The sequence below is a fragment of the Bos indicus genome, chromosome 20, assembly GCF_029378745.1.
Source record: "Bos indicus isolate NIAB-ARS_2022 breed Sahiwal x Tharparkar chromosome 20, NIAB-ARS_B.indTharparkar_mat_pri_1.0, whole genome shotgun sequence".
In the NCBI taxonomy this organism is placed as follows: domain Eukaryota; kingdom Metazoa; phylum Chordata; class Mammalia; order Artiodactyla; family Bovidae; genus Bos; species Bos indicus.
The window spans coordinates 33,829,855-33,951,750 of NC_091779.1; the positions used below are offsets into that span (position 1 = coordinate 33,829,855).

General features: G+C 39.7%; 1 long non-coding RNA gene and 1 other non-coding gene across 2 annotated transcripts; one reads left to right on the forward strand and one right to left on the reverse strand.

Annotated features, from left to right (window-relative positions):
* Nucleotides 1-25,942: 25,942 nt before the first annotated feature.
* Nucleotides 25,943-26,015, reverse strand: TRNAE-CUC (transfer RNA glutamic acid (anticodon CUC)). The gene has a single exon. It is a non-coding gene; the product is annotated as a tRNA-Glu (tRNA).
* Nucleotides 26,016-48,874: 22,859 nt separating this feature from the next.
* On the forward strand, nucleotides 48,875-109,508 carry LOC139178011 (uncharacterized). The gene is made up of 3 exons (XR_011562438.1): nucleotides 48,875-49,528; nucleotides 74,253-74,399; nucleotides 94,109-109,508. It is a non-coding gene; the product is annotated as an uncharacterized lncRNA (long non-coding RNA).
* The last annotated feature ends 12,388 nt before the right edge of the window (nucleotides 109,509-121,896 follow it).

Genomic DNA, 121,896 nt, shown 5'->3' on the forward strand with positions numbered 1-121,896 from the left:
GCAGAGACATTACTTTGCCAACAAAGGTTTGTCTAGTCAAGGCTATGGTTTTTCCTGTGGTCATGTATGGATGTGAGAGTTGGACTGTGAAGAACGCTGAGCACTGAAGAATTGATGCTTTTGAACTGTGGTGTTGGAGAAGACTCTTGAGAGTCCCTTGGACTGCCAGGAGATCCAACCAGTCCATTCTGAAGGAGATGAGCCCTGGGATTTCTTTGGAAGGAATGATGCTGAAGCTGAAACTCCAGTACTTTGGCCACCTCATGCGAAGAGTTGACTCATTGGAAAAGACTCTGATGCTGGGAGGGATTGGGGGCAGGAGGAGAAGGGGACGACAGAGGATGAGATGGCTGGATGGTATCACTGACTCGATGGGCATGAGTCTGAGTGACCTCTGGGAGTTGGTGATGGACAGGGAGGCCTGGTGTGCTGTGATTCATGGGGTTGCAAAGAGTCGGACACGACTGAGCAACTGATCTGATCTGATCTGATCTGATGTTTGCTTACCCTTGGAACATTTTTGTATGACTCAGGGGTACTTGCACCCTCATTCAAAGACCCCCTAGTTTGCCAGGTTTTATGAACATTATGAATTCCATCATGATCGAAAAGAACAAAAGCAGTGAGAATAATAGAGCATGCGCATAAGCAGGGATATGCATTTACACTGGAAATAAAAGGATAAATCAAGGTATGCTAATTTTTTAAAAGTGAGAAAATAAAGTTCATGTCTGAATGCAGAGTAAGTATGATTCTGAGAATAAAGGGCAAAGCAAACGTGAGAACTATCGATTGGATAGAACTATCTACCAGCGATATCAGAAAAAGGGATGATGAAAATATATTTACTGAATGAAGAAAAAAAAAAGAACAGTGACCTTTTAGGCATGTAGCTAGAGGATTAATGCTTTAGGTCAATGATCAGATCGTGACTCAGGAGAAGATGTGCAGGTTTTGAACAATTTAGAGTCTGAGCCTGGTGGCAGTGTTTGGATATCTTAATAGATATCAGGGATCTGTAAAAATATCAGAACATGGGACAAGAAGCCTGTACAGGTCCCTACAGACTCTTAGGCATCACCAGAAAAGTGCTCAGCAGACTCCCAAAGTGGTCGCCTCTACCAACAGTGTAGGTTTCTCTGCATCATACTCATGCTGTCTCCAAATTCACTATAGATTAGTTATACTTTACAGCCTGGTTTTCTATGTTGTAGGGGAATCAAGAATGGGACTGTATTCCCACTTTCAGCAAAATGGTATAAGGAAGCTTAGCAGACCAGAGGAGACAGTTGGTGAGCAGTAGGGCCTGACGGGTAGGGCTCTGGAGCTGCAGTGTTACCTTTTAATTAACAAACCAAGTAGACATTTTAAGTAGAATTTTAATGTATGGGTTTCCCTGGTAGCTCAGCTGGTAAAGAATCTGCCTGCAGTGCAGGAGACCCTGGTTCGATTCTTGGGTTGGGAAGATTCCTGGGGAAGGAATAGGCTACAGTATTCTTGGGCTTCCTTGGTGGCTCAGATGGTAAAGAATCTGCCTGCAATGTGGGAGACTTGGGTTCGATTCCTGGGTTGGGAAGACCCCCTGGAGGAGTGCATGGCAACCCACTCCAGTATTCTTGCCTGGAGAATCCCTATGGACAGAGGAGCCTGGCAGGCTACTGTCCCTAGGGTTGCAAAGAGTTGGGCACAGCTGAGTGACACAGCACAGCATGGTGCTGGTGGTGGTTTAGTTGCTGAGTTGGGTCTGACTCCTGGGACCCCATGGACTGTAGCCTGTCCAGGCTCCTCTGTCCATGGGATTTCCCAGGCAAGAATATTGGAGTGGGTTGCCAGTTTCTTCTCCCAGGGATCTTCCAGACCCAGGGATCCAACTGGTGTGTTGAACCAGCGTCTCCTACATTGCAGGTGGATTTTTTACCACTGAGCCACCAGGGAAGCCCTAAGCTCCTATATGGGAGTGTATTTGGTTTTGTCTTAATCTTTATAGATGATGTTAAAGATAGTAATGACCTTTTCCCCACATAGAGCCCTTCAAGCTGTGTACCTTCTTTGTGCATATTTACACTAAGCACAATTCAGATAAAACTCATTTTAAAATTTTTCCAGTAGTCATGTATCGATATGAGAATTGGACTATAAAGAAAGCTGAGCACTGAAGAATTGATGCTTTTGAACTGTGGTGTTGGAAAAGACTCTTGAGAGTCCCTTGGACTGCAAGCAGATCCAGCCAGTCTATCCTAAAGGAGATCAGTCCTGAGTGTTCATTGGAAGGACTGATGTTGAAGCTGAAACTCCAATACTTTGGCCACCTGATGCGAAGAACTGACTCATTGGAAAAGACCCTGATGCTGGGAAAGATTGAGGGCAGGAGGAGAAGGGGACAACAGAGGATGAGATAGTTGGATGGCATCACTGACTCAATGGACATGAGTTTGGGTGAACTCCAGGAGTTGGTGATGGACAGGGAGGCCTAGCATGCTATGGTTCATGGGGTTGCAAAGAGTCAGACATAACTGAGCGACTGAACTGAACATGGCCATCAGATATCCATCTGTTCAAGATATATTTGTTGTGCAAATACTATGCACTAGGCATTGGAAATAAGCATTGGCATTGGATCAGGTGGTAGTTGTCCTTGAAATGATGGAGCTTAGAGCATCATAGTGTAATAGACGGGCTTCCCTGATAGCTCAGTTGGTGAAGACTCCATCTGCAATGTAGGAGACCCTGGTTTGATTCCTGGGTTGGGAAGATCTGCTGGAGAAGGGATAGGCTACCCACTCCAGTATTCTGGGGCTTTCCTTGTGACTCAGATGGTAAAGAATCCACCTGCAGAGTGGGAGACCTGGGTTTGATCCCTGGATTGGGGAGATTCCCTAGAGATGAGAAAGGCTACCCACTCCAGTATTCTGGCCTAGAGTTGGACATGACTGAGCAACTTTCACTTTTCAGAGTAATAGTTATTTCAAAAATTGGTCTAATAACTATAATTTTATTAGGAGTTTTGTAGAATGACTTGAAGGCATTATGGAAGTGTATGACTTCTTAACTAAATTATAATTGCCTTCAAGTCAGGGATCACATCCTATACTTCTTTGGGGTTTCTCTTTAGCTCCTAACATAGATCATAATACAGAGTATTAGATGCTCAGTAAATAGTTCATTGATCACCATCTGTATTTGAGACTGAAATGATTAATGTCAAATCAAACATTTCTTCTTCCTCACTGAACAAATGTGAAGGCTGCACTGGAATTTTAATCTGTAATTTGTATCTGAAGCCATCGTTTGTAAAGTTCACCAAAATTGTGACCTTTCTTCTAGACTTGTGCTCAGGCCAGAGCCTGTTTTAAAGAAAGTCAGCTGATTCTTGATCTCTGAACCCTGTTTATTGGGCTTCCATAGCATGAGAACAGTTCTTTGACTTGCCCTCTGTGTCTTTGCCTCTTCTCTACCTGCCAGGTGGCCACTGCTCCAGTGTCCTGCCACAAATCTAACTTGGAGGAATAGGGTGCTCAGGGCAGTCTCAACAGCTCAGCTGTGTTTCATTATTTACAGTTAAGGTTAAACGGACTGGTAGGTAGCGCTGTTGGAAGTCAAGGAGCTTCATGTTAGTATTACGCCACGGCAGTATGCTTTGGCAGGAGTTTCAATCCACTTGGCTGTTAACAACAAAATAGCACATCAAATCAAGGCCAAAATGGCTTCTAAAGGAAAGTGAAGTCGCTCAGTCGTGTCTGACTCTTTGTGACCGCATGGACTGTAGCCTACTGGGCTCTTCCATCCATGGAATTTTCCAAGCAAGAGTACTGGAGTGGGTTGCCATTTCCTTCTCCAGAGGATCTTCCTGACCCAGGGATTGAACTCAGGTCTCCCGCATTGCAGGCAGATGCTTTACTGTCTGAGCCACCAGGGAAGCTCCTAAAAATGGCTTCTAAGGGATTGTCTAACAGATAGGCAGTTCTTGTTTGTTTGTTTTTTTAGCAAGTAGCTGCTGCTGCTGCTAAGTCGCTTCAGTTGTGTCCAACTCTGTACGACCCCATAGAGTACAACTCCGTAGATGGCAGCCCACCAGGCTCCCCCGTCCCTGGGATTCTCCAGGCAAGAACACTGGAGTGGGTTGCCATTTCCTTCTCCAATGCATGAAAGTGAAAAGGGAAAGTGAAGTCACTCAGTCGTGTCCGACTCTTGCGACCCCATGGACTGCATCCTACCAGGCTTCTCTGCCCATGGGATTTTCCAGGTAAGAGTACTGGAGTGGGTTGCCATTGCCTTCTCTGGGAAGGATATGAGAAAGTGAGAAAACGGGAGTGAGGTGATCTCTGGTGTGAGGTGATCGCTTTGTAATTTTGATTTGCATTTCTTTGATAATTAGCTATGTTGAGCATCTTTGCATGTACCTCTTGGCCATCTGTATGTCTTCTTTGGAGAAGTGTCTCTTTAGGTCCTCTGCCCATTTTTTGATTGAGATGTTTGTCTTTTTGATATTGAGCTGCATGAGCTGTTTATAAATTTTGGAGACTAATCCCTGTCTGTAGCATCATTTTCAAATATTTTCTCCCATTCTGTGAGTTGTCTTTTCATTTTTTTATGGTTTCCTTTGCAGTGCAAAAGCTTTTGAATTTAATTATGTCCTGTTTGTTGTTTTGTTGGTCTCATTTGTTTATTTTTGTTTTTATTTCCGTTACTCTAGGCTGTGAATCAAAAAAAAAATCTTGCTGTGATTTATTTGAGAGTGCTGTAAGTTTCCTTTAAGAATTTTATAGTATCTGACCTTATATTTAGGGGTTTAATTCATTTTGAGTTTATTTTTGTGTATGATGTTAAAGAATGTTCTAATTTCATTTTTTTTTTAAAACATGTACCTGTCCGGTTTGCCTGGCATTTTTTATTGAAGAGACTCTCTTCCCTGCATTTTAGAGTCATGCCTCCTTTGTCATCGATTAATTGGCCATGGGTACATGGCTTTATTTCTGGACTTCCTACCCTGTTCCATTGATCCATACTTTACTGGTTTTGCGTCAGTACTGTGCTGTTTTGGTGACTGTGGCCTTATAGTGCAGTCTGAAGTCAGGGAGCCTGGTTCCTCCAGCTCTATTTTTCTTTCTCAAGATTGCTTTGACATGTACATACTGCTATATTTAAAATAAAATGCCTTTCAAAAAAATATAGGCAACAAGGATATATTGTACAACACAGGGATATATAACCATTAAATTATAACAACTTTAAATGAAGTACAACCTATATAAAATATTGAATCACTATGTTGTACACCAGAAACTAATATATTATAAATCAAATATATTTTAATAAAAAATTAATAAAAAGTCCTATACCAGGAAAAAAGTTTGGAAAAAAATTAAACAGAAAAAATAAGAAAAAAAAGATTAGAACCACAGCCTCACCAAGTGCAAATTTATTACATGAATAGAGAAAAATAGATCACATGTTCTGTTTACTGTTATCTGTATAGAAAACCTTAACCTTAAGAAGTACAGTGTACAATCTTAGAGAATTCTTCTGTAACTAAAAATATGTTTTAACCTATGAATTTTTAGATAATTTGCTCATTGATAATTTTTAAATTGATTCTGTTGAGTTTTACAGGTGAAGAATTACACTACATGCAAATAATAATCATGATTCTATCTCTGCTTCTTTTAAATGTATAATTTATTTTATCTTATTAGCTTTGGTGAGACTTTTAAAAGAGTGATAAATAATTGTGCCTTCAGGCACACTTGTCAATGGCAGTTCTTTTTTGTTTTGACAGTAGGTATGATATTGACCATTGGTTGTTGAATCAAGAACATTTTTTCTACTTTATTAATATATTTAAAAATGATCAAGAGTAAATATTTAATTATTTCCACATGCTAGTTCAGCATCTATTTAAATGGTTGCTTTAACTCCCTTGGTTTATTGATGTGATCAATTATTATTATTAAAGAACCATTCGGTTGGTTCTTGGAATATTTCCTAACTGGCCATTACCATGGTGTGTAGGTTTTCTTTTAATGTTTACATTACATTGAAAGTTTGAAATTGCTTCTATTTTATTTATAAATCTTATAGCAATCTTTATAAGTTAGATGTGTTTGTAGTTTCTTTTATTTGCTTTGTCAGATTTCTCTATAAAGATTGTTAATATTTTAGACTGTAAAATTAATTATGATGTACTTAATTTTTTTCTATACTTTTTAACAGTTTAACAGCAAAGGGACTATCTGTCACTTGAAAGAGTAGAAACATTTTCCTATCAACTGTGTAAGCCATTCATTATTTTTTGAAGTAATTTCTTTGACAGCTTTCCCAATTTATTCCGTGCTTCTCAATCTTTTATTTTTTTCCAAATACAAACAATTTCTTTCATTTTTTTGTAGCTTGACCTTTTTTCTAATTTCATAAAATGTATCTGTGTTTTTTTTTTCTCTTACTCTGTTTTTAAACTGTATTTGTCCTAATTGGTTTATTTTATTGTTCTTTTAAAATAGCTAGCTTTTGAATTTATTTATGAGTTCTATTTTGCCTCTCTTTTACTATTTATTAGTTTATTGATTTGTAGTTTATTAATTATTTCTTCTGGTTTTCATGAAGTTCTGTTTTACTCTTTCTACCTTGAGTTAAGTACTTTGCCCATTTATTTTATATTGTAGAAATTAATAATTAAAGCTTTAAAGTAAGTTTCTTTGACTATACAGCAGTGTTTTTCAAGTTTTTATAGGTAGTGCTCTTATTTTTGTTGTTTTCCAAATGGCCTGTAGTTGTAATTTTGTTTTTTTGTTCTATGCAAGGGTTATTTAAAAGTAATTTTCCTCTTCTAATTTCCAAATTGTACTTTAATAAAAAATTTATCATAATATGCTTTGTGGTGAGATAATGTAAATCATATAATTTCTGTTTTTTGAATGGAATAGTTTATTGTTTTTGTTTTTCTTTTTTTTGCAGCTGAGTAGAATACCTTGTAATGAGGAGGGTGAAAGGGCATAGTTACTCCTTTTTTCGCAGAGTAGAATAGAGAAAGTAGAAAGAAATCTCTGCTTTGTTTGTCAGTTGTGACTCTGGATCTTTGTCTGGGAACAAATCAGAGAGAAGTAACAAAGGCCTTCCTACCTTCTTGATTTTGGTGATTTTTGTTTCATGATGTCAAGTTGGAATGTGCTGTGAGTAGAGTCCTGTGTAGGTTTATCTAAATTTAATTTCCTCTGTTTTGTGATCATCTATTACTCTAAGTTATTGGGTTGACTATTTCCTTTTTAAAATCATTTTTATTATTTTTTTTGAATTTTGGAGTGATGTTTGTCCTGCATATTTGAAATTACTGAAATAGACTTCTGTTTTTAAAAACTTTGGGCATCTCAGAATTATTGTTAATCTTCTATTTTATTAAACTGGAAACATACAGAAAAGCAAAAATAAATAGATTAATATCATCCATAATCCAAATATCCTTAGAAGTCCAAGGTGTTAATATTTTGGTGAATAGTTTTCTGTTTTTTTCTTTATTTTTTAATACAGTTGAACACACAGGAAGCTTTCTACCTCTTTAAATCTTTGAAGGAAATTCACTTGTAGGGAAAATACAGTCTAGGAAGGGTGGATCTAAATATTCACCCACTTTCCACAAGAAGACAAAACTTTCTTCTTGCCTGATATCCATAGCAAATCCTGAATCACCAAGGAGAGCAGTGAATGCAAAGGTCGGAAGGCTCAGGAACAGTGAACATGCAGGCGAACCAGCCAAATGAAAACTGAGTAATAAGACTAAGGATAGCTGGTATCTGTACAAATACTATTGTATAGGAAGTAAAGCCAGGGATTATGCATGTTATGTCTTTACTGTTGACTACACAGTAAAGATTAATAAAATGCCTAATATTCAAGAAATTCTAGTCTACCTCGACAGTTCATGTGGAATTTCCCAGGCAAGAATCCTGGAGTGGGTTGCCATGTCCTTCTCCAGGGGATCTTTCTGACCCAGAGATCGCCGTGGGATCAAACCCTCAACTACATCTCCTGCAGGGGGTTTCTTTACCTGCTGAGACATTGGGGAAGCCCCTTGAAATAAATGAATTTTGAGCAATTCGAAGAAAGAATAAAGTAACTTGCTGAAAGAATAATTTGAATATATTTTGCATGGTCGAAAATCTTGGAGAAATGTAGTGGTAAGAGGAGAAATGGACAGTCAAGCGTAGTTATCTGTTCTTACAGATGCAAAAGGAATATCAGTGTGGAGATGGTAAGCAGAAAACAAACTTTTTCTGAACTAATTCTAAGACAAGTATTATATTTATGAAACGGGACTCCTGTTTTTGTAGGGGAGAAACAATGCAATGCAATTTAGAAAAGATCAAAGTGTTGTAACTCTTAAAAATTTTTTCATATGAAAATGGATAGAAAGATAAAGATTAATGCTGGAGAGAAAGAGTGCTTGTTAGGGACGATTAGCTACATTATTACCCACAGTTTACAATATTACACAACGCTAATTTTGCATCAGTGCCCTGGCTAAATGCCAGGAGAACAGCCAAGAGAAAATATACTCAATTTACCATGGAGCCAGTAAGCAGTTGGTTTCTGAAGAAACACATTTTGAAGATATTTTATATTCATAGACATTAGAGTTTCCTCTGTGGGCGGCAGAACACTTTAAACAGTAATGTGAAACCACTTGCATCTACTAATTGCTAACTTACTCAGTTGTCTTTTTTTTTTTTTCGACCTGTACAGTAGCCGGAAGTAAAGAGAAGCCAGTACTGTGTGTATAATTGCAGACCTTTGAAGCTCAAACTCAAGTCTTTGCTGTGCCCCTAATTTACTTGTTGACCTTGGTCAAATTACTCCTCTCTCTCAGTATCAATTTCCATAAAAAGAAACCAAGAAGTAAGAATTCTTAGCTCTTTATATTCCATTTTGAATGGAAGTTCTAGAATTCTGAGCGTCGAATTCCTATCAGTGCTAAGTGTTAATAATAACTTCAACCAAATCCAATCACACACACACACCACACACACACACACACACATGCACATGCTTCCCAGGTGGCTCTAGGGGTAAAGAATGCAACTGCCAATGTAGGACACAAGTGATGTGGGTTCAACCCCTGGGCTGGGAAGATCCCCTGGAGTATGAAATGGCAACCCAATCCAGTATTTTGCTTGGGAAATCCCATGTACAGAGGAGCCTGTTGGGCTATCCTTGGGGTCACAAAAGACTTTAACATGACTTAGTGACTGAACTTCAACAACAACAAACGCCATGGTGGGCATTGCTAACAAGCTCGGGAGAAATATCAATAACCTCAGATATACAGATGACACCACCCTTATGGTAGAAACAAAGAACTAAAGAGCCTCCCCATGAATGTGAGAGAAGACAGTGAAAAAGCTGGCTTAAAACTCAATATTCAAAAAACTAAGACCATGGTACCTGGTTCCATCACTTCATGGCAAATAGATGGGGAAACAATGGAAACAGTGACAGACTTTATTTTCTTGGGCTCCAAAATCACTGCAGATGGTGACTGCAGCCATGAAATTAAAAGATGCTTGCTCCTTGGAAGAAAAGCTATGACAAACATAGACACATATTAAAAAGCAGAGACATTACTTTGCTGACAAAGGTCTGTCTAGTTAAAGCTATGTTTTTTCCAGTAGTCATGTATAGGTGTGAGAGCTGGACCATAGAGAAGGATGAGCACTGAAGAATTGATGCTTTTGAACTGTGGTGTTGGAGAAGACTCTTGAGAGTCCCTTGGACTGCAAGGAGATCAAACCAGTCAGTCCTAAAGGAAATCAGTCCTGAATATTCATTGGAAGGACTGATGCTGAAGCTGAAGCTCTAATACTTTGGCCATCTGATGCAAAGAGCCGACTCATTAGAAAAGACCCTGATGCTGGGAGAAATTGAAGGCAGAAGGAGAAGGGGATGACAGGGGATGAGATGGTTTGATGGCATCACCGACTCAATAAACGTGAGTTTGCACAAGCTCTGGGAGATGGTGAAAGACAGGGAAGCCTGGTGTGCTGCAGTCCATGGGGTTGCAAAGAGTCGGACATGACTGAGCAACTGAACAACAAGCTCCCAAACGATGCTGATGCTCTGGTCCTTGAAGCACATTTCTGTGCCTCAGTTTCCTCTTGGACAAAATAAGGATAATGATAGTAGTTATCTACCTCATATAGTTGCTGTAGGGATTAAGTGAATTTGTATTACCAATGTACTTTAATAGTGCCTGGTATATAGTAACACTTACTCACTGTTGGCTATTAACATTATCAACCTTTAAATCAGCCCCACAAGACAGATGCTATTGTTGTTCATTTTCCTAAGGAGAAAACTGAAGGTAGAGAAGTTAAGTGACTTATTCAAGGCTACGTTAGTAGTCATAGAGCACAGGGCTTTGACTTTAAGTGGCAGTTTTTCCAGATTTATGAAGGAAGCAGCTGCATAGACTTTTTTATTAATTTTTTTCATAAATAACTGTAAGAACCCAAGTTTTAAGCCATTAAGTCCCACTTTACTTTACTTAATAGCTTAGTTCAACATCTATTTAGTCTCAGCAATTTCTTCCTGAAGGTTGAAAAACATGCCTCATGTGACACTTTCAGTCATTACCTTCAGTGGACACAGATGGTCTACAGTTTCCTTCTTCTCTTATTGAAAGTTTCTGCTCCTCTCTAAATACTTGCTTCTGCACTTTTTTCAGCGTAATTTCTTGATCTTTTCATGTACATTAGCTTTGTTATACTGGGGATGGAAAAACAGAAATGACTAAGTTCATTACCTAGGAGAGAGGGTTTTTAAAATAATACCACAGACTTCCTGTTAAGAGTTCATGTGTTATGAAGTGATTTTCCAGGGGTAGTACCCCTGTGATTCTGGGATACCTCTGTGAGAGGCCAAGTCTAGAGGAATTGTCTCGTGACTAACTTGTCAGCTTGAGAAATAGGTTTACAACCTGGGCTTTAGACAAATTGTTTTGAAACATATGTGATTTATACACCTACTATCTGGTAAGTCCTTTCTGAATTTAAAAGAGCTTAAAAAGAATGTGGATGATGGTCAGCAAACTAAGATACTAAGGGTTACATGAATCAACCCTGGCTCAATATTTCTGTCCTTTATGTAAAAAGCAATGACCCAGGGCATTTTTCAACCCACTCTGGTATTCTTGCCTGGCAAATCCCATGGACAGAGGAGCCTGGTATCTACAATCCTGGGGTCCCAGAGTTGGACACAACTTAGTGTCTGAACAGCAGCAACAAAGCCATTTTTAGAGGCATTCATGTTTTTTTTGTATATGTGAAGAAAAGTGAATGAATGTTTTTCATTCCTAAAAATATTGTTTACATGTTTAATTGAATTTGGGTTGAGAAGCAGATTGAAAATATTTCATTAAAACATGAAGTTGAGGAAAATACCTCATTATTCCACCCTCAGAGGTTGCTCCCAGAGATAATTTGATAGGACTAATTTTCTTTCTGCTCTGGTACATCAAAGCTATTGCTCCTTTCATCTAGAAAGTTAGTTTAATTAGTTTTGTTCTCCAAGTTTTCACCTGAGCAGTCTCTGGCAATCAATAGATTATAGAAGTTTTGGGATTTATTATGTTTTGGAGGCAAAGATGTGAAATGCAGCATGCCAGAACTTATTTAAACTAGTTAATATAAGGAAAATTAGATTTCCCCAAATAGTTACTGGGCAGACCTTACCAGTAATTTAAGTGGAAGTGATCAAATTTGAGAAGTGAGGACTTGCTGTAAATCTTAACATCTTTATTACAGGTTTCATTTCCTCATATGTTCCTCATGAGTTCTTAAAATTTTATGTTAAAAATGCATGCTGTCAGTTGTATCTTTGGACTGTAAAAGTAGTTTTTTACTTCTGGTACAGTACAGTTGCTCACACTTTCTCATTTATACATCCGTCCATTCATTCTGCATGGATGTATTGAGACTGTAATGTGAACCAGCCTTTCTGATGGATTGAATGTGGAGAGTCTGAGAAAGGGAAGAATCAAAGAATACTCTTACTGGATAAATAGTGTAGTAATGAAATAGTCTTTCATTTATTAGGAGATTGGAGGAGGAGATATTTTTAGAAACTGTAGAGTAGGAATCATGAGTTGGGTTTCCAGGATACTAAGACATATGCTGTGAATGATTGGATATGCACAAGAGTTTGATCATGTGTTGTGATTTAGGAGTCATCATATGGACCCAATATGAAGCTATTGGACTAGATTAGGCACTTGGGGAGTCTGAGATGAGAAGATCTAGACCTGAGGGTTGGTCACCCCACAACATTGTGGTTAAACAAGAGAAAAGTTCATGGAATTTTCCAGGCCAGAATACTGGAGTGGGTAGCCTTTCTCTTCTCCAGGGGAGCTTCCCAACCCAGGGATTTAACCTAGGTCTCCTGCATTGCAGGCAGATTCTTTACCAGCTGAGCCACTGGGAAGCCCAAGAATACTGGCTGCTGCTGCTACTGCTAAGTCGCTTCAGTTGTGTCCAACTCTGTGTGACCCCATAGATGGCAGCCCACCAGGCTCCTGCATCCCTGGGATTCTCCAGGCAAGAATACTGGAGTGGGTTGCCATTTCCTTCTCCAATGCATGAAAGTGAAAAGTGAAAATTGAAAGTGAAGTCACTCAGTTGTATCCAACTCCTAGCGACCCCGTGGACTGCAACTTACCAGGATCCTCCGTCCATGGGATTTTCCAGGCAAGAGTACTGGAGTGGGTAGCCTATCCCTTCTCCAGCAGATCTTCCCAACTCAGGAATCAAACTGGGTCTCCTGCATTGCAGGTGGATTCTTTACCGACTGAACTATCATGGAAGCCCTAAACAAGAGAAGGACGATTCTATGAAGTAGATGGAAGGAACCAGCCTGTGAAGCATAAATTGTGTTATCCTGGAAGCCAAGGAAAAGAATGTGTTTCAAGAAGGACATGATTAGCTGTGCTGGTTGCTGCTGAGAGTTAAAAGATGGGGGCCAAGCACTGACAATTGATTTGGTGATTTGAGTGAGTTTAGTGGAATGCTAGGAGAAGGAAATGGCAACCCACTGCAGTATTCTTGCCTGGAGAATCCCAGGGACAGAGGAGCCTGGTGGGCTGCCATCTGTGGGGTTGCACAGAGTCAGACATGACTGAAGCAACTTAGCAGCAGCAGCAGCAGTGGAATGCTGAGTTAACATCAGATTAGAAATATTGAGAACCTGAACACAGCTATCACAGGCATTTAAGGAGTTTTTTTTTTTTTTTAAATAAATGAGAATAGAAAAATGGACCAGGTCCTAGAGGGAGTTGTGGGGTCAAGATGGGTATTTTTAAGATGGCACAAGTTACAACATAGTTATATAGTGAAGAGAAAACTGATGTTGTGATCAGGAGGAAGAGTATTTGTAGAAGCAGTCTTTCAGTAGGGAAAAGGAGTTGGAATCAAGATAATTAAAGAAGGGGTTAGCTTTAGATTAGTAGGAGGAGTTCATCCATGTGACAGCAGGGAAGGCAGAGGGTATGGGTACAGATGGAGAAAGGCTGTACCTTTCAGGCTGTACACCAAGAAAGGTAAACTTGGTGTAGGAAGGGCGTGGAAATTAGTTCCTTAATGGTTCTATTTTACTAGGAAAATAAGAGGCAAGAATTCCAGCTAATAATGGAGCTGGTATAGAAGTTTGGGGAGAAAAGAAAGATATGAAAAGAGATGTTTGTGGACGGGAAAGTCAGAAATGTAGAAGGTTGCTGGGCAGTATTTTTGAGATATGAGGATGTACTTGAAAGACCAGTCAGCATGCTTCTGTGTTTTCTCTAGCCACAGTCCACTGCTCGATTGCAGAAGTACAGTAGGTACAGAGTTAGATTGTAGCAGTTTTAAACTTTGTCAGATAAGTATTAAGGAAGCAAGCTAGATGAGGATGTATGCCAGAGTGATTAAAATGATAGATCTTGGATCTAAATTTGGTAAGATGTGAAGGAGAGGTTTGAGAAGGGTAGGTGGTAGGATCAATGGATTTGATGACCCAGTAGGACCAAGGGAGTTTTGGAGTGAATATAAAAGATAAAGTGAACTGGAAAGATAGAAGTTAAATGATAGAGAATAAAATGTAAGAAACTGAGATTGTATGATGTTAGTAATGACAAACATCTAGAGTATAAACCCTGAAGTGTGTGCTTGAGGTAAGGCTGCGTGCAAGATCAATTGTAATGAATAGGTCAACTAACTGACATATCATATTGTTTCAGAGTTTTAAATGGGCCTGTTATTTGAATGTTATGATCACCAATAAATCACAGGAAATGTAATGAAAATCCAGGGGTTCAACTTTTCAAGGAATGAAAGGTTCTAACTGGGAGGATGGTAGGTAATTGATGGGGTTGGACAGTAGCTGCTAAATGTATTTCCACAGTCATAACTTTAAAGGGAGATCAAACAACATACTTGTATATTTTACTCTAGCAAGTTCAGCTTCTCAGACCAAGATCTGCAGTAGGCAAATTGATGGGTTTTGTCAAAGTTGGAGCTTTTGCCATATAATTGTACTAAAATGAAAAGAGAGAAAGAGTGAAAGGTGTTTCCAAGGAAGTCATTCTAATTAAGGACTATTGGGATTCGAACTGGACAGTAAGAGAGGGAAAGACTTCTAAGAAGAGTGATTGAGAGGGAGAGTAGGATGATCGTGGGTTGGAGGCCTTGGTAAAAGGAAGCAAAGAACTGCTGGAAAAGGTGGACAGAGTGAATGAACTGAATGTATATTACATGGTGTTCAGAGTGGGAAGCTTGAGGCTATTTTGAAGGTGACACAGTTAATGGTGATGACAAGATTGAATGCTGTCTGGGCCTGGAGGAAACAACCTTTGGACTTGAGGAGGTGAAGGAACTGAGACATGAGAGTGTTGATGCCAGGAATTATTATTATTAGTGTTACTATTTTTGATAGGAGTAGGGGAAGAAAGGAACTTGTATAGCAGATGATAAAATATAATCAATAAACGATGAAGAGTGACCAGGATTTGAAGGTGACAGTAATAAGTAGGAGAGTGTTAGGCTTGAACTTTACAAGATCTGAACTTTTGAGCAAAGAGAGAGAAGGAACGGTTTAGAGGGAGCAATGGGAGCAAGATGGATACCTACTCCACTTCCAGACTTTGAGGAATGGAGGAATGTGAGAAGAATAAGTCCTTCAAGAGGGCTGTGGAGGAGACTTGTATCACCACAGAACAGCTAGGGGAAGGAGGTGTTCAGAGAAGAATGGAATGAGCTGGATGGAGCTGAATAGCAAAGTACCACAAACTGGGTGACTTAGAACAACAGAACTTTATTGTCTCATAGTTTTGAAGGCCAGAAGTCTGAAATCAAGATGTTGAAAGGGCCATGTTCCTGTTGTAGCCATCAGGGAGAAATCTGTTCCAGGCCTCTCACTTAGCTTCTGGTAGTTCTTTGCTTGGGCAGCATAAATCCAACATGACATTCTCCCTGAGTGTGTGCCTGTTTCCAAATTTCTCCTTTTTATGAGGACACTAGTCATGTTGAATTATTAATAGAAGGCCTTCCTACTTCCATATGACTTAATTCTAACTTAACTAATCATATTTGCAATGTTCCTATTTTTTGTGTTTTATTTTTTAATTTTAATTTTGTTTCTTCTAGTTTTACTGAGATATAATTGAAATATAGCACTGTATAAGTTTAAGGTGTACAGCGTAATATTTTTACTTACATTCATCATGAATTGATTATCATAATAAGTCTAGTGAACATCTGTCATCTCATATAGATATAAGATTAAATAAATAAAAATTTATTTTTTCCTTATGATGAGTACTCAGGATTTACTCTTAACAATATCCACACATATGGAAGGGTTAATTATATTTATGTTGTACATTATATTTCTGGTACTTATTAATGTTATAACTGGAAGTTTGTACCTTTTGACTAATAGTAGTAATGTTACTTGCTCAGCTGTGTCTGATTCTTTGTGACCCCATGGACTGTAGCCTGCCAGGGTCTTCTGTCCATGGGATTCTCCATACAAGAATACTGGAGTGGGTTGCCATTCCTTTCTCTAGAGGATCTTCCTGACCCAGGGATCGAACCTGGGTCTCCTGCATTGCAAGCAAATTCTTTACCATCTGAGCTACAGGGATCTCCAATTACCCTTCACCCAACTGCTGACCCTGGTAGCCACAAATCAGATCTCTTTTTCTGAGTTTGTGTGATTTTGAAGAATTGACCTGCAGCACTGCATTAGCTCCTGGTGCACAAAATAGTGATTGGATATTTCTATACATTTCAAGATGATTACTACAATAAGTCTAGTTACCATCTGTCAGCATACAAAGGTATGTACTTATTGACTGTATTCTCTACATTGTACATTTCATACCCATGACTCATTTATTTTGTAACTGCAAGTTTGTACCTCTTAATCTCCCTCATCTGTTTCTCTCATCTTCCATCCCACCCCCAGCAACTCCTGTTTGTTCTTTGTATCTATGACTGTCTCTGTTTTATTGTATTTGTTCATTTGTTTTGTTTTTCTAGATTCCACATATAAATGAAGTTCCATGGTATTTGTCTTTCTCTGTCTGACATTTTACTTAGCATGATACTCTTTAGGTTCATCCACATTGTTGTAAATGGCAAGATTTCATTCTCTTTTATGGCTGAGCAATAAAGATTCTATTGTGTAAACTATATATATATTGCTGGATTGTATGGTAGTTCTGTTTTTAATTTTTTGAAGGACCTCCATACTGTTTTCCTAGTGGCTGTACCAGTTCACATTCCCACCAACAGTGCTCAAGGCTTCCTTTTTCCCCGCATCCTTGCCAATACTTTATCTGACAAATGTAAGGTGATACCTCATTTGGTTTTGGTTTACATTTCCTGGGTGATTAGTGACGTTGAACATCTTTTCATATTCCTATTTGTTTTATTTTTAATTATTTATGTAATTTTATTTTTGGCTGTGTTGGGTCTTTGTTGCTGCAGATGGGCTTTCCTCTAGTTGCACGGAGCAGGGGCTGTTCTTCATTGGGGTGCACACATTTGTCATTGCAGTGGCTTCTCTTGCTTCAGAGTGCAGACTCTAGGGCATGTGGGCTTCAGTTGTTGTAGGATGTCAGTTCTATGGCTGTGCCCAGGCTTAGTTGTCCCACAGCATGTGGAATCTTCCAGGACCAGGGATCAAACCCATGTCCCCTGCATTGGCAGTTGGATTCTTAACTGTTAGATTGCCAGAGAAGTCCTTATGTGCCTATTTGCCATCTGCACATCCTCTTTGGAAAAATGTCTATTCAAGTTCTCTGCCACTTTTAAATTGGACTTTTTTAAAAGTTAAGTATGAGTTCTTTGTATACTTTGCATATCAATGCCTTGTCAGACATATCATTTGCAAATATCTTCTACCATTCAGTAGTCAGTTTTTTATTTGTTGATAATTTCCTTTCCTGTGCAAAAGATTTTGAGTTTAATTAGGCCCCATCTGTTTGTTTTCACAAAAATATTGCTAGGACCAATATCAAAGAGCCCACTGCCTGTTTTCTTCCAGGAATTTTACGATTCAGCTCTTATACCTAAGTGCTTAATCCATTTTGAATTTATTTTTGTTTATGGTGTGAGAAAGTAGTCTAGTTTGATTCTTTTGCATGTAGCTGTCTAGTTTTCACAATACCATTAATTGAAAGTCTGTCCTTTTGTATAGCCTTGCCTCTTGTTTTCATAGATTAACTGTCCATGTAAGTGTGGCTTTATTTCTGGGCTCTCTATTCTGTTCCATTGATTTATGGGTCTGTTTTTGGGCTACTACCAAACTTTTGGTGTCTGTAGTTTTGTGTTATAGTTTAAAAATCAGGGCACATATGCTTTCAGCTCAGTTCTTTCTTCAGATTGGTTTGACTGTTCAGGTTTTTTGTGTGTGTTTCCATCCAAATTTTAGAGCTATTTATTATAGTTCTATGAAAAATGCCACTGGAATTTTGATAGGGATTGAACTGAATCTGTAGGTTGCCCTAAGTAGTATGGTCATTTTAACACCATTAACTCTTCCAGTCTCTGAGCACAATGTATCTTTCAGTTTGTTTGTGTCATCTTCACTGTCTTTCATCAGTGTGCAATGACCCTATTTTTTAAAAAACTTTTAATTTTATAACGGAGTATAGCTGGTTAACAATGTTGTGATCGTTTCAGGAGGACTGCAAAGGGACTCAACCATACATACACATGTAGCCATTCTCCCTAAACCCCCCTCCCATCCAGGCTGCCACATAACATTAGGCAGAGCTCCCCGTGGTATACAATAGGACCTTGTACGTTATCCATTTCAAATATAGTAAGCAGTGTATATATCAATCCCAAACTCCTTAACTCCCTCCTCCCTCCATCCTTCCCCCCGGTGGCCATGTTTGTTCTCTTAAGTCTGTGAGTATGTTTCTGTTTTGTAAATACGCTTATTTGTATAATTTCTTTTTAGAGTCTGCATATAAGGGATGTTATATTTATCCCTCTCTGTCTGACTTAATTCACCAGTATGACCCTCTTTAGGTCCGCCCATGTTGCTGCAAATACATTATTTCATTCTTTTTAATGGCTGAGTAATATTCCATTGTGTATATGTACCACATCTCCTTTACCCATTTCTCTGTTGATGGACATTCAGGTTGCTTCCATGTCTTGGGTATTGTAAACAGTGCTGCAATTAACACTGGGGTGCATGTATCCTTTTGGACCCTGTTTTTCTCCAGATATATGCCCAGGAGTGGGATTGCTGGATCATATGATAGCTCTGTTTTTAGTTTTTTAAGGAACCTCCATACTGTTCTCCATAGTGGCTGTCCCAATTTACATTCCCACCAACAGTGTGGGAGTGCTTCCTTCTCTCCACACCCTCTCCAGCATTTATTGTTTGTGGATTTTAGTCACTTTGACTAGGGTAAGGTGATAATCTCATTATAGTTTTGATTTTCATTGTTCCAATAACGCACTGATGAGTATCTGTTCATGAGCCTCTTGGCTATCTGTATGTCTTCTTTGGAGAAATGTCTCTTAGATCTTCTCCCCTTTTTATTATTATTATTATTTTTTATATTGAGCTGCATGAGCTGTTTTTAAATTTTGGAGACTAAACCCTTTTCGATCACATCATTTGAAAACGTTTTCTTCCAATCTGTGAGTTGCAATGACCCTATTTTTGTATTAGGTCACACTCTGAGGTACTGAGGATTAGGATTTATGCATAGCAATTTGGGTGGGCAGGGGCATAGTTCAACCCATAACATAAGTGTTTGCTGATGACCGATAGGGGGAAGAATTTTAGAGGTAGAGGATAGTTGGGAAAGTGGATGGAGAAGTAGGTGTAAATAATGCTTGAGATGATGGATGATGTTGGGAGTTCAGGTTTCTGGTTAACAGGTAATAGGAGATGTGATGTATTAGAACTGATGGCCAAGCAGGACAAGGTGGTGTCTTTGGACAAGTGTTCTCTCCTGCAACTCTCAGTAGGATGGTGGCCAAGGGAGGGGAGAAATAGCCCTCAGTGTGCTCATCTCAGGAAAAAGAGAAACTCTGAGAGCTTCTCTCTCTAGTTCTGAGGTGCTGTGGTGGCCTTAGGAGGGCCTGTCTCGCTTAGAACAAGAAGCTAGGAATACTTCTTTGCAAGGGTTGTGCTGTGGTGGCCAAGACAGGAGATGTTGAGATGTGTGTTTATCATCTGATGGTGTGGTGATGTGGTGCTTACTACTCAGGTAACTTCATGAAGCTGCAACTATTTTGTCAGCCATAGAATCCAGTATGATGTGTGGTATTATGAAGAAAATTCTTAATGTGTTTCAGCAATAATAAAACTCAAATTTTGAAGGGGGCATGTGTATTCTTAAAGGGAGAAACTTTTATTGGGTGTGAGAACGTAGAATTCTTTAACTTGTTCTTTTTGATATGATGCTGCTAAGTGAGGTTTCTGTGTTCATGAAGACATTATGGAACTTCTGTTAGAATGATCTTCACAAATTTGTCAAATGGAAGAAGTTTGGTTTGGGTGTCTGTCTGTTGTTGCCTTCTATACAGGTATTCGTATTCCCTCTGCTTATATTTCCTTTTCCTTTCACTCTCCAGGAACTCTTTTCTTCTTTGATTTACTCTTTCTGATTCCTCATTCATTTCATAAACTGCCTCAGTGATATTTTAGAAGAATACTTTGATATTTAAGAAACAAAGAAGGAAAGAACAAGAGCTAATTTTAAACTGGTACTTGTGATGTTAGAAGGTTTCACATTGTTACTTTCTGATTTCGATTACCCCTCATCAGGATGGAATAAATGGTACCTTGTTTTATGAGAGATGTTTATCTTTTATAAACTGAGCCACAGAGAGAGTGAGTGGCTTTGCTCAAGGATATACATCTTGTTAGAGAAATGCTTTCTTGATTCAAACTGAGTCAGATGGACTTTCAAGTCCCCTTTTCTCCAGGGCATTATTTATTCCCTAGGCTAACAAACATGCAGCCCCCTTCAAGTAGATTTGGAGTGAAAGAAGATGCTAGTATAATAAAGGCAGCTCCCTGCTTTTCCTTTTGTGATGGGCTGAGACCAGGTGTCGTCTCTGTTTTTATCATTTAGTAGCTATGCAATTCCTTAGCCTCAGATGTAAAATAGGGCTAATAACATTTACCCCCAGGGTTATGATGATGAAAATAAATACTATGCGAAAGAACTGAGGAAATCAGTGCTTGGCATAGTGTATGTTTATTATTTATTTATTTTATTTTTGACTGCACTGAGTCTTCCTTGCTGCGCACAGGCTTTTTCTATTTGTTGTGAGAAAGGACTACTCTCTAGTCATGGTGTGTGGGCTTCTCACTGCAGTTCTCTTGTTGCAGAGCACAGGCTCTATAGCTCATGGGTTTCAGTAGCTGGGGCACAGGGGCTCAGTGGTTGCAGCTTACGGGCTTTGTGGCCCAAGGCATGTGGGATCTTCCCAGACCAGGAATGGAACCCGTGTCTCCTGCGTTGGCAGGCGAACTCCCAACCACTGAACCACAAGGGAAGTCCTCTTGTATGTTTTAATAATGATTATTTCTTTATCTTTGCTATTTGGATTCAGAACCAGAATGCTAGGAAAAAAATTCGCAGCAGTTGGTAATTATGGACCAGGGGATAGATGAAGTGGTTAGGAACATTTTAAGTGTATCTCAACCCACATAAAGGTCAAAAGTCCAGACCTAAAATTTGGCTTTAGTTTTTGAGTTAGAATATATTATTATTCCACAGAGAGGGGAAAAAAATCTTTAGTAAAAAGGACTACTGATTCTGACTTCTCCCAAATTAGTGCAATCTCTGTTTTAACAGGTCCAAATTAATCAAGCATTACTGTCTTCAGTTCTTCAAGTGTGGCTGAGCTATTATTAAGGGTAATTCAGGAACATCAGCAATTTCCTCTCAACCTTAAGAGCCAAAGGAATTCCGTTGGAATGTGAGCTTGAGTATAAGACGGAAATGGGAGGATGAGACTCTTAGTAAATTTTAGCCCCATATAATTGAGTCATTCCCTCATTGAGGCCTGTACTGGAGCCTCCTGAATAATACGGACTTGAGATGGTTCCTGTGGTGGCATTCTCCAACTTTAGGGTGTTTCACCATCACTAGGGGACCTGGAAAAAAAGCCCTTCACTCAGAGATTCTGTGCGACTGACATTAGCTGAGCCCCAGGTCTCTGCATTTCTGTAAGGCTGTCATGGTGGTTCTGATGCAGAACACCAACAGGTGACGCTTTGAGAATCACCATTTGCCAAATGTAGGCATTTAAAGTCTGACCAGTTGCTTTCTGTTGTCCTTTTTCTTGTTGTGCTTGGCACCTTGTGATGTCCATGAATGGGAGCTTAATATACATTAGGGTGTGAAGTAATCTTGGGAAATTTTAACTTTAAAATATTAGCACTTCACAGAAAGGGTCAGCATAAATCATGTCTCATATTGTCCTCTAGTAGAAGATGTTGAGGGCTTCCCTAGTGCTGCAGTGGTAAAGAATCCACCTGCCAAAGCAGGAAACACAGGAGACTTGGGTTCAGTCCCTGGGTTGGAAAGATTTCCTGGAGTAGGAAATGGCAACCCATTTCAGTATTCTTGCCTGGAAAATTCCATGGACAGAGGAGTCTTGTGGGCTACAGTCCATGGAGTTGTAAAGAGTTGGACATGACTGAGCGCATGTGTACACATATAAGATGTTGGCTGTATTTTTCCTCCTAGTTCCTCCAGCTTCTTGAAGCATGGTTATCCATTTTCTTTGTAATAGAATGCCCAGTAAAGGAAGTTAAGTGCATCAGTCCTATGGCTGTATTTTCTACAAGATTCAATAATGCTGATCTCTTTAATTCAGATCTCTTAGGGGCATAGAATCAAGAATCAAATTTATAAGGCTAGAAGAATCCATCAAATGCCACCTAGTATGCTCCTTGCCTTTGGCAGGATCACATGTAGGTCAGTCTATTGTAACTGAATTTCCAAGGGTACTAGAGCTATGTGTGTCTACACTGTGGGGGACCCCACTTGAACCCATGTTCCCTCCTCTCTGCCTCCTAGATTACAAAAGTCATTTCTCTGCACATTAGCTATTTATTATAGGACTGTCTGAAGCAAGAAGAGGCACCAGGTCTTCCAACTAATGTCTGGAGACTTTGATGTGGTTGGCAGACATATTCCTCATGAAGAATGAAAGGATCATTGAAAGGAAGAAACTTCAGCATCCTGCTTTAAGTAGAAAAACTGAGACCCAAAAAGTGTGGCTTAGAAGCTGCAATAGGAATGTCCTCTAGTTGGGAAGTGCTGCTGTATTGTCACAGGGATGACCTATGACCATGCTCCCTGCCCCCGTCCCCCAAAACCAAATCAATAGGCATAACAAGGGATTCTGGTAGCAAGACTTATTGATATTCAGGTATCATCTTTGAGTTTTATATTAGCAAAGAAATGTTTTGAATTGTCTTAACCTAAAATTTTCCATAGTACTTTCTTAGAGAGGCGTTTGTTAGAACAGTATGCAAAACAGGCAAGGAGTGGGAACAAGAAAAAGGCCAATTGTAACATGAATTAACAATTTCTCAAAACTGGAATGAAAACAGTTTTATGTTAGAATGTACTTGTCTTTTACTCTCCTCGATGGAGGAGCCTGGTAGGCTGCAGCCCATGGGGTCGTGAAGAGTCAGACATGACTGAGCAACTTCCCTTTCACTTTTCACTTTCATGCATTGGAGAAGGAAATGACAACTCACCCCATTGTTCTTGCCTGGAGAATCCCAGGGATGGGGGAGCCTGGTGGGCTGCCGTGTATGGGGTCGCACAGAGTTGGGCATGACTGAAGTGACTTAGCAGCAGCAGCAGCAGCAGCAGCAGGCATGCCTGGGCAACCACTGATCTAGTGCCCTGTACACAGTAGATACTCAATAAGTGCTCATAACCTGTTTATTTCAATTCAGTGTATCAGTGAAATAAGAGTCTTTGACTTGGATTCTTTCAGCTCTGAGGTCAGAATCATGGGAGTTTTCAGTGTATTTTCACATGTATCCCTACATCTCCAAAGATAACATCTCCAAAGTATTGGGACTTTTGGTCAATGTGGGCATTGCATTTGCCTCTTGGTGGGTGGGTTTAGAATGGGCTTCCCAGGTGGCTCAGTGGTAAAGAATCTGCCTGCCAGTGCAGGAGCCACAGGAGATGCAGTTGCAATCCCTTGGTTGGGAAGATCCCCTGGAGGAGGAAATGGCAATCCACTCCAGTAGTCTTGCCTGGAAAATCCCATTGACAGAGGAGCCTGGCAGAATACAGTACATATGGTCTCAAAAAGTTAGACATGACTGAGAAGGGTTTGGTTTGGGACCAGCAAGCTAGTGCTTGGCATTTGCCTAAGTGGACCTGATACCACAATGCCATGTCTTAGTCAGGCAGTTGGACTCAGAATGTGGCCAAATGTATTCAGGATCAGTTAGCCAGCTTCACTCTCTGTGTGTCTACCCTGGGCTGACACCCCCAAGGACTTGGAGAAAATGTTGGACTGACAGAAAGTAAAATTACCGCTAGGCTTTCTTTAGTGTCCTGTTTGTGTCTTATGATAAATATTTATTATTTTGGTGAAAAGAATTTTCCTTGTTTGTAATATTCCATCTTCTGGGAAGAAAATATTGAGATAAGAGGGCATTTATCATTCTAGAGTTTATTGGCTTGTACTGTTTATTTATTCTTGAAAGGAAAACAATCCCTACACCAGGAAGTGGTAACATGACAGAGCCAAGTGTACAGATGTGTGGTGGAAAAAACGAATGACAAAGACTCAGACTGTTTTAGTGGTGTCTTTTTTCCGAAAATGATCCGCCTTCATGTTCATGGCACTCGTCCTCTGCTCCCTCCCTGATCCGGTTCATGCTATCTCCTTGCCAGCCTATAAGACCCTGGGAAAGTCATCTCAGTCTTGGTTTTTCCATTTGCAAAATGAGAGATTGGAGCTGTGACCCTAGAGATTTCATCTTTAATGGCTGTACTTGTTATTTTTTGAAAAATTGAGGCTCTTTTTTGTATATTATGTTAGCAAAGTGAATATCCCACAAAACCCCAGAAATCTGAAAAGTATAAACTAGAATTTTTCAGCATTATTAGTATGTGGGTCGACAGATGAGAAGAGGGTTGAGTGTTGGGATGGACACTTCTTTCTTACAAGTATGGAAAGTGCAGTGATCTCAGTTGAAAGGAATGGTTCTCACTACCATGGACCTCTGGGAAGTCGTGCCCAGGATGTTGGGTTCTGCTCTTGGATGGGTGTGTAGAGAAACGAGATCACATCCCATTTGTGCTTTTCCACTGGATTCTCCACCTCCTTCCAGTGTACCACCATCCTTTGTCTCAACCCTCTCCTTCTCTCCCTCTCTTACTTCTGTGTAAGAGTTTTTGTATCTATGATTGTCTTTTCTTCTTGCTCCATTTCATCCCTTTCCCCTATGTTTTCTTCCTTTTGTTTGTCCTTTATTCTTTAGACATAAAGCCCTTATTTTACTTTTTTTAGCTTATTATTTTTTATTAAAGTATAGTTGATTTACAGTATTGTTAGTTTTAGGTGTACAACATAGTGATTCAGTATTTTTAGAGATTATAATCTATTTAAAGTTATTATTAAACAATGGCTGGATTTCTCTGCACCGTACAATATGTCTTTATATCTTATTTACTTTATAGATAGTAGTTTGTATGTTTTAATCCCACATCCCTATTTGCCCCCTCCCCATTCCCTTTCCTCACCAGTAACCATTAGTTTGTTCTCTACGTCTGTGAGTCTATTTCTGTTTTGTTATATAAATTTGTTTCATTTTTTATTCCATGTGTAAGGCATAACAGAACATATTTCTCTATCTGACTTATTTCACTAAATTTAATACTCTCTAGGACCATCCACATTGTTACAAATGGCAGAACTTCGTCTTTTCATGACTAATATTCCATTGCATATATAGTACACACACATACACACACTATACACACACACCACACATTGCACTTTTAAAAAATCCATCCATCTATTGGTGGACACTTAGGTTGCCTTAATGTCTTGACTATTGTAAATAATACTGCTGTGAACATTAGGGTGTGTATATCTTTCAAATCAATGTATTTGTTTTCTTGGGATATGAACCCAGGAATGGAATTGCTGGATTATATGGTAGTTCTATTTTTAGTTTTTTGAGAAACCTCCATTCTGTTTTCCATAGTGGCTGCACCAGTTTACATTCCCATCAACAACCTAGGAGGGGTCCCTTTTCTCTGTATCCTCACCAGCGTTTGTAACTTGTGGTCTTTTTGATGATAGCCATTCTAACAGGTGTGAGGTAGTATCTCATTGCAATTCTTTTTTCTTTTTTTTTTTTGCCAAGCCATGCTCTGAGACTTGTGAGATTTTAGTTCTCTGACCAGGGATCGAACCCAGGCCCTCAGCAGTGAGAGTGCTGAGTCCTAACCACTGGACCATCAGGGAATTCCTCTCATTGTGATTTTGATTTGCATTTCTCTTATGATTAGTGATGGTGAGCATTTTTTCATGAACCTGTTAGCCATTTGTATGTCTTTTTTTGGAAAAATGTCTATTGAGATTTTTTGCCCATTTTTAAATTCTGCTGTTTGGTTTTTTTTTGATATTAGGTTGGATGAGGTGTTTATATGTTTTATAACTGCTTGTAGGTCATAGCATTTGCACATGTTTTCTCCCATTTGTAAGTTTTCTTTTTGTTTTGTTGATAGCGTCCTATGCTGTGCCAGCGCTTTTCAGTTTAATAAGGCCCTATTTAATTTTGCTCTTATTTCTTTTACTTTAGGAGCTAGACCAAAAAAATATTGCTATAGTTTATGTAGCTGTCCAGTTTTCCCAGCACCACTTATTGAAGAGGTTATCTTTTCTTCATTGTATATTCCTTCCTCCTTTGTCATAAATTAATTGACCTTAAGTGTGTGGATTTATTTTGGGGCTATTTTACTTATTAAAATTTCTTTGCTTTTTTATCCTTCTTAATTTTTAATGAGAAATCTTGCTTTTGTAAAAACTAAATAGAATTAGATTGATTTTTGTGTATATGGCCCTTGCATGAAGATGATTTTCCAAGCCCAAACTGCACAAAGCAATCAAAATGCAAATACTAGGAACAGTAAAAGCTTCTTGAATTTGCTGTTAAAAAAATATGAGTGAAGAGTAAGGTGTTGGTGTAATACCCCAGGACTGGGCGATGTAAATTGTCTTACCACTTGAAGGTTTTTGGAGGCAAGTAACATTGTGAGTTAGAAAGTTTTTCTTCATTTTACAGAGCACCATGAGGGAGGTTGGGTTTTCAGAACAAATATCTAAGGCTTCCTAGAACATTTGAGAAGCCTAAAAGTGGGAACTGTGATGCGGGAGTGCTCAGGTAAGCAGACATCCAGCTTCCGTCATCCTATCCATAACTTTACTTTTTAGAAAAACTTAAATTTAAAGGGCTTCCTTTTTTTTTTTTTTTTTTTGGCTCAGCTGGTAAAGAATCTGCCTGCAATGAGTGCAACCTGGGTTCGATCCCTGGGTTGGGAAGATCCCCTGGAGAAGGGAAAGGCTACTCACTCTAGTATAATAGTTTAAAAATTGTTGATGATATATAACATTGGGCTTCCCTACTGGCTCAGTGGTAAAGAATCTGCCTGCCAGTGTTGGAGACACAGGTTCAATCCCTGGGTCGGGAAGAGCCCCTGGTGAGGGAAATGGCAACTCATCCCAGCATTCTTGCCTGGAGAATCCCATGGACAGAGCAGCCTGGCAAGCTACAGTTCATGGGGTGGCAAAGAATTAGACACAACTTAGTGACTAAACAACAACAACAACATTATATTAGTTTCAGGTGTACAATACGTAATGATTTAATGTTTATATATATTGCAAGACTATGGGCTTCCCTCAAAGCTCAGTTGGTAAAGAATCCACTTGCAATGCAGGAGACCCTGGTTTGATTCCTGGATTGGGAAGCCCCACTGGAGAAGGGATAGGCTACCTTCTCCAGTGTTCATGGGCTTCACTTGTGGCTCAGCTGGTAAAGAATCCACCTGCTATGAGGGAGACCTGGGTTTGATCCCTAGGTTGGGAAGATCCCCTGGAGTAGGGAAAGGCTACCCACTACAGTATTTTGGCCTGGAGAATTCCATGGAAGGGGTCACCGTAATGTCTGGTTAGCATCCATCACAACATATAGTTAATATTCTTTTTCTGGTGATGAGAACTTTCAAGATATACTTTCTTAACAACCTTTAAATATACAGCATAGTATTTTTAGCTGCAGTCATTATGCTGTACATTCCATGACTGATTTATTTTTTACCTGGAAGTTTTTACCTATTGACCCTCTTCAGCCACTTTGCCTGTCCCCACCCCTTGCTTCTGGTAACAACCAATCTGTTTCTGTATCCAAGGGTTCACTTTTGTTTTGTTTCTTTTTTTTTTCTTAGATTTCATGTATAGTGAGATTCTGAAACTGATCACATGGACCACAGCCTTGTCAAATCAGTCAATCCTAAAGGAAATGAGTCCTGAATGTTCATTGGAAGGACTGATGATGAAGCTGAAACTCCAATACTTTGGCTACCTGATGCAAAGAACTGGCTCACTGGGAAAGACCCTGATTTTGGCAAAGATTGAAGGCAGGAGGAGAAGGGGACAACACAGGATGTTGAGTTTTCAGAACAAATGAAAACCCATTTGTTCTTCATGGCAAATGAAAAACATTGGACCACGGACTTGATGGACATGAGTTTGAGCAAGTTCCGGGAGTCTGCGATGGACAGGGAAGGTGGTGTGCTGATTAAAGGCAAAAGGAGAAGAGGGCAGCAGAGGATGAGATGTTTAGATAGCATCACTGACTCAATGGACATAAATTTGAGTAAACACTGGGAGATAGTGAAAGATAGGTAAGCCTGGCATGCTACGTCCATGGAGTCACAAAGAGTCAGACATGACTGAGTGACTGAACTGAACTGAGATCCTATGGTATTTGTCTTTCTCTGAATTATTTCACGTAACATAATGCCCTCAGGTTCATCCATATTGTCACAAACATATTTGTTGTTGTTCAGTTGTTAAGTTGTGTCCAACACCATGGATTGCAGCACACCAGGCTTCCCTGTCTTTCACTGTCTCCCAGAGTTTACTCAAATTCACTTCCATTGAGTCAGTGATGCTATCTAACCATTTCATCCCCTGCCACCCTCCTCTCCTTCTGCCTTTAACCTTTCCCAGCATCAGGGTCTTTTCTAATGAGTTGACCCTTTGATTAGGTGGTCAGAGTATTGGAGCTTCAGCTTCAGCCTCAGTCCTTCCAGTGAATATTCAGGGTCGATTTCTTTTAGGATTGACTGGTTTAATCTTGTTGTCCAAGGATCTCTCAAGAGCCTTCTCTAGCACCACAATTAGAAGGCATCAATTCTTTGGCGCTCAGCCTTCTTTATGGTCCAACTCTCACATCTGTACATGACTACTGGAAAAACCACATCTTTGACTCTACAGGCCCTTGTTGGCAAAGTGTTCTCTCAGCTTTTTAATACACTGTCTAGGCTTGTCATAGCTTTCCTTCCCAGAAGCAGGTATGTTTTAATTTCATGGCTGCAGTCACCATCTGCAGTGATTTTGTAGCTGAAGAAAATAAAATCTGTCTCTGCTTCCACTTTTTCCCCTTCTATTTGCTATGAAGTGTTGGGACCAGATGCCATGATCTTCGTTTCACAATATATATCTTCACTTAGTTTGCTCCCATATACTGGTTATTGTAAAGGATGCTGCAGTCATCATGTGGATGCATATATCTTTTCAAGTTAAGTTTTTCTGTTTTCTTGCATCAGTACTCAGAAATACAATTGCTGGCATATGGCAATTCGACTTTTAATTTTTTGAGGGACCTCCATACTATTTTCCATAGTGGCTGCACATTACTATCAGCAGTGGACAAGAGTTCTCATTTCTCAGCATCCTTGTAAACACTTGTTATTTTTATTATTTATGGTCTTTTGATGATAGCCATTCTGAAAGATGTGAGGTGATATTTTATTATGGTTTTAATTTGCACATCCCTGATGATTAGTTACATTGAGCATCTTTTCATGTATCTGTTGGACATCTGTATGTCTTATTTGGAAAGATGTTGATTTAGATCCTTTGCTCATATTTTATTTGAGTTGTTTGGTTTTTTTGGCTACTGAGATGTATGAGTTTTATATATATATATATATATATATATATATATATATATATATTGGATATTAACACTTTGCTGGGTATATGATTTGCAAATATTTCTCCCATTCAGTAGTTTGCCCTTTCATTTTTTCAATGGTTTCCTTTGCTGTGCAGAAGCTTTTTAGTTTGACGTAGTTCCATTTGTTTATTTTTGCTTTTGTTTCCATTGTCTGAGAAGACATATCCAAAACAAATACTGATGAAACCAGTGTCAAAGAGCATACTGCCTATGTTTTCTTCTAATTTTATGGTTTTGGATCTTACATTAAAATCTTTAATCCATTTTGAGTTTATTTTTATATATGATATGAGAAAGTAATCCAGCTTAATTATTCTGCATATAGCTGTCTAGTTTTCTCAGTGCCATATATTGAAGAGATGGTTATTTCCCCGTTGTATGTTCTTATCTCCTTTGTCTTAGAGCAGTTAGCCACATGCGTGTGTGCTAGGTTGCTTCAGTCATGTCTGACTCTTTGTGACCCTATGGACTGTAGCCTGTGAAGGCTCCTCCAGGCAAGAAAATGAGTGGGTTGCCATTTCCTTCTCCAGGATATCTTCCCAACCCAGGGATTGAACCCATATCTCATGTCTCCTGCACTGGCAGACAGATTCTTTACCACCTGGGAAGCCCAGTTGTCCATATAAATGTGGGTTAATTTCCGGGTTTTCTGTTCTGTTCTGTTGATCTGTGTGTCTGTTTTTATACCAAAACCATACTGCTTTGATTACTATAGCTCTGTAATATAATTTAAAGTCAGGAAGTGTGATGCTTCTTGCTTTTATCTTTCCAAAGATGATTTTGGTAATTGAGATCTTCTGTGATTCTATACCAGTTTTAGGATTGTTCATTCTATTTTGGTGAAAATGCCATTGTAATTTTAATAGGAATTGCATTGCATTTGGAGATTGCTTTCCATACTCTTTCTTTTAACCAGGAAATTCCCGGCCTGTTTTTTTAGCATATTGGTCTTTGCCTGAGGTTTCAATTGATAAAATAGCTCCCCTATTGTTATTTTTCATTTCTTTGTAGGGAGTGTGAATCATTTGATTGTATTGGGATCATTGTATTCAGCTCTAGGTATACCTCATTAAAAAAGTGACTGGGAACCTAGTGGAGGAGTTAGAAGAGGATGAAAGGAGGCTTAGAGTCAAGTCATATGAGTTGAAGGGAAAGGTGACGTTTAATGTGAAAAACAGAAATCCAAGGCAGGAACAGAAGTGCGATTTTTAGTCCCAGGGCAGATGTATGAAAGGAAATAACATCTTGGTATCTGTGAGGGCAGAAGCAGGGCTTGGATGTTGGAAGCCCTTGGGAACACATCAGGGCTTAGTCATTAGGTTGGAGTTGTTTTACCATAGTATAGTTTGTCTAGCGTGGTTCCAGCAAACAACTGAGCAGCTTGTTTGTTGGAACAAGTTACAGCAAGGGAAATACAGAGAAATTTCAGCATCACCTTAGAGGTTGAAATTAATGATCACTAGGGTCTTTGGGCTCTAATATTCTAACAGGTAGTGGCTTGGGGTATCATATTTTGCTTAGTTCAAAACTGACTGCACATTTCAGATTACAACTTTAAACCTAAGCTGCTTTACGAGGCATTGGCTTCAAAGATTCATTTGTGTCATATAATTCAAATTGCCTGTCCTGAGATAAAAGGATTGCAAGGACATTGAATGCACCCAAAAACCCACCTCAGTTTTTAAACACATGAAGAAGCTCTTATGAACTATAATCTGGTGATGTAAGTGAAAATAAATAAAGAGCTTGTGAGTTGAGGTATTTTTTTTTTCATATTTAGCTTTTAAATGGTAATTTTTAAGAATCAGGACACCATATATAAAATTTAATATTGTATTTATTCAAGATTACAATTTGGAGCAAATTTGTGATATTTAGTGTTTTAAAAAGGGAAACAAAATTTAAGAGAGACTGCATTTTTCCACACTTCCCTTTAATCATCTTTGAAATCCCTGCTAGGTACCAGCAAAATACTAATTTATTAGGGCCTTTTCCCTTAATATCATTTAGGGATTCTTAAGTAGTGCATAAAGTGACATTTTTTTCTTTTCCTTTTGTCCCACAGAAATTTCTCAATTAGAAATGGAGATAACATTTTTAAGGGACATTCCAATATAGCTGAAACAGCTTGACTGCTTTCAGATTGAATACACACTCACTTGAGTAACCTCAAGACTTTTTATGTAGCATTAAAAAACAAATTCCTTCTTCCTCTTCATCCTTGTCTCTAACAGAGCAGCAAAACCAAAATGCCAAATTTCACCGTCCCATAGGGAGAGTGGTGATTGTCTCTTTCCCTTTAATTTGTATGTCTTGTTTTGAGCAAGGAGGAAAGAGAGTGATTTAAAAATGTACATGAAGGGTCCTTTGTGTGATTAAATGCCCAAAAAAACACATTGAATTTGAAGTTCACGTTTTTGTTTTTTTTTTCGGCTAGAAGAGGCTTCTGCCCTTACTTCTTCTTTCGAGTGCATTTTAAATTAGGAAGTACTCTCATTTGATGTCTGCTCATTCCAACTGTCACCCTTAGCTAATTTTAGTCTTTGTGAGAGTTTAAGACAAACAACTTGGGGAATTCCATATGATGCAAGATCCTCGACTCTTAGAGTTTTAGAGCTGTGTCAGATACGGTTTAAAGATTTCAGTTCAGTTACTCAGTCGTGTCCTATTCTTTGTGACCCCATGGACTGCAGCACTCCAGGCTTCCCTGTCCATCGCCAACTCACGGAGCCTACTCAAACTCATGTCCATGGCGTCGGTAGGGCCATCCAACCATCTCATCCTCTTTTGTCCCCTTCTCCTCCCACCTTCAATCTTTCCCAGCATCAGGGTCTTTTCCAGTGAGTCAGCTCTTTGCATCAGGTGGCCAAAGTACTGGAGTTTCAGCTTCAACATCAGTCCTTCCAATGAATATTGAGGACTGATTTCCTTTAGGATGGACTGGTTGGATCTCCTTGCAGTCCAAGGGACTCTCAAGAGTCTTCTCCAACACCACAGTTCAAAAGCATCAATTCTTTGGCGCTCAGCTTTCTTTATAGTCCAACTCTCACATCCATACACGACTACTGGAAAAACCATAGCTTTGACTAGACGGACCTTTGTTGTTAAAGTAATGTCTCTTTTCTTCCAAGGAGCAAGTGTCTTTTAATTTCATGGCTTCAGTCACCATCTGCAGTAATTTTGGAGTCCCCCAAAATAAAGTCTCTCACTGTTTCCGTTGTTTCCCCATCTGTTTGCCATGAAGTGATGGGACCAGATGCCATGACCTTAGTTTTCTGAATGTTGAGTTGTAAGCCAACTTTTTCAGTCTCCACTTTCACTTTCATCTAGAGGCTCTTTAGTTCTTCACTTTCTGCCTTAAGGGTGGTGTCATCTGCATATCTGAGGTTATTGATATTTCTCCTGGCAATCTTGATTCCAGCTTGTACTTTATCCAGCCTGGCATTTCTCATGATGTACTCTGCATATAAGTTAAATAAGCAGGGTGACAATATACAGCCTTGGCGTTCTCCTTTCCCTATTTGGAAATAGTATGTTATTCCATGTCCAGTTCTAACTGTTGCTTCTTGAAATGTTGCTTCTGCATACAGATTTCTCAGGATGCAGGTCAGGTAGTCTGATAATCCCATCTGTTTAAGAATTTGCCACAGTTTATTGTGATCCACACAGTCAAAGGCTTTGGCATAGTCAATAAAGCAGAAGTGGATGTTTTTCTGGAACTCTCTTGCTTTTCCGATGATCCAGTGGATGTTGGCAATTTGATCTCTGGTTCCTCTGCCTATTCTAAATCCAGCTTGAACATCTGGAAGTTCATGGTTCACATATTGTTGAAGTCCAGCTTGGAGAATTTTGAGCATTACTTTGCTAGTGTGTGAGATGAGTGCAGTTGTGTGGTAGTTTGAGCATTCTTTGGCATTGCCTTTCTTAGGGATTGGAATGGAAACTGACCTTTTCCAGTCCTGTGGCCACTGCTGAGTTTTCCAACTTTGCTGGCATATTGAGTGCAGCACTTTCACAGCATCATCTTTTAGGATTTGAAATAGCTCAACTGGAATTCCATCACCTCCACTAGCTTTGTTTGTAGTGATGCTTCCCAGGGCCCACTTTACTTCATATTCCAGGATGTCTAGGTAAGTGATCACACCATCATGGTTATCTGGGTTGTGAAGCTCTTTTTTGTACAGTTCTTCTGTGTATTCTTGCCACCTCTTCTTAATATCTTCTGCTTCTGTTAGGTCCTTTTCTATCCTTTATTATGCTCATCTTTGCATGAAATGTTCCCTTGGTGTCTCTCATTTTCTTGAAGAGATTTCTAGTCTTTCCCATTCTGTTGTTTTCCTCTAATTCTTTGCTTTGATCACTGAGGGAGGCTTTCTTAACTCTCCTTGCTATTCTTTGGAACTCTGCATTAAAATGTTATATCTTTCCTTTTCTCCTTTACCTTTAGCTTCTCTTCTTTTCTCAGCTATTTGTAAGTCCTCCTCAGACAGCCATTTTGCCTTTTTGCATTTCTTTTTCTTGGGAATGGTCTTGATCACTGCCTCCTATACCATGTCAAGAACCTCCATCCATAGTTCTTCAGGCACTCTGTCTGTCAGATCTAATCCCTTGAATCTATATGTCACTTCCTTAATCTATTATGTCATTCTTGAATGGTCTAGTGGTTTTCCCTACTTTCTTCAATTTAAGTCTGAATTTGGCAATAAGGAGTTCATGATCTGAGCCGCAGTCAGCTCCTGGTCTTGTTTTTGCTGACTGTATAGAGCTTCTCCATCTTTGGCTGCAAAGAATATAATCAATCTGATTTTGATATTGACGGTGTGGTGATGTCCATGTGTAGAGTCTTCTCTTGTGTTGTTACAAGAGGGTGTTTCCTATGACCAGTGTGTTTTCTTGGCAAAACTCTGTTAGGCAATATAACCTGCTTCATTTTGTACTCTAAGGCCAAATTTGTCTGTTACTCCAGGTATCTCTTGATTTCCTACTTTTGCATTCCAGTCCCCTATAATGAAGAGGACATCTTTTTGGGTTGTTGGTTATACAAGGTCTTGTAGGTCTTCATAGAACCATCATCTTCAACTTATTCAACATTACTGGTCAGAGCATAGACTTAGGTTACTGTGATATTGAATGGTTTGCCTTGGAAACTAACTGAGATCATTCTGTCATTTTTGAGATTGCATCCAGGTATTGCATTTTGAGCTCTTTTGTTCACTGTGATGGCTACTCCATTTCTTCTAAGGGATTCTTGCCCACAGTAGTAGATATAATGGTTTAAAGATTTGGTTCATGACTATTATTGATTAGAACACAGAAGCCTGGAGTTCAGTGATTTACCAATGTTACCATTCGCTCAGTCGTGTCCGACTCTTTGTGACCCCATGGATGTACATCCAGGCCAGAATACTGGAGTAGGTAGCCATTCCCTTCTCCAAGGGATCTTCCCAACTCAGGAATTAAACCCATGTCTCCCACATTGTGGGTGGATTATTTACCAGCTAAGCCACCATGGAAGCACAAGATTACTGGAGTGGGTAGTCTGTCCCTTCTCCAGTGAATCTTCTGGACCCAGGAATCGAACCAGGGTCTTCTGCATTGCAGTTGGATTCTTTACCAGCTGAACTACAAGGGATGGTATGTATCAAGTTCAAAGGAATTGCTCGAAGAGTTCGTATTTCCTGACTCCTTATGTAGTTAGTATTCTCTGTTCTGGGCTATAGATGGATGTGTGGATAAGTTTTTTCCTCCAAGAACATTTTTCATGGATAAACTTATTTGATTTTAAAAATTATCACATAGTAATAACAGCATGGTAAGGCTGATGACTTTAATTAAATTCCTTAATGAATACATATGATTAATGTTACTGGTAAGGAAGTGTACAAGTAAATTATGATATGTGATGTTTGTCCATTGCACTTAAAATATTGCTCTAATTATAAGTCCTTGAAATGCATGCATCAAGAACATTCAATTCAATTAGTTTTGGGTACTTTTCATAAAAAGAAACAAATAGTATCTATATTTAATTTAATTAAAGTAAATTGAAATCTGATGTTTCAAAAAAAAGCCCCACAAAAGCAATTCAGAACGATCCTAATGGTAAATACTTTTTATTTTTCAGAAGCAAGAGAGAAAATGAGTAGTATATGACAAAATACATGAAATAGGAGTGAAATCAGCATGGTCAAGGCAGGCTGGACTGGAAGTTCCATTAGGTCATTGGATGCAGTTGGTACCAAGAGACTAGGTTGAGATTGCTTCAACTTTAGATGGAAGAGATTCCACTGGGTTTCATGAAATTCCCCATACTAGTTAGGTATGATTTTAGCAGCAAGAAAAATGAGAACAATTGAGTTATGGAGGCTACGCAAATACTTTGCCTTCAAAGTAGGTGGTCAGGAGGGAGTTGACTGCTGGTGTAGATTCAGGGACTCAGTGATGTCAGAGTGTCAGCTCTGTGATTCTCTTTCCCACTTATTTGTCTCCTCATAATTGCATGATGGATGCTGTAGCTCCAAATACCTAGTCCTTATTCAAAGAGGGAGGGATGGTTATAGCTTTATTGCCCCATTTGCCTGGAAAGGAAAAATTTCCCAGAAGCTTCCCCTGCAGTTTTCCCTTTGAATCCTCTCAGTTAGAACTGGATTGTGTGACCACCTTCTGCAGAAAAGGAGGTTTGGGTGGGGAGAGTGTGCCCTGGCTAAGGCCCCTCATTGTCCATGCCTTAATGCTGGAGAAAGGGACTGGGTAGTGGGATAATGAGGACCTGAGTTTACCCCACACATTATGGCCCTCTTCTCCCTTTTTGATGGCATTAATTAGGCCAGGTGAGTTTTTGTTTCTTATAGTCATGAAGGCACTAATAGAATATGAATTTTCAAAAAATGGTTTTGAGATTGTGCTGAATGACTTTTTAAGGCAAAGACAAATATTGTTACAGATAATCTGTGAAATTATTATTAGTCTGTTGCTTAATGATTGATTATATCAGAGTGGTGGTGTCCATTTTTCCTTACAGTTGGTAATTTTATAGTCCTCAAAGTCATGTCTGATATTCTTTACATGCTGTGATATTGTCAATTGCTTGGACTCTGGGACTTCCTGGCCCATGGATTGAGCTCAGACAAGGGCTCCTCTACCCTTATCTCCCAGGAGGAAATGGAACTGAGCGACCTTGGGGCAGTGCTGAATCCCCCCCTGTGCCACCTGTGCATCTGGGAACTTACCCAGAACAGGCTGAGCAAAAGCTCAAAGCCCAAGGTAGCTCATACTAAGGCCCTAGAAAAACTGCAAGTAAAGCCCAGGTTTCCCCCCCCACCCTTCTTTTTTCTTTTTGCTGTGGTGGGCCTTCAGTGGGGCAGGCAGGCTTCTCTTTTTGCAGGCTCGGTAGTTACAGTGCACTGGTTTCTCTAGTTGTGGTGTTCAGGCTTTTGAGTTGTGGCACTCGGGCTTATTTGCCTTGTGGCATGCGGGATCTTAGTTCCTCAACCAGGGATTGAACTTGTGTCCCCTGCATTGCAGGGCAGATTCTAAATCACTGGACCCCCAGGGAAGTCCCTAAAACTAGGGTTTATGTAGCATTTTCCAAACTGTTTCTACTTCTGTTTCCTTCGTCTTAGATAAGTGTCTTACTACTGAGGTAGCACTTTTGTGGGCCAGTGCCTATGCTTCTTCCTACAAGTACCTGTTCCCCATTTATGTTCTCTGATATAAAAAATGTACCTAGTTTTCATAATTGGATTCATCATCAAATGATCCACTAAATGTTGAGAAGGAATATCTTAAGTGCTTAAACTGATTCCTATTAAGTGTAAAGGGTTGACAGATTTAACCTCCTTATGAATATTTATGTGTAAAGCATCCCTTGAGCTTGTGTATTCTGATGAGTGAAATGATGGAAGAGATAAGGATAGGTCTGAAGGGACCAGAGCTTGAAGCCTCTTGGCTCATAATGAAGGTGAAGACTGTAAATCTGAAAGAAGGAGGAAGACTGTCTCCTCTGTTTTTCTGATCTCAGATTCTTTTCTCAGTTCCTTAAACTCTCCCTGCATCATCTCTCATACTAAGTGTTTAGAAACATGCAATAGCATTTATTTCTAGAGGAGAAATTAGAAATCAGGCAGTCCAAATGCTTCACTTTTTTCTTTTTTAAATAGAGACATAATCAATATATAACCTTATATTCATTTTAGTTGTATAGCATACTGATTTCTTTTGTTTATATTTCAGAATAACAGCTATAGTCCAGTTAACACCCATCACCACACATAGTTACAAATACTTCTTTCTTGCCATGAGAATTTTGGGGATCTACTCTCTTAGCAGCTTTAAAATATACTGTGTTGTTGTTAAGTTGCTAAGTCGTGTTTGACTCTTTTGTTACCCTATGGACTATAGCCTGCCAGGCTTCTCTGTCCATGGGATTTCCCAGGAAGAATACTGGAGTGGATTGCCATTTCCTTCTCCAGGGGATCTTTGTGACCCAGGGATCGAACCTGTGTCTCCTGCATTGGCAGGCGAGTTCTTTACCCGGAGTCACTTGGGAAGCCCAAAATATACAATACAGTATTTATTAATAGTCAATATGCTGTACATTACATCTTCAGCATTTATTTTATAACTAGAAACTGTACCTTTTGACCACCTTCACCCATTTCAAATACTTTATTTTACAATCAAGAAAATTGAGGCCTAGATTGATTTGTTTATACTCCCAGGATATGTAACTCAGTAGAAGAAAAAACAGCTCTTTTGAATTTAGTTGCTTTAATGTGATCTGAATTTCCTGGGAGTTTTGAATCACTGTGCGTGTGACTACATGTTCAATTACACTTATACCAATCTTTTCATAATTATAAGCAGGTTAAAAATAATATTGTGGTTTGATCACTTCTCCATTTCTCTATTGGTCAGGTCACTATTATTATCCTCCCTTTGACAGTAGTGCTGTGGTTTTATATGAAAAATTTCATTTGACTGCAGTTTTTAATGAACTTAAGACTTGGGGCTACTTAAGATTATAATGAAGACATATATCATTGGAAGGACTCATGCTGAAGCTGAAGCTCCAATACTTCGGCCACCTGATGTGAAGAGCGGATTCATTGGAAAAGACCCTACTGCTGGGAAAGATTGAGGCAGGAGGAGAAAGCAGCGACAGAAAATAAAATGTTTGGTTGTCATCACCGACTCAATGGACATGAGTTTGAGCAAACTCTCCTCTCCTCATGAGGAGATAGTGAAGGATAGGGAAACCTGGTGTGCTGTAGTCCATGGGGATAGCAAAGAGTTAGACATGAGTTAGCGACTGAACAACAACATATAAAATGAAGTCAGGGTGAGTCTGGGAAAAGGTGAGTAGAGAAGAGGGAGATTCAGGGAATCCCCTGGAACTTGGCGGAGATGTCAGAGCAGAAGTGAGAGTTGTCAGGGATGATGTAGACTTAGTGACGCCACATCAGAGCCCTGAATTAGAAGTCAGGAGATCTGGGTTTACATCTGGTGAGTAATGTCATCCTTCTGAACCTTGGTGCACCTTTCTGCATCATGAGCGGGTTGGACTAGGTGATTTCAGCTGTCACCTGTTCTATGACTAGAAGGGGTTTATCTAGGAAAAGAGGCCACCTTTGAAGTGACCTTTGCCACCTAGAGCCATGGAAGAGATGATGTAATGTATCTCAGTTCCAGATATACCAGTCTTTCATCCCTCAGCTGAGAGGCTGTGCTATGAAATTTTGAACCTGCCTTGCATCTCAGCTGAATGCAGCCATCTTAAGCTCCTTGAAGCAGTTTGAAAATAATGATATGCTAAGTTTGGATTTGTTCACAGTGAGTATGGTTTTCCATCAGATGGCCACTGGAATGACTTCATGGACCACTCATTGATATTTGGTGATGGCACATAAAAGACAGTCAGTTTAGAGAATATTTTAAAAATGGGGCTTCTCCATGCCTAATGCAAAGGGAAAAAGGTCAGCCACCAAATATGACCTATTTTTCAAAAATATGTCTAAATTATGGGGAGAGGGCATTAAAAAAGGTGCAATGACAGATGGTTGGTAGGTAAAATTTTGTGGCCTGAATTCTTAAGAACAGTATGTCTGCATTTTAGATATTTCATCTCATTTTCAGTACACGTTTCCAGATTTATTTTTGTTCAGAAAATTTAGTTGCTGAAAAGATAGAATTATTCGTCCATGAAATTGAATACACACTGAATAAGTAGTCCTAAAAGATAACAAAATGTGCCTGTAATAGTTGGCTTCTTTCAATTCTTTTGCTTCGCACTGTGGTGAACTATATACAGGGAGGCCAAACACATTTTTCCTCAAAGTTGGTTTTCCCTCGGCCAGACCCCATGCTGGGGTGTACTCAGGGAAAGCCTTTCCATTTTAATGAAAGAAAATTATCTTCTTACTGGGAAGATGAAAGAAAATACATGAGATCTGATTTAGAAGAAATCGTGTCAGACTGGTTCCCAGAGGGTGAGGTTCCGGTTTGAGTTCCCTAGACTGGCTCTGTGACTTTGGACAGATCCCTGAGTCTTTGGGGTCTCCAATCCTCATGTGGAAAATGAGAGCTGGAGTGAGTGAACTTTAAGTGTCCCTGAGCACCAACATTTTGTGTCTGTGCATTCCGAAGTCCATTGTTAGTGACATTTAAATTAATGCCTGGTACAGATTAGTCACACGGATGCTGTCTCCATTTACGTTGTTAATACTTACAGCTAACACTGAGTAATTACTTCCTTGCTGCCAGCTCCTTTCTGAATGCATGGGCCTATCTCAGTTACTTTCATGATAGCTGTAAGCAATAGGTGTTATCTCCATTTCATAGATGAGGAATTTGAGGCTGAGGATCAGGTAACAAGTAAAGAAGCTGATGTTCAAATCCAGCCTGTCCAACCCCAGATCTCATGCCTTAACCTACTCTATACAATACAAAGTTGGCACCTTTATGAATTTTGAGGATATCTCAATGGCACCCCACTCCAGTACTCTTGCCTGGAAAATCCCATGGACGGAGGAGCTTGGTAGGCTGCAGTCCATGGGGTCGCTGGGAGTTGGAGACGACTGAGAGACTTCCCTTTCACTTTTCACTTTCATGCATTGGAGAAGGAGGTGGCAACCCACTCCAGTGTTCTTGCCTGGAGAATCCCAGGGACAGGGGAGCCTGGTGGGCTGCCGACTATGGGGTTGCACAGAGTCAGACACGACTGGAGGGACTTAGCAGCAGTAGCAGCCTAGGGACATAATTTTAATGTGCAGAATATAGTTCTAAACTGATTTCAACTAGATATTTTTGTTAACTTAGTTTATTTCTGGTTAAGAGAATAAGTGATTTATATAATCGTTATTATTTTTAAAGGGATCTGTGTGGGTAAAACCATTTTTACAACACTTGATAGTTTGTAAGAGCCAGAATGTCTCAGTTTGGGTGTCAGAGCTCGCTTTTTCTAGGAAATTGCCACCTTCCTCTCCCCAATTTGAGAAACCCGAGATCCCAGGAGGTTTCTAGTACTCAGTCAGATAGATTCACATAGCTTTAATGAGAGTTTGGGAGATGAAAAACATGTAAGCAACCGTCATCATCCACATGCATACGTCTGATTATGACAGGGTAGGTGTGATCCAAATGACATGAAGGTTTATGATGTCAGTTCTCTGGGCTAAGGTAGAGATAACAACTTACCTTTAGAGGAGTTGGGTAAATTATTCTTTTTTTCCTAGCTTTATTAGGTGGGGAGTAATTGACAAATATAAATTGTGTATTTTTAAGATGTACAACTTGATGTTTTTATATATGTGTCCATCCAGGTATGACCTAAATCAAATCCCTTATGATTATACAGTAGAAGTGAGAAATAGATTTAAGGGACTAGATCTGATAGAGAGAGTGCCTGATGAACTATGGACTGAGGTTCTTGACATTGTACAGGAGACAGGGATCAAGACCATCCCCATGGAAAAGAAATGCAAAAAGCAAAATGGCTGTCTGGGGAGGCCTTACAAATAGCTGTGAAAAGAAGAGAAGAGAAAAGCAAAGGAGAAAAGGAAAGATATAAACATCTGAATGCAGAGTTCCAAAGAATAGCAAGAGGAGATAAGAAAGCCTTCCTCAGCAATCAATGCAAAGAAATAGAGGAAAACAACAGAATGGGAAAGACTAGAGATCTGTTCAAGAAAATTAAAGATACCAAGGGAACATTTCATGCAAAGATCGGCTTGATAAAGGACAGAAATGGTATGGACCTAACAGAAGCAGAAGATATTAAGAGGTGGCAAGAATACACAGAAGAACTGTACAAAAAACATCTTCATGACCAAGATAATCACGATGGTGTGATCACTCACCTGGAGCCAGATATCCTGGAATGCGAAGTCAAGTGGGCCTCAGAAAGCATCACTACAAACAAAGCTAGTGGAGGTAATGAAATTCCAGTTGAGCTATTTCAAATCCTGAAAGATGATGCTGTGAAAGTGCTGCACTCAATATGCCAGCAAATTTGGAAAACTCACCAGTGGCCACAGGACTGGAAAAGGTCAGTTTTCATTGCAGTCCCACAGAAATGCAATGCCAAAGAATGCTCAAACTACCACACAATTGCACTCATCTCACATGCTAGTAAAGTAATGCTCAAAATTTTCCAAGCCAGACTTCAGCAATATGTGAACCGTGAACTTCCAGATGTTCAAGCTGGTTTTAGAAAAGGCAGAGGAACCAGAGATCAAATTGCCAACATCTGCTGGATCATTGAAAAAGCAAGGGAGTTCCAGAAAAACATCTATTTCTGCTTTATTGACTATGCCAAAGCCTTTGACTGTGTGGATCACAATAAACTGTGGAAAATTTTGAAAGAGATGGGAATACCAAGACCACCTGACCTGCCTCTTGAGAAACCTATAGGCAGGTCAGGAAGCAACAGTTAGAAGTGGACATGGAACAACAGACTAGTTCCAAATAGGAAAAGGAGTACGTCAAGGCTGTATATTGCCACCCTGCTTATTTAACTTATGTGCAGAGGACATCATGAGAAATGCTGGGCTGGAAGAAGCACAAGCTGGAATCAAGGTTGCCGGGAGAAATATCAATAACCTCAGATATGCAGATGACACCACCCTTATGGCAGAAAGTGAAGAGGAACTAAAAAGCATCTTGATGAAAGTGAAAGTGGAGAGTGAACAAGTTGGCTTAAAGCTCAACATTCAGAAAACGAAGATCATGGCATCCGGTCCCATCACTTCATGGGAAATAGATGGGGAAACAGTGGAAACAGCGTCAGACTTTATTTTTCTGGGCTCCAAAATCACTGCAGATTGTGTCTTCAGCCATGAAATTAAAAGATGCTTACTCCTTGGAAGGAAAGTTATGACCAACCTAGATAGCATATTCAAAAATTAGAGACATTACTTTGCCAACAAAGGTCCGTCTAGTCAAGGCTATGGTTTTTCCAGTAGTCATGTATGAATGTGAGAGTTGGACTGTGAAGAAAGCTGAGCGCCAAAGAATTGATGCTTTTGAACCATGGTGTTGGAGAAGACTCTTGAGATTCTCTTGGACTGCAAGGAGATCCAACCAGTCCATTCTGAAGGAGATCAGCCCTGGGATTTCTTTGGAAGGAATGATGCTGAAGCTGAAACTCCAGTACTTTGGCCACCTCATGCGAAGAGTTGACTCTGGAAAAGACTCTGATGCTGTGAGGGATTGGGGGCAGGAGGAGAAGGGGACAACAGAGGATGAGATGGCTGGATGGTGTCACTGACTTGATGGACATGAGTTTGGGTGATCTCTGGGAGTTGGTGATGGACAGGGAGGCCTGGCGTGCTGTGATTCATGGGGTTGCAGAGTCAGACACGACTGAGTGACTGAACTGAACTGAACTGAAGCAGCAACTGTTAGAGGGCAATACTCAGTTTTATATTTGCTTGAAATGTTTTTATGTCACACTCATTCTACCATGTGAGGATACACTGAGAAATCAGCAGTCTATAGCCCCAAATGAGGGCCCTCACCAGATCCTGATCATACCGGCACCCTCACCTTGGACTCCCAACTTCTAGAGCTGTGAGAAATAAATGTCTCTTGTTTTCAAGCTATCCAGTCTATGGTAATTAGTTATAGCAGCCTGTAGACTAAGTCAACAATTGATCCTTTTATCAACAGAATGAATGATGAAAATTCAAGATGGAAGAAGATGGATCGGTTGTTCCTTCTGAGAACTCTCAGTCTGGCACAGAGAGGAGACACATGTTGGCCTGATTTGCAGTGAAGCTGCTTTCTGTTGATGGCACTACTTTGGTTTTCTATAGAAGTACCTTTCCTCTGCAATCTCATCTTAGACTGATTACAACTTCCTCAATGCCTGCTATCCAGTGGCAGAAGAGAGCAAGTGTGTGATATCAGCAAGACTGATTTTCATGCCAAGGTGTCCATTAATTTTAAACCTCTGGTGACCTTGGGTGGTGTCTGGATGGTAAAACTGAGTTATTTACAGAATTGCAGTGATAATGATCACAGCATCTGCTTGGGAGCTCATCAGTACCTACACAGACTTTATTGTTTTTTTATGATTATCATCATGACCACAGAAGTTCAAGGAAAGGGGGAGTCCAGGGAAATTTCCTGAGGGCTCTGGTCTCTAGTCCTCCTTTAAGTGGTCAGCCATGCTCTCAACATCATGGTATAATAATTGTATCAGATTCCTTTTGTTTCATAAGTTCCAGCAAGTAAAACCAAGCTGTGAGTTGGAAGACTCTTTTTATTGCACATCTGTGTAGTGGTAGAGTTATTGACATGAGGGGTCTTGTGAAAGCCTCATTTTAGTGGCTTGTCTGATTGCTCATGTTATTACCCAAGTAGGAAGTGGCATTGCTTGAGTTTGTATGCAGGTCCTCTAACTGCAGTTCTCGTCATTTTTCCACTTCAACACAGGTTGGTTGGACTTTTTTCCTAATTTTTGACGATGCTTTAGCTACTAGAGGGGACCATCACAGATCTTGACCTCACACTTCTTGTAGGGTGGACGCAGCCATTGATCTGGGTCACCTTCCTTTGCATTGGTGTCACTGAGAATGCCACCTTTCAAATGCTGCTGCCCTGATATCTTCAGTTCTCTGATGGCTCTTTGTTAATGTATATTACTTTTAATGGTTCACGTCTGTCAGGTTAACAGGTTGATTTTAACTCTGAGAAAAAAGTCAGGAAACCTGGGCCTTTCCAGGTAACTGACAGGGCCCTCTTGTGTGATTCTGGAAAGGTTGCTTAAATCCTTTAAGGTCACTTTTCTCATTTATCTGAAGGAGGAGACCTCGATGAATAATTTTTAATTATAAGAACTCTTTTCTCCCTCAAGATGAAATCTGGCATAGAATTTGGTGAATCAAACTGATACAACTCAGTTTGCTCAGGTTGAAGTTGGGGCCCAGAGCATTGCCTTCTTAGCCTCCCTGTTTCTCCCATAAGTGGCTCCTGAAACACTGATGCAGATGAAGTAGATGATTGTCAAATTGCTTTATTAGTTGCTACACGGCTTTTCTTACTGCTTTCTGCCTAAGACTGGAGATTTTGAACTGTGTATCATTTGCAGGGAGCCTGACCCTGGAGCTGGATGCCTGATTTTGATTCCTAGCCCTACTTCCTGATTGGCCAGGTCACCTTTAGCCAATCACTTCATCTCCATGCATCTGTTTCTGCATCTTTAAATAAAGATAATAATAGTACCTGCTTTACAGGGTTGTTGCAAAACATTTAGAATACTGGCTGGCACTGTATAAATGGCAGCTATTATTCTTATCATCTCCAGGATCTAGCTGGGTTTTGTAGGGAGTGGAGGCTTAATAGTGACCATTAATTAACTGGTTTCTGCAGACCTGGGAGAGCTTTCAGTTATCGTGTGGTCCAATGTCTCATACATTTGCCTTTCTGGAGGCGTTCCTGGGTTATCTGTTAAGATGCAGATTCCTAGACCTCACTGTAAGACTTACTGAACCAGTCTCCAGGGAAGCAGGATGGAAATCTGTAATTTTAACAAGTGTCCTGTGAGATATTTATAGACAATTTGAGCAGTACTGTGGTGTTCAACTCATTTCATGGATTAGAAACCTGCATGCATGGGAGGAGAAACCACTGGCTCAAGTTCAGTTAGTGGTGGAACTGGGATTAGAACCCAGGTCCCTATCCCTGATCCAGGGTTATTCTCGCTCACCCTTTTGCTCTGTGATGGCTCTGCCATTTCTGACCAGGTGCCTGAGCTTGGCAGATTCAGCAGTTTCAGGACAGTGTTACCAAAGCAGCGTTTGATGGCAGGCACAAGTTACCTGCCAGAAGGGTACATGAGTTCTCTTCTTTAGGTGGATTTTGAGCTCTCTTGTTTACTCTTGACTTTGTGCTTCTGGGATAATGATTCTCTTGGAACCTGCGTGCCCTGAATGATCTCAAAGTCTGGTAATAGTTCTTGCTGTCCAGTTTTCACAGGAACAACAATACCAAGTACAAGTCAATGCCAAGATGGGGGAGTGGGCAGTTAGATTAAATGAAAATGCCAAAATACTGAGTACACTTAGCCAATTTGCATCATGTGAAACACTTTGAAGCCTGAGGACAGAAACCAAAAATATGTTTCTGTTCAGGGGCAGCTGACAGCACCAATTACCAGTGTTATTACTGTTATTATCATCATCATTACCATCATTCCTCTCATAAATTTGAAGGTAGGTAGCTGGACTCTGTCTTTTGGAGCAGTCCTGCAGGAAGGAAGGGCTGTGATGCATTTTAAACAAATAAGTGTGGGAGCATGTGTGGCCCCGTAACTCAGCCTCTCAGCTCAAACCACAGATCTTCGCTCTCCCACCCACAAATGTTCAGTTTTTATATCACAGTGATGCCAATTTTCCACACCCAGGCCTTGTTCTGGCAATAAAGAACCTTAAAAAAATGTGTGCAGTAAACAGATCCCCTTGGGGAAGTGTCCCCCTCTACAGGAGGAGGGAGGCTAGAAGGACAAAGCAGAGGGAACAAGAGGCAGATGCGGTGACAGGGGAAGTGCAATCCTTTATTCCTGAAGAGCAGGTTGAGCCCTTGAACTTGAAGAGATTTAGAGATGAAAAGATAAGATGTAACTGGAGTCCAGGTTCTTAGGGGAAATGCCAGTTTTAAACTCTGCGGGTGGGATTGGACCTTGCTTCCTTAGAGGGAGGAGAAGAAATTCAATTGACTGTTTTAAAAAGAGAACAAAACAATTTATTTAGGTGTCCACTCTTATTCACTCAGACTAGTTTTGCTGCTTTGGATAACAAATCCAACTCCTCTTTTTATAGTAGAAGATGTTGGAGCCCAGGTGGAAATTCATAATTTTATTTTGGAGAAAGTCCTTGTCTCTCAGTGCTTGTCTTTTTTCCTAGGGCAGAGTTAAGTAGTGTGGGACATTCCCAGAGTGTCAAATAGGGGAGATTTCATTTGTCCTCCTAGCTAGCCCTCTGTTCTCCAGCCATACTTTATTTTAAGCTTTAACAATTTATATTTCAATTGAGTAAACATTTGGCATGGTGTGTAAGTTATGAGAGGAATAAACTACAATACATACAGTTACCTGGTTTTTCTTAAATGATCCTGGACTGAGCAACCTTTTCCACATTGACAATGCAGGAATTACTAATGTTCTTGTTGATGACATTTAGACTCTAAAAGATTCCAAAATGCTTTCTTACTCTTTGAGCAATATCAAATTATATTCTTTCTAATTTTATTGTGGATTAGTAAGTATTTTGGGAGAAGGAAATGGCACCCCACTCCATGGGAGAATCCCATGGACAGAGGAGCCTCGTGGGCTGCAGACCATGGGGTTGCTAAGAGTCGGACACGACTGAGCAACTTCACTTTCACTTTTCACTTCCATGCATTGGAGAAGGAAATGGCAACCCACTCCAGTGTTCTTGCCTGGAGAATCCCAGGGACGGGGGAGCCTGGTGGGCTGCCGTCTATGGGGTCGAACAGAGTCAGACACGACTGAAGTGACTTAGCAGCAGCAGCAGCAGTAAGTATTTTGAAATGGATTGAAAATTGGAGAATCCATGTTAATCCCCTAATTCTTCAGATGCGTGTGTGTTTAGTTGCTAAGTCGTGTGTGATTCTTTGTGACTCTATGCACTGCAGCACGGTATGTTTCCCTGTCCTTCACTATCTCCCAGAGTTTGCTGAGATTCATGTACATTGAATCAGTGATGCTATCTAAACATCTCATTCTCTGCTGCCCTCTTCTTCTTTTACCTTGAGTCTTTCCCAGCATCAAACCAGTCAGTCCTAAAGGAAATCAACCCTGAATATTCACTGGAAAGATTGATGCTGAAGCTGAAGCTCCACTATTTTTGTCACCTGATGCAAATAGCTGACTCATTGGAAAAGAGCCTGATGCTGGGAAAGGTTTTTCAGGTAAAGAAATGTAAATGCAGGGACTTCTCTGATGATCCAGTGGCTGACTCCATGCTCCCAATGCAGAGGGCCTGGGTTCAATCCCTGGTCAGGAAACTAGATCCCATATACCACAACTAAGAATTTGCATGGTACAACTGAAAAAAAAAAAAAAAAAAGATCCCATGTGCTGCAACTAAGATCTGACACAGCCAAATACATAAATATTTAAAAAAGAAATGGAAATGCAAAATGATTAAGTGACTTGCTTTAAGTCACCCTGGTGAATAGCAGAGGTGATTACAGTTGGAATCTTTTGATTCATCTACATGTTCTAATCTTTTAAAACTCAAGTCAGTTCACAATGGTGTTTCTTTTTCAGCAGGTTTAACTTATGTTCTTCTACTGTGTGTTCAGCACTAGACTGTTTAATATGCTTAAGTGTGTGGTGTGTAAGTGTGTGTGTTTAAGAGCAGAAGAGATATAAGAAATGCTAATAGTCTCCCAAGTATAATACTTACAATGTAGTCAGGGATATGAGACCTACACAGGTAAAGCGATGGATGGCACAGCCCAGTGATGTTTCCCAAACTTTTATGTGCATGAAAATCACTGGGGATCTTGTTAAAATGCAGCTTCTGATTCTCTAGAGATGGAGTGAGTCCCAAGATTCTGCACATCTTACAGACTCTCAGGTGAAGCATATGCTATCAGAAGAAGTATACTTTGAATAATAAGGCCAGGCAGCAGATAATTAAGGGGCAGATTGTGTAGTATAATTATAAAACATGAAGGAGTGGAGAGTAATAAAGGGTAATCAGGGAAAGTTTCCTGGAATACATGGAATTTGAGCTCCCTCTTGAATTATTGTCTGGCTTTGAATTGGTAAAGGAATTAGACAAAGGGGTAAAGTAAGTTAAGGGTAAAGGCACAGGGGCAGGAATGAGTGAAATGTGCTTGTGAGTTGGTGAGGAAATAGTGTTGCCTGGATTGAAGGGGGTAAGGTGCTGTGATAGGCAGCCACTGAGACGGCCCCGTTGACTCCCGTTTCTGGTATTTATGCCCGTGTGTAACACCCTCCATTACGTGTGGCCTTGAGTCTAGTGACTCACTTCTAAGGAAGAGAGCACAGCAGAAGTGATGGGGCTCCATCGCCAAGAGCCTGACTTCCGACCTGCTCTGTTGCACCATCACTTTCTCTGAAGGAAGCCAGCTGACAGGTGAGGACCTGCCCCGTGGCCCCGTGGCCCCCGTGGCAGGGAGCTGATGTGATGTCTCCGGTCAACAGCCAGCGAGCAACTGAGGTGTTGCAACAACCATGTGGGTGAGTCGGAAGCACATTCTTTCTGAGTCAAACCTAGATGGCTACAGTGTTGGCAAATGCCAAGAGGCTGAGCCAGAGGATGCCGCTAAGCCACTGCCAGAGTCCTGGCCCACACAAACTGTGAAATAATTATGTTTGCTGTTTTAAGATGCTAAATTTGGAGGTAGTTTGTTACACAGCCAGGGATAACTCATACAGTTGGATATAATTTTGAAGGGAGAAAGAGCTAGTGTGAAATCTAATTGTGGAGCAGAAAGGGATTTGAAAGACTGGTACAGCAGTTAGGATATGATGTGAAAAATGAGTTCTCTCTCACACACAGAGCTTTATGGAGATATAATTTGTACATCATATCATTCACTCATTTAAAGTGTGCAGCTCTGGTTTTTAGTATGTTCATAGAATTATGAAACTGTCACCACAATCCATTTTGGGATACTTTCATCATCCCTCAAAAAAGGTCATGTACTCGTCAGCAAACACACCCCGTTTCCTCCCTGACCTCCCAGTCTAAGGCAACCCCTAATCTCCTTTCTGTTTCTGTGAATTTTCCTATTCTGGACATTTCAGATGAATAGAATGATATAATAGTTGGCCTTTTTTTGTCTGGCTTCTTAGCATATTTTTAAGATTTCTCTGTGTTATATAGCATGTCAGTGTATTGTGACTTTTTCATTTTGAATAATATTACATTCTATGGATATTTACATTTTATTTATTCCTTGAGAAGTTCATGCTTGTTTGAGTCATTTCTACCTTTTTGGCTATTACAAATAATGTTGCTGTGAACTTTCTTCTAAAAGATTTTATGTGGACTGTGGGTTTTTTTTTTTTTTTTGGACCATGTTTTCATTTTTCTAGAGTATATGCCTACAAGTAGAATTCCTGGGTCATATCATAACTCCAACATTTTGAGGAACTGTCAAACAGTTTTCCAGAGTGGCTGCACTGTTTTACAAATACTCTAGAATTAATAATATGTAATGATTCCAATTTCTTCACATTCTTGCCAACACTTGTTACTATCTGCCTTTTTAATTATACCTATCCTAAGGAAATGGCTACCCATTCCAGCATTCTTGCCTGGAGAATCCCATGGACAGAGGAAGCTGGCAAGCTACAGTCCATGGAGTTGCAAAGAGTTGGACACAACCGAGTGGCTTTTGATGATCCAACAGATTTTGGCAATTTGATCTCTGGTTTGACTATGCCAAAACCTTTGACTGTGTGGATCACAATAAACTGTGGAAAATTCTGAAAGAGATGGGAATACCAGACCACCTGACCTGCCTCTTGAGAAATCTGTATGCAGTTTAGGAAGCAACAGTTTGAACTGGATATGGAACAGCAGACTGGTTCCAAATGGGGAAAGGAGTACGTCAAGGCTGTATATTGTCACCCTGCTTATTTAACTTATATGTAGAGTATCATGAGGAATGCTGGGCTGGATGAGGCACAAGCTGGAATCAAGATTGCCGGGAGAAACATCAATAACCTCAGATATGCAGATGACACCACCCTTATGGCAGAAAGTGAGAACTAAAGGGCCTCTTGATGAAAGTGAAAGAGGAGAGTGAAAAAGTTGGCTTAAAGCTCAACATTCAGAAAACTAAGATCATGGCATCTGGTCTCATCACTTCATGGGAAATAGACGGGAAAACAGTGGAAACAGTGGCTGACTTTACTTTTTGGGGCTCCAAAATCAATGCAGATGGTGACTGTGGCCATGAAATTAAAAGACGCTTACTCCTTGAAAGAAAAGCTATGACCAACCTAGACAGCATATTAAAAAGCAGAGACATTATTTTGCCAACAAAGGTCTATCTAGTCAAGGCTATGGTTTTTTCAGTAGTCATGTATGGATGTGAGAGTTGGACTATGAAGAAAGCTGAGCGCTAAAGAATTGATGCTTTTGAACTGTGGTGTTGGAGAAGACTCTTGAGAGTCCCTTGGACTGCAAAGAGATCCAAACAGTCCATCCTAAAAGAGATCAGTCCTCAGTATTCATTGGAAAGACTGATGCTGAAGCTGAAGCTCAGCTTTTTAAAGTACTTTGCCCACCTGATGGGAAGAGCTGACTCACTGGAAAAGACCCTGATGCTGGAAAAGATTGAAGGCAGGAGGAGAAGGGGACGACAGAGGATGAGATGGTTGGATGGCATCACTGACTCAGTGGACGTGAGTTTGGGTAAACTCTGGGAGTTTGTGATGGACAGGGAGGCCTGGCATGCTGTAGGCCATGGAGTCGCAAAGAGTAGGACGTGACTGAGCCACTGAACTGACTGACTGAACTGAGTGGCTTTCACAGTGTGTGTGAAGTAGAATGTCATTGTGATTTTGATTTGCATTTTTCTAATGATTGATGCCCAAGCATCTTTTCATGTGCATATTTACCATTTGTATGGATTCCTCAGAGAAATATCTATTTAACTCCTTTGTTCATTTTTAAATTGTGTTGTTTTTATTATTGAGTAGTAAGGGTCCTTTATATATTCTAGATACAAATCTCATCATATTTACGATTTGTAAAAATATTCTCCCACTCTGTGGATTGTCTTTTGAAGGTATCCTTCAAAGCACATAGGTGCTAATAAGTCTTGTCCAACTTTGTGCGACCTTAAGGACTGCAGCCCGTCAGGCTCCTCTGTCCTTGGGATTCTCCAGGCAGGAATACTGGAATGAATTACTGTGCCTTCCTCCAGGGAATCTTCCCCACCCAGGGATTGAACCTGTGTGTCTTAAGTCTCTTGTATTGGTGGGCGGGTGGGTTCTTTACCACTAGTACCACCTGAGAAGCCCCTTTCAAAGCCCAATTAAAACACCTGGTTTTAATTTTGATGAAGCCTAATTTATCTCTTTTTTTCCTAGTCACTTATATTTGGGCACTGTATCTGAGAAAGCTTTGCCTTGCCCAAGGTCACTAAGATTTAACCCAATCTCTTCTAGGATCTTTGTAGCTTTAGCTCTTATATTTACATATAATATACATTTGGAGTTAAGTTTTGTATATGGTATAACGAAGAGGTTCAACTTTGTTCTTTTACATGTGGTCTTCACTTTCACTTTTCACTTTCATGCTTTGGAGAAGGAAATGGCTACCCACTCCAGTGTTCTTGCCTGGAGAATCCCAGGGATGGGGGAGCCTGGTGGGCTACCGTCTCTGAGGTCGCACAGAGTTGTACATGACTGAAGAGACTTAGCAGCAGCAGCAGCACACAGCTATCCCAGCACTATTTCTTGAAAAGACTTTTCCCCATTGAATTGTCTTATGTTCTTTTTGACAATCAATTGACTGTAAATGTGAGGATTTATTTTTAATAATTTTATTAAACTGTTAATTTTAATGATTCATTTTATTCTTAATTTAATTTTATTAATTTTATTCCATTGATCTATATGTCTAAGCTTATGCCAGTGCTGCACTGTCTCATTTACATTCAGTTCAGTTCAGTTCAGTCGCTCAGTCATGTCCGACTCTTTGCGACCTCATGGCCTACAGCACGCCAGGCCTGCCTGTCCATCACCAACTCCCGGAGTTCACTCAGACTCACGTCCCTCGAGTCAGTGATGCCATCCAGCCATCTCATCCTCTGTCGTCCCCTTCTCCTCCTGCCCCCAATCCCTCCCAGCATCAGAGTCTTTTCCAATGAGTCAGCTCTTCTCATGAGGTGGCCAAAGTATTGGAGTTTCAGCTTTAGCATCATTCCTTCCAAAGAACACCCAGGACTGATCTCCTTCAGAATGGACTGGTTGGATCTCCTTGCAGTCCAAGGGACTCTCAAAGAGTCTTCTCCAACACCACGGTTCAAAAGCATCAATTCTTCGGTGCTCAGCTTCCTTCACAATCCAACTCTCACATCCATACATGACGACTGGAAAACCGTAGCCTTGACTAGACGGAACTTTGTTGGCAAAGTAATGTCTCTGCTTTTGAATATGCTATCTAGGTTGGTCATAACTTCCCCTCCTAGGAGTAAGCATCTTTTAATTTCATGGCTGCAATCACCATCTGCAGTGATTTTGGAGCCCTCCAAAATAAAGTCTGACAGTTTTCCCATCTATTTCTCATGAAGTGATGGGACCAGATGCCATGATCTTAGTTTTCTGAATGTTGAACTTTAAGCCAACTTTTTCACTCTCCTCTTTTACTTTCATCAAGAGTCTTTTTAGTTCCTCTTCACTTTCTGCCATAAGGGTGGTGTCATCTGCATATCTGAGGTGATATTTCTCCTGGCAATCTTGATTCCAGCTTGTGCTTCTTCCAGCCCAGGGTTTCTCATGATGTCCTCTGCATATAAGTTAAATAAGCAGGGTGACAATATACAGCCTTGACGTACTCCTTTTCCTATTTGGAACCAGTCTGTTGTTCCATGTCCAGTTCTAACTGTTGCTTCCTAACCTGCATATAGGTTTCTCAAGAGGCCGGTCAGGTGGTTTGGTATTCCCATCTCTTGAAGAATTTTCCACAGTTTATTGTGATCCACACAATCAAAGGCTTTGGCATAGTCAATAAAGCAGAAATAGCTTTGTGGAAATCTTTGAAATCAAGATGTGTGAATTCTCCTATTTTTTTCTTCTTTTTCTCAAGCTTGTCTTGACTGTCCTGTCCTTTGCATTTTTATATGAATTTACAGATTCACTCATCAAATTTTGCAAAAATTCAGCTGGGGTTTTGGGAGAGAATGTGTTGATTCTGTACATCAGTTGGGGAATATTGCCATCTTAAAGATAGTTAGTCTTTTACCCATGAATATAGCCATCTTTGCATTTATTTAGATATTTTAAATTTCTTCATCTATGTTTAATAATTTTCAGAGTACAAGTTTTACACTTATGTATAAGTAAGTACATATACTTACTTATGGCTAAGTATTTCAGTACAAGTTTTACACTTATGTATAAGTAAGTACATATACTTACTTATGGCTAAGTATTTTATTCTACTTATTACTGTTATTTTCTTAATTTCATTTTTGATTGCTCATTGCTGTTATATAGAAACACATTGATTTTTGTATATTATTCTTGTACCCAATAACATTATATACTCATTTATTAGCTTTAACAGTTGTTTAATGGATTTCTTAGGATATTGCATGTATACAATCATCTCATCCACACATGGAGACTGATTCCCTTTTTCCTGTCTGATCTATGTGCCTTTTATTCCTCTTGTTTACGTAGTTGCTCTGGCTAGAACTTCCAGTACCACACTGAGTAGAAGCAGCAAGGGTTGATATTATTTTCTTAGTTCTGATCTTAGGAGGAAGGTATTCAGTCTTTCATCTTTAAATATAATGTTAGTTGTGGGTTTTTTTTATTTGTTTGTTTAGTAAGTGCCTTTTATCAGATTGAGGAAATTCCTTCTATGCCTAGTTTGTTGAGTGTTTTTATCATGGCAAGTGTGTTAGTTTTTTCTGGTTCTGTCGATCATTTGGGTTTTGTCCTTTTTTTTTTTTTTTTTTCAATTGATATGAAGTATTACATTGAGTTTTGAATGTTAAACCAACCTTGCATTCCTGAAACAAATTCCTCTTGGTCACATATCATCCTTTTTATACATTGCTGGGTTTGGTTGATATTATTCTATTGAGACTTTTCGAGACTATATAAGTAGAATATATTGGTCTATAGTTTTCTTGCAGTGTCTTTGTCTGGTTTGTTACCAAGATGACAACTCATATAATTAGTTGGGAACTGTTTCTTCCTCTTTTTTTGGAGGAGTAGAATTTGTGAAAAATTGTTATTAATTAAAAAAATCTTGAGTAGAATTCACCACCGAAGCCATCTGTGTCTAAGTTTTTCTTTGTGGGAAGTTTTAAAGTAATTAATGCAACTTCTTTAATTATAGAGGTCTGTTTAGAATTTCTATTTCTTTTTTTTGAGTCAGTTTTAGTAGTTTGTGTCTTTCTAAGAATTTGCCCATTTTTAAAATATTTGTCCATTTTTAAAAATTATATAATGAATTCATAGTATTCCCTTATAATCTTTTTGAATATTTTGACATCAGTGGTGATATTTCCTCTTTCATTCCTGATTTTAGTAATTTGAGACTTCTCTCTTTTTTTTTTTTCTGGTCGGTTAGCCCAAAGTTTTGCTAACATTGTCCTTTCAAAAGACCACATTTTGGTCTTGTGATTTTTCTCTTTTGCTTTTCTCTTCCTTATTTCATTAATTTCTAGTGTAATGCTTATCATTTCCTACCTTCTGCATGCTTTGCCTTGATGTGATCTACTTTTTTCAGTATCTTAAGATGAAAGGCAAGTTACTGATTTGAGATTAAAAAAATATATATAGACATTGCTGCTGCTGCCGCTGCTAAGTAGCTTCAGTTGTGTCCGACTCTGTGCGACCCTATAGACGGTAGCCTACCAGGCTCCCCTATCCCTGGGATTCTCCAGGCAAGAACACTGGAGTGGGTTGCCATTTCTTTCTCCAGTGCATGAAAGTGAAAAGTGAAAGTGAAGTTGCTCAGTCGTGTCCGACTCTTAGCGACCCCATGGACTATAGCCTACCAGGCTCCTCTGCCCATGGGGTTTTCCAGGCAAGAGTACTGGAGTGGGTTGCCATTGCCTTCTCTGATATAGACATTACTAACTATAAATATTCTTCTAAGCCTTGCTTTATTTGCATGCCATGTTTTAGTATGTTATGCTTTTATTTTCATTCATCTGAAAGATTTTAATTTCTCTTTTTTCTTCTTTGATCCACTGATTATTTAAAAAGGTATTATTTAATGTGCACATATATGCAAGTGTTCTAAATTCCTTTGTTATTGATTTATATTGATTATTTCATTCCTTTATTCTAGTTGGCAGACACACTTTGTATGATTTCATTTAGAAAATTTATTGAGGCTTGTTTTATCATCTAGCATATAGTGGATCCTAAAGAAATCTTTGTGTGTGCTTGGGCAGAATACACACCCTACAGGTGCTGGTTAGAGCATTCTATACGTGTTTGTCAGGGCTTAGTTGTTTCATAGTGTTGTCCAATATTATTTCTTTTTTGATCTTCTCTCTAATATTTCTGTCCTTCTGGAAAGAAATAACAAATGCTGTTGAGTCATTTATTCCCCCCTTCAGTTCTGTCAGTTTTTGCATATTTTGGGGGTTCTATTGTTAAATGCATATGTTTATAATTGCTGTGTTTCTGATAGATTGACCATTTTATTATTATAAAATATCTTTATTCTCTAGTAATTTTTTTGTTTGTCTTAGCATATAGTTTGGCTGGTAGTAATGTAGCTACTCCAGCTTTCTTGTGGTTGTTTTTTGCATCATGTATCTTTCTCTCTCCTTTTACTTTCAGAATTTTTTATCTTTGAATCTATAGTGTGTTTTCTGCAGAGCAAATAGTTGGGCCTTGTTTTTAATCCAGTCTGACAATCTCTGACTTTGATTAAGCTGCTTAATTCATTTACATTTAATGCTATTATTGACATAGTTGGAGTTGCATTTGCTATTTTGCTATTATTCATTTTCTATATAGCTCCTGTTTCTCTGTTCCTCCTTTACTGCCTTCTTTTGCATTAAATAGTTTCTAGTGTAACATTTTGGAGAAGGCAATGGCACCCCACTCCAGTACTCTTGCCTGGAAAACCCCATGGATGGAGGAGCCTGGTGGGCTGCAGTCCATGGGGTCTCGAAGAGTCAGACACGACTCAGCGACTTCACTTTCACTTTTCACTTTCATGCATTGGAGAAGGAAATGGCAACCCACTCCAGTGTTCTTGCCTGGAGAATCCCAGGGACGGGGGAGCCTGGAGGGCTGCCGTCTATGGGGTCGCACAGAGTTGGACACGACTGAAGTGACTTAGCAGCAGCAGCAGCAGTGTAACATTTTGATTCCATTAAAGAGTTTTTCCCACTATTTTGGTTAGTAATTAAGGTTAATAATTAAAAAGAAGGAGCCCTTATGTGTGCTTTGAACTTTCAAACTTTCCTCTTCACCTTGAATAAGATTGATTTTGTTAAAGTCATTCCTAGTGGCAGAAGTGTTTCCATGATTGAATCTGATTCTTGATCTACTGATAACTGGTTAATTTACACAATTAGGGCTTTTTCCCCACGTGGAGACTATCCAGTCATGATTGCTTCTCACATTTTTCCTCGGGGAGAAAAATCTATATTTATATTAATGGCTTCAAAGTGGTCACAAGACAATTGACTGCTATTTGCCCTTTTTAATTTATAGCTATTTACCCTTCAGTTTGTTTCTCAAAAACAGTTCTTGGCATAATATCACCAACGAAAGCCCAGTTTTTCAGATCTAGGCAGCTGCTAAGCTTTGGATCTGTGAATTTTGCGTGCGTGCATGCTAAGTTACTTCAGTTGTGTCTGACTCTTTGCAACTCTGTAGGCTGTAGCCTGCCAGGCACCTCTGTCCATGGGATTCTCCAGGCAAGAATACTGGAAAGATGCCCTTCTCTAGGGGATCTTCCTGACCCAAGGATTGAACCCATGTCTCTTACGGCTCCTGCTTTGGCACGTGGATTCTTTACCACTAGTGCCACCTGGTAAGCCCCTGTGAATTTTACCGTCCCGTACATTCAGGATTGACTATGGAGACTGGTTAAGAAGCTTTGTATTTAAAAGGAAGCTTTTTCATGAAGTAGCTCATCAGTTCAGTTCAGTCACTCAGTTGTGTCTGACTCTTTGCAACCCCATGAATCACAGCACACCAGGCCTCCCTGTCCATCACCAACTCTCGGAGTTCACTCAAACTCATGTCCATCGAGTTGGTGATGCCATCCAGCCATCTCATCCTCTGTCATCCCCTTCTCCTCCTGCCCCCAATCCCTCCCAGCATCAGAGTCTTTTCAGTGAGTCAGCTCTTCGCATGAGGTGGCCAAAGTATTGGAGTTTCAGCTTTAGCAGCTATCAGTCCTTCCAATGAACACCCAAGACTGATTTCCTTTAGAATGGACTGGTTGGATCTCCTTGCAGTCCAAGGGACTCTCAAGTAGCTCATAGTTGGTGGTATATCATTCATATGAACTTTCAGATTTGGTTTCTGTGGCTATTTCCTTTTCCACAGGCTCTATTCTGCTCCCTCAACCCTCTCACCATTGCAGATTCTGCTTTGGTCTCTGATGAATTCTCTATTAAACCCAAGAGCATTGTGCTTTTATAGAAGCAAGTAACTTAAAGAAAATTAAGCCATTTTGAAATTCCAAACTTTAATAATAGCAATGAAAAGCCTTTGGAAATATTACTCATTTCTACTTAAAACATCCCTGGGAAGTGAGTCAGTGTTTTATTTTTCTCTGTTGGGTGTTCTTAGCTAGGGACCATCAAAAGAAGTCATAGCAAGGTTAAGTCATTTGTATAAAACCCCGGGTGAAGAAGCTAGAGTGAAAATCCAGGTCCTTGTATCCTGACGCTTTGTCTCTGGGTCATTTTTCTCCCTAAAACAGCATTCTGTTCCCAAAATACCAGCAGTTGACTTGATATTTGTTTGCATGATACAAACAAGAGAGAAAAAGTTTACATTGTCCTAAATGGGTTGATAAGTGACCACATGAATGAGAGGTGGGGGTGGGAGAGGTAATTCTTCCTTCTGGGATGAAGTCAGAACTCTGCATCATGCTTCTGGCTTTTCAGTGTTGGGCATTGCTCACGTCCCTTCATATCTCTGGTGGATAATCTCCACATGTGAGGCGGAGCTCATCATAAATGGTTGTAAGGAGGCTTTGTCAGGAATGCTTTATTGTTGTCATATCAACTGGGCTTGTAGTTGAAGGCTGGAGGTGGGAAAAAGCCACAGAATTCACTCATCAACCTGACCATGGACTGTCCAGTCTTGACTCTGTGCCCTCACACACCCACATGCAAATTCTCTGCTTTATACTCTCATTTATAAAAAAAGAGTTTCCTTGATTCTAAGATGGTATACACTTTAAGATGTCATCAATTGCATCATTAAGGAGAAGCTTCTATGTCAAATATATTTACGTATGGAAAGAGGGATCCCAATTTTAGAAATATTCATATGGAAAGCATGTATCCTAGAAGCAAGGACATGAGGTATTTGCTTAAAACTTCTCCACCATTTTCTCTTTTCTATTCAAATCTACCTTCTCAACTGTCCTAAGAATGGAATATGAACAGTCTTGTTTATTTGGTCCCTAATAACTAGCAGGGCCATGGGTAATCTGTGCTGGCAGTCCTCAATTCAAGAGGTGGTATTTTCTGGGTATCCATAGCATGTGCCACTTTACAGTTATGTATTTCCCTGCATTTCAACCCAGAAAATTCTAAGTTCTGTAAAGATAAACAAAAGACAAAGACAAAAGCCCTAAATGCTCCACTAAACCTTAGAGTAAATGAAATATTCATTTACTAGATAAATAGTAAGATGAGCTCATTTGTTTTGTATGTTTCTATTTGATACCCTTTCAATGAGAGAATTTTCCTCCCATTTACTAGATCTTCAAAGAGATATAGTAATGCCAAGAGATGATGCAAGAAACTATGTCATGGAAGGTTAACATAGGCTACAAAGCTGTGGTGTCTCTGACCTCTGACTGTTTTTGGGGTAGTTTTTTTTTTTTTTTTTTTTTTTGCTTTTTAAATGACAGCTGATATTATTATGTTCCCGTGGTGTCACATTGCTCAATTTCAGTTGCTTGCTTCTGGTTAAGATGTTTGGTTTTGTTACAGCGAATGAAAACAAAACCCATACCATGTATTTGGTGAGAACAGTAGGATGTGGGGAGAGCTACTCTGTACATCTAAATGTCATGCACATTGGGGTAAGAAAATATATTGGTTCTGCAGTGTGTTGTTGATTAAAGATGTCATTATGTGGTCTTTCAAATCCCTTCTGCTATGGTTCTCATCTGAAGTAGAGTGTACGTAGAGCTTTTTTCAGTTAGACATACTACATTCCCCTCCAGAGATTCGGACACAGGGGTTTAAAGGGCTGTTTTAGACAGCAAACACAGGTACAAGTTATATGAAAGAGTTCTGAGTGTAATTTTGACACTCTTTCTGTCTTGTCTTATTCTTGATTGAAAAACTAATAATCTACACTATAAAGTAGAATTTCCACAATGAAATATTCTTGGTATGAAACAAAGGGTTGTTCTCTGACACTTTCTGTGCTGTTATTAGGCTTTATCTTACACTCCGAACACTCGTTCCCCTTGTAGTCCTGCATTACCTATGGACCCTATTGCTCCATACTCTCTTTGGCTGGAATGAAGCCTATCTCTTCCAGGCAATTTCTTTATCATCTTCCTCCATGAACTAAGTCCATGCCTAAATCTACTGATTCTATTTCCTTGTCTGGGTAGTATTTTAATATTTCAAAATCATTTTTTAATATTTAAAGGTCAGCACTGGGTTAACCTCTTTCGTGAAACTTTCCTCAACTTTTCTTCAAGGAAATGTTTTTCTGCTGTGATTTCTCTAGCATTTATTGTTTTCATCTCACATTTGGCTTTTACTGATTTATTTTTTCCCAGTTGTTTCTTCTGGATTTTCAACGGTCTTTCACATTCCTAGATAGCATATAAAATATAGTATATTGCTTTGTAAACTTGATAATGCTTAAGATACTATTTAGCACATAAAAATTAATAGTAATATCCTAGTAATGATAGGGTATTACCTAGTAATTCAAGATTAATTTGAATTGTGCTTTTTCCTCAGATTTTGATTTTATAGTAGTTTTCTCATTGAAAGTTTTCATCCACTAGCATGGAAAAGTATGAGCCTGAGATATGTTTGACTATCAACAAGCTAGCATCATGATAGTATTTTGTCTCATGAATAATGTTAAGTACCTGAGTATGCATGAAATTAAACTCTGTGTAAATTACTCAGAAGACAAAATTTCTACCCCCTAGAAAATTATATTTATGTTAACATTGCCTCTAATAAGCATAACCTTTTTTTAGAAGTGCCAAAGTTTATAATAAATATTGATATTTTCTTATATAAGAGTTGTGGAAAGCCACAAAATAATTTTACTCTGCAAGTATAGTAAACATATTCAGGCACTCACTAGTGATATACAGTCTATGAATATATTTTAGAAAATGTCTGCTGAAAACCTTTAATTAAAACTACTGATTTATGACAGGAAGCATAAGATGAAGAAATAGAGCAGAAAGAAGGCCTTGGAATAAAAATTGGTTTGTAAAATATTCAGAAAAATATCGTAACTACATTTCCTTATTGATGGGACAGCAATGTTTTTCTTTCTTTTATTACAAGAATGACACATTTTACTGTTAAATTTATAACATTTCCTTCATTTTGATATCACTTGCTTACCTATGATTAGTATTCATCATTATTATTCAGCACATTTACTGTTGTAACTCATATTCAGTCTCTGCTTAGAGTTTGAGAACACAAGAGAAACTTGATGAAAATATGGTTGACTCTTTTTAATACCAGTCACTAAGAAAATTAAAGCGTAAAGGGCAAGTTGGTTATCTTCCAGCTCTACCCTTGCCTCTGGGCGCAATCATGCAAAGACTGGTTTTGGAAGAAAAGTTTATTGCCTGCTTCCAGTTGCTTATGAGATTTAAAACTTTTTAACTTGCCTTCTCAGGATTGTCAGGAAAAGGAAGCTGCTTTTTCTCAACATAAAAATGTGTATTTCAAGAGTGAGAGGTAAATGTTCAAGTGATGAAGAGAAACCACTTACCTTGGTTTGTTAGAGAAAACCTGTCAGGTTTTCTCATTGTGCTTTGGGACTTTTTTGTTGTTCAGTTGCTGAGTCATGTTTGACTCTGCAGCCTCACAGACTGCAGCAGCCAGGCTTTGCTGTCCTCCACTATCTCCTGGAATTTTCTCAGATTTATCTCCATTGAATCAGGGATGCTATCTAACCATCTCATCCTCTGCTACCCCCTTCTCCTTTTGCCTTCAGTCTTTCCCAACATCAGGGTCTATTTAATGTGTCAGTTGTTCACATCAGGTGGGCAAAGTATTGGAGCCTCAACTTCATCATCAATCCTTCCTATGAATGTTCAGGGTGAATTTCATTTAGGATTGGCTAGTTTGATCTCCATGTGGTTCAAGGGACTCTCAAGAGTCTTCTCCAACACCACAGTTCAAAAGCATCTATTCTTCAGTGCTCAGCCTTTTTATGGTCCAACTCTCCCATCCATACATCACTAGTGGAAAACTATAGCTTTGACTATATGGACCTTTGTCAGCAAAGTGATGTCTTTCCTTCCAGCTGTCTGAGTGGGGAAGGTACCCTGGAGAAGGAAATGGCAACCCACTACAGTATTCTTGCCTGGAAAACTCCATGGACAGAGAAGCGTGGTGGGCTGCAGTCCATGGGGTCTCAAAGAGTTGGGCATGACTTAGTGACTAAACAACAACAGCAGCAACAGGTTCTATTCCCTAACAGCAGACCTGTTAGAGAATAGAACCTGTTGTATTATCATCACTTTAGACTCTACACATGGACATCACCAGATGGTCAGCACTGAAATCCAGATTGATTATATTCTTTGCAGCCAAAGACGGAGAAGCTCTGTATAGTTAGCAAAACAAGACTAGGAGTTGACTGTGGCTCAGATCATGAACTCCTTATTGCCAAATTCAGACTTAAATTGAAGAAAGTAGGGAAGCTCACTAGACTATTGACCATTCAGGTATGACCTAAAATCACATCCCTAACAATTATACAGTGGAAGTGAGAAATAGATTTAAGAGACTAAATCTGATAGACAGAGTGCCTGATGAACTATGAACGGAGGTTCATGACATTGTAGATGAGACAGGGAGCAAGACCATCCCCAAGAAAAAGAAATGCAAAAAAGCAAAATGGCTGTCTGAGGAGGCTTTACAAATAGCCATGAAAAGAAGAGAAGCAGAAAACAAAGGAGAAAAGGAAAGATATACCCATTTGAATGCAGAATTCCAAAGAATAGCAAGGAGAGATAGAAAGCCTTCCTCAGTGATCAATGCAAAGAAATAGAGGAAAACAATAGAATGAGAAACACTAGAGATCTCTTCCAAAAAAAAAAAAAAAAAAAATGAGAGATAAAAAGGTAACATTTCATGCAAAGATGGGCTCAATAAAGGACAGAAATGGTATGGACCTAACAGAAGCAGAAGATATTAAGAAGAGGTGGCAAGAATACACAGAAGAACTGTACAAAAAAGATCTTTGTGACCCAGATAATCACAATGATGTGATCAATCACCTACAGCCAGACATCCTGGAATGTGAAGTCAAGTGGGCCTGAGGAAACATCACTGCAAACAAAGCTAGTGGAGGTGATGGAATTCCAGTTGAGCTATTTCAAATCCTAAAAGATGATGCTGTGAAAATGCTGCACTCAATATGCCAGCAAATTTGGAAAACTCAGCAATGGCCACAGGACTGGAAAAGATCAGTTTTCATTCCAATCCCTAAGAAAGGCAATGCCAAAGAATGCTCAAACTACCGCACAATTGCACTCATCTCACACGCTAGTAATGTTCAAAATTCTCCAAGCCAGATTTCAACAATATGTGAACCATGAACTTCCTGATGTTCAAGTTTGCTTTTAGAAAAGGCAGAGGAACCAGAGATCAAATTGCCAACATCCGTTGGATCATCGGAAAAGCAAGAGAGTTCCAGAAAAACATCTACTTTTGCTTTATTGACTACGCCAAAGTCTCTGAGTGTGTGGATCACAACAAATTGTGGAAAATTCTGAAAGAAATGGGAATACCAGACCACCTGACCTGCCTCCTGAGAAATCTGTATGCAGGTCAAGAAGCAACAGTTAGAACTGGACATGGAACAACGGACTGGTTCCAAATAGGCAAAGGAGTATGTCAAGTGTGTATATTGTCATCATGCTTATTTAACTTATATGCAGATTACATCATGAGAAATGTTGGGCTGGGTGAAGCACAAGCTGGAATCAAGATTGCCGGGAGAAATATTAATAACCTCAGATATGCAGATGACACCACCCTTATGGCAGAAAGTGAAGAAGAGCTAAAGAACGTCTTGATGAAAGTGAAAGAGGAGAGTGAACAAGTTGACTTAAAGCTCAACATTCAGAAAACAAAGATCATGGCATCCGGTCCCATCACTTCATGGGAAATAGACGGGGAAACAGTGGAAACAGTATCAGACTCTATTTTTTGGGGCTCCAAAATCACTGCAGATGGTGACTGCAGGCATGAAATTAAAAGACGCTTACTCCTTGGAAGGAAAGTTATGACTAACCTAGACAGCATATTGAAAAGCAGAGACATTACTTTGCCAACAAAGGTCCGTCTAGTCAAGGCTATAGTTTTTCCAGTAGTCATGTATGGATGTGAGAGTTGGACTATAAAGAAAGCTGAACACTGAAGAATTGATTATTTTTGAACTGTGGTGTTGGAGAAGACTTTTGAGAGTCCTTTGGAATGCAAGGAGATCCAACAAGTCCATCCTAAAGGAGATCAGTCCTGGGTGTTCATTGGAAGGACTGATGCTGAAGCTGAAACTCCAATGCTTTGGCCACCTGTGAAGAGCTGACTCATTTGAAAAGACCTTGATGTGGAAAAGGTTGTAAGGCAGGAGGAGAAGGGGTCCACAGAGGATGAGATGGTTGGATGGCATCATTGACTCAATGGACATGAGTTTGAGTAAACTCTGGGAGTTGGTGATGGACAGGGAGGTCTGGCTTCCTGTAGTCCATGGGGTTGCAAAAAGTCAGACACGACTGAGTGACTGAACTGAACTTAGACCTTAATGTCATGGGACATGGGACATTTACACTTTACCTAATTAAACTTCGTGATGGCATCTGCTGTTTCAGTTGCTTCAGATAGACAGACTCCTCAACAGTAGCTTGATCTTTTCCCCTTCACTCTATTATTTTCCCATATGAATTAGAAATGATTTTATGCTTCTGCTTTGCTTCTGTTCTTCCTCTCAGTACCTTTATTCCCAGTCCTTTTTTTTTTTTTTTTAACTGTGAGAATGTCATCATTTCTCTGTGTTCTCTGAAGTGCTAATCAAGGATTAATCAATCTTCCCTATTGAGTTAGGTTTAGCCATTTTATTCTGCTTTTGTGTCCTGTGCAGGGAGTATGAAATAACATTGTTCTGGGAAAGATTTATGGCTAAGTTTCTTCTTCTTTGGGTTCAGTGACCCCTTTGAGAATATAACAAATGTTGTTGCTCCTCTATCCATCACAGAACACAAATGAAAATTTTGACATGCTATTTCATTCGCTGCATTGACTCCATATACTTCTCAGCTCTGTTCCTAGACATCAGATTATGAAACCTGTAGCCTTTGGCTATAAAGGGTTTTATTTTTCTTCTGTCACATTTGTTTCTAAGATGGACATGTGGGCAGCAGTTGGTTAAGGTAGGCAAAAAGAGAGAAGTCTATACAAGTATCTTTATGCCTGTGATGAAATAATAGTGGCCTCTAGGAAAGGGGGTGGATTAATCACTCAAAATAGATTTTGTTTACATATTTGTGTTTTGGTGTGATTCACTTCAATGATAATGAAGACTCTGAAGACCATATATGTGTTTCACAGAAGCATGTTATATCAAACATCAGTTCTGGATATTCAAAAATTTAAATCTCATAATTAATGTGATACATGAAAAGTGATATGATGTTCAGCTTATAGTACCTTATATATTATATTATATATATAACATATATTAAGTATCTTGGTAAATGATCAATTTATGGGCAAAATAATACTAGATCTTGAAATATAAATATATATTCATACAATAAAGTTAACTTATGGTCTAATTTGAGTTTTGAAAAACTCTCATCCAGAGGGCAGTCACTGGAAAATAGGCTCAGAAGTTCCTTCAAAGCAGAGAGCTCTGTCTCTGAGAGAACATGATCCTGAAGGGAGAACCATGGGTTAGGAGTCAGTAGCTGCTGTAGACTCTAACTGATTGCCACTATCAACATAGGGTGACCAACTTCTTGTGGTTTTACAGGACTTTCCCAGTTTTTACACTGGGAACTCCTTTCCTTTCCCCCTGTCTGTCCCATACCTGGGCAGACTGAGATGATTGGTCATCATTAGATACATGATCTTGAATCAGACTCCGAATTCTCCTGGGCTTCAGTTTTTTCTTGTATAAAATGAAGAGGACGGATTAGAAGGCTAAGGATCCTTGCAAGCCCCACAAATGATTTTATCCTCCAGTCATTTTCTCTCCTTTCTCTCTTCTTTAGATAGCCATGGAAAATCTTGGTGATTCATTCCTTATTTATCTTTGACCTCCACTTTTAATTTATAGCAGTGGTTGCTAACCTTTCTGCTACCAGAAGCTGGCTTTGTGGAAGACAGTTTTTCTGTGGACAGAATGGGGGATGGGTTTCAGAATAATTGAAGCACAGTAGGGTTTGCAAAGCAAAAACAATACCCAGCTGTGGATGTGATTGGTAATAGAAGCAAGGTCCGATGCTGTAAAGAGCAGTATTGCATAGGAACCTGGAATGTCAGGTCCATGAATCAAGGCAAATTGGAAGTGGTCAAACAGGAGATGGCAAGAGTGAACGTCGACATTCTAGGAATCAGCGAACAAAAATGGACTGGAATGGGTGAATTTAACTCAGATGACCATTATATCTACTACTGCGGGCAGGAATCCCTCAGAAGAAATGGAGTAGCCATCATGGTCAACAAAAGAGTCCGAAAGGCAGTACTTGGAAGCAATCTCAAAAATGACAGAATGATCTCTGTTCGTTTCCAAGGCGAACCATTCAATATCACAGTAATCCAAGTCTATGCTCCAACCAGTAATGCTGAAGAAGCTGAAGTTGAACGGTTCTATGAAGACCTACAAGACCTTTTAGAACTAACACCCAAAAAAGATGTCCTTTTCATTATAGGGGACTGGAATGCAAAAGTAGGAAGTTAAGAAACACCTGGAGTAACAGGCAAATTTGGCCTTGGAATACGGAATGAAGCAGGGCAAAGACTAATAGAGTTTTGCCAAGAGAACGCACTGGTCATAGCAAACACCCTCTTCCAACAACACAAGAGAAGAGTCTACACATGGACATCACCAGATGGTCAACACCAAAATCAGATTGATTATATTCTTTGCAGCCAAAAATGGAGAAACTCTGTACAGTCAACAAAAACAAGACCAGGAGCTGACTGTGGCTCAGATCATGAACTCCTTATTGCCAAATTCAGACTTAAATTGAAGAAAGTAGGGAAAACCACTAGACCATTCAGGTATGACCTAAATCAAATCCCTTATGATTACACAATGGAAGTGAGAAATAGATTTAAGGGCCTAGATCTGATAGATAGAGTGCCTGATGAACTATGGACTGAGGTTCGTGACGTTGTACAGGAGACAGGGATCAAGACCATCCCCATGGAAAAGAAATGCAAAAAAGAAAAATGGCTGTGTGGGAAGGCCTTACAAATAGCTGTGAAAAGAAGAGAAGCAAAAAGCAAAGGAGAAAAGGAAAGATATAAGCATCTGAATGCAGAGTTCCAAAGAATAGCAAGAGGAGATAAGAAAGACTTCCTCAGTGATCAATGCAAAGAAATAGAGGAAAACAATAGAATGGGAAAGACTAGAGATCTCTTCAAGAAAATTAGAGATACCAAAGGAACATTCCATGCAAAGATGGGCTCGAAAAAGGACAGAAATGGTATGGACCTAACAGAAGCAGAAGATATTAAGAAGAGGTGGCAAGAATACACAGAAGAACTGTACAAAAAAGATCTTCATGACCAAGATAATCACGATGGTGTGATCACTCACCTAGAGCCAGGCATCCTGGAATGTGAAGTCAAGTGGGCCTTAGAAAGCATCACTACGAACAAAGCTGTGGAGGTGATGGAATTCCAGTTGAGCTATTTCAAATCCTGAAAGATGATGCTGTGAAAGTGCTGCACTCACTATGCCAGCAAATTTGGAAAACTCAGCAGTGGCCACAGGACTGGAAAGAGTCAGTTTTCATTCCAATCCCAAAGAAAGGCAATGCCAAAGAGTGCTCAAACTGCTGCACAATTGCATTCATCTCACATGCTAGTAAAGTAATGCTCAAAATTCTCCAAGCCAGGCTTCAGCAATATGTGAACCATGAGCTTCCAGATGTTCAAGCTGGTTTTAGAAAAGGCAGAGGAACCAGAGATCAAATTGCCAACATCCGCTGGCTCATCGAAAAAGCAAGAGAGTTCCAGAAAAACATCTATTTCTGCTTTATTGACTATGCCAAAGCCTTTGACTGTGTGCATCACAATAAATTGTGGAAAATTCTGAAAGAGATGGGAATACTAGACCACCTGACCTGCCTCTTGAGAAACCTATATGCAGGTCAGGAAGCAACAGTTAGAAGTGGACATGGAACAACAGACTGGTTCCAAATAGGAAAAGGAGTACGTCAGGGCTGTATATTGTCACCCTGCTTATTTAACTTCTATGCAGAGTACATGAGAAACGCTGGGCTGGAAGAAGCACAAGCTGGCACCAAGATTGCCGGGAAAAATATCAATAACCTCAGATATGCAGATGACACCACCCTTATGGCAGAAAGTGAAGAGGAACTAAAAAGCCTCTTGATGAAAGTGAAAGTAGAGAATGAACAAGTTGGCTTAAAGCTCAACATTCAGAAAACGAAGATCATGGCATCTGGTCCCATCACTTCATGGGAAATAGATGGGGAAACAGTGGAAACAGTGGCAGACTTTAATTTTTTGGGCTCCAAAATCACTGCAGATGGTGACTGCAGCCATGAAATTAAAAGACGCTTACTCCGCAGAAGCAAAGTTATGACCAACCTAGATAGCATATTCAAAAGCAGAGATGTTACTTTGCCAACAAAGGTCCATCTAGTCAAGGCTATGGTTTTCCAGTGGTCATGTATGGATGTGAGAGTTGGACTGTGAAGAAAGCTGAGTGCCAAAGAAGTGATGCTTTTGAACTGTGTGTTGGAGAAGACTCTTGAGAGTTCCTTGGACTACAAGGAGATCCAACCAGTACATTCTGAAGGAGATCAGCCCTGGGATTTCTTTGGAAGGAATGATGCTAAAGCTGAAACTCCAGAACTTTGGCCACCTCAAGTGAAGAGTTGACTCATTGGAAAAGACTCTGATGCTGTGAGGGATTGGGGGCAGGAGGAGAAGGGGACAACAGAGGATGAGATGGCTGGATGGCATCACTGACTTGATGGACATGAGTCTGAGTGAACTCCGGGAGATGGTGATGGACAGGGAGGCCTGGCGTGCTGCGATTCATGGGGTCGCAGAGTCGGACACGACTGAGTGCCTGAACTGAACTGAGTGTTTGCACTCCTCGGTTTTCGTCAGTTCAGTCGCCCAGTTGTATCCGACTTTTTGCGACCCCATGGACTGCAGCACGCCAGGCTTCCCTGTCCATCACCAACTCCCAGAGCTTTCTAAAACTCATGTCCATCAAGTCAGTGATGTCATCTAACCGTCTCATCCTTTGTCATCCCCTTCTCCTGCCTTTAGTCTTTCCCAGCATCAGGGTCTTTTCTAGTGAATTGACTCTTTGCATCAGGTGGCCAAAGTATTGGAGTTTCAGCTTCAGCATCAGTCCTTCCAATGAATATTCAGGTTCATTTCCTTCAGGATCAACCGGTTTGATCTCCTTGCAGTCCAAGGGACTCTTAGGAATCTTCTCCAGAACGATAATTTGAAAGCATCAATTCTTTGGTGCTCAGCCTTCTTTATGGTCCAACTTTCACATCTGTACATGACTGCTGGAAAAGTCAAAGCTTTTACCATATGAACCTTTATCAGCAAACTGTCTTTGCTTTTAAATATGCTATCTAGGTTTGTCATAGCTTTTCTTCCAAGGAGCAAGCATCTTTTAATTTCATGACTGAAGTCGCAGTCTGCAGTGATATTGGAGCCCCCCAAAATAACATCTGTCACTGTTTCCATTTTTTCCCAGCTAGTGATGGGCAGTGGCTGTATATACAAGTAAAGCCTCAAATGCTCACACACTGCTCCCCTCTTTCTCTGTGGCCTGCTTCCTAACAGGCCACCGACCAGAACCAGTCTGTGGCCTGATTTATAACACATCAGTTCAGCACAAGGCTTAATCTCCTTTAGTGAGCCAAACACAATTCTTGCAGACTTTTAGAATTCAAGATACAGAATTAAGTTAGAATCCTTAATAGAAAAGACTGTGAAATCTGTAATTCACTCTAGTCTATGTCATCTGCTTACACAAACTCAAATTGCCTGCATATTCTGAACTGAGAGACTAGGAGGGGGAGTTGCAGAGGGAAGCTTTCAGAGGTAGCAGTGTGTGTGTGCTAAGTCACTTCAGTCATGTCCGACTCTTTGCAACCCCACAGACGGTAGCCCTCCAGGTTCCTCTGTCCATGGGATTTCCCAGGCAAAAATACTAGAGTTGGTTGCCATTTCCTTCACCATCAGAGGTAGCAGAGAACTGGGTAAATTTCTAATGTTTGTTGAGCATTGAGTTGGTGTTTTTTAAGCTTTATTGAGTTATATTTCACATGCCATACAATTTAAGATATAGAATTCAATGGTTTTTAGTCTATTCGCAGACATATGCAAGCATCTCAGTTCTCAGTTCAGTCACTCAGTCGTGTCCGACTCTTTGCGACCCCATGAATCGCAGCACGCCAGGCCTCCCTGTCCATCACCAACTCCCGGAGTTCACTCAGACTCATGTCCATCGAGTCAGTGATGCCATCCAGCCATCTCATCCTCCTGTCGTCCCTTCACTTTTAAAACATCTCATTACCTGGGAAAGGAACCCTGTATTTTTTAGCTAGTACTGCCCTATCCTTCTTACAGTCTGTACTGACAGTCCTCTGCTTTCTGTCTAGATATGGTTATTCTGGATATTTCATGTAAGTGGAATCATATACTATGCATTTTTATGTGACTGGCTTCTTTTATGCAGCAGAATGTTTTCAAGATATACTGATAGCATGTATTATACTTTACTTTTATGGATGAATGATATTCCATTGTACAGATATGCCACATTCAGTTTGTACAGTAAGTACCCTAGATACGAACCTTCAAGTTTTGAACTTTGAGACATACAAATGTGCATTCACATGCCCAGTCGTGGAAGTTCATGTGTCTGCAGTACATTGTCATATGCATGCATCTGCTATGAGGGGTGCCTTTATGTACCTTACTGTACAGTACTGTGTAGAGTACAGTGGTTCAGTATCTTTATTTCAAAGCCCAGGATGTCCAGAAGCCAGCAGAAAAGCAGTGGTGGTGTAGCTGGTACTGCTGAGAAGAGACTCACAGTGCAGGAAATGGCCAAGGGATTTTCTTTCTTCGAGGAGGCACTGTTACTTTTTGAGGCTCAAGACTTGACCATAGAATGATACACAAAGGTAGCAGCAGCCATTCCGAATGCAACCCAGTGCAGCTGTGTTATCTGTGATGAGAAAAAAAAAAAAAAAAGAGCTACTACCCAGACATCACTGGATTGTTTTTTTAATAGGGTAGATAGAATTGAATCTAGCAAGGAATCAGAGCCTGTGCCATTGACCGAGTGTGAGTGATGCTGCTGCTTGCCCTCCATCTCCTACTGCCGATTACCTTCAGTTCTACCATCTTGCATTGCCTTTCCCTCCTCCAGTCAGTGGTTCCTCCTGTCTGTTCACACGAACCCGCCCCTGTGTGCTACCTGCTGTACTGTGCTACTGCACTTTTCAATGTACCGTACTGCAAGATTAAAAATGTTTTCTTTCTATTTTCTATATTTTAATGTATTATTTGCGTGAAAAGTGTTATAAACCTATTACGGTGTAGTACTACACAGCCAATTGTGTTAGTTGGGTACCAAGCCTAACTTTGTCCGACTTTCAAACACATTGGACTGGGAACAGAATGTGCTCTTGGAACAGAACTTGTTTGTTTGTAATGGGCGTACTGTATATTCATTAGGTGATGGACATTTGGATTTTCTGGGCTCTTAAGAGTAATGCTGTCATGTACATTTATGTGAAACTTTTTGTATGGGCCTGTGTTTTCGTGTCTTTTGTATACCTTGGAGTGGAATTCTGGGTCAAATGGGAACTCAGTTTAACCATTTAACTGCTTGCTTGTGTGTTTGTGCCTGTGCTCAGTCTCTCAGTCCTGTCTGATCCTTTGTGGCCCCATGGACTGAGGCCTGACAGGCTCCTCTGTCCTTAGAACTTTCCAGAGAAGAATACTGGAGCGGTGTGCCATTTCCTACTCCAGAGGATCTTCCTCACCCAGGGATTGAACTCACATCTTTTGTGTCTCCTGCTTTGGCAGCCAGGTTCTTTACCACCAGCGCCACCTGGGAAGCCCTTTTAACCATCTGCTCTGCTGCTGCTGCTAAGTCACTTCAGTCGTATCCAACTCTGTGGGACCCCATGGACTGCAGCCCACCGGGCTCCTCCACCCATGGGATTTTCCAGGCAAGAGTACTGGAGTGGGTTGCCATTGCCTTCTCTGTTTAACCAGCTGAAAAGCTGCCAAGTTGTTACCCAAAGTGGCTGCCTTTGAATAACAAAGTGGCTGCCTATGGTTAACCTCCCATATTCTTATACAAGTATGGAGGTGCTAATTTCTCCACATCTGTGCCAATTCTTGTTTTTGTCAGACTGTTTGATTTTAGCTACCTGAGTAGATATAAAGTATAGATCATTGTGAGTTTGATTTGGGTTTCCCTAATGACAGGCTTCTTTGGTGGCTCAGAAGGCAAAGAATCTGCCTGCAATGCGGGAGACCCTAGTTCAATCTTCCACTGTTGGGAAGATCCCCTGGAGAAGGGCATGGCAACCCACTCCAGTATTCTTGCCTGGAAAAGTCCATAGACAGAGAAGCTTGGTGGGCTATAGTCCTTGGCATCACAAAGAGTCAGACACGACTGAGTGACTAAGACACACAAAGACTAATATGTGGCGCTAGTGGTAAAGAACCCGCTTGCCAATGCAGGAGACATAAGCTGCTGCTGCTGCTACTGCTGCTAAGTTGCTTCAGTCGTGTCCGACTCTGTGCAACCCCATAGACGGCAGCCCACCAGGCTCCCCCGTCCCTGGGATTCTCCAGGCAAGAACACTGGAGTGGGTTGCCATTTCCTCCTCCAATGCATGAAAGTGAAAAGTCAAAGTGAAGTCGCTCAGTCGTGTTTGACTCTTAGCAGCGACCCCATGGACTGCAGCCTACCAGGCTCCTCTGTCTATGGGATTTTCCAGGCAAGAGTACTGGAGTGGGGTGCCATTGCCTTCTCCAAGGAGACATAAGAGGGTGGATCAAACCCATGTTTGACCCATCCTGGGTCAGGAAGATCCCCTGGAGGAGGGCATGGCAACCCACTTTAGCATTCTTGCCTGGAGAATCCCTTGGACAGAGGAGCCTGGTGGGTTATGATCCACAGAGTCACAAAGAGTTGGACACAACTGAAGCGACTTACCATGCATGCCTGCAATGACTAATATGACCCTGATGCTGGGAAAGATTGAGGGCAGAAGGAGAGAGTGCAGCAGAGGATGAGATGGTTGGATGGCATCACTGACTCGATAGACATGAGTGTCAGCAAACTGTGGGAGATAGTGAAGGACAGGGAAGTGTGACGTGCTGCAGTCCATGGGGTTGCAAAGAGTCGGACATGACTGAGAACTGAACACATACAACACAATGATTAATAATGTTGAGCATTTTTCATATGCTTATTAGCAACTCATATATGGTTTTTTAAAAATGTCAGTTCAGATCCTTTACCCATTCTAAAATTGTGTTATTTGTCTTTCATTATTAAGTTGTGAGGATACTTTCCCTGGAGAACGGATGGCAACTCACTCCAATATTCTTGCCTGAAGAATCCCATGGAGAGTGGAACCTGGCAGGCTACAGTCCACGGGGTCACAGAGTCGGACACAACTTGAGCGACTACACTACTCCTAAGGGTACTTTATGTATTCTAGATGCAAATCTTATAAGTAGTTTTCAAAAACGTTCTCCCATTCCATGGTTGTATTTGCACTTTCTTGATGGTGTCCTTGCCTTGTTCCTGATGCTAGGGGGAAAGCATCCAGTCCTTCATCACTAAGGATGATGCTAGCTTTCGGGTTTCCATAGATACACTTTATGAGGTTGAAGAAGTTTGCTTCTATCTTTAGTTGGATTTTTAAAAAATCATTAAAAGATCTTGGATTTGTCAAATGCTTTTTCCACTTTATTGAAAAGATCATATGATTTTTGTTTTTTATTCTACTGATACGTAATCAGTTAATTACATTAATTGATTTCAGGTGTTAATCTAACCTTGGACTCCTGGGATAAACGTCACTTAGTAGCTGGATTTGGTTTGCTGTTTTGCTGAGGATTTTGGCATCCACATTCATAAGAGATATAACTCTGTAGTTTTCTTTTCTTATGATCTTTTTGCCTGGTTTTGTCGTTCACTATATTATCCTCATAAAGAAAGTTGGGGAGTGTTCTTTCCTTTTCTAATTTTGAAAAGTTTGTGAAGAATTGGTGTTAATTATTTGATAAATGCTTGGCGGAATTTATTGGTCGAGCCGTCTAGGCCTGGGTTTTTCTTTGTGGATAGTTTTATGATTACTGATTCAATCTCACAGATCTATTCAGATTGTATCTTTTTTCTTGAGTCGATATTATAGTTTGGTTTTTCTATGAGTTTGTCCATTTTTTATAGATTACCTAATTTATTGGCATATAGTTGTTCAGAGTATTCCTTTACAATCCTTTTTATTCCTGTAAAGTCCTTAGTAATATCTCCTCTTTCATTTCCAGTTCTAGTAATTTCAGTATTATTTCTAGTAATTTGAGTATCAATCTAATTACCTATTTGTCAATTTTGTTGATTTTCAAAGTACCCATTTTTTTGTTTCCTTGATTTTATACAATTTTAATTGTACATTTTATTTATTTCCCTCATAAATAAATTTATCTTGCTTTAGGTTTAATTTACTCTTCTTTTTTGATGACTTTAGGTTGAAGGTTTGTTTTTAATTTGAAATCTTTCTTTTTTTAAAAAATGTGGGCATTTAAAACTATAGATTTTCCTCTAAGCACATTTTAAATTGAACCCCATATTTTGGTATATCTTCATTTTTTTGTTCATCTCAAAATATTTTAAAATTTCTCTTTTGATTTTTTTCTTTCACTTATTTGTTGTTGAGGAGCATGTTATTTATTTTCCACAGGTTTTTGAGTTTCCCAGATTTCTTTTTGTTTCTGATTTCTAAGTTTATTCTATTGTGGTTGGAGAGAATACTTTGGATGATTTCAATACATTAAAATGTGCCAAGATTTGTTTTATAGTCTAGCATATGTTTTATTCTGGAGAATATATATTGAGAAGAATATATATTCTGCCTTTGTTTGGTGCTTCCCTCATAGCTCAGTTGGTAAAGAATCTGCCTGCAATTCAGGAGACCCTGGTTCAATTCCTGGGTCTGGAAGATCTGCTGGAGACAGGATAGGCTATGCACTCCAGTATTCTTGGGTTTCCCTTGGCTCAGCTGGTAAAAAATTCACCTTCAACATGGGATACTTGGATTTGATCTCTGGGTTGGGAAGACCTCCCAGAGAAGGGAAAGGCTACCCACTCCAGTATTCTGGCCTGGAGAATTCCATGGACCATATAGTCCATGGGGTTGCAAAGAGTCAGACACGACTGAGTGACCTTCACTTTCACTTTTCCTTTGGTGGGGTATTTTATACATGTCTATTATGTCTTGTTGGTTTTCAGTGTTAATTTAAGTCTTGGATTTCTATGTTGTTTCTCTGTTTTTTTCTGTTACTTATTGGAAGTGGTATATTGAAGTCTCCAACTATTCTTTTTGTGGCATTGAATTTTGAATTTGCAGTGGCAAGCTAAGCCTGTTCATTTTGGGGAGTTAGGGAGTTAGATAATATTAAGATTTTCAGTTCTGTCTGTATTGCTATATCTTTGACTAGAGGACTCTTTCATTTAGGCCACTCTTAACTTCACTTTGAAAGCTCATTTGCAAATATAATCATCATGATAAAGTTTACAACCCCAAATTTGTTGTGTCTTATTGCCTAGGGTTTTAAGTATGAAGAGGAATAATTTTTAATTGAAATATAAGAAGCATCTTTATCACAAAAAAGTGATAAAGTGAATGGTAGCATTGTCCTTACTCAGATCCAAAGGAGGAGATGATAATAAAATAGTAATTCTTTGATATTGGATTAATGATCACTCAAGAAGAAAGTGTCTGTAAATGAAATCTTTAAAAGTTTGAAAATATTATTTTATTCATTTCCTCCTTCTTACCTATAGAACAAAGCATTACAAAACCATGTCTATGTTTTGTGTTTTGAGGTAGAGAAGTTTATTTTTTTTTTCTTTTGTAGTTATAAACTAATTACAGAAAAGAAAACTTAGTTTTATTGCAGACCATTCAGAGTATTTTAATCCCTTTCCTTTAATTTTTAAGATCTATGTGTACTGTAAGTGTGTTTACTGGGCACACTCATACTCCTAAGCCATCTATTATCTTTGAAAATTTTTCCTATTTCCTCCCTCTGTTAAGAAGGTCTAGGTAGTTAAGAGATTGGGAGTTAATGTGTGAGATGAATCTGTCCTCTTTTGACTGAATGTGACAGATCTGATTAGGTAAATTAGTATTCTAGGTCATGGAATTCATTGGCATGATTGTTTTATTACATCTTTAAAAGATAGATGTTTAAACAACTTGTTGAGATAGTCTTATAGTTGATGAGACTATAAATAAAATATAAAACATCTCGATTTCTAAATTCAAGTGAACATTGCCTTTTTTTAAGAGTAACCTCAATATATAAGGGAGTGCTACAGTTGCTAATTTCGGAAACTCCCATTTTGATACTGCCTTCTGAAGGAAATTTCTGGGGAAATCACTCATGTGAGTGATGATTGCATCTTGTTCTTGATCTCAAAATAAATCACTCAGCTTAATTGATTTATTAGACCTACATCTGAAGAGTTTTGAATATTTCCCCATTTAATACATACCCTGTTCCCACATCAGATGAAAGTCTTATCAGCTGTCCTTTATTATAGTTTATAGTGAATTAATATCCTGAGACTGAGTGGATGGACGTTTATTTCAGTATTCTAAAGAGTAATTGAAAGCAGGGGCATATACAAGCCTGAATCATTGTACAGAATTTTAAAAATAATATTCTTTCCAACCACATTTATTATAAACATACAGTGTGCCAGCTACCATGGGCTGGCCAAGGAACCTAACCACCATTCACAGCCCTGTTTCTATTGCAATTTGTATCGAGGTTCAAAACACTAATCCACAGACTTTTAGAACACAGTTTGCTCAAAAACTAGAGGTAGCCTGCACTTTTTCCTGCCAGATTAGATGTTTAACTTTTGTGGCTACAAATCTCATGAAACAACACGGCTGCCTTGAAGCTTTTCCATAGTTTCTATTACTGGGCATACAATGTATTTCAAAACAGTAGAGATGTTAGGATGAAGTCAGCAGCACCACAGAGAAGGGAAATTCATATCATGATAGTGAACAGATAGAAGCACAATTTAATCATAGGATGTTTTGGGCTTCTCATACAGTTATTATTTGATGTTCTCTTGCTTTGTATTGTTCCTTTGGGACCTCAAGGATTAAGGTGGACTTTCTGTTTCCCAGGAGAACTAATGTTGGTAACCAAAAAGTGGATTTCATCCTGAATGGTTAGCGGTTACTTTATGTATATTTCAGTATAAAGTCTACTCTGGAAAAGTGTTAGGGATTCCTCCCAATAGTTTAGGTCTTCCCTGCCTGTAGTACTCTAGGGAGTATGTTGGAGGCAGAGGGTAAGGGAGGGGTGATATTTAACAAATCAGTTCTATGTGGTATATCCTTTCACTAATCAATTCTGTGTGGTGCATTCCTAAAATCTCATGTGATTGTTGAGAGCCTGTGAGGGCCAGGGAGCCATGGCAAAATGGATCCAGTTAGAGCCCCCATTAATCTTAATCATTCCACTCTGTCCACCCTGTTCTATTTGCTTTCTTGTTCTTACACCCCACCCCCCACCCCAGTCAGTAAAGAATCTGCCTGCAATGCTGGAGACCTGGGTTCGATTCCTGGGTCAGGAAGATCCCCTGAAGAAGGAAATGGCAACCCACTCCGGTATTCTTGCCTGGAGAATCCCATAGACAGAGGAGCCTGGCAGGTTACAGTCCGTGGGATCGAAAGAGTCGGACACGACTTAGTGCACTGTCTCTGTCTCATAAAGTATAGATTTAAAAATTGTGAAGTTCAATTTTATAAACAACTCAAATTTGTATTTTATGTCCGATATTTGGTGCTTTCATAGCAATTCTGTAAATAGGCAGGGCTGGGCATGAAGTGTGCCCGGAAGAGGGTGGGAGGAGGCAGTAGTAACAGATGCTTTGTTATTGTTTTAGCATGGACTTCCCTGTCTAGCCCTGCCTCCCACTCTTCCTTGTGTTACCTTTATGTTTCCAGGATCTCCTTGGAGATAACCAATGTGGCTGGATGTGAATTGAGGGGGCAGGGTATTTTTTGCCCTAAACTTTGCCAAGACCTAGCTGGGTGCCAGAAGAGAAAATTTGCTCTGTCCAAGGAAGTTGTGTGGTTGGAAAGCTGTGGGAGGGTGTTAACAACATCTAGTTTATTTTCTGCCAATCTCCCCTACTCTGGCTCATAAGTTTTTCTTTTTCCAAAGTATCTCTGTGCTTCTGTTCATAAAATTTGCATTACATAATGTTAAAGGAACTTAAAAGATAATTAAATTCTGCAAATGAAGATCAGCAGCATGATCAGAACCCTTAAAGGTAGAACTATGAGGAGAATCCAGATGTCCTCTATCCAGTATATCTTTATATTCACAACAGCCCATAGTAGCCTCTTTTCTGGCTTCCTATACCCTGTTTTGCATAGCTGGTAGGTCTCAGTTGATTGAAGTTCTAAGACATTCTCCTCCTTTCACAAACACACACATGCAAACATTTTGTTAGCCATTGAAATGGTTTCATTATCAAACTAGGTTTGTTTGGATGATGTACAGCAAATCAAACACTGACACACTGAAGCAGAAGAGAAGGGATTTATTCATGAAGTAATCAAGTGAACAAATCTCAGCTCCACCTTCCTGAAGGCAAGGGGCTTAAGATATTTACGGGATAAAGGAGCAGAGTGGTTTTAGGGTGATTGGGGAGAGGTGACTGGAGGTAGGGAAAAGGACAGGTAATTGGTGTTCTGTGCAGGTGTGTCTGTTACATGCTTCTTTACGGGATGAACGTTCAAAAATGAAGGTGCTTAGCATGATTCAAGAATGGAATTCTTGGCCCTCTGACATCAAGTGGTCATTCATCAGACATTTGCACAGGTCCAGTTTTGGGGACAATGGTCCCATCCAGTCTTAGCTGGCTCATACAGAACAGAAACCAACTCCAAGCTCTTGGAACACAGTTTAAGACCCCGGTTGCTTTAGTGGCCCATAGTCAGAGATGTTATCCGTAAAGGTGGTTGAGGAGTCAAAATATAATTAAGGCAAGCTTGGTCAGTGAAGGCAAGTTACAAGTGGAAAGATATTTAACAACTGTACCCTTACCAGCCATTCTGTAAGACAAACTCAGGAATTTATGTTAGTTATCAGTTTCCATTAACCTTGTGAGGCATGGTTTCAAGATGAGTTTTTTAACCCTATGGGGGCATGGCTTCAGTTTCTTCTCAGAGACCCATATTGGCCTGCCTCCTTGAAAGCCTTCCCTGAAATAACCCTTTTCAAATGTCAACCTACTCCAGTATTCTTGCCTGGAGAATTCTATGGACAGAGGAACCTGGTGGGCTACAAAGAGTCAAACATGACTGAGCGACTAACACACTGCTGCTGTGGACTTGTTGACCTTCAGCTGGGTTTCAACATTTTATCTGTAATATAGATTAGGTAGTGGTTTTGTATGTGGGAAAATGAATTCTCATGGCAAGGAATCCAGTCCTATAGATTTCACAATTTTGCTTGGGGCCTGGTTTAGTTACATTCTGCTGCTTGTGGACAAAAAAAAGAGTACCAAAGAAAATTTGAAATATAACCCAGTTGCACATTGGATAAGCTTACTGGGGCCATGACAGCCCTAGCAACTGTCCATGGTGAAAATGACAGGAATGTGATCTGTCTTACAGAGCAGACAGAAAGGCGTGTGTTCCCTAAGTCTTATTCATTTACCACCTAACTTTATGTGGATATCTAGGTTTTTATAATTCCCCTCAGTTGAAATATTCAGCATTGGAAATCACTAAACTTAGAAACATGCTTATTATGTTTAAGAATCCAAGGAGACATCATTATAAGGCATAGTATTGTTGAGAAGGAACCTGATGTTAACATTGTTAGATCAACCTCTGGAAGGAATGAAAATAACAATTTTTTGTTTTCCCCACAAGATCACCAGCTGATAATGGAAGAAGCCAAACCTGGTTCGATGGCTAGTTTCTGTTGGGAATGCTTTCAGAGAGGCAAAAATTTTAGAAATTAAAGAGAATAGCTAAATAATAAGAAAATCCCTTCTAATACTCCCTCTCCCTGCCATACTCAGGGATCCCAAATAAACAGAAAATGAATTTTTCAAAGTGAATTCCAAAGGAATTTAATCAGAGTGAAGAAACCTCAGAATGGAGTGAGGGAAGAGGAGTTATTTAAAAGGATGAAATTCTTTTTTAAAAGGGTCATAGAGGAATAAGGTCAGAATAGGGCTCTGTCAGGCTTAAAGCAGTCATGTGGTCCTTAGTTAATGTTTTAAAATCATATATTGAAAGAATATTATTTAGAATATCTTAAGTTAAATAAAGTCTATCTTTAAAACTTTATGTTTTTTTCTTTACTTTCTTTACTAGAAAATTTTTTTTAATTAATTAATTTATTTTAATTGGAGGCTAATTACTTTACAACACTGTGGTAGTTTTGCCATACATTGACATGAATCAGAAAATTTTAAAATAGTACTTGTGGTTAACATTTGTGGCTCGCAGTATGTTCCCAGTGGTAAGATGCTGAGCGGAACTCTTCAGAGCCGTGCATTCTTGGGCAGGTTATTCTACTTTCTGGGCTTCAGCACAAACATCCCTGAAAAGCAGGGAATAAAAGTGACCTGCCAGAACTGCTTCTTGAATACTTTGCTAATGTTTTTCTAGTTTATAAACTTACATTTTTACAAATTTCTCTGGTAGATGTTTGAGAATTGAAAGCTTTTACGAACCACTGTTTCATAGTATCATATATTTTCTACCACTTAAGGTCCCACAACTTGAGCTAATTCACAATGTCTAAATATAGCTCCTTACTTGCGACAGGTAAATAGAGGAGTGTACCCCAGTATCTTGGGAAACCCAAGGGTGGAGAGTGTAGGGCAAGGGTCACAGAATGAGTCAGGGCCTGGGCTAGGATTAGCATCTCCGTGACTCATGGTGGCATTCTAACCGCCAGACAATTCTCTTGAGAAATACTGAGGGTGATGGCCTGTTCCCCACCAGGGTACCGAGGACTGCTGAGTCAGTGTTTGTCACGCTGACTGTGCAAGTGTTAAAAGCAGGGTGGGAGCAGCCCAGTTGGTGGATGTTAGCCTGTGGTCCTGGGTTGTCTCTATGGACTGTTGTGGAGGATACATCACTGGTTTGGTACAAGAAAGAGTGTGAGGAGAACTCACTGATGTTACTGTTTTAGGGAAACATGGAGGAAATCCCATAGCAGAAGTGAAAATGTTACTTCCTACTTCTTAAAAAAAAAAAACAAATTGTCTTTAAAAAATTATTTATTTATTTGGCTGCACTGGGTCTTAGTCGTGGCATGTGGGATCTAGTTCCTAAACCAGGGATCAAACCTAGGCCTCCAGCATTGGGAGGGCAGCATCTTAGCCGCTGAACCATCAGGGAAGTTCCCTTCCTACTTTTAACAATATTTGTATTATGAAGCTTAGCATGATCTGGCAGGAGTTAGAAGGATTGTATAGATTCAGTCATACGCCAGAAGCTGTTTGTGAAGAAGCGTTGTCACCTGACCAAGGTAGCTACACCTTATACAATTTATTTATTTTTTTGATTGTGCTGGCTCTTGGTTACTCCCTGGCCTTTTCTCTCCTTGTTGGGGAGCAGGGGCTCTAGAGTGTGCAGGCTTCAGTAGTTGTGGCTCCTGGGCTCTAGAGCACAGGCTCAGTAACTGTGGCACGTGGGCTTAGTTGCCTCGAGGCATGTGGCATCTTTCCTGACCAGGGATCGAACCCGTGTCTCTTGTACTGGCAGACGGATTCTTTACCACTGAGCCATCAGGGAAGCCCTCCTTAATACTTACGTACAGTTTTCTTGTGGGATTGATCAGTGTTTCAGTTGTGTGTCAGCATCCATGTCTCCAGCTACTCTGAGCTTTTCGAGGAAGGTACTGTGTATTTTTCTGTTTCTCCAATGCTAAACGGTGTCTGCTACCTGGAGAGTAGTTATAAAGGTCTGATATGCTAAGTAGGTCTTATTTAGGTATAGAAGGCAGAAAGAGGAAAAAGAACTCATGGTGTACAGAGGCTTCTAGTGAAAGAGACTTGTAGATAGGAAATCTTAACTTCATAATTTGAAATTTCAAAGCTCCTCCCTGTTCTTTGAACTGAAAAGGGTAGAAGGAAGATGACTTTAAAAATTTTGAATGTACAAACCTAAGTTTGAAATTTAGCTTAAGGTAGACAGTTGAGGACTAAAACAGTATGGGTAAGAAAGGAACAGAACCGAGATGTTAGAGACTGGCAGCTATTGGAAGTAATCATGCATGTGAGAGTTGAACCATAAAAAAGTCAGAGTGCTGAAGAATTGATGCTTTCAAATCGTGGTGCTGAAGAAGACTCTTGAGAATCCCTTGCACAGCAAGGAGATAAACCAGTCACTTCTAAACGAGGTGAATGAGCCCTGAATACTCACTGGAAGGACTGATGGTGAAGCGGAAGTTCCAATAGTTTGGCCACCTGATGTGAAGTGTCAACTCATTGGAAAAGACCCTGATCCTGGGAAAGATTGAAGGTAAAAGGAGAAAAGGGCAGCAGTGGCTGAGATGGTTGGATGGCATCACTGATTTAATAGACACAAACTTGGGCAAACTGGTAGATGGTGAGGGATAGGAAGGCCTTAGCGTTGCAAAGAGCTGGACATGACTTGGCTACTGAACAACAATAGACTGGCAGTTAGAAAAGGTGAGGAGAATGGTCTGTGGAAGGTGAGACTGAGGAGAAGGTACAGAGTGGATGAGAGAGGAATAAGCCAGAGAAAAATTATTTATTGCAGGAAATGGCTAGTGGCTTTTTTAAACATTGAGTCTCATATTTAAAGTTTTTGTGTCATATATATATATATACACACAGTTTTGAACTGTGTTGTAGTATCTGTCCACAACCACCCAAAATTTAGTAAAAGTTTGTAGCACACAACTTGGTCAGTAGTGCTTTGAAGTAAAGAAACTGAAACAGTGTTCAGCCAGAAATGGGAGGGTGAAAATCTTTCAAAAGTAGCCACTACAGGAAGGAAGATCCAATATGGAACTTAGAAACAAGTTATGTTTCTAAGTATGAATTATGAAAACATATATAAGCAATATTACATGCAATATGTTTTATTTTTAAAGGATAAATTCTTATAATTCTAGAAAAGGAATGTATCAAGCTCAATAATTTTTCAGTTTTTTGAGGTGTCTGTTGTGTCTGACTCTTTGCAACCGCATGGACTATGGCCTGCTAGTCTCCTGTGTCCATGGGATTTTTCATGCAAAAATATTGGAGTGGGTTGCCATCTCCTTCTCCAAGGGATCTTCCTGATCCAGGGGTTGAACCCAAGTGTCCTGCATTGGCAGGTGGGTTCTTCACCACTGAGCCACCTGGGAAGCCCAAATAGTTTTTTAATTTGTCCATAACTGTTTTTGGTAATCATAGCAGGCATTTGATGAGCACCTGTTCTTTGCTGAATATTGTTCCAAGTATACAGATGTAGACAATCATTTAATCCACTAACAAACTGGAGACTTTAAGACACAGAAATATTAAGTGATTGCCAAACATGTTTAATTCTCACAACACTGCAGCAGGAACCATTTTATCCCCATTTTGCAGATCAGCAATCTGAGGCACAGGAAGTTAACTAACTTGGCTTGATCACACAGATCCTCAAAGTGGAACTGAGATTTGGGACCCAGGACCTTTGGTTCAAGTGTCTTCACAAATATTTTCAAACACTTCATAAACATTTACTGAGCTAAGCACTCTTAAATGCTCATGCTCGTGCTCAGTCGTGTCCAACTCTTTGCGACCCCAGGGACTGTAGTCCACCAAACTCCTCTGTCCATGGGATTCTTCAGGCAAGAATACTGGAGTGGGTCGCCATACCCTCCTCCAGGGGATTTGCCTGACCCAGCAATTGAACCTGCATCTCCTACATCTCCTACATTGCAGGTAGAGTCTTTACTACTGAGCCACCGGGGAAGGCTTTAAGAAATAGAGGTAAAAAGATATATGAAAAAAAAAAAAGCATTTCTTCAAAATGCTCAAATTCCCATTTGGGGGAGGAATGTGTGTGTGTGTGTATGCGTGTGCATGTGTGCATGTATGGGGGAAGGGGTGAAATAAGACATAGTTGATATCTCCAAGATACTCTTATTTTCATTAGGGGAGAGCAAATGAGGATGAAAGCTTTCCTTGTAGTTACACCTAACACCTGAATAAAGCTTAGAGGATTTATGAAGGGAACATTCATTATTTAATTTTTTTTTTAAGTCAGCTTTTTGACTGTTCTGGTGATTTTTTGAGGGGACATCAATGCAATTAAGAATTTGAGGACTAAGTATCTGTCTGAGATTTAAGTCAATCTCAATATTAAGATTGTCTTAATGTTAACCACATCTCCTGCTAAACCTTGTGCTCCTGCTAAACTTTGTCTTCACGTGGGGTCACCCCCTGCTGACCAGCCACAGTGGGCACAAATTCCATTGAAATCAGCTCTAATTCCAAGGGAATTACCTGCTGGAGATGATGGCTGTTGGCATAATTGAAGTCTCGAGTCAGGCACTACTTGATGGTATAATTTGTGATTGAAATAAGGGATGGTATTAAACATTAAAAAATTATTATTCGGGTTTAAAAAGTAAAAGTGCTTGACAAGTCATAATATATTTGCATATTTTTTGTTTTGTTTTTGGATCCAGAGGAAATTTCCCTTTTCATGTTTTCTTTTCTAATCCTTGTTTCCAAAGACAATTAAGCACTTTTCGATGAAGATATCTAAGTTTCATTCTAAGTTTTGTTTTAAATATAATTTTAATTATATGTGTGTGATTCTGTTTTCCTTCACACTCTGTATCACTTCGAATTGAGTTTCTGTTAAAAGTTACATCTGGCAGTGGCTTAGATCAACAGAAATTTATTTTGTGTTTTCCACACACACACATACACATACACAAACACAAATAAATCTGGGGGATGATAGTCCAGGGACCCAGGCTGATTCTATTCTGCTCTTGCTTGCCAACTCATGGTTACAAGATGGCTGCTGCACCTTCAAATCCACATACACATTCCAGGCAAATGGATGAAGTGTAAAGGGTTCAAGGGGAACGCTGGCCCAATCTCCGTCTTAAAGGACTATCTCTACAGCTCCACTCAGCAGTTTCTGTCTACATCTCATTGCCTAGATCTCACGTGGCCATCTCTAGCACATGCATACTGCTATCCCAAATAGAATTGGGGTTCTCTTAGTAAGTAAGAAGGAGCTCTGATATCGAGTAGACTATCAGCAGTGTTTGCACTCTCTCACTCTTCCTCCTCAAACATCAAATATTTGTAGAACTGTAAAGTATTTAGTTAGAGAAATCTGAGATAATGCAGACCAATGTTACCTTCTCATGTTATAGATAAAGTCACCAAAGACCAGAAATATTCCGGTCTATATTTAGAATCAGGGAAGAGAGAAATGGGAAACTTATTTTTTATATTGCTTATGGTGGGTATCACACTGTACTTCTTTGCATATGTTTGAGCATAAATCACTTGAATTGTTTGAATGTATTGTATATTGTATTTATTACTTGAATTTATTGCACATTATATGATTTGTTGGTGTACCCATTTATTTATTATGTTTATTGTATTATATTTACTTGTTTTATATTGCATTATTTTTGTATATTGTATTTATTTCTTAAATTGCTTTTTGTATAAAATATATGCATTTTGAATTTATTTAGATTTATTACTTCTGTTTATTTTATAATTTTTTATATGTTGGAGTGTAAATAGCTTGAATGAAGAACTGCCAAATATATTTTTGTGTCTCCCTCAGTAAATACCCCCACATTCACTGGAGAGACATCTTTAAATATTATTTGAATTTATTGTATCATGAATATCATTCATAAAATGTTAGAGGGGAGAAAGAAGGGAATTTATATTTAAAAGGAATCAATTCAAAAAGTAGAAGAAACATAGCAATATAAAAATATTAGTTAGAAAACATACTTCAATGTTCAGGAAGGTATCTCCTGTGGGACTGAAGTTTCATTTGTACTACATACTGTTTCATGAAAACCCTGATGAATAAATAGGGAATGAAACATCACATTAGATTTTTTTTTTTTTTGAGAAATCTTTGCTGCTTCAGACTGCTGGTTGCGTGCCATTGTGGTTGATACATATGTCCAACCAACTTCTCTCAGGTTTTGTGTTTTGTTTGTTCTCCAGTTTTCTTAATCTTATTAGTCTTGGGGTTTTCTTTCTTTTCTTTGAATCTTCCAGCAGTAAGGAGGACCAGCATTTTCCCCAACAGCAACTGTCCTGACTTTTCTTTTTGAAAACTAGTCTACTTTGAGAAGGTCCCATTGGGCTAATTGTGTTCTTGATCGGCATTTTTTTTTTTTATCCTCACTTTTCATGTCTCTTTTCCCAGGGGTGCTTCCCACTGGCATCATGGGAACTCAGGTTTGTAAATCAGACCCCTTAGGAAATATCTCTTTATTTGATTTCCCAGTTGCTCTACAACCATTTTGCACAAGCTCAGGGGTCTCATGTTCTAGATGTTCCTCAGGACGTCACTGGTCTTAAATATACATACTGGATTTTTTAGCATTGATTTTATTCTACCTGTGCGAAAAGCCTCTTAGGTAGACAAAGGCTGTGCTTTTTATTGTTTAACTATGCTGCATTGGAAAGCATCTTTCAGTGAAGTAATGAAATTTTTTTCTTCCTTTAGGGGAAAAGTATGTGTCTTTCTCTTAATACATAATTAATTATTCTGATATCAGAGACATAAAGAGTTGGTAAACTATTTCCCTGAGAATTATCAAGGATTAAGTCACCAAAAGAGAATCTGAGGAAATTAACAGTTACCACCCAAGGTCAGGCAAGGCTTCAGTAACTGGCTTCAAGATATGTCAGTTATCTCCAACTTTTGAATGAGCTAAGAGTGGGAACATGCTCTAATGGAAAAAAGGTATTTAGTGGGCATCCCCAAAGGGAAGATGGCTTCAAAAGAAGGAGAGACTTGGTAGTTAGACAGACTTGAGGCAGGATGCCATCAAGGCTACATAGCACCAGCTTGCAGCAGTAGGCAAAAGAGCCTGTGTCATAAAAGATATAATCAGCCCAAACCTGCTCCGGTACATGTGCTTCAGGCAGTAAGCACGACAAGGTAGTCCTGGAGTCCAGGAATGGTTATTTCCAAGAGAGACAGAAAAGATAACTGTGGAGTAGTCACAGTTCAGACAGAATCTTTGGGGGAGGGGGGAGTAAGAACCGGGTTTGTGTAGTAGGTGAAGTATATACCACAGTTAGAAATGATCATCTCAGAGGTATTAAGAAATAGAATTTCAGAGGTGTTGAGACCCCAACTGGAGCTGGAAAAATGCCTTTCTTTAGCTTACAGACCAAGTATATTTCACAAGTAGATTCTCTTCTTATGTCCCTGTGCTTTATTCCCTCCTCTTTTTATATTATACATTTGTTAGCAAAAGGTTTTTTTTTAAAAATCATCTCAGAAGAAATCAAGATGCATATGTGTTGAGGATGATGGGTGGTTGCTTGTGTTTATGAATTTGTATTTGGAGATGGTGGTGGAAGACTGTCATTAGGCATGGAAGAAAAGGAGAGTGCAAGAAAATAAAGCATCTGGAAACATAGGGTAAAGAGAGAAAGAATTCAGACCGACTTACCTGTAGTGACCTGAAGATAATTTTCATTCTGCTGTTGGACAGCTCTGATGGTTAGACAGATTCTCTCAGGTTATCTCTTCTTACTGAGTTCAGTTTTGCCTTCAGGAACAATAAAGCAAATAAATTCCTTGATTAGTAAGACAACTTCTCAAATTCAAAGCAAAGATTTATCTTTGCCACAATTTTGAGGGATCAAAGAATGTGTTCACAATCCAAAAACTTCTATAGAAAAAACTATTGATGGAAACAGTCACCATACACTTACTTATTTTATTAATCAAATCATATACTGTATACATTTCCAAACAATGCCTTTTCAGTGCTCTTAGAATTATCAGCTTAATTTAATTTAATTTAATGCTCATAAGCAGTTGTTGAATTTCTCTTTTCTGCCTTTTAAACTCAAAGGATGAAACAGTTTTAAGTGGAAATATCTATAATTCTAAGTACGAGAGTCTCTTGGTATTGAACCATAAAGATTTTGCCTTGTTTCCTCTTTCAGGAAGGATTCTTCCATTCAAGGGTGGAATGGAGATTGAAAGTTAAACTCAATCCAGACAGGGAACAAACCAACAAACCACATAAAAACGAAAAGAAAATATTTAGCTCACAGGGCAGTGGACACGCACACAGCTTGCACGCACACAACTGTGCACACACATATACATAGTCCTCTGTCACTCTGACCTCACTCCTCAGCAAATATTGTTTTTACTTGGTGAAATTTTTGGTTTGTTAGTATGATGGATGAGAAGGGCATGGCAACCCACTGCAGTGTTCCTGCCTGAAGAATTCCTATGGTCAGAGGAGCCTGGTGGGCTGCAATCTATGGGGTCGCAGGGAGTTGGACATGACTGAGCGGCTAAGTGCAGCACAGCACAGCATGATGGGTACTAGACATGGACTTGAATTAACAAAATTGAACAAAAATCGTGAAGACACTCTCCACTTTCACATAAGCCGATTCTAAGAGAAAGTGAACTCTATAGACTCTTCTATAGGATAATGCTTAAGGCTTAGTCTCTAAACAACTGTATGTTGAGCTGTTACTGACAAGGATTTCTGGTTGGTTCGTCAGAGTACTAGAACCCTGTCTTTGGAATGTTATGTCCACCCTACAAAAACCTGTTATGGAAGGTGATGGTTTGACACCAAGGAGGACAGAGAGCTAAGACTTTGAGGTAGCAGAGAAGTTTGAATCAACTCCTTTGTTCTAGCTTGTTAATGAAGTTAGTCAACAGAATGGCAGAATTGGGCACACGACTTGATTTCTTTCTAACCTGGTGGAGAGGTTGAGGAATAGTAGCTGGTACATATGTACCTTGAGCTTTTTAGCAACTAACATTATCTACCAGAAAGAATCTAAGAACTGGGCATGATCAAAATGATGGGTCAATTTGCCATTGAGAGAGCACTGCATCTTGTAGTCACTTTGGAATTCTCAGAAAACTCAGGTTGCTGTGGACAACCAAAGGAAGAAGGGTTGAGGGGTGAAAGAGCAAGCGTAGTTGGTCAGCTGTGCCGTCCTCTGCCTGGCTGACGTGATGATCTTTCCCGAAGGGCATGTGGGGACAGACGACCAAAGTTCTTAGTCACTCCCAGTGGGGGCCTGCTCCATGTGGTGAACATCTCCAGTGAGGGATTTTTATGTCCCTTTGGATTAGCCACATGGGTCAAGGGCAAGAGGGAAGCCTGTGTCATTTCCCTGCTCCTTTGCCTTGGCGAGGCAGTGTGTGTGGTCGTTCGGGCAGAGCGTTTAGTGAAAGTGGGGACCGTGGAATGAGTCCTCCCAGCTGGATGGAGAGGCACACCAGAAGGGTGATGCTCTGGGCCTCATCAGGGACTCTAAGTGGCTATGTTTTTTTGTTACTCTTTTGTGACTGGCTCCTCTCTTGGAACAGCTTTGAGATAGCTGTATCACTGACATAAACTAAATAAACACAAATAATTTTTCCCCCTTTGAATCTGCTTTATCTTCAGTGATGGGTTGATATCATCAGACAAGTCACTTCCCAAGTGCCTTTTGGGCTTTTGTCTCAGAAAGGAAGATGAATAGCTCAGGGTAATGGGACAAGAAATTTTTGCTTTAGGGGAATCCAAATAAGTGTCAGTGGTTACCTAACTTTGAAGCCATGTATGTGGCCTGCTTTTTCAGCTCATCCTCCGTCTCTTGGCAGCCACAACTGGAGCCAATGGTGAGCAACATGAAGAGGGTCAAGGTCATTGCCACCTGGAGGCAGATACATCACCCTGGTGTTCCTCATATAATTGGTCTGCACCAGGGGACATGCTGAGAGAGAGGCACGAAGTTTTCTGGAAAAAGCCCATGATGTCTGGGAAACTGGAAACTAAGACATTAAAACATGAAAAAATTTTTATCTTTGCAACTATCCACAATTTATAATCTAGGTCAATTTTTGTGGGCAATACAAGTTTCTTTGAAGATAAAAAGCAGGGTTTGGTGTGTGTAGTTATCAGTGGTTGTTATAACATGTTTGGGGTTTGGGTGTGTAAGTTCTTGAAATGACCATGTTCCCTTTACCTGCCAGTCGGGTCATAAATGGTTCTATGTTTTGCATCTGTGGCTATTTCTGGAGTTAGACTGGATTTGAAGACAGATATGGAGAAGGAATGGAGAAGGCAATGGCAACCCACTCCAGTACTCTTGCCTGGAAAATCCCATGGACGGAGGAGCCTGGTGGGCTGCAGTCCGTGGGGTCGCACAGAGTCGGACACGACTGAAGCGACTTAGCAGCAGCAGCATGGAGGAGGAAATGGCAATCCACTCCAGTGTTCTTGCCTGGAGAATCCAGGGACGGGGGATCCTGATGGGCTGCCGTCTGTGAGGTCGCACAGAGTTGGACTCGACTGAAGTGACTTAGCAGCAGCAGCATGGGTGACTTGGTAATAATTATTTCTCTAATGGAAGTGATGTTTTCATTTTCTCTCTTGCAGAATCATAGACAGTCCTTGTTTTCAGTTGTGAAATAATGTATGCGATTGTGGTATATTTTCTTTTGTCTCCTTCCGCTTAAGGGAGACTAAGTGCTGATACTTAACAGAAAGTGGAAGGAGCCGAATAAACAAGTCAGGGGGAAATGCTTGATTTCTACCTTCCAACCCTTAGGTGTAGAATTACAATGTGGCTGATCTTTGATGTATGGAGATGGGCAAGGGCATTAGAATGTTAGTAAATTTTACCTCTAGGTGATCAGCTAAGAAAAATTCAATACATTTCCAGAAGCATTCTGTGTGTTTCTAGGTCTGTAACGCTCAGTTCATTCATTCATTCAGTAGATATCTATTGTGTCAACAGATATTTATTACATGCTGGGATTACTGTGGTGAACAGGATGAAGGGTAGACCTTCAGTGTGCTGCAGGAGAGAAAGCAAACAAGTGAACATATGAACAATATAAAATATAATTTCAGGTAAGGTGAGAGACATGAGGAGAAGCAGGTGGAAACCTGAATGACGTGCAGGAGACAACCTGATGAAAACCCAGGAGACAGAGGGAGTGTGGATGGGAGGAAACCGAGGAGAGAGGGACAGGGGAGATCCTGGAGGACTTTGATCTCGGCTGGCAGGGCAACCTGGTAAGGATTTGCACCTGGAAGTGAATCGCCTGACTTATGGCTTCGGGGGCTGACTCAGGTGCATCATCTCTTGTATGTTTTGCTGGCTCTCAGTCAGTCCTAGAAGAAAATCATTTTATCCTCAAAACGATGATTGAGTGGTCTCATGTTCCTTTTCCTAAAGCGATGACAACCCCAGTATTCCAGAATTTTAAGTTTGTAATATTTACATTGGAATGGAGCTTGAAAAAGGAACAGTCAGGGCAGTTGTGAAGTAGGATATTAACCCAACTGTTAATAACTGATGGAAAAAGAGGGTGTAATTGAAATGCCAAGGAGATAATTATTCTTAATTGATTTGCTTGCAACATATCTGTGTTCTGACTTTTTGATAATACCAGGGATGTGTGGGGTTTTCAACTGTCTATCAGACATCTGAGGTGGTACTGTTCAGTGGGTTGGAGGAGAGGCTTAAGAGGTTGGCAGACTGAAGCTCATCTCTGTCTTTGCTATCTGCTTAACTGCAGTAAATTTCTGAATAACTTCAAGTGAGGCAGAATGATAGTATTCCTTTTAAGGGGTTGTGTGAGCATTAAATGAGATAATGCATAGGAATTATTCCTTATGTAACAAGTTCTCAGTGAATGTTATTTATTGTTTTTACTAAAGAAATACCAACCATGGAATGTTTTTAAATTTCATATATGATAAATAGATTAAGGCATATTTTACATGGACAGAATTATGAGTCTCAGAATATGGTAGCATCCACTATTGGAGTGACATTATATATCATATATAATTATATGTGAAAATAAATATATACTTATGTTTATAATACATAATGTATAAATATGTACATGCTGTATATTATATGTAACATAAAAGTCTAATCTACATTATATAGGGTATCCTAGACAAGAGGCAGACTCAAGGGGGCTGATAGTTGTTGAGAATGCCAAGTCTGGGGCAGGTTTTATGGTTTAAGGGTGGAAACAGGGTATTTGTGGCGATAGATGAGGTTGGAGGTGTGAGGCAAAGAAAAGGAGCTGAATCAGACAAAAGCTGTAAATGAAATGAACAGGTTGAGGGTGGATTGGGGGAAAAGCCATGGCTGCCAATGGGTTTGTTATTCTTTTGGAACATGAATAGATTATGTTATGTTTAAAAAGTCTTCTTTTGGACTTTTTAAGATACTATCACCTCAGTCTTTTTTTAAGTGTCATTTTCAACAAAGTTTACAAAAGACTATTTTAAAAAATGTGAACTTTATTTGTGAGATTTAAAAATCTAACTCTCGGGTAAAACAGAATTATCCTATGATATTTTGTGCCCAATTTGCCAAATACACTTACTCTGCAAAATATGAAAATATTTGTTTTATAACCATATATGTGTACTTCAATGTACTGCTGGCTTTTGGAAATGTCTGTGACTTAAAATAGCTGCTTAAAAATAGATTTAGCTTGTATTCATCCTTGGTCCTAACCAGTAGCATAAAATCTTTTTTCCCTAGAGGCTGTAATTTTTCTTTTTCACCCAAGGCACATAGCATTTCAAATAATTCAATATATAAAGTAGAAACAATAATTCTGGAAACATCCCTCATTGAAAGTGATGAAAGATTTTTCCTGGGTTTCTGCTAGATATTCCCAGTGGTGTGTGGTGCCTCTCTGAAGTCAAATTTAAAAACCCAAATCTCTTCACCCTTTGTAAATCTCATAATCCTCATAGCATAGATGAGGGAAAAGCTCCATTTTGTGAGTGAATTCAGTATTCCATTCTTTCTTATGTTTCCCTTCCCTTCCTCCCACCCCTTGTTTATTTTTCTTTCTTTTTTTCTCTTCTGGATGACTGACTGCAGGAGAGGTTGGTTTCTTTAGAAGCCCAGAAGGACTGCAATCCTAGGCCGTGAGGTAGGGCACCTGGAGATGAGCACCACTGGAGGCCTGAATGGGAAGGAGCAGAATGACTGAGATGATGCTCTGAGCATTCTCATCGCTGGAGGGACCCTCGTCGTCACTGTCCTCAACAACCACGGGATGGAACCAATGTGTGGCCTGGATGCCTGTGGGAGCAGTAGCCAGCCAGCATGTCAGCCACTGTGACACTTGCCGGTGGCTGAGAAAGACTCAGGAACTTGAAGAATGTGTGTGGGACTACATTTATCTTGAATTTTCTGCATCCTCATATACCTTTTGGCTTCTCCAGTGGCTCAGTGGTAAAGAATCTGAGTGCAATGCAGGAGACGTGGATTTGATCCTTGGGTCGTGAAGATCCCGTGGAGGAGGAAATAGCAACCCGCTCCAGTATTCTTGCCATGGACAGAGGAGCCTGGTGAGCTACAGTTCATGGGGTTGCAAAGAGTCTGAAGTGACTGAGCAACTGAGTGCACATGTGCACAGATACACACATACACACACACACACACACAGAACACACACACACACACCACACACACACCCCTTTCTCAGACCTTCAACAGCTAACTTCAGCTCTTAGCATTGCAGTAGACCTAAGCCCAGTGCGGCTTCCAGGATGAGGCAGATATTTCCATAGTTTAATTTTCATGGTGAGATATTTCCGTGGCAAATTCAGTTGAATCGTGAATCTAACCACCAAGCGATTATTGTCTCTTGCCACCCTGTTCTATTCCCCATCCCCCGCCCCCATTTCTCAGTTTCTCATCTCTTTCACTTTATGTTATGTGATTCAGAAAGGAAAAAACAAGAGCTGGTCCTCACTGTACAGAGGGAGTCAGGCTATGATGTGAGACATGAGCTCAAGTCCCTCTGTGACACTTGTTCTAAATCACATGTGCTGATTAGACTCCCACGTTGCATCTTGTTTTTGAAGAGAGTGACCCTAATTGACCCAGACTTTCAATGGCAAGTAATATTTTATCCAGACACTGAACTGTATAAAGGAAGAAGGGTTATGGGAGGACAGGGAGACACAATGGCCCAGCATGGAGTCAGCATCATGTTTATGCTTCAGTTGCTTTTTCCACTAAGCAGTTGAGAATTCTGTCTGGATCAAGTGAAAGGAGGAGATGGGACATAGGAAAAATATTTGCAGGGAATTTGAGAAACTTTTCTGCTGAATAAGATTAAGAGTTAATCATTGTATGGTTTATAATAGGGAAATAATTATTCTATATCATTTTTGAGATTTTAGAAAAAATACCCTAAGCCTAATTTCAACAATAAATTAATCCACTGGTCCAAGTGTTTATCCATTACTCACTCTCTGCTCAGTACTACGATTGTCAGGAATGTGACCATGTTGGCCATGATCCCTAACCTAATTATAAGAACGGAGACTAGAAATGTTTATAAGGTTAGAAAAACTAAAATAATTTAAATTATTCCCCTGAGACTCTGGGTGTAGGACTGGAAAGTAAATCAGTCATTGGCGAACACATATCAAGACTCAAATCCTATGCCTGAATGGTCTTTGAGAAGGACAATTTCAAGATCTTAGGTCCTCACTGAAATATTTATTTTGTACATGAAGTAGATAAGGAGACAGAGTGTGGAGTTTCTTTTTGAACTTTCTTTTACCAGCCTTGGTATGTGGATGACATAGTTATTGTTAAGGAGCATGTAGTATAGTTCAGATTTAAGTGATAGGACAGACAAAATATAATTTGTGGGATGAATAGAAGCATTTAATTGTGTCTAAAGCACCTCTTTAGGGGGCTGGGATGTCAGATGAAATGCTCACAGTCACCACTTCTGCGTTTCCTTTGGTACAAAGATCTGTGGGTGGAGAAGGGAAGGAGGTTGCTCACCCGGTAGCCTGGGTGAGGCCGCCAACGGCTGATCTTTCAGATTACATTGTCGGCACTGCTCTGGCAAGTCTGCAACTTAATTTCAGTGAAGCAAAATAAATATGAGCAAACCTCCAGGCAAATGAACATAACGCCAGAGGCAGTATACAGTAGGGAAAACAAAATGGGATTTGGTAATCTGGCAGCCTTAAGTGGGACTCTGTGCTCATCACTCATAAACTTAGCCTGTTTTTTTTTTTTTTTTTTTAATTAATTGCTTATTTTTGGCTGTGCTGAGTCCTTGTTGCTGCATGCAGTCCTCTAGTTGCAGTACACAAAATTTACCACTGCAGAAGTCCTGAGCAGGCTATTGATACACCTGCTTCTTTCACTACAAATCCCTGAAAGGTAGATATTTTGTCATTTAAAAAGTGTTTTTATGATGACAAATATAATCAATATTCATGGTAGAAAAATAGAAGAACAAATAGAAAACCAAAATTACCCTTTATTCAAATATCATAGCCCTTAACATTTTGTAACATCTTTTCAGGTTTTTCCTTTTGTGTGTGTATGTTTTGCTGTGCTTAGTCATTCAGTCGTGTCCAACTCTTTGCAACCCCGTGGACTATAGCCCATCAGGCTCCTCTGTCCATGGGGATTCTCCAGGCAAGAATACTGGAGTGGGTAGCCAGGCCCTTTGCCAGGGGATCTTTCTGACCTAGAAATTGAACTGGGGGTCTCCTGCATTGCAGACAGATTCTTTACCAGCTGAGCTACATCTTTTCAGATTTTTCTCTTTGTGTGTGTGTGTAGTTAATCAAAATTGTTATTTCATGACCATGTCTTATTGGTTCTTTTTATTCTTTGTGCTTGGTTTAATGAATGCACAAGTGAATAAATGGCCTCAAACTTCTTGGTGTTGAGAACCTTCCTAGAGAAAATAAGAACAGTGACAGGAATGATGACATCTAGAGTTCTGAGGATTGAATGAGATACTGGCTCTGTAGTGCCCATTCATTGCCACTGAAGCTCTTACTGTTATTTTATTTCTCACTGAAAAGAGAGAGAGATGCTAAATACTCTGCTTCAGGGAATTTGAAATTATTCATGATGGTCTTTAGTTACAGTTTGGAATCAGGCAGTAAGTCTAATACAAGATGTTTATTACTCCCAGAGTATGGGAATGGATTGTGACTCCAAATGTAGGCCTGGTGTTGTACGGCAAAGGGTGTCACTGAAGTCAGAAACAGGGAAGAATGTAGTTGGTTTCAGAGTGCTCTGAGAGTGGTAACTTTGTTCTCAAGCCGTTTTTCAAGTAAGACACAGTTCGCTCTCTGATAATACCAGGTCTGTGATTCAAGCTCCATCATGTTAAGATTCCCAAGTGTCCTTTTCTTCCTTGGAAGCATCTTTTCTACAGGTCTCTTTCTAAAGAGCTGTTGTGGGCCTGGATTGTGGGGGTGAAGGCGGGGCATAGGAAATACCTTTAGTGAAGCCGTGCTCAGAGAGTCCTCTAATCCTCGAGCCTCCCTCTCTCGTTGGTTCCCTTCCTCTCTAGGGTTGGAGCTGTAGCTGGGCAGCTAACATGTATCGTGGTATCAAAAGTCAACTGTTTTCCACATATGATACTAAGACCAAAAGAGATTATATGAGCTTCCCTTTTAAAAAACTTTTTATTTTGTATTGGGGTATAGCCAATTAACAGTGTTGTGATAGTTTCAGGTGAACAGACCTTTATACATATACATGTATCCATTCTCCCCCAAACTCCTCTCCCATCCAGGCTGCCACATGCCATTGAGCAGAATTCCCTGTGCTGTATAGTAGGTCTGTGCTGGTTATCTATTTAAAATATAGCAGTGTTTATGTGTCCATCCCAAACTCTCTTAACTGTTCCTTCCCCCTGACCTTTCCCCTGAAATTATGTGAACTTCTTAATTAACTTCACATAGCTGATTGGTGGCATTATTGGGTTTAGAACTAAAGGTTCTTAAGAAGCCATAAAATGTGTAAGAAAGAACACATTTTGGAGTCAGGCTGCTTTAGTCTGAAACCTGGTTCTGCTAAAGGTCCTTCAGGACCTCAGAATCTCTTTGAACTTCATTATCTGTAAAATCAGAATAAAATACCTAATTTATATTTGTTTCTTTGTGCCAATATAATGAATTACCTTAAACATAGTGTGTTAAATCAACAAAAATTATTTTCTCACAGTCAGTTCTAGAGGCCAGAAGTCCAGAATTAAGGCGCCCGTGAAGCCCTGCTCCCTCTGAAGTTTCTAAGGAAGGATCCTTCCTTGTCTCTTGAAAGTATCTTGGGGTGATTGTCAGCAGTCCTTGGGGTCGCTTGGCATATAGCTGTATTCTTCCAATTTCTGCCTCTGTCATCACATATTCTTTTTGCCAGAGTAGATTGGTGTCTGTGTCTTCATAGGATCTTTCTATAAGGACATTGGTCATTGGATTTAGGGTTCAGTCTGATCCAGTATGGCCTCATCTTAACTAATTACATCTGTGAAGACTGTTGCCAGTCACATTCTGAAGTTCTGGGTGGATGTAATATTTTGGAGGAATACTATTTGGGCTTCTCTGGCAGCTCAGATGGTAAAGAATCTGCCTGCAATGCAGGAGAACCCCCTTGGATCCCTGGATTGGGAAGATCCCCTGGAGAAGTAAATGGCACCCCCCTCCAGTATTCTTGCCTAGAGAATCCCATGGACAGAGGAGCTTGGTGGGCTATAGTCCCTGGAGTTGCAAAGAGTCGGACATGAGTTAGCAACTAAACAACAATTTAATTCAGTATACCAGAGGGAATAGCACTGCTGCAAGGATTAAATAATAAACTCTCTGTAAACTATCTAGCATGGTTGCCAGCATATAGTAGTGCTCAGCAAATCCAGTTCTCTTCCTTCCTTTCCTTTGTAACCTGCAGCCCCATAATATCCCCACTTGGCCGCTTAGAACTCTTCCAGATCCTGAACTCATTTTTTTCCTACTCAGTGAGAATCTTCCTCTTTCTGAAGTTATTCTCTGATGTTCACAACCTTCTTCAATGACTGGTTATAATTTTTTTGTGCATTTGTCCTTCCATTCAGATTCTGTTTGTTTGCAGCTTTCCTAGTTTTAGTTTTCAAAAAGTTTTACCATTCATATACTTGGAGAAAAAAAACAACAGCAAAGTACTACAGAATATAGTGTTAGCAATGGGATTTTTTCCTTATTTAATTAGCAAAAATAAAGAAACATTCAGTTTTGACAAGGATACTGTAAAAAAGTGAACTAATAACTTTGTTGGAGGTCAGTTAACTCGCATAATCTTTTCCAAAAGTCAATAAAAATATACCTTTGCTTTATAAATCTTAGGACTAGGTGTCTGTTCTAAAGTAATTTGAAATACAGAAAACACAACAAATACTCATCAAAACATGATTTATAATAGAAAAGCATTGGAAGCAGCTTAAATTCCTAATAGTAGAGGTAGTTTAGATAAATCAAGTTTTGCCCATTTGAAGAAACATTACAAAATTATTAAAATAAGCATAGCTATCATAATAGATATCTATGATCTATTAAGTGAAAAGATTAATAATTGCATTCTTATTCAGTTATAATAAGCATATGGTATAATGCCAAAATGATCTAAATTTTTTTCTCTTGTAACTTTCCTATAATTTAAAAAATATTGGTAATTTAAAAGTGAAACCACTAATATAAGGAGATAATCTGTAGAGTTGGGTAAGAAGTGCTGTAAATGTCCCAGCCATGTATTGGGAGCTAGGTAGGGGATATGATGCTTGTGGCATTAGGGGAGACCAGTTGGAGGCAGGTGTCATTTATCAAATAGCTTAGGACAAATCGTATCATGGGAAGAGTAATCAGTCTGGTGATTCCTGCCTACATTGCCAGTAAACTGGGCTCATGAGTGATGGGGCCAGTTACTAACACCTGACCATAGATAACCTTCTCCATGAAGTAGAATTCATTTGGGTGGATATTAATTATTGGAGGGATGGTGTAACACCACCTGCATCAAGAGAAATCTAGAAAGTTAAAACAAAGATAATAACAAATTGCAAAACTTTGTTGGTTTGGTTTCCATTTTATTCACATTTCTGGTCAATACATAACAGGCTTTTATTTCCCCCCTGACAAGTGAAAAAAATGAAAACTATGTGTTGGGATAGAGGGTTTAAGTACTCTCAGTGGGTTTAAAGATTATTAAATGTTACCGTGGCCTTTGAGTACAGGTTTCATAAAGATGATCTGGCTTTAATGACTCATCTTTCTAATACTGGTAAAGTCAAAGAAATCATTGCTTATTGTCTCCATTTTATTGCCTCATGTATTAATAATTAACTTTACTCATTTGTTTGGAAAATATTTATTGATTCTTTTTACAGTCTTAGACTTGATTTCTTGTGAAATAGGATATATCATGAGTGAACTTTCTGGATTTCTATTTACTGAGTTCACTATTAAGATAATTTTAAACTTCAAAAATAAGGAAGAGAAATACATCATTAAGTTTAAATTCCATTGTATATTCTCAAAAAAGTGGTTTTCAAAATGTCATTGTGTGCAGGAATCACCTGGGAAGCTTGTTGAAAGTGCTAGTTCCTAGGCCCTAACCCCAGAGACTAGAGGTATGGTCTGAACATCTACATTTGAAACAAGGAAAGCAGAAGATTCTGATGCAACTGGGCTGCTGTTCATCCTCTGAAAAATGAGAGACAGCCAATTGAGGACATGTGTCCAATACCAATTTCCTTAAATATTTGGGGTTGAATGTTAATCTATCACAATAAAAACAAAACAAAACAAATGCAATAAAAATGAAAAAAAAAAAAAAAGAAATATTTGGCACTGCCTACCAAGACATGGTTTTTCTTTTCCTTCTTTGGAGATATGTAAGAAAAACCTACACCAAGCTGTAGATGATGTCAGCCTTTCTATTCCTAGCACATATTTGACACGTAACCCTTTATTTCACAATAAACATGCTGAGACAATGTTCTTTTTGTTTTTAGAGCTGATGATTGCCAGTTAATTATATTACATATTGAAGGAAAATTAATAAAGTATGCATGCAGCCACAGCTAGCATTTTCAATATTATTATCATATATGAGTACATTTCAAGCACTCTAATATTAGAATCAAAATTCTGATAATGGAATGTTTATTGTGAAAACCACATGTAATTCTGTTGCTAAGAATGGATTTTAAGATTCATTCATCTGAATGAATGTGGTGTCTGAGCTATGAAATAACAATGCTTTTCTGTTAATGAGTCACTTTCTTCAGTACATCGGTCTTCTGTATTTTTCTTTCTTGATTTAGTTAAAAAAAATCTTAAAATGATGTACAGGTCAGCTAAGCCTGGCCTTTCTTCAAAGTTGATTTTACCTTCTGAGTTATTGAACATAATAAAATGAATATAGGTTCTAAATTAAAAATGTGCTAAGTCAATGCTTCTTAAACTTTCATATGCATAAGAATTACATACTACCTAACATGTTCATTAATATTCAGATTTATAGCCCTCCATAAATTCACATGGCCCTCCATGTGAATTCATTAAATCTCAAGTGAGGCCTTGGAATTTACATTTTAACAAACACCCTGGTACTCTTGATGCTGATGGCCTTCCTTCCATACTTTGAAGAATCACTCTAAGGAATTTTATGAAACAGCTTAAGGGAGTTTATTTCCAGTAACCTATGCTTTAAAACCATTGAAGGAACTTATTTTGAACCTTCTTTAGGGATAATGAGAGTTTGGCAATACAAAAGGAGCCTTGCAGTAGCATAGATTTTGCATTTGGATGGCCACTAGAAAAAGTACATCATCATGTTTCTTTTTGGAAAACCATATTTTGTAACACTTGGCCTTTGGTGAGACTGGAAATTAGTAGGATATCCAAAATGATGATGGTGAGAGAACCAAAGGAGTGACAAAGTGTGACAGTGGTGAGTGGTAATTATGCTACGCCAAGCTTCTTACATGTATTAACTTATTTAACCTTACAACTATTCCATAAAGGAGATGTTTTTATTTTGCTAGTTTTACAAATGGGGAAATCGAAGCAGTTAAAAAGTTCAGTAATTTGGTCTTTTCATAGCTTGTGAGAAGCAGAGCTAGGATGGATGAGAAGCTGAGCAGTCTAACACAGGATCTGGGTCTCTACCACTGCACTGGGCCACCAGTAAAGGACTGGTTCTCTGGGAATCTTATTTATGTTTTGACTTTTTGTATGAAGTGGTTTTTATATAAAGAGCTTTTTTTAAAAAATTATTTTAATTGGAGGCTAATTAATTTAGCCTCCAATTTGTAGTGGTTTTTGCCAAACATCAACATGAATCAGCCATGGGCACACATGTGTTCCCCAAACAGAAACCCCTCCCACCTCTCTCCCCATCCCATCTCCCTGAGTCATCCCAGTGCACCAGCCCTGAGCACCCTGTCTCATGCATTGAACCTGGATCGGCGATCTGCTTCACATATTGATAATATACATGTTTCAACGCTACCCTCTCAAATCATTCCAGCCTCGCCTTCTCCCACAGAGTCCAAAAGACTGTTCTTTACATCTGTGTCTCTTTTGCTGTCTTGCATATAGGGTCCTCATTACCATCTTTCTAAATTCCTTATATATATGCGTTAGTATACTGTATTGGTGTTTTTCTTTCTGACTTACTTCACTCTGTATAATAGGTTCTGGTTTCATCCACCTCATTAGAACTGATTCAAATGCATTCTTTTTAATGGCTGAGTAATATTCCATTGTGTATATGTACCACTGCTTTCTTATCCATTTGTCTGCCGATGGACATCTAGGTTGCTTCCATGTCCTGACTATTGTAAACAGTGCTGCGATGAACATTGGGGAACTCGTGTCTCTTTCAATTCTGGTTTCCTCAGTGTGTGTTCCCAGCAGTGAGATTGCTAGGTTGTATGGCAGTTCTATTTCCAGTTTTTAAGGAATCTCCACACTGTTCTCCATAGTGGCTGTACTAGTTTGCATGCCCACCAACAGTGTAAGAGGGTTCCTTTTTCTCTGCACCCTCTCCAGCATTTATTATTTGTAGACTTTTTGATAGCAGCCATTCTGACTGGCGTGAGATGGTACCTCATTGTGGTTTTGATTTGCATTTCTCTTGAGCAACAGTTATAACTAGACATGAACAACAGACTGGTTCCAATTATGTCAAGGCTGTGTATTGTCACCCTGCTTATTTAACTTATAGGCAGATTACATCATGAGAAATGCTGGGCTGGAGGAATCAAGATTGCCAGGAGAAATATCAATAACCTCAGATATGCAGATGACACCACCCTTATGGCAGAAAGTGAAGAACTAAAGAGCCTCCTGATGAAAGTGAAAGAGGAGAATGAAAAAGTTGGCTTAAAGCACAACATTCAGAAAACTAAGACCACCGCGTCTGGTCCCATCATTTCATGGCAGATAGATGGGGAAACAGTGGAAACAATGGCTGACTTTGTTTTTCTAGGCTCCAAAATCACTGCAGATGGTGATTGCAGCCATGAAATTAAAAGATGCTTACTCCTTGGAAAGAAAGTTATGACCAACCTAGATAGCATATTGAAAAGCAGAGACATTACTTTGCCAACAAAGGTCCGTCTAGTCAAGGCTATGGTTTTTCCAGTGGTCATGTATGGATGTGAGAGTTGCACTATAAAGAAAGCTGAGCACTGAAGAATTGATGCATTTGAAGTGTGGTGTTGGAGAAGACTCTTGAGAGTCCCTTGGACTTCAAGGAGATACAACCAGTCTGTTCTAAAGGAGATCAGTCCTGGGTGTTCACTGGAAGGACTGATGTTGAAGCTGAAACTCCAATACTTTGGCCACCTGATGGGAAGAGCTGACTCATTGGAAAAGACCCTGGTGCTGGGAAAGATTGAGGGCAGGAGGAGAAGGGGACAACAGAGGATGAGATGGTTAGATGGCATCATCGACTCAATGGACATGGGTTTGGGTGGACTCTGGGAGTTGGTGATGGACAGGGAAGCCTGGTGTGCTGCGGTTCATGGGGTCACAAAGAGTTGGACATGACTGAGCCACTGAATTGAACTGATAATGGGTGATGCTGAGCATCTTTTCATGTGTTTGTTAGCTATCTGTATGTCTTCTTTGGAGAAATGTCTTTTTAGTTCTTTGGCCCATTTTTTGATTGGGTTGTTTATTTTTCTGAAGTTGAGCTGCAGGAGTTGCTTGTATATTTTTGAGATTAATTCTTTGTCAGTTGCTTCATTTGCTATTATTTTCTCCCATTCTGAAGGCTGTCTTTTCACCTTGCTTATAGTTTCCTTCTTTGTGCAAAAGCGTTTAAGTTTAATTAGGTCCCATTTGTTTATTTTTGCTTTTATTTCCATTACTCTGGGAGGTGGGTCATAGAGGATCCTTCTGTGATTTATGTCAGAGAGTGTTTTGCCTATGTTTTCCTCTAGGAGTTTTATAGTTTTTGGTCTTAAATTTAGATCTTTAATCCATGTTCGAGTCTATTTTTGTGTATGGTGTTAGAAAGCATTCTAGTTTCATTCTTTTACAGGTGGTTGACCGGTTTTCCCAGCACCACTTGTTTAAGAGATTGTCTTTTCTCCATTGTATATTCTTGCCTCTTTTGTTGAAGATAAGGTGTCCATAGGTGCATGGATTTATCTTTGAGCTTTCTATTTTGTTCCATTGATCTATGTTTCTGTCTTTGTGCCAGTACCATACTGTCTTGATGACTGTAGCTTTGTAGTATAGCCTGAAGTCAGGCAGGTTGATTCCTCCAGTTCCATTCTTCTTTCTCAAGATTGCTTGTATTTCCATACAAATTATGAAATTATTTGTTCTAGTTCTCTGAAAAATACCATTGGTAGCTTGATAAGCATTGCATTGAATCTATATATTGCTTTGGGTAGTGTACTCATTTTCACTATATTGAGTCTTCTGATCCATGAACATGGTCTATTTCTCCATCTATTTGTGTCATCTTTGATTTCTTTCATCAGCGTTTTATAGTTTTCTATATATAGGTATTTTGTTTCTTTAGGTAGATTTATTCCTAAGTATTTTATTCTTTTCATTGCAATGGTGAATGGAATTGTTCCCTTAATTTCTCTTTTTGTTTTCTCATTGTTAGTGTATAGGAATGCAAGGGATTTCTGTGTGTTAATTTTATATACTGCAACTTTACTATATTCATTGATTAGCTCTAGTAATTTTCTGGTGGAGTCTAGGGTTTTCTATGTACAATATCATGCCATCTGCAAACAATGAGAGTTTTACTTTTCTTTTCCAATCTGGATTCCTTTTATTTATTTTTCTTCTCTGATTGCTGTGGCTAAAACTTCCAAATCTATGTTGAATAGTAGTGGTGAGAGTGGGCACCCTCATCTTGTTCCTGACTTTAGGGGAAATGCTTTCAATTTTTCACCAGTGAGGATAATGTTTGCTGTGAGTTTATCCTTTATGGCTTTTATTATGTTGAGGTATGTTTCTTCTATTCCTGGTTTCTGGAGGTTTTTTTAATCATAAATGGATGTTGAATTTTTCAAATGCTTTCTCTGCATCTATTGAGATAATCATATAATTTTTATCTTTCAATTTGTTAATGTGGTGTATCACATTGATTTGTGGATATTAAAGAATCCTTGCATCCCTGGGATAAAGCCCATTTGGTTATGATGTGTGATCTTTTTAATAGGTTGTTGGATTCTGTTTGCTAGAATTTTGTTAAGGATATTTTCATCTATGTTCATCAGTGATATTGGCCTGTAGTTTTCTTTTTCTGTGGCATCTTTGTCTAGTTTTGGATTAGGGTGATGGTGGCCTCATAGAATGAGTTTGGAAGTTTACCTTCCTCTGCAATTTTCTGGAAGAGTTTGAGTAGGATAGGTGTTAGCTCTTCTTTAAATTTTTGGTAGAATTCAGCTGTGAAGCCATCTGGTCCTGGGCTTTTGTTTGCTAGAAGATTTCTGATTACAGTTTCGATTTCTGTGCTTGTAATGGGTCTGTTAAGATTTTCTATTTCTTCCTGGTGCAGAGTTGGAAAGTTATATTTTTCTAAGAATTTGTCCATGTCTTCCAAGTTGTCCATTTTATCGGCATATAGTTGCTGATAATAGTCTCTTATGATCCTTTGTATTTCTGTGTTGTCTGTTATGATTTCTCGATTTTCATTTCTAATTTTGTTGATTTGATTCTTCTCCCTTTTTCTCTTGATCAGTCTGGCTAATGGTTTGTCTATTTTATATAAAGAGTTTTATAGAAATACGAATTCTTACTCAGGCAAAGTCATGAACTGTGTGCGAGTTAGAGCTTTTTGATCTATAGTTGTTAAGATTTCTAGAGCAGATCAACATGAGAGAAAAATGAAAGTACTGGCAAAGGCATTTACTTAAGTAGTCATTTTCTGGAACATTCCCTGTCAGAAGTAATAGCTCTAATGTTTTCACTGATGTGAAGTTGCTCAGTCGTGTCTGACTCTTTGCGATCCCATGGACTGTATCCTACCAGGCTCCTCCATCCCTGGAATTTTCCAGGGAAGAGTATTGGAGTGGGTTGCCATTTCCTTCTCCAGGGATCTTCCTGATCCAGGGATCAAATCCAGGTCTCATGCATTGCAGGCAGATGCTTTACCATCTGAGCCACCAGGGGAGCCTGTTTTGAGTTTTTAACTTACTTTAGAGTCTTTAAGGATCATTTAGCTCTACAATAAATGTTTCTTCAGTGAATGAATGAAGAATTGAGTGGATTCTTCATATGCAAAGGGATGTTCTATAGGCCAATCAAGACAATAATTTGCATAAACACCCTTAGAATTGTGAAGAGGACTTTAGAAGTAAAATCTAGAGAGTTTAGACCGCATAGTTGTGGTCCAGTTTCAGCCTCCAGGGAAGGGACAATGGGAAGACTGGGTCCACATGCCTAGGTGGGATGAGCTATGTCCCTAGGCCTCAGCCTGAGGGAGGATCTAGGAGTGGAAGATGGTTTCCCAAGCAGCATGGATCTGCATTGCACCAGTGGGTTCTGTATTAGTATGCTATTGCTGCTGTAACAAATTACCACAAACTCAGTGGCTTAAAACTGAAATAAATTTATAATGTTAAGCTCTGTAGGTCAGATGCAGATCTCTCTGGACTAAAGTTAAAGTGTCAGCAGAGCTGTCTTCATTTTTGGAATCTCTTGGAGAGAAACTGCTTCCTTGCAGTTTCCTGCTTTTAGCAGCTGCCTGTATTCCTTGGTTTATGTCCCTCTTTCTCCATCTTTGCCAGGAATGATGAGTTGTTTTTGCATTGTATCATTCTGATTTCTTCTTCTGTTTTCATCTTCCACTTTTAAGAATGCTTCATGCATGTGCTGGACCCACTCAGATAATGGAAGATGGTCTTTCTAAGGTCAGTTTATTAGCAACTTCAACTGTCTGCAACTTTAAAGTCCTCTTTGCTATGTGGTTGTTGTTCAGTCACCAAGTCATGTCCAACTCTTTCCAACCCCATGGACTGCAACATGCCAGGCCTCCCTGCCCCTCACCATCTCCCAAAGTTTGCCCAAGTTCATGTCCATTGAATTGGTGATGCCATCCAACCATCTCATTCTCTGTCACCTTCTTCTCCTTCTGCTTTTGATCTTTTACAGCATCAGGGTCTTCTCCAGTGAGTCGGTTCTTCGCATCAGGTGACCAAAGTATTAGAGCTTGAGCTTCACCATCAGTCCTTCTAATGAGTATTCAGGGTTAATTTCCTTTGGAATTGACTAGTTTAATCTCCTTGCTGTCTGAGGGACTCTCAAGAGTCTCCTCCAGCACCGCAGGTTGAAAGCATCAATTCTTCAGCACTCAGCCTTCTTTATAGTCCAACTCTCACTCTGTACATGACTACTGAAAAGATGATAACTTTGGTACCAGGGAGTAGGAGATGGACATAGATATTTTGGGGAGAGGTGAATGGGGAAAAGAAGCATATTCCAAGACATGGTGCTTGATCATCCAAGGCTATTGTTTGACCTGAAAGGAAAGCCTCCTCCTCTTGTTCTTGGCAGCTGCAGATACTGGAAGAACAGTGATGGTGGAAGGATGGTGAACTGGTTGGCAAAGTGAAGAGGGAAGTGGTGGTATCATACCTAGAAGGGCTGAAGGATCCTTGTTGGGTGAGGACTCACCTTTTAGGCATCAATGTCATGGAGTTGTTTCTGATGTTTGTAGGGAAGAAAGGTATGAACAGTTTTTCTCTTAGTAAGGGAAAAAACCAAGCTTCTCACCAGGTCAGACAGAGAGGGATGGGTGGGGAGGAACATTTATAGCGTTGGAATCCCAACTAAAAGAGATGGAGCCAAGTATGAGCCATAGATGTTTTTGATTGAAACTGAGCCTCCCTCCCTGCCTCCCTTCCTTCCTTATTTTCTTCCTTCTAGATCTCAAATTTGTGCTGTCTGTGTGTTTGGGGAAACAATGATTACATAAGCTGTTCTTATCTAAGCAAGTTATCTATCCGTAAGGTTACAGTTAGGCTTATTCTAACATAAAACACTAATATAAAAGCAAAACTTTATGCACATTATCATTTAAAAAATCTTATTACATGCTGTCAGTAATAGCTAAAGCATTAAGTGAAAAAATAAAGCATGATTTGCAGCGTCAGGAAGGTGTTCTGGAGTCTACTTAAAAAAATGATTCTGTTGATTATTGGAGGCCTTTGTTTTTATAAGTTAAGCAAAATGGAAGTGGTTAATTTGGACTCAGGAGAAGAATCATATGACTTTCCAATCGAAAAGAAACATACATTAGACTTCTATTTGCTATCATATAAATCATGCAAAATGCTGCCTGTATATCTATTCTAAGACTTCATTTATTTTTTTCTCTCCAAAGCAGACCAGACTTATCTTAGGTTGGTTTGGGTTTACATGCTTACCTCATTTTTGTTGTTTGGGTGTCTACATACACAGAATGATGGAAACAGTCGGGGACTTGCTTGACACGAAGCCACCAGCTATTGGAAAGCGTGCTTTGAATGAAGGCATCCTAGGCCCCATGAGGGGAAGAGGAAGCCACAAAGAGCATCAGAATGTGAAAATGTAGGTCACAGCTGCTACCCTTGCGGGGAGAACATACTTTCATGCCGCTGAAAGCATGGGAAGGAGGCAGGAAGGATATGCACCAGGACACACATCATTCTCAACTACAAAGGGTAGAAGTGTGTGTATCTTTGACTTTCTTTCTCTCTCTCAATAGAGATAGCTCTTTCGCATGATCATACTTGGAGGACACAGTGGGTGGGCTAGCTGGAGATGGGGTGGCATGGGCAACAGGCTTCCTGTGATGAGCTACTCTGTAGATTTTAAATTTTTCCAATGACTTTTAAGGCTCTTTGCATAAACACAAAGCAAAAACAAAACCGTAAATAGGCAAAACCTCAAACCTTTAGCAAGTCTCTGGCCCAAACAAGCTTATTTCAGTGTAAAGTAGAATGGCAACATTTAAAGGAAAGGTGGGGCTCTTTGGGAGAAAGGGAGGGTGGGATGATTTGAGAGAATAGCATTGAAACATGTATATTGTCCTATGTGACATACATAACCAGTCTAGGTTTGATGCATGAGGCAGGGTGCTCAGGGCTGGTGTACTTGGATGACCCTGAGGGACGGGATGGGGTTAGGGAGGGTCAGGATGGGAAACACATTGTACACCCATGGCTGATACATGTGAATGTATGGCAAAAACCACCACAATATTGTAAGCTAATTTACCTCCAATTAAAATAAATAAATAGAGGAAAGGTGGGTGGCAACCTGGTGAAGAAAACTCAAAAATAGTCATTCAGTAAGAAGAATGTCTTAAATTCTCTTTTTTATCTACCTTTGTGCTTCCAATTTGTCTGGCTCTAGGTGTCTTAAGTATATGTGTAAGTATATGTGTAACTCTGTGTAAGGGCACTGGGCGTTTTGCAAAGTGGGGAGATTTTTTTCATACGTATGGCACTTTATCCAAATCCCACTTGGCTCTTTAAGTGCTTCTTGGCTGAAGCTAACACAGCCCCAGGTGCCTGTGCTGATGTGCTCTCCCCCCGTCGGTCTCTATGGTTCCAGCCCTTTTTGGCCAACGTCTCCTCTCCTCTGGGGTTTTGATGCTTCCCAGAGCTCCTCCCTGATAAACCATCTGAGCCTGCTTTTCCAGGTGGTTTATGCCCTTATGCATGGGAGAAATCAGAAATAGAAAGGAGATCTTTGTATCCATGGCAATCGAAAACAGTAAATGCTTCTGATAGTGCTAACCCTTCATGTATTTATTTTGCAAATTCTACCTGCTTTAGGCCCATCTGATCAAATTTAAAAAGCAAAGGTTGGCCATCTATTGCTTGAACATCAGGTCTAGCCCTCTGCCTATTTTGTACAGCTTGGGAACTAAGAATTATTTCTACATTTTCAAGCGGCTGAAAAAAGTCAAAAGAAGAATAATAATTTAAGGCACATGGACATTATATGACATTTAGATTTTAGTGTTTCCCCCCACCATAAAAGTCATATTGGAACTCAGTTTCTCTCTTCTGCTTATATATTATCTAAAGCTTCTTTTTGCATTATTTTGACAAAGTTGACCAGCAAAGCCTGAGGCATTTACTATCTGGGTCTTTACAGAAAAAGTTTGCCAACTCCTTATTTAGACCAATTAAAAAATTTAAATATTAGATTGTCTACCAGAGAGCAAGAATTTCTAGGGCAGAGATATTTAAATCGTTTTTATGACCTTGGTGGTTAACACAATGACTTACATGTGCTAGTCACTCTATGGATATTTGTTGCAAAGATTTACAATAATCCAGCTTAGTTACAACTTTGAGAACCATACCTATTACATGACATCTGTTTTGGGAAGCCTTGCCGATGGACAAGGAAAGGAAAAGAAAGTGAAAGTTGCTCAATTGTGTCCGACTCTGCGACTCCATGGACTGTAGCCTGTCAGGTTCTTCTGTCCATGGAATTCTCCAGGCAAGAATACTGGAGTGGGTAGCCATTCCCTTCTCCAGGGGATCTTCCCAACCCAGAGGTCGAGCCCAGGTCTCCTGCATTGCAGGCAGATTCTTTACTATTTGAGCCACCAGGGAAGCCCCCAGTGGGCAAGAGATACCTATCTTTTCTCTCTGGCTTTTCTCTTCCTTGCATGTTATGGCCCATAGTCAGATTGTAATCTGCTGTTTACTTGGTGGCTAAAATTTAGAACATATCAAGTTTTCTGTAATGGGAGATTTTGTTTTCAGAATTATTACTCTTCCCAGAGGCTGTGTATGTGTTATCTACTGCTGAATGCAAACTGACCTTAAAACCTATTGATTTAAAAGAAGAACATTTTGTTATATTGCTTCATTTTGGTGGGTAGGGATTCAGGTGAACCTTAGCTGGGTGATTCGTCTGCTTCACATGGCAGCCATCGGAGTTAGTGATATTCAGCTTGTGTCCAGTCCACTCTATTGGGTCACATGCCTATTGCCTTGGTGGGGATGGCTGGAAAGTGGGGTGCAACCGGGCCCTGTCCCTCTGTGTGTAGTCTCAGGGTCTCTCCAGCAGGGTAGTCATAGTGCTCGGCACTCATAGAGACTAAGGTAGAAACTTCCATCCTCTTTGACTTGAGTTCCAGAGTTTCAGTCCTGCCATGCTCTCTTCAGCTGGTAGTAATTACCAGCCAACCCAGATTCAGGGGGAAAGAAAAGAGACCCTATCTCTCAAAGAGAAGAATATCAAAGGATTTCTGGCCATCTTCTATCTTCCATGGACTGCTTCTAGTTTGATAATTAACTTTTTATTAATTCCGACTAACTACAATAGCTCCCGTCTAGTCATCCTCACATATGACCTTTCTCCAGGTGTTTTTCCTGGTCTCTGAGCTCTGGAGGTGTCTAGATAAGGAGGAGACCTACCCAGACCAGGCAGAGCTTTGAGGGCCTGGCTGAAGTACACTGAGTACCTTCTTCAGAAAGTGATTCAGCCCCAAAACAGCCTGTCTGCCTCCTACAAACCTCAGATAGGAGCTAGGAGGTCTGCAGGGTCACTGTGAACCCCAGCTGTCAGGGAAGGAAGCCCTAAAGTACATTCCCATATACTTAATGACATCTTACGTCATACAGTTTGGAAGATACGCCAGTTTCTTTTCTTCATTCACTGGAAAGAAAAATCAGCGCTGCCTCTCCCTGGATGGGGATAGGTAGCTAAAGAATACACAAGCCAAGATAATGTCAGCTCAGGACCTGGTTTTCCTCCTCTCTGCCATCTTCTGTTCTTGGGCATGTTGCTTGCATGCTGTTCTTATTTTCTCTAAAGAAATAAGGCCAAGTTTTCTGAAGATGCCTTCATTTAGGCTAGTTTTCCAAACTGAAGATGAAAAATTAGAGTTGTAACCATCTAAAAGGATGCCTTCTACATATGACTGTACAGGAAAGAGAACAATCTTAGAATTTTTTCCAATGGAAATAACTTTTGAATGATTTTCTTGGCTTGTGTTACAGAGATTTTGAGAGAAAATCCATGTATTCACAACACAAAACAGGTGTGATTAACATACAGGATATAAATATTATTTAAATACACCAAAACTTTATGGAGGTGGAAGGCCTTTCAAAGAGTTGTGTTTCTCCATCTATTACGACAATTTATCTGCTGTGTTTTGATGAGTTATGAGGCCAGCAAGGTGCTAGCCCTACGTGGTTCACCAGCTGAAGGACAATTTCACGCCCTTCTGCTGCCCTGGGTCTGGTTGGGCAACTGTATTTCCTTTTCTTGCAGCCTTAGGCCACACCCTTGTCAGAGCATTGCTTTCTCTTTGTGCACTGAGTGGGTATTTTTTTCTCCCTCGATGGCTAGGGGCTGGAAGCCTTTCTGCACGTTTCCTATGGTGGTCAGGACTGTTTGTACTCAGAAAGTGTGGCCCACGTGGGGCAGCCTGAGCATGTGGTCTGTTGAGTTGGGGGGTGGAGGAGTGGGGACAGGCAATGGTACTTCCTTGTTCTTTAAAAAGCCACATAGGGTTGTGGGCTTGGCAGTAAATTTTCTGCGGGCAATGAGAAACTCTCAACGTTTTCACACAAAGATAGGATCTATCTTGGTGATAAAACCAGGATCTCATATACATCTTTTTCTTTCCTTTATGGTGCAGATATACAGGGCAGGGGTGGGGGGATGCGTACTCCTTATGTTGAAGCAGTGACTCAAAACCAAAGAAACCAATCTTTAGTTCCTATCTATATTGTTGTGTGTGTGCGAGTGTGTTTGGAGAACTTTGAACATTCATTTGAGTTTGTACTTTTTGTGTCTTGTCTGGGATCACACAGATTCATATCTTTGTGAAGAGTCCGCATGTTGGCTACAGGAGACCCTGGTTCAATCCCTGAGTTGGGAAGATCCCCTGGAGAAGGAAATGGCAACCCACCCCAGTATTCTTGCCTGGAGAATCCCATGGACAGAGGACTCTGGCAGGCTACAGTCCATGGGGTCACAAAGTGTCAGACATGACTGAGTGACTGAGCATGCATGCACGCATAAATAGAGATACTACAAACCTTGGAAAAATGCTGTATAGTATTGTGGGGATTGAAACTACTGGAAACTCTTCTTCAGAGACTTCAAAAATATCTGTGTTAGGACCTGGAGTGGAGAGGGATTTTGGTATTCGTCATGAAGTAATTTCCTATGAAGCATCTTTTTTCCCCCTTTGTTTCTTCACAGCAGAATTGATAATTATAGGGAAATATCTTGATATTTGTTTTTTATAGTCTTTAAGTTCTTTTTCTTTAAAAAGTAATTTGGTTTCTGCCACCGGTGGGTTTTCCTCACTAACCTGCTGTTGAATTATTTGAAATCCGTATCACTAACCTTCAGTGTGGAGACTTTGGAAATCCCCTCTGACTTCCTTTCTTGCCAAATTCTTCTCTGGTTGCCTGCCCACAATGTTTTTTTCCTAATCTGGCCAGCCATCTCTGACTTATTTTAGCACATGCAGTGTTTCAGTTTGACACAGTAGCACATTGCACAGATTTAAAAAGAAGCTTTCCAGTGGAACGGTGGCCACGAGTTGCCTCGATGATGAACAATTAAAGTTCTTTGGATGTGGGAAGAAGGCTCTGGGGAGTGTAAATTCCTTTTGTGGGGCGTCATTGGCTTGGTGACTAATTTGAAGCATGTTAGCACCACAAGGGAGTTTTATCCAAATTTATGGTTTTGCAGGATTCATTGACAAGGTAGTTTAAAGAGCCCAGCCCTCAATGGTATCTGTGAAACTTTTCAGGTATAACTCTACCCTCTCCACAGTTCAAAAATATTTTTGAAATTTTAGCATGTATAAATTCATTCTAATTCTTAATTGGAACATCTGATCCTGGCTTCTTATTTTGTGGTTAAGATGATGAAGGAAACCAATTCATATTTTTTGAGCATATGCTAGATGACAGACAAGAATTAAGTATTGGTTGGCCAAAAAGTTTATTTGGGCTCTCTGTAAGATCTTATGGAAAACTACCCTAACAAACTTTTTGGTCAACCCAGTACTTTATTCTGGCCATACAGGTGCCAAGGAGAGAAAAACCCAGGTTGTCACTGAGACTGTTGAAACCTAGTGGAGAAGGAGGCTGGCTGAGCAATGAATGACAAGCGTGGGTCAAGGGACGGAAGAGACATGGCCAGTTGCAGCCTGCTCACTAACAACATCCCCTGCCTCACCATCCAAATCTGTGACTTCCCCTTATTTTTGTTGGTCACTTTGTTTCTTGGTGTCTCCTCAGCATTTCTGAGACAGATTTCCTTTGTTCATGAATATCTCCTTCCTGCTTTTTCCAGAATCCTGACTTTGGTACCTGCCTTTCTCAGGTAATCTGGTTGTATTCCTGATTGTTCATCTTATTTGAAAATTAAATTTGCAAGGCCTTTGAGTTAGGTTGAGTGCTATGAGGCAAATATTGCTCTTGATTGGCTTCTTGTGGTCTCTGCTTTCCACCACCCCAAACCACCATATCTGTACTCAACTTAGGCCTCAAGTCCTACAAGAGCTTTGCAGTCCACTGGCGGCCCAAGAATGTGTGTGCTTAGTCGCTTCAGTCACTCTTTGCAACTCCATGGACTATAGCCTGCCAGGCTCCTTTGTCCATGGGATTATCCAGGCAAGAATACTGCAGTGGCCAAAATATAAACTTCAGAAAACATTGAAAATAAACTTTTCTCCTTTTTTTAACAAATTACATCAAACACTTAAAACATTTGGGAACATTAAACATTACATTCAGAGAATACATCCTGGTGTTACCCATTATGCAATTTAGATAAATTTAGTATTTTATATGTACTTGATCATTAATTCTTCTTAAATTCAGTGATTATAATGATTCAGTTGTATGAAGTTAAACAAATCTTCTATACATAGACCCTAGTTATTTTCAAATAAATTTTTTTAGATAACTTTTTCCAGCAGGGAAATTATAAAAATGTATGTGAGTTATACGGAAGACTTGATTAGAAGACTGTGTATAGATAAAAGGCAGTTTTCTTCTCTGCTGATAAGGCCTAAGATAATAGGTATGACAGGGACGTATGCATTCTAATCAGTGACTTCTGGACACGCAAAGTACAAGGTTCAAAAGTTGACTCTTTGTCAATGTACCGTCATATTTTAGGATTGCATTTCCTTGAGTCACAGAAAGGTGAAAAAAGTTTTTTTTTTTTTTGCTTATGCAAATGATGTTTCTGATCTGACCAGGAGCCACATGGGAACATTCATGATACAATGCATGAGATAACTTATTATAAAATGTAAGCCTTGACTCAGAATAAACTTGATCTAAGAACATAAACACAATCTAGCTGGTCTAAGTCCAGCCTATCAGGTTCTCTTTGGGATCTAAAATCAGTGATAGCTTTTTGGCCTTTAGAACTTGATGTCTAGTTCTGAGGAAGGACACATAGTCAGAATGATTACTGCTCTTTTTCAGGTTCAGGTATGAAGACAGAATTAAATGTATTTCCTTGTCAGTGTTCCATGTTTAACCTTTAAATTCCATATTATTAAAAAAATAAATTATGTCTTATATTCTACCCACTTCCAAAAAGAATTTGAAGCAGAACACCAAAGTATTATCCATGCGCAGCCTCATATTGACCTCGGTGTCCTTCCTTGTAGATAAAGGCAGAGTATACCCCAGACCATGTCTCTTTCTAATACCACCTTACATAAGGGCTTCCCTGGTGGTTCAGATGGTAAAGAGTCTTCCTGCAGCACGGGAGACCCAGGTTCGATCCCTAGGTTGGGAAGATCTCCTGGAGAAGGAAATGCCAATTCACTCCAGTATTCTTGCCTGGAAAATCCCATGGGCAGAGGAGCCTGCCAGGCTACAGTCCATGTGGACACAACTGAGCCATTTCACTTTCTTTCTTCTCTTCTTTAACCTTACATAAGGAATACAGAAAAGCTTGAATCTTTTTTCTTACATGGAATTGTGCCAAACTACGCCAACTCTATTCAGGTAGGAAAGCCTTATTTCCTCAATTTATTTTCTCCAGCACCACAGAACCATGTAGATCAGTGGTTTCTGTGATAGTTCCTAGTCCTCATTCTTTCTGGCTCTGCTCCTGAATGGGCAGAATGGTTATCTGATGGAATGGGCATCAGTGTTAGTATCTCTATCTTGTGGTGTCACGTGCTTTGTAGTTGGGCAAAGTTCACTAAATTCATTAATTTTTGTTGACTACGTTCAGAGTGACAATTTTAAGCCTGGAAAGCCCCAGATGTTTAGACTTTGATTGACAGACACTTTGATGGCTTCAGGAATGCTGAGCACACTACCCACAGTGTCCTGCCAGAAGCTGTTCTCACTGGATACCACCTACTCCATGGCCTCTGAAACATTGAGCTCTTATTATTAACCTTCCTTTAGGGCAATAGAAGACTTGGGTCACAGGTCCAAGCTAAGATTGTCACTTTGAGAATTTTGTGCCTACCCAGACATGCCAATTTCTTTTTGTGTGTGTGTGGTTTCAGACATTTTATTGGGACTCACATAAGAAGTATTAAAATTTTACATTTTGACTCAGTACATACACACATAACCAAATCAAAGATCAAAGTTTCATAGAACAATAATTACCTTTTTTTAAAAAAGCTTGCAGTACACTCTGATAGAATCTGTCCTGTACCATTTTTTAAAAGCCTTGGCTGTGACAACTTGACTTCATAGCCTATTAATGAATTGTAATGCATAGTTTGGGGAGAAAACAACAACAACAACTGAGCTAGTGGAAGAAACAAAGAAGTCTCTGGGCTTCGAGCCAGACATACCAACGTCATTCTCATTGCACCAGTCCACCATGTGGGACCTCAGACTCCTTGCTTTGCAAAATTCCCAATTTGGAGCATTTAAGGTACCTTGTGAATTTAGCAATGCATTCTCTTCTCCTTACATGCTTTCTTCTTTGCCTAAAATTCTTAGTTTCCCTGTGGTAATTCATACTTGTATTACTTTGTTAAAAACGTAAAACCATGGCTTACCTTTAAATACCTGAAGGTTAAAACCACCTCTGATCTTTATCTAGTGAAAACCTCCTGTTGTTTTTGCCTTTTCTTTACATTTTCTCCTGTCTTATTTCCTAACTTTTTTCCCACCAGTAACTTTAAAGGTCTCCATATATACCTTACAGAAGAAATGCCGGAGAATCACAAATTCCTACCACCTTGCCAGAGCAGGGGCAAGATTTAAAAATATGAGTTGCTTTTCTCTGGCCCTGTTGTTCCCTAACCCATGGAAGACTCCTTTGATCTTTAACTCTGGAACAAAGTTGCCTTTGGGTTTCAGTCAGTTTCCTAAATGGTTGGAGAACAGGACTTCAGCTTTAGGGAGTTTGCCATCTCTGGGGAAGTAAATTGAATAAAGCATTTCACATCAGGAGTCTACTAAAATTGTCAGCTCTGTAAATGCAAATTCATCTCTTTAGTTCTGTAATACAATTGCTCTAAAAAACATAAAAATAAAAACACATTAAGAACAAGGAACAATTCCATCGCCTTATTATAATGGAGCACTAGTGTGGATTCCATTCTGGTTTCTGCACAGGCAGCACTGTATTTGGAAGCCAATATCTCTTATTAGTGTTTCAATACTGAACATAATTTTAATTTCAAAATTTGATTTTAATCTTAAGAATAAAAATTAAAGCTCTACGTGTATAATGCATATATATTATTTATGTCCAGATGTTCAAGCTGGTTTTAGAAAAGGAAGAGGAACCAGAGATCCAATTGCCAACATCCGCTGGATTATCGAAAAAGCAAGAAGAGTTCCAGATAAAAACATCTATTTCTGCTTTATAGACTATGCCAAAGCCTTTGACTGTGTGGATCACAATAAACTGTGGAAAACTCTGAAAGAGATGGGCATACCAGACCACCTGACCTGCCTCTTGAGAAACCTGTATGCAGGTCAGGAAGCAACAGTTAGAACTGGACATGGAACAATAGACTGGTTCCAAATAGGAAAAGGAGTTCGTCAAGGCTGTATATTGTCACCCTGCTTATTTAACTTATGTGCAGAGGACATCATGAGAAACGCTGGGCTGGAGGAAGCACAAGCTGGAATCAAGATTGCTAGGAGAAATATCAATAACCTCAGATATGCAGATGATACCACCCCTATGGCAGAAAGTGAAGAAGAACTAAAGAGCCTATTGATGAAAGAGAAAGAGGAGAGAGAAAAAGTTGGCTTAAAGCTCAACATTCAGAAAACTAAGACCATGGCATCTGGTCCCATCACTTCATGGCAAATAGATGGGGAAACAGTGTCAGACTTTATTTTTGGGGGCTCCAAAATCACTGCAGATGTTGATTGCAGCCATGAAATTAAAAGACGCTTACTCCATGGAAGAAAAGTTATGACCAACCTCGATAGCATGTTGAAAAGCAGAGACATTACTTTGCCAACAAAGGTCCGTCTAGTCAAGGCTATGGTTTTTCCAGTAGTCATGAATGGATGTGAGAGTTGGACTGTGAAGAAGGCTGAGCGCTGAAGAATTGATGCTTTTGAACTGTGGTGTTGGAGAAGACTGTTGAGAGTCCCTTGGACTGGGAGGAGATCTAACCAGTCCATCCTAAAGGAGATCAGTTCTGGGTGTTCATTGGAAGGACTGATGTTGGAGCTGAAACTCCAGTACTGTGGCCACGTGATGCGAAGAGCTGACTCATTAGAAAAGACCCTGATGCTGGGAAAGATTGAGGGCAGGAGGAAAAGGGGATGACAGAGGATGAGATGGTGGGATGGCATCACTGACTCTGTGGACATGGGTTTGGGTGGACTCTAGGAGTTGGTGATGGACATGGAGGCCTGGCGTGCTGCGGTTCATGGGTCGCAAAGGGTCAGACATGAGTGAGAGACTGGACTGAACTGAACTGAACATATAAATCATGCACATATGATCATATATATATTAATATAATTTTAGTCCCTACAACATCATTAAAAAAATTGTCCTATCAATGGAGTTATCATTATCATCCTCATTAAATATTTGTGAAACATCTCCATATGCATAGTGGCAGGTATTTAAGCATGATGAGAAAATGAAAAGAAATATATAATTATGATGTGTGTCCTCAGGGGCCTTGAACCTGAGTTGTGCAGACAGATACATTATTTATGAAACTGTGAATAGCTGTCCACATAGGATACTGTGAGCACCAAATGTCTGGATGAGACTGTAGGTGCTGTTGACATTCATTCATGTCTACAGAGGTGGGGACAGAAGAAGATCCTAAAGCACTCAGGTCCGAGCCAGGCACATGGATGGGGAGAAACTGCCTGAGATGTTCTCTTCTTTCCAGATAAGCAAGAAGACATGCATGATGTGTGATGTGGAGGAAAGGCAAGTAACCTAGGAAAAGGACTTGTGGCTGCAAGTTGAGTGACCTCGGGTAAGTCATTTAACATCTTGGCATCTCAGCTGCTCTGTCTATAAAATGCTGCTGCTGCTAAGTCGCTTCAGTCGTGTCTGACTCTGTGCCACCCCATGGACTGCAGGCCTACCAAGCTCCTCCGTCCATAGGATTGCCCACTCCAGGCAAGAGTACTGGAGTGGGTTGCCATTGCCTTCTCTGCTCTGTAAAATGAGGGCTGGTTTATTCCTTGAAACCAAAGGACAAGTTTTGAAATGAAAAGTTAATAGGAAAAGTCTAAGCAATTAGTTTATGGGAAATGAATTATACAGATTGCTTCTTGCTTGGTAATGAAACCATCAAAAGATCATCATTCTAAGATACTGTCTGTAATCACGGTGGGAGGGTAAGCTTGGTAAAAGGCCATAACATATGTGCTATGAAATGTGGTGAGATAGAATGCATAAAACCACATCAGATTAATAAGGTCAGGCCTTGGGTAGTTGGGGAAATGTTTGAGAGTTTAACAAAGTGACAGAACCTACAGTTTAAACTTATGATTTATTTATCTTCTGAATGTGCAAAGCTCATGTTCTTATTATGGTACAGCGAGTCCCTCTAACTATAGCTTTTAGGCTAAACAATGTGATGGATTTTAAATTACATGAGAGATTTGAGTGTGTTGAGTGTCAGTAATGACTGTTCTCAGAGTTACATTAAACATCCCTGATTTCCTTAGTAGTCAGCTAGAATCTAATTCAAAATTTTGAGTCTTGGAGAAAATAGAAATGGACCACGATGGTCACAGCAGAAGTGAAAGGAGGCGGTGCTCACCCAGGCTTACAGGTTTCAGGCCTTTAGGGAATTAGAGGTGATCTGCAAATTTACCTGGGAGGAGGAAATGGGTATGTGACAAGAACCTTGGAAGAGACACAAGTATGAGTCATGACCATTAATCAACTCGGTGGGAACCTAAAAAATGTGCTTTATAAAACTGAAGGATCTCAATTCTCCTTTAAAGGTAAAGGGAAGTGTAACAAGGATCCTGACACTGGGGACAGTGTGACTAAGTTGTGAGTTCACAACTTCAGTTCCTGTGGAAGAGTTTGCCTTGCTCCCCACCTTTGTCCCCACCCCAGCACACACATATTCTAGACAAGTTCAGTGAAACTTTTTATTTTTCTCTATGATGGGAGTAATTGTCTGAGGCTGAGAAAATAAACTACCTTCAGACTGTCTTCAAATGCTCAAAAAGGGATGCAAATATGAAGTTAGGTCAAAACTCTGCACTAATTAGGGAATTTTAATGAAAACAGCATTGAGCTCATTCTTTAGCCCATCAGATTGGGAAAGAATAATCCTGTATCAGATGGCCTTGATGCCTTGCCCATGTCCCCGTGGCTGACCCTAGAGTTTGCTGCAGATACTTCATAAACATGCCAACATCTTCCTGTGTCTTGATTTCAGAGGGCATTCTTCTGGACACAGGAGAGGCCTCTTCGCTGCATATGTCAATTGGGCAGTAACTGAAAAATAATGCCTGTGAGTGATCCTCAGCCATTGAAGGCTGGTGGATAAATACTTTCTTGCCTTTCATTGAGATAATTCTAAGTTGTGTTCTATGCAATCCCTCAGAAGTCCTTCACAATGATTGAGACCCACTTGTTGACAGAGGTGGGTGATGAACTCATCTCAGATTTCCTGAAATTGTCTCAGTTTTAGCATAGAAAGTCCTGTGTCCTGGGAACTCCTAAGTCCTTAGGGATAACTGACTACTGTAGAAGTAACTGGCTAGTCAGTCTTTATTGTTTTTTTTCCCTTCCCTGTCTCACTTCCTCATTTTCTCACTGATTTCTGGGATCATCTCCTAAGTAAACTACTGCATACGTGGAATTATGTAGTTTTTTTCAATACCTTTGATCTGCAGTGATTCTGAGTTGTTAGTTAGGAGCCCAGTTTTTACACAATACTGCCTGTCCATA